Genomic DNA, 136755 nt, shown 5'->3' with positions numbered 1-136755 from the left:
ACTCCCTACACATTAGGGGGCATTAGGAGTCCCGGCAGTCGGTCGAGGACACGGCCGTGGGAGAGCCGCTGAAAACAAAGGGGGATCCGGCGTGGGGGGGAGGGGGGGAATCCCCGAGAACAAAAAAGGACTCGTGATGGAGAGAAGGACGAGGGACAATCTGGGCTATAATTAAAACTCTTGTAACTTAGTCGTCATCCTTTACGTGACGACTCTGCATATTTGTGTACTTTGCACGAAACAGCGAATTTCACTGTGTCAAATACATGCGACTAAAGTATCAATTAATCAAACACAAAATTAGCTGAAAACACAAGGATCCGCAAAATCTGATTTACAAAAAGACACAAAGTGCTGGAGTAACTAGCGGGTCAGGCAGCATCTCTGAAGAATTCAGATAGGTAACATTTCGGGTCGGGACCTTTCTCCAGACATTTTGCCCTGACTTGAATAACTTTTATATAACTAACGGTCACATTTACTCAATGGATTTCTGGGAAGTGATATTTCAATTATTATCACTGGTAACTTTCAGTTTCCCATCCATGAAATTAACCTCAACAAAAATTTATCTTCCGTTATTTACTCGGATTTAACATTCAGACACGAGACTTCTGATTTCTGATATAGACAGACATCGTTGGTGGTTTTTATTGCTGCAACAGTTCCTTCCCCATTTAACTCATGCCTGTCTTATGATGAGCTGGTAATTCCCAGAGATCTACATATAATCAGATTATTATTATAATCTGAATTTAATTTAGGAAAAAACTGTAAATGAGCCCGCATGAGTCCCGACGGTCAGTCGAGGGACCGCCACGGCCTGGGGGGGCCGCTGAGAACAGAGAGGGATTTAAAATTTCACATTATATGGCTACACAGAGAGGACCCTTCATGTTACGCAAAAGATCTGATTTGCCACTTTTATCTGAACTGTAAACTATTTACTTTTCAATTCTGCACTTGGGAATGAAGGGGCGACATGGTGGCTCAACAGTAGAGTCGCTGCCTTACAGCGCCAGAGACCCGGGTTCGATCCTGACTACTGGTGCTATCTGTACGGAATTTGCACATTGTCCCCGTGACCGCGTGGGTTTTCTCCCGGTGCTCTAGTTTCCTTCCACACTCCAAAGGCGTACAGGTTTGTAGGTTAATTGACCGGTAAAATTGTAAATTGTCCCTAGTGTGTAGGATAGTGCTAGTGTACGGGGTGATCGCTGGTTGGTGCGGACTCTATGAACCAAAGGGCCCAATTCCACGCTGTATCCCTAAATTCTACTTTTGATGCAAGGTCTACTCATTTGTGGCATGTTCCATAGTAGAGGCCACATTTAGAGTATTATGTTCAGTTTTGGTCACCATGTTATAGGAAAGATGCCAAGCTGTAAACGGTACAGAGAAGATTTATGAGGATGTTGACAGGACTCAAGGGCCTGAGGTATTGGGAGAAGTTGAGCAGGCTAGGATATTCCTTGGAGCACAGAAGGTTGAGGCTAGATGCAGGAAGATTGTTCCCGATGTTGGGGAAGTCCAGGACAAGGGGTCACAGCTTAAGGATAAAGGGGAAATCCTTTAAAACCGAGATGAGAAGAACTTTTTTCACGCAGAGAGTGGTGAATCTCTGGAACTCTCTGCCACAGAGGGTAGTTGAGGCCAGTTCATTGGCTATATTTAAGAGGGAGTTAGATGTGGCCCTTGTGGCTAAGGGGATCAGGGGGTATGGAGAGAAGGCAGGTACGGGATACTGAGTTGGATGATCAGCCATGATCATATTGAATGGCGGTACAGGCTCGAAGGGCCTAATGGCCTCTACTCCTGCACCTAATTTCTTTGTTTCTATGTTTCTATGATCACATAGAGGCGTAGGAGGATGAAGGATGATCTTATAGAGGTGTATAAAACCAGATCGGGTAAATGCACAGAGTCTTTTGCTCAGAGTAGGAGAATTAAGAACCAGAGGACGTAGGTTTAAGGTGAGGGGGGAATAATTTATTAGGAGCTTGAGGGGTAACTTTTTTTCACACAAAGGGTGGTGGGTGTATAGAACAAGCTGCCAGAGGAGATAGTTGAGGCAGGTACTATCACAACATTTAAGAAACATTTCGACAGGTACATGGATAGGACAGGTCTAGAGGGAAATGGGCCAAAAGCAGGCAGGTGGGACGAGTGTAGATGGGACATGTTGGTCGCTGTGGGAAATTTGGTCCGGAGGGCCCGTTTCAACGCTGTGTGACCCTATCTTACCGAGTTATCTGAGCAGTACAGGTGGTAACACTGCCAGCTATATGCCAACATACTGACTATTTCATCATGGTCTGGTTCGGAGGCTGCAGAGAGAGATGGAAATTGCCTGGTCTATCATGGGTACTGACCTCCCCTCCATCCAAGGCATCTACAGGATCTCAAGAAGGCAGCTAATCTTATCTAAGTCCCACAGCACCCTGTATACGCTCTCACGTCACTGCTGCCACCAGGAAGGTGGTACAGGAGCCTGAGAATTGTTACCTGCAGGTTCAACAACAGCTCCTTTCCAACAACTATCAAGCTGTTGAACACGGTACACTATTATGGTTGGTTTATCTCATATATCTATATCTATATATCTATATATATATATCTATATCTATATATCTAACACCCATGATGACAAATCAACGAATGATCCAGAAATATGATGAAGAGAAGATGAAAGGTCTCAACAAACTAGATATGTAAACTCCAAATCGACTAATGGGAAATAGAATGTTTACAAGAATTATAAGAGGAAACTGCTTGATTGGTCAACTTTTGCTGGCCTTCCCCCTGTTCTTACTCACTTTGTGAAAGTCCAGCCACTCATTTAACTGAGTTAGTCACTAGTCATCTTAGCAGGCATGAGCTTTCGAGATAAATAGTGGATTGACTAACATGTTTAACAGTGCATGTGACTGTCCACGTTTACACATACTGAAACTTGCCTCATTTGTAATCTTGGCAATCCAAAGCAACAGCAGGCCCCGAGGTTTTAATTTGATGTTCAGTTTACCGATATACTTTTTTTCATGCCCTTTTCTGCTTTACTCCATGAGATGTTGCTCCTTTACCGAGAAGACAGACGTGCAGGTTTACTGGCTAAAGGGCCTGTCCCACTTTCACGAGTTTTTCACGAATTCTCCAGAGTTTTCCCCTTGATTCAAACTCGCAGAATGTTCGTAACGAGTCTGTAGGAGGTCGTGGGAGTTTGTAGATATATCATAGTACTCGTGGCATCAGGTAAGTCGGGACGTTTTTTCCAGCCCGATAAATAATGTCCACGAGTAAAAAAATGGTCGGGATGAAAGAAATTGCAACTTTCTATTCGTAAGGATGGCATCGAAATAGTCGTGGGAATTCGTAGACATACTCATAGGAGTTTGTAGGAGTTTGTGAACATAGTCGTGGAAGGTCTTAGGAGTTCGTAGATTACCATGATCTTCCGATATTTTTTTTAGGTCCTTTACACTCGGCAGAGGTTTTGAATTGTCGTGAAAGCGAGTCAAGCCCTTTATTCAGCTGTGCCAATCACCAGCCACGGTGGAGAATTGAAGACATCTTATAATAATTTGTAGTTATTCAAGAATTAAATGCATCAGCCCCTTAAACACCAGAGGCACAATATTAGAAGGACCTCTAATGCAGGCAGCGTTCTACTAAATCTCTTCTGCACCCTCTCCAAACCCTCCACATCCTTTCTGTAATGAGGCAACAAGAACACACACAACACTCCAAACACAGCCTAAGCAAAGTCATATAAAGCTGCAACATGACCTCCTTTGTTTAGTTTAGTTTATTATTGTTGGCGTGTACTGAGGTACAGTGAAAAGCTTTTGTGTTATGTGCTCTCCAGGCAGCGAAAAGACTAGACATGATGACAATCAAGTTGTCCTCAGTGTACAACGGGTATAACGTTTAAAATAAAGTCAGGTGAAAGAGAGTTTGAAGGTCTCCTGTGAGGTAGATGGGAGGTTATACTATTACACTCAATGCCCTGACTGATGAAGGCAAGCATACCATATACCTTCTCTACCACTATTAATTATGCTGCTACTTTCATGCAGCTATGGATTTGGACCCCAAGATCCCTCTATGCAGGGTTTTGCCATTAACTGTATAAATGCTCATTGTTTTCCACTCTCCTCCAGCAGACATTGCTCCTTAGTTGAGAATACAGAGGCGCCGGTATTTGACTAATGCAGATTTCTGACCAGCCTTGTACAAGCAAGGAACTGCAAATGCTGGTTTAAATTGAAGGCACCCGCCTCTCTGTGAAAACCCTTCCCTGATTTGAAAATGTCCCCAGCCATCTTAAACCTATGCCTTTTGGTCTTTGACATTTCCACCCTGGGGAAATAGATTCTGACTGTCTATCCTATCTGTAATTTCATATACTGACTGTCTATCCTATCTGTAATTTACAATATACTTTAGAGATTGGAAACAGGCCCTCAGCCACCTAGTCCACACTGTACGGCCTTTACAATTGCTCCAGTGAAAATAATCTGGGAAAAATGCAATACAAAACTTTAGTTTAGTTTACAGAGATACAGCATGGAACCAGGCCCGCTGTCAGCTCACCTAGTCCACAGAGATGTACTCTCCTTAGTTCCCTCTACCAATACACTACAGGAGAATTTACAGGCTTCAGGGGGATATGGACACACTACAAACCTGCACGTCTTTGGCAATGTGGGAGGAAATCCACTTGATGCACCTGGTTAAATAGAAAATATGCACAGTCACAGGGTACAGTGAAACTGAAAGCACTCAGTGCATACATACACCATAAAACAGACAGCAAAAACTCATAGTCAGGATCGAACCCAGTTGGGCGGTGCTGTGCATGTGTGAGCTGTGAGGCAGCAACCCGAGTACCTCTTTGCGCACACCGTTCCAGAGCCACCCCCAAACGCAGGATGTTCAACCTCTCCTTATAGTAGGTGTAGAGCCTCTAACCCAATTATCCTCTGCGCTGTCCTGATTGCACGTATGGATGGTGCAGCTGCCATACCATGCTGTAAGAGGGTCTTCAGGGGGATATAGAAGGTCACACAGGTTAGAGTGAGGACAAAGTGCGAGAACACCGCTGCAGATCCGGAAGATGTAAGCAGCGATATGGGACCGAGAAACGATGCCGGGTCATCCACGGTGATGCATCCTGAACACAAAAGCAGAGCAGATTTGTTAAATAGCAGGCTGCATTGAAGTTCAAAAGGACTTGGATGTGCTTGTAACTGGACCATGCCGCCTTCTCACTCCTGCCATCAGGCAGGAGGTACAGAAGCCTGAAGTGCCTCACCACCAGCTTCAGCAACGGCTACTTTCCTGCAAGCATCAGGTTCTAGAACAACCTGTACAACCCTAATCTACCTCAGCAATGAAACACAATGGACACCTCTCGAACTACCTTGAACTTTTGTTTTCCTAATTGTGTTTGGTAATGTTTTATTTTTATTTATGTATGGTTCATTTATTTATTACTGTCTTGCAGAATTCTACGTAAGATTAATGTACAACATGGCTTTCTGTGAATAGACACATAAAGATGGAGCAACTCAGTGGGTCAGGCAGCATCTCAGGAGAAATGGAATACATTAGGGACAATTTACAGAAACAAATTATCCGACAAGCCTGCATGTCTTTGGAATGTAGGCTCGACCAGCCCCGACGCAAGGTTCGATCGCCCGGCACGGGGGAGCTGACATCCCCCCGGTGCGGGAGCTGATTGCCTCGACGCGGAGGGCCCGAACGTCGCCGAATACGGGAGTCAAGATCGTCCCGTCAACGGAGGGCTTGAAGCCCCCGACCGAGGAAAAACAAAAGGAAGGACTTGAACTTTATTTCACCTTCCATCACAGTGAGGAATGTGTAGGAGTCACTGTGGTGGATGTTCATGTTAAAATGTGTTTTTGACTGATCTGTTACTTTTAATTGTATGACTGACCTGGTCAATGAAATCCTCGTATGTTGCAATATACAATAGACAATAGGTGCAGGAGCAGGCCATTCAGCCCTTCGAACCAGCACTGCCATTCAATGTGATCATGACTGATTATCTCCTATCATTACCCCGTTCCTGCCTTCTCCCCATATCCCCTGACTCCGCTATTTTTAAGAGCCCTACCTAGCTCTCTCTTGAAAGCATCCAGTGAACCTGCCTCCACCGCCCTCTGAGGCAGAGAATTCCACAGACTCACCACTCTCTGTGAGAAAAAGTGGTTACTCATCTCCGTTCTAAATGGCTTACTCCTTATTCTTAAACTGTGGCCCCTGGTTCTGGACTCCCCCAACACCGGGAACATGTTTCCTGCCTCTAGCGTGTCCAAACCCTTAACAATCTTATATGTTTCAATGAGATCCCCTCTCATCCTTCTAAACTCGAGAGTGTACAAGCCCAGCTGCTCCATTCTCTCAGCATATGACAGTCCCGCCATCTCGGGAATTAACCTTGTAAACCTACGCTGCACTCCCTCAATAGCAAGGATGTCCTTCCTCAAATTAGGGGGCCAAAACTGCACACAATACCGCAGGTGTGGTCTCACTAAGGCCCTGTACAACTGCAGAAGGACTTCTTTGCTCCTATATTCGGCTCCTCTTGTTATAAAGGCCAACATGCCATTCGCTTTCCTCACTGCCTGCTGTACCTGCATGCTTACTTTCTGATGTAAAAGGACCCGCAGATCCCGTTGTACTTCCCCTTTTCCCAACTTGACGCTGTTTAGATAGTAATCTGCCTTCCTGTTTTTGCTACCAAAGTGGATAACCTCACATTTATCCGCATTAAACTTCATCTGCCATGCATCTGCCCACTCCCCCAACCTGTCCATGCTGTATTCTCCTAGCATCCTCCTCACAGTTGACACTGCCACCCAGCTTGGTGTCATCTGCAAATTTGCTAATGTTACTTTGAATCCCTTCACCCAAATCATTGATGTATATAGTAAATAGCTGTGGTCCCAGCACCGAGCCTTGCGGTACCCCACTAGTCACTGCCTGCCATTCTGAAAGGGAACCCATTAATCCCTATTCTTTGTTTCCTGTCTGCCAACCACTTCTCTATCCATGCCAGCACTCTACCCCCAATACCATGTGCCCTACTTTTGCCCACTAATCTCCTATGTGGGACCTTATCAAATGCTTTCTGAAAGTCCAGATACACTACATCCACTGGCTCTCCCTCGTCCATTTTCCTAGTTACATCTTCAAAAAATTCTAGAAGATTAGTCAAGCATGATTTCCCCTTCGTAAATCCATGCTGACTCGGACAGATCCTGTTACTGCTATCCAAATGTTTGGCTATCTCATCTTTTATAATTGACTCCAGCATCTTCCCCACCACCGATGTCAGGCTAACTGGTCTATAATTCCCTGTTTACTCTCTCACGCCTTTTTTGAAAAGTGGGATAACATTAGCTACCCTCCAATCCACAATGCAAAACATTCTTGGCGAATAAAGTGTGAATCCGAATCTGATGTGGAAGGAAACTGGAGCACCCGGTGAAAACCCACACGATCATAGGGAGAAGGTACAAACTGTTCACGGACAGCATCCGAGATCGTGATCGAACCCGGGACTTTGGTGCTGTGCCGTCCTAAACTCTCTTCCCAGAACTGTTCACAGTGCAATACATTGTAAAGCTGAAGCAGTTGAAGTGAAGAGGCTTGCTATATTTTGTTCAGTTGCAGGCCCTGTGATTACTGTAACTGCGCTGCTTATTTGCAAGCTATGAGTTTAGTAATAATTACTCATTTCTATTAGTTTCAGTGCATGTTTGACTTGGCTCCTGATTCTGTTGCTCCCAGACCATAATTCATCTGTGCTAACTATAAGTGAACGGTTTGATGGATGTACTGGAATTGAATCTAAAGTATCAACAAGACATTCAGGGAATTCATAGGACTTTAAAGGCGCAACAAACACCCATACACAGCAGCACTAACTCTGACGGTCGGTGACTAATCTCTTGTTTTCTACGTGCATACGTAGACAACCCACATTTGACAGTCAGAGTAGGTGGAAAGTGAAAATACAGCGCAACTTGGTGAGTTGTGGTATTTTGTGAAAACTTGTACATCTCAAATATAGAAAGTAGGCAAGCAGCTATATTAAAAAAAATCCCAGAGAAATGAACACAATAATATTGTTGAAAATGGCTCTTTTTCAGTTTTGTTACTAAATTTAGCTCGAGAGGTTTTAAAATGGAAAGCCCTTGGTCTTGAATAGGGGGATAGGAAGCGAGTCCGGCCTAACCATGGTCATTGGTCATCGGCAAGCCGCAGATGCTGACAATCTGAAATAAAAACAGATAGGAAAGGCTTTACTTTGCACCTGCCTCTGCATATTTCTTTATATGTTGTTCAGTATCGACTTTATATTTCCCTTTAATTTTCCACTTGTTATTGATAGAACCTGCAAAAGTATGAAACTGTATGAATATCTTACAAAACGCTTGAGTAAAAAATACCATTAATTGAATGAGTCTCAAATACTTTGTATGGACTGCATGGCTTTAAAAAAAATAATCACATGTAATTTTTGGGGGATTTGGTCCAATCTTCTTCTGGTTGAAAATTATGGCCAGTTGTCCGTGTGGGACTTTGTGAAAGGCCTTACTAAAGTCCATGTAAACCACACATCATTTAATGGAACTGCAGATGCTGGTTTATACCATAGATAGACACAAAAGGCTGGAGTAACTCAGCGGGTCAAGTGGCATCCCTGAAGAACATGGTTAGGTTGAGAAAATGCTGGAGTAACTTGGCGGGCCAGGCAGCATCTCTGGAGAAAATGGATAGGACCTTCATACGTTCTAGGATCAGAATTAGACCATTCGGCCCATCTGGTTTACTCCACCATTCAATCATGGCTGCTCTATCTTTCCTTCTCAACCCCATTCTCTTAACTTCTCTCCACAACCCAGGACACCTGTCCTAATCAAGAAACTGTCAATCTCCACCTTAAAAATATCCATTGACATGTGTCATATGCCGTGGTCTATACTACTGTACATTGCTTCTAATAAAAATACAAATTAAAAAAAATATATATATACATTGACTGCCTTCAAGCAGTCTTTGGCAATGAATTCCACAGATTCAACTCCCTCTGATGAAATAAATTCCTCCTCACTCATTTTCTCTAATGATGCTGCCTGACCTGCTGAATTGCTCCAGCATTTTGTGTCTTTCCATGTAAGTCACGTCAACTGCCCTGCATTTGTATATTTAGTTGTCCCTTCAAAAAAAAAAACTCATTCAATGCCCTGCCTTTCCAATTGTAGATTAACCCTGATTTTGTTTTATAAGTTTCCCCGAGTCTGTTGGGAGTGGATGAGGAAGTGGAATAACTTAGAACGAGTGTGAACGAGTGACAGATGACGGGCATGGTCTCGGTGGGCCGAAGTGCCTGTTTCCACACTGTATCTTTGAATCAGTTTCATTTGTGGTGACCTCAACAGACCCCTTGAAAATGTTACATGGGATCAGTGTGTGGGCAGGGTTTTTCCATCAGTTCTGGTGCGTGATGACTTACTGCCCAGTAGCGAGGTGGGTGGGCCGTGTGAGTCACAGGGTCCCCCACTCGCCCTGACGTAAGTGTTTGACATCATCACTGCTTCAGTGGTCGAGTGAAGGTGTAACAGCGGAATAAACCAATTCAACACACGGCTTTGTAGAAGAACGGGGGTGTGACAAAATAAACCAACACACTCCTACCCCTCTGCCTGCCTCGCCACAGTTTATAGGGCATAAATAAAGTTAAAATTTACAGTACTGTTTAGGCAAATAAGCACCCCAGAAATTAAAAACTAAACAGAATCTAAATATTGATACCCTTGTACTCATAAGTTCATGTTATAGCAGCAGAATTAGGCAATTCGCCCCATGAAGTCTCCTCCACCATTCAATCATGGCTGATCTATCTTTTCCTCTCAAGCCCGTTCTCCTGCCTTCACACCCTTACTAATCAAGAATCACTTTTTTTAAATCTGCACTTTCTCTGTAACTGTAACACTATAACATTATCTTCTGCACACTGGTATTTTTTATCTTTGCACTACCTGTTGTACGTGTACAGTGGAGATATAAGGGTATTAGACGTTTTGGGTTGGGACCCTTCTTCAGCCATACATCTTGATTACTTCAGATGAACATACTTGAGATACAGTCTGTAGAAGTGGCCTGACCCCCCCAAAAAAAACACTTATCCATGTTCCCCAGAGATACTGCCCGACCTGCTGAGTTACTCCAGCACTTTGTGTCTATCTTTGGTGTAAACCACCATCTGCAGTTCCTTGTTCTTATATGTATAGTATGATTTGACTGGATAGCACAAAAACTAAATGTTTCAATGTATCTTGGTAACACGCCAATAATAAACAAATACCAATCTCATGGCAGAAACACAGGAAGCTGGTACTTGCATACCCTTTCACTTCCAAGCCGGTCCCTCAAGCCCGATGACTTGCTTCCACTCCCATCTTCTCCTCAACTAGTGAGGTGGCAGTATTGTTGTAGACCAGCCTGCAGACTGAGCAAGGCAATGAGGTCTCAGCCCAGAGACAGACAGACAGACAGACATTTGTACTAAGACGTTGGTGAGGCAATAATCTTGTTCAGTTTTGAGCATTGTGTTATAGGAGAGATGTTGTCAAGCTGGAAAGAGTGCAGAGAAGATTTACGAGGTTGCCGGGGCTCGAGGGCCTGAGATATAATAAAACATTGAGCATGCTGGACTATAATCCTTGGCTAACAAGAGGATGAGGGTTGGTCTTATAGAGGGGTGCAAAATCATGAGAGGAATAGAAAATAGGTGCAGGTGTAGGCCATTTGGCCCATCAAGCCAGCACCGCTATTCAATGTGATCATGGCTGATCATCCACAATCAGTACCCCGTTCCTGCCTTCTCCCCATATTCCTTGACTCCATTATCTTTAAAAGCTATATCTGCCTCTCCCTTGAAAGTATCCAGAAAATTGGCCTCCACTGCCTTCTGACGCAGAGCATTTCACAGATTCACAACTCTCTGGGTGAAAAAGTTTTTCCTCATCTCCATTCTAAATGGCTTACCCCTTATTTTTAAACTGTGGCCTCTGGTTCTGGACTCTCCCAACATCAGGAACATGTTTCCTGCCTCTAGTGTGTCCAATCCCTTAATAATCTTATACATTTCAATAAGATATCCTCTCATCCTAAATTCCAATGTATAAAAGCCAAGTCGCTCCATTCTTTCAACATATGACAGTCCCGCCATCCCGGGAATTAGCCTCGTGAACCTATGCTGCACTCCCTCAATAACAAGAATGTCCTTCCTCAAATTTGGAGAACAAAACTGCACACAATACTCCAGGTGTGGACTCACTAGGGCCCTGTGTAGAAGGACCTCTTTGCTCCCATACTCAACTCCTCTTGTTATGAAGGCCAACATGCCATTACAATACAATACAATACGGTTTATTTGTCACATAAAGTGCAAGTTAAATGAATAGTTTTCTTCACTGCCTGCTCTACCTGCATGCTTACTTTCAGTGACTGATGAACAAGGACACCCAGATCTCGTTGTACTTCCCCTTTTCTTAACTTGACACCATTCAGATAATAATCTGCCATCCTGTTCACTAGATTGGGTAAACTCACCGAGTCTCTTATCCAGTGTAGGGAGATCGAGAACCAGAGGACATAGGTTTAAGGTGAGGGGGAAAGATTTAATACGAAACTGAGGAGTAACTTTGCCACGCAAAGGGTGGCATTTGTATGGAATGAGCTGCCAGAGGAGGTAGCGGAGGCAGTTACTATTACAATGTTTAAGAAACATTTAGACAGGTACATGGATAGGACAGGTTTAGAGGAATATGCAGGTGGGACTAGTGTGGACAAGTTGGGCCAAAGGGCCTGTTTCCAAGCTGGTCTTGTTTTGTAAACCAGCATAGATTTTTATAGCTTGGAAACAGGTCCTTGCATTAACACGGTGCTCAGCACCCAAACAGATGCTTGCAAATGTCAGAAGGAAGTGGGCTGAGAAAGCTGCTGATGGGAGTGGGTGGAGGACTCGCAGTGGTGTTGCGAGGGGAGTTACCCTGGAGGATGCAGTGTAAGTGGAAGACAGGTACCGCTTGCAGGCTGCGGCAGGAAACATCCAGGTCTTCATATATTTTCTTATCGACCAAAATCTCAGGCATCAGATACAGGGCAGTGATTTTGCTGCCTCTACGCACTACTCTTATTCATCTGGCTTTTCATGCTAGTGATATGTGGCAGGGATTGTTTAGTTTAGAAATACAGCTCACCATATCTGCAAATATCCTTTAAACTTTTTACCTCTGACCTTAAAGCTATGACTAGGCTTTCACATTTCCACTCTGGGAATAAGGTTCTAACTGCCCACCCAAGCACACAAGAGTAGCGTGTAATATTGTACCTTTCAAGTTCAATGTTGTTAACATTTCTGGAGTCTCTAACTTAGCTGTAAAGGCCCATTGTCCAGGTGGCAGCACTGGGATGGAGTTGCAGGACCGGCCTGGCCAGTCATGTTGTTGGTGTCCGCCACCGCTGCTTGCCGCTGTGGGCCACATCCGATCCACGCGCTCTGCCTCTTGGAGTGATGCCCGATCTAATGGGGCCTCAGGCTGCTGCAAGGCCTCCAGCGGCCCACTCTGCCGACACCTCAACTCTCGAACCTCTCGCCTCACACAGCCACTGCTCCGCCTTCGTGACACCTCTCATGGCTCACCTCGCCCAGCGTAAACATGAGTTATTGCCGATAATGTAGCTGAGAGATCAATTAACCATCATCATTTATCCTTCATTATACACAGACTTAAATAACCTCTGTTGGGGTGAACAGCACAACAAGGCGGGTGGTGGTAGGATTGGGAAGTTGGTTGAACTAAGAGGGTGGGCATATGTCTTACAGGTAATTATCTCAGTCTCTCCCCAGTGCACCTCATTCAGATTAATATTTGTTTATTATCAGAAATATTTTCATGCCCCTTTAAAATGAAAGAGGATAGAATCCCAGAATCATCAGCGTGGAAACAGTCCCTGCGGACCAACGTGTCCACGCCGATCAACATGCCCCATTTTACACAAGTCCTACCTGCCTGTGCTTGGCCCATATCCCTCCAGGCCAGTCCCATCCACGTGCCTGCCCAAATGCTTTTTAAACGTTGTGATAGCACCAGCAAAATGTGTGAGTGTAAGGTCAGACTGCTAATGGTGCCCTTTCTACTGGGTGATGATAGTTAGTGGCCAGCTCTTGCTCAACATTTGCGTTCAATGCATTGTTTTATGTAGAAAGAAAGAACGGCAGATGTGGCTAATACACAAAAGGACACAAAGGTCTGAAGAGGAGTAGATCAGGTGTCTTTTATTGAGATTAGGGGAAATCAATTACCAGAGGATAGGTTTAAGGTGAGGGTGGAAAGTTTTAATAGGAACCTGAGGGAACAATCAAACAAACAAACAAACAAACAAATAAACACCCTATCCCCACCCATCCCCACCCACACACACACACAAAGTGTGATAGGGTTGTGGAATGAGCTATCTGGAGAAGGTGGTTGAGGTAGGTACTATCACAACATTTAAGAAACATTTAAGGCCATGTCCCACTTAGGCGCTTTTTTTCAGCGACTGTCACAGTCGTAGCAGGTCACCGAAAAAGCGGCGACTGGACCCCCCCACAACAATGTCTACGACAAGCTATAACAACCTATCACCTAGCCAACGTCAAGTTACTGCAAGCTGCCAACAACCGGCGACCCATTAGGACGTCCACCTACGACCACACCTATGACCACCTACAACCATGGCCCTTGTGGCTAAAGGGATCAGGGGGTATGGAGAGAAGGCAGGGATGGGATATTGATTTGGATGATCAGCCATGATCATATTGTATGGCGGTGCAGGCTCGAAGGGCAAATGGCCTACTCCTGCACCTATTTTCTATGTTTCTATGTTTCGATGTAACCACACAGGCGACATCCTACGACAACAAAGTCGACCTACGTCCACCCGTGACAAGCTACGACAACCTTAGAGCGGTCATAGACAACTGAAGGCAATTCAGCCGCCGGTACCTGTTGCCGGTTGACATAGGTTGACGTAAAAGGGCAACTGCAAACAGCAGTAGTTGTATTTTTACTAACATCCTCCAAACTAGTTCCTCCTTGTTCAGAATGATATGCCAGAGACCATCCTCGAGAGAAACGTACTTAGTCGATGCCAGTCTTCAACATTGTCGAAGGAGGTCTTCTTCATAGTCGAGGGAGGTCTTCAACAGTCGGAGGAGGTCGTATACTTAGTCGTGGAAGGTCGTAGGTCACCGCGACCTTGATTTAAAAAAAAGTCGCTTAAGGTCGCCAGAGGTCACTCACTTTTTTTGTTTATTCACAATTATGTGTTGTATGACTTAACAATTTTTATGTACACTTTATGTTATGTTTTTCTCTTTCCCTTAATTATGTTTAATAGTGTCAGGAGACGTAAAACTACTGCAGAAATTATGAAGGACAACTCTGTAATCGGGATACCGAGGTACTTGGCTGCATCACATGAATCATAGTCTGGTAATAATAGCCAATGCAAGATAATAGTTGAATAAATATCGGAGGTCTCACTTTCTGTAGTTGGAACATCAGAGGTGCGAACGAGCCAATTAAGAGGGGTAAAATTCTGGCACAATTAAAATCATTAAATATGGATATTGCTTTCCTACAAGAGACACATTTGAAACAACAAACTCAGATCAGATTAAGGGCAAACTGGATAGGTCAAATCTACTACTCCTCATTCACCTCTAAAGCAAGAGGCACAGCCATTATAATTCGGAAGGGTATACCTTTTAAATTAAAGAAATCCATATCTGATAAAGAGGGAAGATACTTTATAGTCACGGGAGAAATTTACAATACACCATTAACTATGATAAATATTTACGCGCCTAATTTTGATAACCCACAATTTTTTAAGAAAATAATAGATTTAATCGCAGAGCATAATTATCAAAATATAATAATGGGGGAAGATTTTAACTGTGTTATAGACCCATACTTAGATAAATCAATAAAGGTAGGGAAGCGTCTTGTTAAAACTAAGACCTGTGAATTTTTAAATACTTATATAAAAAACAACAACATAGCTGATGTTTGGAGAATAGCAAATCCAAGTGGTAGGGAATATTCATTTTACTCATCAGTTCATAAAACTTATTCACGAATTGACTATTTCTTATTGGACACAAAATTAATCCCGTATACGAATAAACCATCATATCATAATAGTATTATTTCTGATCATTCACCATTGACTTTTATACTTAAAATTGAGGGAATGCCGGGTATAAAACCTTTTTGGAGATTCAACGCACACATATTAAATAACCCGCAGGGCTATGAGTATATAAAAGAACAAACAAAATTTTTTTTCGAAATAAATGACACGCCGGGTATTTCTGCACCGCTATTATGGGAAACCTTCAAGGCATATATTCGCGGCGCCATAATCTCTTACCAAAGTTTTCAAAATAAGGAAAATAAAAGAGAACTTCAGTGGATAGAACAGGAAATAAAATTACTAGAACTGGACAATGCAACTGACCCAACCATAGATAAACATAATAAGATAACTTTATTGAAATATAAAATCAATAGAATACTATCGGCAAGAGTAATAAGGTTATTCCAAATTACAAAACAAGCACACTTCGAATTTGGGGATAAGCCACATAAATTACTTGCGAGGCAACTGAAGCAACAAGAAAAGGAAAAAACTATCACTAAAATTAAATCGGATAAGGGTGAGTTTCTAACACTGCCAAAGGATATTAATAAGAGGTTTGCCCAATTTTATCATAATTTATATACATCTAAAATAAATACAGATGTTAGTAAAATTACAAATTTTTTAGATAATAGCAATCTCCCAAAATTGGATAGTTTAGAACAAGAGCAATTAGGAGCACGGATTACTAGTGAAGAAATAAAACAAATAATAAACTCACTGAAAAATGGGAAGACCCCAGGACCTGATGGTTTTAGTAATGAATTTTATAAAAGATTTCAGGAGTCAATTGTACCAAGATTATTCAATTTATACATGCAGGCTTATACCGAAAATAAACTACCAGAAACCCTAGCAGAAGCAACAATAACGCTTATACCAAAAAAAGATAAAGATTTAGATGAACCGGGTTCTTATAGAGCTATTTCACTTCTAAATACGGATCAGAAAATTTTAGCAAAGATTCTAGCTAGAAGACTAAATAATTATATTAACAATTTAATAAATACGGATCAAACAGGATTTATACCGAAAAGACAATCATTTAATAATTTGAGAAGGCTTTGCATAATGTACTCTCACAATGAGGACAATGAAGATATTTTAGTTGTTACGCTGGATGCAGAGAAGGCATTTGATCAGGTAGAATGGCAGTATTTATACAAGGTACTCCAAAAATTTAATACGGGAGAGAATTTTATTAGATGGGTTAAACTACTTTACGATAGACCTACGGCAAGAATATTAACTAACAATATGCTATCTCCAAAATTTTACTTATTACTTATTTGCCCTTATGATAGAACCGCTGGCCGAAAGGATTAGAAATCACCCGAATATTCACGGATATAACACTAAGGACTCAAAGAATAAAATTTCATTATACGCTGATGATATCCTTTTATATATTACTAATACACAAACGAGTACACCCACCTTATTAACACTAATTGAGGAATTTGGCTCTTTTTCAGGATATAGAATAAATTGGAATAAAAGCGAAATTATGTCTTTAAAACCATAGGATTCGAGACACTTACTAAAATTCCCCTTCAAAATTGTAACAGAAAAATTCAAGTATCTAGCTATTCAAATTACGAGAAGACACAAATCATTATTTAGTGCCAATTTTATGCCATTATTAAATAAACTGAATGATATGATTACATTTTGGAAAACGCTCCCGCTCTCATTGATAGGTAGTATTAAAATTACTTTCTTACCACAATTAATATATTTGTTTCAAGCGATCCCAATATATATTCCAAAATACTTTTTCAAAAAACTAGATTCTACTATCACTAATTTTATATGGGATTACAGAGCACACAGAATTCAACGAAAGCATTTGTGTAAACCTAAAGAAGTTGGGGGTTTATCATTACCTAACTTTATGTATTACTACTGGGCAGTGCATATTAAGAACATAATGTACTGGTTGGATAGTTCCACTCAGCAGTTGGAGTGGATAAGAATGGAGAAAGAGGAGTGCTATCCCCACGATATAGGAACAATCTTGCTCTCACCGATAAAATTGAATAGTATAATATATAAGAACCCAATTATTCACAATATAATAAGAATTTGGAAACAAATAAAAGTATCCTTGAAATTAAATAATCTATCAGTGCTAACCCCACTATTGAACAATCCCGCATTCAAACCATCTCTCATCGACAAAACATATCAACAATGGGATAGACTGGGTATTAGGAAAGTAGGGGATATGTATGAATTGGGCAAACTGTTATCATTTCAACATTTAAAATTAAAATTTAAACTGAAGGATAATCAATATATACAGATATGTGACTTTATGAAGAAATATACACATAGATTTCAAACTATATTTTTAGACCCTTTAGAAGAAGCAATGAATATTAAGGCTGATTCACAAAAACTAATATCATACTTTTATAATAATATATTAAATAGTGAATTACCCTCAACAGAAGCACTAAGACCCAAACGTCTCTCCCAGATGCGATAAATGTTTGTTTCAAAACGCTAATATAACACATTCATTTGTAGGATGTACAAAGTTGAATACATTTTGGAGCGATATATTTGATATATTTACAAAGCTTTTCAAGTCAAGAATAGAACCTAAAACGGAATGGATTATATTTGGAATAATAGTAGAAGATATCAACTTAAATAAAGACCAAAACGTTTTTTTTAATTATGGGTTAATAATTGGAAAGAAATTGATACTTAAATTTTGGAAAAATACAACGATACCAACTGTTAAAATGTGGATTAGGAATATGATGGACATAGCACGCCTTGAAGAAATGAGACTCCGACTAATAGATAAATATGACCAATTCTTAAGAAGTTGGTCTCCTTTCATCGACGTTTTGGAATCATGTGATGCAGCGGTACCGTAAAGATTGCTGATTTCAGTTCATGCCGTGGATAGATCTACATCTCCGAATACAGATTTGAAAATTTCTCTTTTAAGGGGCCTTCTCTTCTATTTCTACTTTCCACTTTTTCTTTTTTTTTAATATACCCACTTCACGTTTTTCTACTCTCTACCATCTATTTTCCTCTTTTTCCCCTTTCTATTGTTTTCTTTTTCTTGTCTTGCTTACTCCCTTCTCAAAACATAGAACTAGAGGTTGTACATAGAATGGATTAGATGACATAGTTGGCACCTAAAATTGGGTTCCACTGTACTGTTTTGTACTGTATTAACTTCTAATAAAATAAAAAAATTAAAATTAAATAAAAGGTCGCGGTGGAGGTCTCCGAAGTGGGACATGCCCTTTAGGCAACTTGAGGACACAGGCGTCACCTCGCGACCATGTGAAGACAGCCCAGTTGCCGACAAAAATCACCTAAGTGGGACAGGGGGCTTTACAGGGTACATCAATAGGAAAGGTTTAGAGGGATATGGGCCAAATGCAGGCAGGTGGGACTAGTATAGATGGGGCATGTCGGTCGGCATAGGCAAGTTGGGCCCAAGGGCCTGTTTCTGTGCTTTATGACTGTGATCTCCAGAGATGCTGCTAACCTGTCGAGTTGCTCTAACACTTTGTGTCCTTTAAGTAATATTTGATACTAATTTAAAATAAGCGGATATCAGCACAGCAGAAGCTTTTGCATCCCTTTCTTTAGCCATCTCATTATTCTTAAACGCAGTTCTTTATTTGGATCACATTTGAAGTTTGTTGTGAGTGAGGAATTACTGAGAATTATTCAGGAAATGCTTTATCTCGGCTTTTTCAGCAACCACTGTTCCACTGTTGCAGCTTTGAGCTTTGAGCTGCAACACTTGGTATTGAGCTGAGAGATGGCTGGTGCAGATAACGTATTGCTCAACAAGAACTCCTGGAGTGTTTTAGAGATGGAGAGCTGTACCCACTACCTGCAGCCCACCTTGTCCTTTACGACCAAGTCAACGTGTTGGACTAGTCCCGTATGCCCGCATTTAGCCCACAACCCTCCAAACCCCTCCTATCCATATATCTGTCTAAATGTATTTTGAAAGTCGTAATTGCAATTTACAGAGGGCCAATTAACCAACAAATCCACTCATCCTCGGGACGTGGAAGGAAACCAGAGCACCCGGAGGAAACCCACGAGGTCACATGGAGAAGGTGCAAACTCCACACACAGACAGCACCCGAGGTCAGGATCAAACCGGGGTCTCTGGCGCTTTGAGACAGTGGCCCTACCAGCTGTTCCACTGTGCAGGCAAACATCAGCCTTTCTGCTGACGGGTTAGCACGCAAAAAAAAAGCTAGTCACTGTACCTCAGTACACGTGACATAAACAATGGTGCAGTAAGTCACAAGGTGGAGGTGGATAATGTGAATACACTCAGTCTTTTATCCAGGATTCCAAATCTAGGCTTAAGGCGAAAGGGGAGAGATTTAAGGGGGACGTCAGGGACAACTTCTTTCACTCAGGTCCTCTACACTGGGGAAGATGACTGAGCGGTCACTGTATCCATATCCCTCATGATCATGGACACCTCAATATGCTCACGTCTGGGAGCAGAATTAGGCCGTTCGTCCCATCAAGTCTACTCCTCTATTCAATCATGGCTAATCTATCCTTCCCTCTCAACCCCTTTCTTCTCCCCAACTGCCTTCTCCCCATAAACCTTGACACCCATACTAATCAATAATCTACTCATCTCCACCTTAAAAATATCCATTGACACCCTCCACAGCCGTCTGTAGCAATGAATTCCACAGATTCACCGCCCTCTGACTAAAGAAATGACTCATCTCCTTCCTAAAGGAACGTCTTTTTATTCTGAGGCTGTGGCCACTGATCTTAGACCCTCCCGCTGGTGGAAACATCCTCTCCACTCTATCCAGGCCTGTCACTATTCGGTAAGTTCCATTGAAAATTCCCCCTCATCCTTCTAAACACCAGAGAGTACAGGCCCAGTGCCTTCAGACCCTCATCATATGTTAAGGTCACACCTCAGTATAAAACCCGGTGCCGTGAGCTGTAGGCAGGTCAGAAAGAAGAGCGACTGTTGTATAATGCGCAGGTATTTCCTGTGATGGTTCACTTGTTTACCGCAGTCATTTCTTCCACCTGACTGTGGTGTCCTAGTCGATGTGTTGTGTAACATTGATCAAGTGATGCTTGGAGATTTCCAAAACCAAAAGGAAACCGGCTACAGGGAAAGACAAAAGCATCACAGTACAGCTATGACTTCTTACTGCTCCAAACTAGGATCAAGGTCGCCGAGTGTTATCAGTCGGATTACATCTGACTGCGAACAGCCACAGTCTGAGTCGAAAGTGCGTGGTTTCACTTATTTGACTGCACCAGCAGAAGCAACAGATAAGTTCATACCTTTCCCCATCAGTTCCTGAGCTTCACACAGCCTAACGTCACACACCTAGTGAACGGCTTTGTGCAGCCTGCCCCTTTTAGTGACACCCCCACTAATTGAACAGCACAGGAACAGGTTCTTCAATCCACAATGTCCATGCCGAACATGATGGGAAAAAGGTTTTGTCTACCCATCCTTTGTCTTTCATCTATATCATCTATATTACTAAATCTCTGATCTTGACCGCTTTTAGCCGACTGTGCTGCGATTTCCGAGAGAGCGCCGCCACCTACGGCCGTCATTTTTGGCCACCTCACTCAGAGCCCCCCTCCGCCGTATGAGTGCGGAGGATTTTTTCCGTCGATGAACAATGAGAGAGATATTAATGTTTTTACAAAATTCCCCATTCTCTTTGCTGCCCCCGCTGGAGGCAGGGGGAGGGACTATAAAACCAGGAAGTGTCGTGCCTCACTCAGTCTCTGCCAGACCCAGGAAGCGAGAGGGTCTGGCAGAGACTGAGCTGCGAATAACACTGAACGCATGTCTACTCCACGGTGAGTCCCCTCGATGCGGCTGCGAAGCGGCTGCAGCCCTTTTTTAAAAGTTTATGTTCACAAAATGAATTTTGGTTGTTGGGTGTCTGCAGCCCAATTGTTTGCCTTGGCTTGGCTTTTAAAATCGTTGCAACAATTGGATGCCTGCCCAAGCATCCATACGGCCCACAATGTCTATACTAGCCCTCTGGAAACCAGTACCTTCAGCCCGCAACACCCATACTAGCGCAACAGACAGCCCCTCCCCCCCACTGGCGAGCAGTATTGGAATTGGTGGAAAGGTGGAATATTGCGTTGGTGACCAGCCCTCCCACTTAGCCTAGAATACTTATTAAAACTCTGATCTTGTTAGTGTGTATATGTGTGTGTATATGTGGTTGTCTTTACATCTTTGCGAATAAACTATGCGGTAACTATAACATTTTTACATATTCTGATTGACATTTTGATTGACATTGACGTCGAGGCCGGGATCACCTTACCTGAACATTTCATGCTTTATTTCTCAACTTATTACTGATTAAAGTTTAAAAACATCAAAAGACTTTGAAATTAAAACAGCTTCAAATGATGATGTCACAATGGCTCAAATAGCAGAGACCAGCCTGAATGAAGATTTCATCCTATATTTGACACATTATTCGTGATTAAAGCTGTAAAAATGCAACTATCACTAGATTTTTACATATTTGGATTCACACTTTTCCCCTCGAGGCAGAGATCACTTTCACAGAACATTTTATGCTTTATTTCTCCACTTATTACTGATTAATTACCTTGAATTTTAAAACGACCAGGTTCAAATGATGACGTCTTTGAATTTCAAACTGACCAGCTTCAAATTATGACATCATAATGGCTTGACTGGAAGTGGGAGGGCGATTTGCTATTGCAACACAAGTGCAATTGGAATTTTTAAAAAGATCACTGCTGAGGAAGGCAAGGGGACTGCTGGAATCTTACATTCGGGAATGGCTTGAGTTGGAGGACCACGCCACCCATGGGGGCTACGGGTAGGGAACGGGTGCGTTGGCGGAGCAGACCCAACGGGTCTGTAGTTGTGCTAGTATATCTATTTATATTTATATTACTAAAATTCTCATATTGTTTGTTTGTTTGTATGTGTATGAGTTCTGCTAACTCCGCCAAAAGGGTACACGATAGCATTACAATTTTTGGCCCACCTTATTCACCATTATCCTGGGGGTGTGCATCAGTCAAGTTTCGTTCAGATTGATGTTATATTTTACAAGTTATGACATTTTAAACTTTACAAAAAACACTTTACAAAACCACTTTTCCACTTGCGCTGTCCATCAGCCACGTCCAACGTCACAATTATGTCACAATGGGATCCTGAATTTCATTTACATTTTAAAAATTCGCGATTTTCATTTTTTAAACTGTTTTAATCAAATTTTGGCGGATGAGGGGGAATGAAGGAGGATAGGGGTAGGAAGAGGGAAACCCATCAGCTGTGCCTGCGCAGTTGGGGACTATGGGTCAGTGGTGGAATATTGCGTTGGGGATGGGACCCAACGGGTCTGCACCTGGTCTAATAATTTCATATACTTCCATCAAGTCTCCATTCAACCTCCGACATTCCAGAGCAAATAATCCAAGTTTGTCCAACCTTTCCTGTAGGTATTCCTGCTAATCCAGGCAATGTTCTGGTAAACCAACATATAGAGGAACCAACGAGAGAGCAGGCTATTCTAGACTGGGTATTGAGTAATGAGGAAAGGTTAGTTAGCAGTCTTGTTGTGCGTGGCCCCTTGGGCAAGAGTGACCATAATATGGTTGAGTTCTTCATTAGGATGGAGGGTGACATTGTTAATTCAGAAACAAGGGTTCTGAACTTAAAGAAAGGTAACTTTGAGGGTATGAGATGTGAATTGGCCAAGATTGACTGGCAATTGATTCTTAAAGGGATGACGGTGGATATGCAATGGGAGGCATTTAAAGACTGCATGGATGAACTACAACAATTGTTCATCCCAGTTTGGCAAAAGAATAAATCAGGGAAGGTAGTGCATCCTTGGATAACAAGGGAAATCAGGGATAGTATCAAAACAAAAGATGAAGCGTACAAATTAGCCAGAAAAAGCAGCCTACCAGAGGACTGGGAGAAATTCAGCAGAGGAGGACAAAGGGCTTAATTAGGAAAGGGAAAATAGATTATGAAAGAAAACTGGTAGGGAACATAAAAACTGACTGCAAAAGTTTTTATAGATATGTGAAGAGAAAGAGTTTAGTTAAAACAAATGTAGGTCCCTTGCAGTCAGAAACAGGTGAATTGATCATGGGGAACAAGGACATGGCAGACCAATTGAATAACTACTTTGGTTCTGTCTTCACTAAGGAAGACATAAATAATCTGCCAGAAATAGCATGGGATTGTGGGTCAAATGAGATGGAGGAACTGAGTGAAATCCAGGTTAGCCGGGAAGTGGTGTTAGGTAAATTGAATGGATTAAAGGCCGATAAATCCCCAGGGCCAGATAGGCTGCATCCCAGAGTACTTAAGGAGGTAGCCCCAGAAATAGTGGATGCATTAGTGATAATTTTTCAAAACTCCTTAGATTCTGGAGTAGTTCCTGAGGATTGGAGGGTAGTTAATGTAACCCCACTTTTTAAAAAGGGAGGGAGAGAGAAAAACGGGGAATTACAGACCAGTTAGTCTAACATCGGTAGTGGGGAAACTGCTAGAGTCAGTTATTAAAGATGGGATAGCAGCACATTTGGAAAGTGGTGAAATCATTGGACAAAGTCAGCATGGATTTACGAAAGGTAAATCATGTCTGACGAATCTTATAGAATTTTTCGAGGATGTAACTAGTAGCGTGGATAGGGGAGAACCAGTGGATGTGGTGTATCTGGACTTCCAGAAGGCTTTTGACAAGGTCCCACATAAGAGATTAGTATACAAACTTAAAGCACACGGCATTGGGGGTTCAGTATTGATGTGGCTAGAGAACTGGCTGGCAAACAGGAAACAAAGAGTAGGAGTAAACGGGTCCTTTTCAGAATGGCAGGCAGTGACTAGTGGGGTACCGCAATGCTCATGGCTGGGACCCCAGCTATTTACAATATATATTAATGATTTGGACAAGGGAATTGAATGCAACATCTCCAAGTTTGCGGATGACACGAAGCTGGGGGGGCAGTGTTAGCTGTGAGGAGGATGTTAGGAGGCTGCAAGGTGACTTGGATAGGCTGGGCGAGTGGGCAAATGCATGGCAGATGCAGTATAATGTGGATAAATATGAGGTTATCCACTTTGGTGGCAAAAACAGGAAAGTAGACTATTATCTAAATGTTGGCTGATTAGAAAAAGGGGAGATGCAACGAGACCTGGGTGTCATGGTACACCAGTCATTGAAAGTAGGCATGCAGGTGCAGCAGGCAGTGAAGAAAGCGAATGATATGTTAGCATTCATTACAAAAGGATTTGAGTATAGGAGCAGGGAGGTTCTACTGCAGTTGTACAGGGTCTTGATGAGACCACACCTGGAGTATTGCGTACAGTTTTGGTCTCCAAATCTGAGGAAAGACATTCTTGCCATAGAGGGAGTACAGAGAAGGTTTACCAAACTGATTCCTGGGGTGTCTCGACTTTCATATGAAGAAAGACTCGATAGACTTGGCTTGTACTCGCTAGAATTTAGAAGATTGAGGGGGGATCTTATAGAAACGTACAAAATTCTTAAGGGGTTGGACAGGCTAGATGCAGGAAGATTGTTCCCGATATTGGGGAAGTCCAGGACAAGGGGTCACAGTTTAAGGATAAAGGGGAAATCCTTTAGGACCGAGATGCGAAAAAGATTTTTCACACAGAGAGTGGTGAATCTGTGGAACTCTCTGCCACAGAAGGTAGTTGAGGCCAGTTCATTGGCTATATTTAAGAGGGAGTTAGATGTGGCCCTTGTGGCTAAAGGGATCAGGGGGTATGGAGAGAAGGCAGGTACAGGATACTGAGTTGGATGATCAGCCATGATCATATTGAATGGCAGTGCAGGCTCGAAGGGCCGAATGGCCGCCTCCTGCAACTATTTTCTTTGTTTCTATGTCTCGAAAGCCACCATATCCTTCCTGTCTAAGAAGGAACTGCAGATGCTGGAAAATCGAAGGTAGACAATAATGCTGGAGAAACTCAGCGGGTGCAGCAGCATCTATGGAGCGAAGGAAATAGGCAACGTTTCAGGCCGAATCCCTTCACCAGACCAGTTGTTTACAGGCAACTGAACAGTCCTCTCACCAACTAGACTGCGGTCCTGACCTCCCACCGACCTCATTGGAGCACTTTGAACTATCTTTAATAAGACTTTAGACTTTATTTTGCACTAGACGTTACTCCCTTTATCTGTCTGTACACTGGACCGCTTGCTTGTAATCATGTACCGTCTCTTTGCTGACTGCATAACATGCAACAAAAAATCTTTTCACTGACCTCAGTTCACATGACAATAGTAAACTAAACCAATGGACTGATCATAAACATACACAACACTCCACATGCAGCCTAACTAACATCCAATAAGTTGTACCTCTGCCCCGTCTCAAGCACCACATTACTTTGAGCAGCCCTTCCCTTCTAGTGATGGCTATCGACTCATCCACAGCCACTGATTTGCATGTCTGTGACCATGACAGTTGCTGAAAGATAGACACAAATTGCTGGAGTCACTCAGCGGGTCGGGCAGCATCTCTGGAGAACATGGATAGGTGACTTTTTGGGTCGGGACCCTTCTTTTGTCAACAGCGATAAAGTCCTGCCCCTTTAGACCTGAGAGATACAGCGTGGAAACAAGCCCTTCGGCCCACCGAGCCCATGCCGACCAACGATCACCCCATACACAAGCACTATCCCACACACGAGAGATAATTTATACCAAAGCCAACTAACCTACAAACCTGTACATCTTTGGAATGTGGGAGGAAACTGGAGCGCCGAGAGAAAACCCACACGGTCACAAGGAGAACGTGCAAATTCTGTACAGACAGCACCCGTAGTCAGGATCAAACCCAGGTCTCTGGCGCTGAAAGGCAGGAGCTCTTCCACTGAGCTGCCCTCCTGCATGTTGCCAATATCCGGCTGATGTAGATGGGAGAACCTCGTCCTTGCTCCACAGAAGCCCACTCTCGTCACGCCACTGTACGTTAAATGTACGGAAGGGGGCAGATTAAATCATGCCAGCTCAGGGGTCCAAGCCTAGAACATACAGCAAAGAACAATACAGCACAGGAACAGACCCTTCAGGTCACAATGTCCGTACTCAACACAATGCCAAATTAAACTAATCATCTCCAACTGCACAAGATCCATATCCTTTCTTATCCATGTGCCCACCTAAAAGTCCCTTAAATATCACTATGGTGGCTCCCTCCACCACCACCCCCGGCAGCACATTCCAGGCACCCACCATCCTGTGCAAAAAAACCTGGCCCTGCATATCTCCTTTGTCCCTCTCACCAGCCCAGTCTATCAAGCAAACCATTGACTCCCTTCCATTGACTCCATCTACACTAAATGTTGCCTCGGCAAGGCCGCCAGCATAATCAACAACGAGTCTCACCCCGGTCGGTCACTCCCTCTTCTCACCTCTCCCAACACTCAAGAGATACAAAAGTGTGAAAACTCATATCTCCAGATTCAGGGACAGTTTCTTCCCAGCTGTAATCAGGCAAGTGGCACAGTGGTAGAATTGCTTCCTTACAGCGCCAGAGACCTGCGTTCTGCCTGCGTACAGGGTTTGTACATTCTCTCTGTGACCATGTAGATTTTCTTCGGGAGCTCCGGTTTCCTCCCACACTCCAAAAGACGTGCAGTTTTGTAGGTTAATTTGCTTCAGTAAAATAAATTACAAATTGTCCCTATGGTGTAGGATTGTGCTTGTGCTAGTGTATGGTGCGATCACTGGTCGGCGCGGACTTGGTGGGCCAAAGGGTTTGTTTCCACGCTGTATCTCTAAACTAAAGCAACCTCTCACTTGCAAAAGTATGACCTGGCCTCCTATCCCTTCTGTCCATAACTTGTGATCGGGATTCCGGGAGGAACCATGTGTTCCAGCTGTCCAAAAGTAAATTCCCAGCATTGTCCAACAGGAAAATCCAGCCCCTTACACCTGCTCTGCTACTCAGTCAAACCGAGGCTGATCTTTCACCTCACTTGTGCCACTTTCCTACACTAACTTTTATCTCTTCATATCCAAAGATCTATCAATCTCTGCCTTGCAGATATTCAGCAAGTCCACAATCTTCAAGCACAGGAATGGGAACAGGCCCATCAGTCTACAAGGTCTGTGCCAAACATGATGCCAGATGAAACTACTCTCCTCATAATCTATATCCCACCATTCCCTGCATATCCGTGTGTCTACCTTAAAAGCCTCTTAAATGCCACTATCGTATCTGCCTCCAACACCACCATTGGCAGCATGTACCAAGTTCACTTCCCTACTGGCCCTTAGCTTCAGACCCTCGTGATCTAGATTTCCCAGCCTGGGATATCCCCACCTCTACCCTGTTCAGAGTGGTCCAAATTTCAATACAAAAGTCTACCGCAAGGCCACCAGCATAATCAAGGATGAGTCTCACTCCGGACACTTCCTCTTCTCCCCTCTGGTAGGAGGTACAGAAGTGTGAAAAACGCACACCTCCAGATTCAGGAACAGTTTCCTCCTAAGCTGTAATCAGGCAACTGAACCATCCTATCACCAACGAGTGAACAGTCCTGACCTCCCACCTACCTCAATGGGGACTGGACTACCTTTAGTTGAACTTTACTGGACTTCATCTTGCTCTAAACATTATTCCTTTTATCCTGTATCTGTACACTGTGGATGGCTCGATTGCAAATCATGTATAGTCTTTCTGCTGACTGGATTGCACGCAACAAAAAAGACATTTCACAGTACCTCGGTATGTGACGAATAAAGCTATCAACTATTCTTTTCATTATTAATGCAGCATATGGATTATTTGTAAGCAATTTGCTCATTCCATAATGTCAAACAATATTCGCACTTGGAATACAACTCTCCTTTCTGCAATAGGCATCTCAGTAGGTTGCCCCTTGTTCAGCTTGCCTGCTTGGGAATTCATTCTAACTCTCGGCCTGACCTCTGTACAGGCATTACAAGTGCATACTACTTTGCTTACAGGCACAAAGGGAAAATTTGAAGAGTAAAAAATTCCCCTGTAGAGATCGCCCACTGACAGATCTGACACATACATAGTGTGGGTGATAAACAGATAACAGGAAAGGGTCAGACTGGGGTAGGGTGCGGGTGGAAAATAGTACAGCAGACTGCTTGGAGATCCTTGCATTCCCTCAGCCCACCTGCTGTATGTGAAGATGTGCAACAGGAAACCACCTCCCACTGGCTCGCAGCAGCAGCAGCTCTGGGGTCAAAATGGAAGTGGGAAAGTCTGAAGAGTAGATGCATCAGGATAAGTGCTTGAGTCAGGCAACATCTCTGTAGATGATTCTGGTTTGGACCCTTCGTTAGACTGATTGTTGTGGGTGGGTGGGGGGGGGGGGGGGGGGGGGGGGGGGAGAGGAGAAAAGCTGGAGGAGAGGTCAGGACAAAGCATGTCAACAAAGAATGTGTCCGGAAACATGGCCGATGTGCAGGACTTGAGGTCAGACTGAAGCGCAGGGGACTTTGACCCCCTCACCCTACCATCCTACTGGCCAATGTACAGTCCCTTGAAAATAAAGTGAGGACTTAGATTCATAGGTTCTTAGAAAATAAGTGCAGGAGTAGGCCATTCGGCCCTTCGAGCTTGCACCGCCATTCAATATGATCATGGCTGATCATCCAACTCAGTATCCTGTACCTGCCTTCTCTCCATACCCCGATTCCTTTAGCCACAAGGGCCACATATAACTCCCTCTTATATATAGCCAATGAACTGGCCTCAACTACCTTCTGTGGCAGAGAGTTCCAGAGATTCACCACTATCTGTGTGCAAAAGGGCAAGGCTGCTTTACCAAAGGGAGCTGAGGGAATACTCTGTGTTCTGTTTCACAGAGACATGGCTCACCCCCCAGCTCCCCAGACCCAGCCGTCTAGCCTGGAGGGTTCTCCATCCATTGCATGGACCATACACTGGCATCTGGGAAAGGGAGAGGAGTCAACTCATGGTCAACTCTGCATGGTGCTCAGATGTGGCAGTCCTATCCAACTCCTGCTCTCCACACCTCGAACATCTGGCGGTGAAGTGTCGCCCCTTTTACCTACCGAGGGACTTCACGTCCATCATCCTGACCACGGTCTACATCCCTCGCCAGGCAGAAGTCCGTCTGGCACTGGGGGAGCTGCACGCCGTGGTCAACAAGCACCAGATGGCTTACCCCAGAGGCATTTACTACCATAGCCAGTGACTTCCACAAAGCCAACCTGAAAAAATTGCTCCCTACATGTCTCCTGCAGCACCAGAGAATCAAACACCCTCGACCATTGCTACACGACCATCAAAGACACTTATCGCGCTATCCCTCGCCCTCACTTTGGTAAATCCGACCATACCGCGGTGCTGCTTCTTCCTGCCTACAGGCAGCAATTGAAGAGCGCATCCCCAGAGGTGAGGACTGTACAGAGCAGGTCGGAGGGGGAAGAGGAACAACTCCAGGACTGTTTGGAGTCTGTAGACTCGGCAAAGGACCTGAACGAATACGCCTTAGTCGCTACAGACTGCATAAAGAAATGTGTGGAGAACTGAATCCCAACAAAAACCTGCCATGTGTTTCCTAGCCAGAAGCCTTGGATGAACCATGAGATCTGCATTCTTCTGAAGACCAGATCCCGGGCATTCAGGTCTGGAGACACAGATGTCTACAAGAAATCCAGCTACGACCTTGGTAAGGCCACAGCTCGATAGGGAGAATACTGATGTGCCTTCCAGAGCCCCCATTCGCCGTGATGGTATTTCGGTCACAATCACAGTTTCCACGCTGCATCTATAAACTAAAACAAAACTGCTGGGTTGCTCCAGCACTCTGTATATTAACATCTCTGTTTCCACAAATGTTCTGTTCCCCCCCCCCCCCCCCCCCCCCCCACCCCACCCCCCATCAGTGTGAAGAAGGGTCCTGATCCTTAACATTGTTAATCCATGTCCTCCAGAGGTGTGGCATGACCCGCCGAGTTCCTCCAGAAGGTAGACAAAAGTGCTGGTGAAACTCAGCGGGTGCGGCAGCATCTATGGAGCGAAGGAAATAGGCAACGTTTCTTCCAGAACCTGTGTACATTTTGCCAGGGCTTGATTGAACTAAAGATTGATAACTTTAGATGCCTGTGTACTGATATCATGTCACCATGATAGGACAATATAACATCTCCTTATCTGAGGTCAGTCAAGGAATAAATGAGGAGTCGCCCACCCCTGTCGCGATGGGAACTTTCATCCACTGAAGAGGGCAGAGGATTTATCTGTGGGGATGGTAGCTGAATACCAAGTCGCATCCCAAGTGATGGTTGGTGGAGCAGATTCACACCCAGGTTCTCCCACAGCGCCACCTCCTGGCCGCAGCTCACACAGCAAGCTGCAGATCTCCAGCACACTTAAGAGTCATAGAACGTGGAGAAAGGCCCTTCAGCTCAACTTGTCCATGCTGACCAACATGCCCCATCTACACTAGTCCCACCAGCATGCATTCAGCCCATATCCCTCTAAACCTATCCTATCTGTGTACCTGTCCAAACCTTTCTTAAACATTGTGATAGTACCTGCCTCAACTAGCTGCTCAGGCAGCTCTGCCTCAGAAGGCAGTGGAGGCCGATGCACTGGATGGATTCAAGAGAGAGTTGGATAGATCTCTTAGGGCTAGCGGAATCAAGGAATATGGGGAGAAGGCAGGTACGGGGTACTGATTGTGCTTGATCAGCCATGATCACATTGAATGGTGGTGCTGGCTCGAAGGGCTGAATGGCCTACTCCTGCACCTATTTTCTATGTATGTATCTATGTATTCCATATGCCCACCACCCTTTGTGTAAAAATGTTGCCCCTCAGAGTAGGAGAATCAAGAACCAGAGGATACAGGTTTAAGATGAGGCAGAAAGATTTAATAATCTATATTACTAAAAGTCTGATCTTGACCACTTCCTGTTGTTCTGTATATAGATTTTAGAAAAAATGCTGCCAATTACGGCTGTGATTTTTGGCCATCTTACGTCCCCCTCCGCTGCGCAGGACAAGAGGATTTTTCCCATTGATGAAAAATAAAATAATTATTAGTGCTTAAAAAATGTTGAGATTCTCTCTCCTGTCAATCAAGCTGTGAAGGCCACGCCCCTTCTGGTGGGAGGGTGGGGAGGGACTATAAAACCCAGAAGTGTGGGCGTGGCTCAGTCTGTGCAAGATGGAGGAGGAAGAGGTCACGACTCACTGCCTTTATTTGCCTTGCACCCTGCTTGAAATGGTATGAAACTGCACTTGAATTTGGTGGCCTTCCACCCTGCTTGAAATTGAATTTCAAGGAATAGCCGTGAGTCAACTGCCAGCCCACCAGCCGTGAGTGAGCTGCCAGCACAACAGGTTTGAGTGACTGAGCCGCCAGCTCAAGAATCCATTTGGCCCACAATGTCCATACTAGCCCTCTGGAAACCAGGCCCATTCAGCCCACAACACCCATACTGGCGCTCCAGAAAGCCCCCCTCCCACTGGCCACCAATATTGGAATTGGTGGAGAGGTGGAATATTGCGTTGGGGGACCAGCCCCCCTGTGTGATGCTGGGACCCAACGGATCCCACTTAGTCTAGTTCCTATTAAATCTTCTACCCTCATCTTAACCCTGTGTCCTCTGGTTCTTGATTCTCCTACTCTGGGTAAGAGACTCTGTGGATTTATCTTATCTAATCCTCTCATGATCTTGTAAATTCACCCTCCATCCTCCTGCACTCCAAGGAATAAAGACCTCGCCTGCTCAATCTCTTCCTATTGCTCAGACTCTCGAGTCCTGAAATAAATGTTCCCCCACCATTGCCAAAACCCGGGATGAAATTAGAGATCTTTAGATCTTCAGCCTAATACTCTCCCAACTGAGTTATTTTAGCAGACGACAGGTGAAGAGCATACAGACTGACTACATCATGGTCCAGTTCGGATACCCAAAGACCCAAGAACAAAGGAGGATGCAGACAGTGGTGGGCACTGCCCAGACCTCCCCATCATTGAAGGGATTGAGGAGGCTCTGCCACAAAAACCCAGTTAATATTAAAGATCTACACTAGCCCTGGCCATGCTCTCATCTCACTACTACCATCCTAAAGGTGGTACATGAGCCTCAGAAACATGACCTCCAGGTTCAAGTTTTGGGTTCACTGTTTTTTGTTATTTAGATTAACGATTTGGATATGAATGAAGTAAGAATGTAGTAAGCTTGCAGATGACACTAAAATTTGTGGCATTACATACTGCGAAGATGGCTATCCAAGGTTACAATGGGATCTTGAACAACTGGTAAAATGGGCCAAGGAATGGCAACTGGAATTTAATTCAGAAAAATTATAGTTGTTACATCTGGCAATACAAACCAAGAAACAACTTGCACAGTAAATGGTAGAGCCCTGGGGAGGGTTGCACAACAGTGTCCATACTGATCATCAAGTACCCATCTACTCTTCCATCTACCAGCACTAGGTCTGTCGATTTCATGCCTTGGCAATTCAGGTGCTTGTCCAGAATCTTTTATATGTTGACTGTTTCTGCCACCACCACCTCCTTAGACAGTGTGTACTGGTCAATCTCCATTTTCTATCATCGATCCAATTTTGGGTTCAACTTGTCTTTGATCACAAATTTGTATCAAAGGTCATGCCTCTCCCCTTTTCCAGCTTTCTTCTCTCTCCCCCCTATAATCAGTCTGAAGAAGGGTCTCCACCCAAAACGTCACCTGTCCACGTTCTCCAGGGGTGTTGCCTGACCTGCTGAGTTACTCCAGCGCTTTATGCCCTTTGATTCCATGGGCTCTAACGTTCTGTACATACATGACATGGCTACTAAGTGTAAGCTGCAGTGAGATATTCATCTCTTGACAAAGCAAAGCCTTTTCACAATCCACAAAACTCATGTCAGGAACTTGAGGGAATGTGAGCCTCTTACCTGGTTGCCGTGGACTCAGTTGGCCAGTAGGGACTGTTTCCATGCTCTTTCAATCAATCGTTAACTGTAGTATCTCAGCGGATCAGGCAGCATCTCTGGGTCAGAACTCTTCTTTAGAACCAGCATCTGCAGTTCCTTCCTACACAATCAAATAACATTCAAGTAGCTAGGCAGGACAAAGCAGCTTACTTTATGGGTCACAGCTTGGGTCAGCTCCAATGTGCGCACCACCTGAATCGCCAGTCTTTCTGCCGTCTGAAATGCACAAGTTAGGAGCACAAAGGGATGACCTGCATTCAGTCAAGCAGAGTCTCCAACACATCAAAATGCACTGAGCTCACTTGCCTGGGCTTCTCCAACCACACCTTCCAAAGCTGCCACTTCCATCACCAAGTTGGTCAGCGGGTCCCGCTGTATGCTCACCTTCAGGAGGATGGATGTCACAATCCTCTCTCCTTCGGACAGGATTTAAAGGGACATGGGTCAAGTGGGACCAGCTCAGATGGGCATTTTATTCGGCACTTGTAGATTGGTTATTTCCTACTAACCAATTGTAGTGCTTGTTTGTAGTTGCTCCGCCTAATATGCGATTCATATTACCAAGAGGTTGCTTACGTAAGTCAGTCTGAGTAGCTGCTAGTTACTGTAATGTCCTGCAGACCGATGCTGTAAGTGGACTTTAATAAACATGTTGTATCTTGAAGTGTGTCCAACTCAACTCATTACATGGTGTCAGAGAGTGAGTCTTACCTCTCCGTTCATGTTTTTCGGGTTTTGTTTTTTTATATTTGTTTTATATGCGCGTTATCTCCATCATGGCAAACTCGTCTCGCCGTCCTAGTCCTCTGATCTTTGACTCTGACATTGCTGAACGCTGGCGCCTTTTCGAGCGCGACTACATTCACTATGTTCGCATCGTTCATCGCAACGATCCTCCGGACGTACGTGCTTCTGTGTTACTCAACCTTGAGGCAATGAAATGTGTGGACAGTTTCACATTTGAGCCTGCTGTTTTAGATGCAAACGGACTGATTCAAGTGCCTGCAGAAACGATTGATGACCCTGCTGTCCTACTTGCAAAGTATAGACAGCTGTGTGACCTCCCTTCGAACTACATTATCAAATGTACCAAGTTTTATGCTTGTATGCAACAGATTGATGAACCGATAGAATGTTTTATTAGTGACTTGAAGCGCATGGTTGCGCGTTGTAAATTTCGGGATTTATGTGAGGAACTCATCCGCGACAAGATCGTTGGAGGTTTGCTTAATGACAAGTTAAAAGATGAATTGCTCCGTAACATTGAACTGACCCTTAATCAAGCCAAGAATGCCTGCCGGTTGCTGAGATAACATCTTCTCACACTAAGTCTGTGATCTCTGGCCAGTTTCGCAGTATAGTGTCAATCTTACACACACCTTCTGTCGTAACAGCCATTCACAGCCTTCCTCGGTCTGGCAGCAGAGGTGGTCTGCTGCTCGATGTCCTAATTGTAAATATCCTCATGCTCAGGGTCGAGAGTTCTGTATGCTTATGGTAAAATCTGCAATTTTTTGAAGAAATCCAACCACTTTGCAAGATGTTGCCGTTCCCGTGTGACTCAATCCGTCTCAAGGCTGAGTTTGCACCTGTTACAACATGAGCTTGCTGTTAACGAAAACCAAGAGCCTGACGTGCCATCCTCCGCTCAGCTCTCTGAAAGTACAGATAACAGTTCAGCCATCCACCCTCTCCTCCCTTCCTCTAATGAGTAACTTGACCCTGAGGTAACCATGTTTGTGAATAACAAGCCTGTGATCGCAAAGGTTGATACGGGAGCAAAATGCAACATCATCTCTTTATCTGAGTTTTTAAAAATTTGTAATGCTGAACATGTTGTAAAGGCCTCGACCACGCTTCGGGCCTATGGGGGAGATGTTCTACACCCCCTTGGACAGACTGATTTAAACTGCATCATAGACTCGCAGTCTCAAACTCTCAAGTTATATATCGTCAAGGGGGATTCTGAGACTCTGCTCAGTATCAATGCATGCCACGATCTAGGCCTAGTATATTTTGGCTATGCTGTCCATCAACTCTTTCTCGCTGAGGGTCCCACTCCGCAAGTACTTTCTCAATACAGAGAACTATTTAACGAAGAGCTTGGCAAGCTGCCCCTCAAGTACCACATTGCTGTTGATCCCAACGTCACTCCTGAGGTTCGAGCACCGCAGTGTTCTGCATGCCATGCGTGACAGAGTACACAATGAACTCAAATCGCTGCAAGACCCGGTCGCAAAAGTCTTTTATGGGTCGTCATTGCTGAATAGTTTTAAAATTACTGCTCTGATTTCGCATCTCGCAGCCCCAGGGTTTTTATAAAGCCACCATGGTATGTACCTAGCAACGAAAATAAAATATCAAGTTATCTATAAGAAGTTCATTTTGGGCTTTTATATTTGCAGTATTTTTTTTTCTCGGCATTTGAGGGCCCCAGCGCTATGTCAACGTTCTAAACCAGCGCGTTCCACATGAACCCACTAGAAAGCCGATTTAAATGGGCATTTATTTACAGCAATTGAACACTAAATTCCTTTCATTTGGCCTATAAATTAATGTAAATTAGATATAAAAATCATGTTATATTGTGAATTATTTGTGAATAATCTTTGCACACTTAGGCTATTTAAAAATGTTAATCTTTCCTTAAGAAATGGGCGTTTGACTATCCAAGATCACAGCTTTTTTGTAATGTCCATTGAAAATCAAATAGGGAACAAGATGCTAATTTCCGAGTATGAAAATGGTCATAAGCAACGCATATGAAGTGAATTTGGGTGTCAAATTAAACTTATCCATTTGCTGGATGCCAAAAATTTGTAACATTGCTACTCCTTGGGTGTCATTGCTGAGGTTCGACCCATGGACCCACCATGGTGGTCGCAAACTCTGTACTTGCACGTTCAGCAAACGCCCGTTTGGCCGCTACAAATTCCTGAGAATGCCCTTTGGCATTAACTCAGCCAGTGAAGTTTTCCAACACACGATGGAACACTTGTTTGCAGGGTATCCATGCGCTATCATTGTTGATGATATTCTCGTCTATGGGCGCGACTTGGCAGAACATGATGCTAATCTGAAGAAAGTACTGGAACATGCCAAAGACATTCAGCTCAAACTCAATCCCCTGAAGTGCAAGTTTCGAGTTCCGGAAGTTAACTACGTCGGACATGTTTTCACAAGTGATGGTCTCAGACCAGACCCATCAAATACTGCAGCTATCAATGAGATGCTGGTTCCTACTGACGTTGCGAGTCTACAAAGGTTCCCCAACTACCTGGGGAAATTTATTCCCAACCTCAGCGACATATCTGCCTCCCTGACAAATCTGACATCTACCTAGACCTGCTCAATTTAAGGAACATTGCCAGGGATCCCTTACTGGGTTCCCCAGCCCAACGACTGATGTCTCCGCCCGCAATCCAAAAACAAGTACAATTCAAGCGCGACGCACAAAAACGTTTCTTTCAACAAATCCAGTAACCTCTCTCCAGTGGACAGGTTGTTCGCCTCCAGACAAACAAAGGCTATGGCCGTCTGGGTCACATTCACATCCCTGCCAAAGAACCGCGCTCCTACCTGGTCAGCGCGGATGGGGCCATTCACAGATGCAACCGTCAACATCTCCTTCCAGTGAAGGAACCGCGTCCTGCGACTCCGTATCCAGGTTTCGCGTTTTGTATACCCTCCCACTACCGGGCCGACTGCTCCACTATCAGAGACTGTGTCCCCGGTGACCTCCCCACAACGTTCAGCGCCTAGCTCGCCTACTTCACCACCTCCCCTCCCTGGCGGGTCCACGGTCACATCCCCGGTAAAAGGAGATGCGGACTAGTACCACACATAGCAGGCCACCCATTATAAACGGTGATTTTGTGTAACTATCTATACTTCCCCATATGTGTTATTAACGTTCCAGCTCCTATATTGTTTAGCCATTATGCTCCCATGTATCTATGGTTTCTTTTGTTTCTACAAGGAAAGATGTAGATTGGTTATTTCCTACTAACCAATTGTAGTGCTTGTTAGTAGTTGCTCCGCCGAATATGAGATTCATATTACCAAGAGCTTGCTTACATAAGTCAGTCTGAGTAGCTGCTAGTTACTGTAATGTCCTGCAGACCGATGCTGTAAGTGGACTTTAACAAACATGTGTTGTATCTTGATGTGTGTCCGACTCGACTCATTACAGCACTGAAGAGTTGGGCCAAAAAGCCCATTTCGTTCTGTGCGACTATAGCTTAACAAAAACAAAGTGGCTAAGATGGACCCACCTGGCACTCCAGGCTGAGCAATTTTGCGATGGCTCCATTCTTGTCCTCGGCCCTCATATCAAGGACGTTCTGAGAATCTCCTCCCTGAGCTGTTGCATCCTTCACAACAGAGGTGGCAGGAGTGCTAGGCTGTGATCTGATGCACTATGGGATTATTTACATAGAAAATAGGTGCAGGAGGTGGCCATTTGGCCCTTCAAGCCAGCACCGCCATTCATTGTGATCATGGCTGCTCTACCACAATCAGTAACCTGTGCCTGCCTTCTCTCCATATCCCTTGAGTCTGCTATCCCCTAGAGCTCGATCTAACTCTCTTTTAAATTCATCCAGTGAATTTGCCTCTACTGCCTTCTGTGGCAGAGAATTCCACAAATACAAGGGAATTTACAAGGGAAGCATTCACAAGGGTGGGTGCCTAGAGCAAAAGATAAGCTCACGGTGTTAAGTGGCATCTGTGGAGCCAAAGGGATGGTGGGCATTTCAGGTCAAGACCCTGCATTAGAACAGGGTGTGTAACAGGATAGACGCAACCTGATGAAAAGGCTTTGATGCAAAAGTGGGGGAGAGGAATGTTTAGTGATATAGAGTGGAAACAGGCCCTTCGGCCCACTGAGTCTATGCCGACCAATGATCACTCATGCACTAGTGCTATCCTGCATACGATGGACAATTAACAGAGGCCAATTAACCTATAAGCCTACACGTCATTGGAATGTGAAAGCCGGAGCACTCAGAAAAAACCCCACAAGGTCACAGAAAACATACACGGTAGAGATAGCACCCACAGTCAAGAGTAACCACGGAGCTCTGACGCTGTACAGCAGCAGCTCTACCGCTGCGCTGTCACCCAAAGTATCGTGACAGAGCTGGTATGTGAAATCAGATAAAGGAGTAATGATGGGCAGGTGGGAGAGGGCGGAGGAAAGGTGAGCTGAAGAAATCCAGGTTTAGGTGTGTTTATGATGGGCAGATGGAAGCAGGTGAGGAAGGGTAATGAGAGGAGAGGAATTGGAAAATTCAAATATTCATACCATTGGGCTGTAAGTTATCCAAATGGAATATGAGATGCTGTTCTTCCAGTATGTGTTTGGTCATATCCTGGCAGTGGAGAAGGAAGAAGATAGACAGCTCAATGTGGGAATTGGCATGCAACCAGCTCAAGATGGCCATTGCGGACAGAGTTCAAAATGGTTGCCGTCTACGCAACGCAGAGGAGTCCGTAGGCATCAGTGGGTAGTTTGTCTTGGAGATGGAGTGCGAGAGATCCAATCAAGCACGTGTCAGAAGAATAGCAAAGAAAGGAGCTCAGTGGGTCAGGTAGCATCTAAGGGAATGGACAGTCGACATTTTGGGGGCAGGACCCTTCATCTAAAATAGTATTTGTACCAAGGCTGGCCCGATGAACCGCAAACTAACAGAATAGGATGCACACTGATTTTAATAGCTCCTCATTCTGATTATTATTGTGGATTAATAGCGAGTCTGAAAGAACTGACTATAATAGATGTATTGTACACAAGAGCATTCAACCAGGTTAAAAAATAAATCTGTTAGAAACACACCATTTATTCATCTGTTGGATCCTTACAGAGGGCCTTAAGAGAAGATAACAAAAATGTAACGTGCGCACAAAGAAGATTTATGAAATACAACTAGGTTTTTTTTTTTTACAAAATCAGCATTGAAAACAATTACACCCCAGTCTGCAAATTTTAATTCTTAAGCCACAATCAGACATTTCAATACTTACAGAATTATTATTTTTTTATATAATAAAGAAAACACGAGGGCAGTTTATTGTATCTGCTAATGCAGTACCTTATAAAACTAGTACAAAGGAGGCCCACAGCAGGAGCAGGTCTGTGCAGGTTAGATTTCAGACAACCCCATTGAGTCAGGTGTAATGTACTGCAGGGGCCAAGCTTTCACTTTTTGAATCAACTTCTATGTCCACAGGTGCAATTGCATAACAGGAAATGATATGTGAATACATTAATTGAAGTAAAACGTTTAAGGTGTAGTACTTGGCGATTCTGGTTTGTGATTTTAATTTCCTGCACACAGTTTTTATATACAGTTAAATTTATGACAAGCTACACAAACTGTGCACTGTGAAAGCCAAGTCCCAAATGCTTTCTCAATCAATATCTAATGGTCATAAATAGATTCTCAAAGAAACTGATTTGTTGCAAAGGTGAAAGGGCATCATTCTGCAATAAACTGCTCTGTCGGAAGGCTGGACAATAAAGTGAGGACAGGGTAGACAAACTGAAAAGACACAAGGAAGCAAATAGACCCACACAAATATTACAGCCAATCTGTGCAATTCTAACATTACCAGTAATATCTTCCCCAGGAATGCAAATGCATTCTATACCTTTGCAGCACATAACCCTTAATGCTAATATTAAACAAAGCATCAACAATAACAAATTTAAAGAATACCCCAAATTTTCTAACCAACATTAGTTACATAAACATTCTTTATAAATAATTAAATACAGAAACTGTTTATAAAATCCACCAATAATGTAAAAAATCCCATAAACCATCAAAGCAAACTAAAGTTCCTATTTATAACAATGTTATGCATTGTGTATATACATGGGAAAATAAAGTAGCTTAAAGATATTGCACACCTAAGTAAAAGGAAAAAATAACCCATCAATGCAATGTAGAACCAACATTTCATTAGGCTCAATCAACATATTTAAAACCATCAAACAAAATTTTTTTGCCATACGACTAAATTAACTTATTTTGGTCTTACCCAAAATATGTTTTGAAGTTGCCGTGTTATGTCTGAAAATCTTTTTTTACTTATACCCATGTTTAAAAAGTTAAGTTGAATTTGATAGCTTTAAAATCCAGAATAACTGGAGCCGAGACATTTCTTGTCACAACGAAGAGGTTAAATAGCCATGTACATATTGATGAAAAAAGGTGTTTCAATAATAGTGGAGCACTAGAGGGTATGTTAGCTGTCATACCTAATGAAAAACACAAACTTTATAATCTTCATGTATCACCTGAAAGCAACTTCTGTTTTATTCCCCACTTGTTTGAATAGCTTTTTGCAGCCAGGCCTTTACATTACTGTCCTAACACAGCCATTGCATCATGTGTCCATGAGCACGAGGAGCATGTTATTTACCTTGAAGATGGAGGTGGAACTTTGTTTAAAACATGGAAAAAATGCATTACTTGACCCATGATCTCCAAATCATTGTATTGTCCAAAAACTTGAGACTTAGTGTGAAAATGTGCACAGACTGTAGAGTAGATATAAAAGTTCCAGCAGCACTGTCCTGATATTCATTTTAGTGCATAATTCAAAATCTTTGTGCTAGCCCTGAAATAACAACAAATTTTTAAAAAGAACAATCAATTCAAGCCACAGTCACCCATTGAGTAAGCCTACGATTACTTAGCTTATAAAACACTCACTTTTTCTGTATCTGAAGATGCTTCTATTTTTTATTTAAATAATCATATTAAAATTTCACTGCTCTAGTTATGGTTTCACATACAAAACTGTGTGGACTTTGATGATGATTTTACTGAACTTTAAACCACTGGTTGCAGGTTTGCGTAGAACTCTATATAAATACTTGGAAAATTTTCCAAATCATCAGGTTGAGTTTTACAGATGTTCTGGATGAAAGGTGAGTGATGTGCATCAAATGTAACATATTTTATTTTCATTGCACCTTTTAAGTTTAAGGTAACAAATTTCCCATAACTTAAATTAAAAAATCTAGCTGAAAAAGCTACTCGACAGCATTTTAAGACTGTCACTGACTTATTTAACCCAGGTTTCATTTACAGCACATATGTTTCTGCACAGTAGCCACCCCAACTCCCCTCCCACCCAAAGCTTATTCAAAAGCGCTTAAATTAAATTTTGGTTATGCCACCACTATTCTAAATTTTGGGCTGTTTTGAAGACTAAGTTATAAACTAATAAAAAGCTATTTCCTGGAATCAATGAAGTTTATACATTTTCTTGGGTAAAAGACTGAATTAAATGAAACAACATAAAATCTTATTGATATATAGTATTTATATTCTATATTTCCTGTTCTGGAATATTTCTAGATACAGAAACACAGTAAATGAAGCAGGTATGCCAGTGAAGACTTACAACAAGCTGGTGCATATCTTAATGCTCATGATTTTTTTTGGTGTAAGCTGAATGTGGATGTTTACGTCCAGAAAAAGCAACATTGCCACATTAAACTACAAATAGCAAGTTTATGTTCCTGGAATCCTGATATCTGATACTAAAAGGTTGTTAAAAATATATATACTTCCATTTTTGCTAAATGCTGAAGACCTGCATAACTTTACAATAAGTGACAATTATAAAGTTAGGTCAAGGAGACATTTCCACCAGAAAACTATTTGCTGGCAGGAAACACCATTATAATGACCTTGTGTATCAGACAACACCGAGTACTAAAGGAAGATTAGCTTGTCTTTAAATGTAAAGCGATACATTTGTACAAATGTAAAGCAATACTTCACCCTCCATATTCCAGTCATTTTCACCCTGGCATCTTGCAGTCAGACTGAGCTATTTTAATGTTGAGAAAATCCTTATATTAAAAAAAGTTCAACATGAACATAGTGGTGGCACTAATCAATATAAATGTTTTCTTTACTGTATAGCACAGATACACATGTTCTCAAATCGTAATCTCGAGGACACAAGAAACAGCATCAGTAGGCCATTCTGCCCTTACTCCTGCTTACTGTGCTATCATGGCTGTTCTTTTACCTCAGGTTCACTTCCCTGCACTAAACCCACAACCCTTGGTACCAAAAAAACATTGCTGTCTGTCTTGAATGTAGTCAGCAACTGAGCTTTCACACCTCTCAGCATTGAGTTACAATACCTCCGAGGAGCAAGTTGAAGCATCACCTCTTATTGCTGCTTCAAGTCACACTGCCATTCACTACTTTTTGCAATACGCACTGTTGGTGGAATAGTTATGGTTATTGCTCCTATTTTCTGTCGCTTTCAAGCAGAACACATTGAACACCAGAGCTAAAGCTTGTTGATCTGAAACATTAATATTTTTTCTCTCTGCACAGATCCTATCTGACCGCAGTCGGCTTTCCCCTCAGATTTCCAGCAAATGCCTTTTTTTATTTTCACAAAGCCAGAAGGCTCCTTGTGGTCAACATGCTTTGAGATTTTCACTGAGGGACAGCAATGAATTGTATTCAAATCAAAATGACCAAGTGCAATCTTATCTTCACAGCTAAAAAAAACCCAGTGATTTTGTGTAGCTCCATCATTGTCAGGTAGAAAGTTCATGCTCAGACCTACAATTTAATCAAAGTTTAAATAAATGGAGGGTTTTTGGTCCTCATGTAATTTGTTAATTAGGTTGCACCTACTGAAGTTAATTAATTACAATTCACTCCATGTCAAAGATAGAATTTCATGAAATACTTAAGAAAGACACAAAATGCTGAAGTAACTCAGCCGGACAGGCACCATCTCTGAAGAAAAGGTATAGGTGACATTTCAGGATGGAACTCTTCTTCAGGTGCTGCAGTTACTCCAGTATTTTATGTCTATTTTTGGTATTAAACTGCATCTGTAGTACCACCCTACTCATGAAATATTTCTTGCTTGTGCAAAACAATAGCCAAAAATTGTGTTTTGTCGACGTATTAACATTAATAATGTGGTAATGGTGAATGCTGATATTTTATTTTTCTCCTCTTAGTGTCAAGATAGTGCATGTTCAAAATAAACAAACAAATGCATAGAGAAACAAAAATACTGAAGTTTATCAGGATTATTAACACATTAGTTTCTCCTGGGTTGCCGAATACAAATTCTTTCTGCAACAATGTGCAAAGTGTACAACCTCTCACCCCCAAAACAAATTCTTTTTGGTGGAAAGAATATATAAGCTTAGCACAACTATGAGTGTTCCTACACTTAAAACTTCAGTAGCGTGTTGGAGTTCAAACGACAAACCAACCCAAAGCTTCACAATAGGTTTCACAATAATTTTTCGAGCTAATAGACAATTATACAAATCATTACGGTGGGGAGATGGGGGGAGAAAGAAGAATGGGGAAGATATTTGTAACCGGACAAGTGATAAATGGAGAGTTCTCCTCATGTGACAAGTAAATTAGTTTACACTTGCTTAAGTTAATTAAGTAGAACTACCTACAAAATCAGAGGTCAAGTAAGTAACTTAAGTTGCTGAAAAGTGGGAATTGATGTTCCACAGGGATCATTCTTAGGACCGTCATTAATCACCGTTTATATAAACAGTCTAGATTTACGAATTGGAAGGACAAAATCAAAATTTGTATACAATATCACGTCAGGAGCTACTAACATGGGGAAAGACTGGTGACAATAGTGTTGCTGACAAGACACGTAATGGAAAATTGATTCCAATGTAGTTAAATGTGGCATATCATTTTCATAGCTTTAAAGAATCCGCATAGTCTGGGTGCAGGTTTACAAATTATTAAAAGTAACTAAAAAGTGCAAGCACAGCACAGGGCTTCATTTGGGTGGAACCAAATTCAAGAGCAGATTGGTTGTACATAGCAGTTGCAGAACCTTGGTTAGACCGCCATGCATAATTTGTGTCACAAAAGGATAAAGCAGTATTTTTGCTTTAATAGTAAAGGTGATAACAAACCTGACAAATGTCTTTAAAAACAGAGGACAGAGAGAATGGGGCCCAGAGACACAGGGGAAACTATAAAGGAACTCCGGGGAAACATTTTTGCTCTGAAAATGGTGGTAGGTTAGAACTCATCAACGCATGGAATGGTTCAACGGTGATCCTTTTCAGGAGAAGTTGGACAAACTCTATCAGGGGCTAGTGAGAAAGAAGGGTAATAGCTTATGGCGAGCATATACTCTGGCAGTAACTTGGGTTGAATAGCCTGTTATTGTGCTATAAAGGTCTATATAAACCAAGGAACAGTTGACACTACATAAAAATACAATTAGGGGTGGGGAAAAGTGAAGTTGAATAAGTCCTAACAAAATCCTTGATTCCCAGCTTTTAGAAACCTTGGTATTCTCCAACATGTGTGTTGGAATCTGAACTCATCATGTTGGCTTACCGTTATATTCCAAAACTAAGTTTAAAGTACTCATGAATTTACATTGCATTAAACTTTAACCATCTTCTAGAGGTTTCCTAACCTTAAGACAACAATTACTACAGCTTGTAACAATAACTCACCTCACCCCCACACCTGCATCACTGTCTAAACCAAACCTCACAAAACAAGCTACACAACTAAAATATTTATAGAAAAGTTTACTACAGTCCCGCATTCTGTAAAAGTACCATACAAGTTTAGGTGCGTTCGGTCCCCTACTTTACCGATCTACCCCAAAACGGTGGGTGGCTTGACATTGGGAAAGTAATCCGCTGTTAAGGATACATGTGCAACTCATTGTCACTAGAAATAAAAAAATTGAAAAGTTTAAAAGTTGCTGACAAAGTATCAATATGTTCAACTCAATAATTAGATTTTGATAGTTACCATTAAAATAGCTTAACAAAAACACAAAATAGTAATTTCAAAGCAATGAATATTAAAACAAACTGCCTCAAAACATTGTTTTAACGTCTGTCTTATAGTTTTAATTCATAAGCTCCCTAAATTGCAGTTTCCAGTGGTTAAAAGTATTGACACAACACCAGCTACCTACTAATACCATACCTTCTCAGTCTGGTGCCAAGAATCCTTACTATTCAAGTATTACTAGTCTTATTAAAAAATTGCAGAGAAAGCAAATTTCTTTAATGCAAAAAAAAAAAAAAACACCATATTATAAGGCAGTCTAGTCAACAGATAAACTTATTCTACTGGGTTATTCGGATAAGCAAGGTGCAGCATGTAATCTGCTGCAAAGGTCTACAAAGCAGCAAGCTCTCTGAACTGCAATCATCCAAGCATGCATCCGAGAAGCATGCTCTTCCTCTTACTTCAAGACTAAACAGGTGAACTGCGATGCTCCAGAATGAAGTGCACAGCTACCCAGACCATTTCAGTCACAGTGCATTCAAGGTGCATTCCTGGCATCTTTTGCTCCTCAGATCCAGAAAGCAGTGTGGTGTCTCCCATTCATTTCAGTCGTTGTGTAACATTTGCCAATGCAACAGCAAAAGCCTGCACTGCTGAAAATGGATATTGAAAATCCAGAATATACGCATTTCCATCAATCCTTCCAAACTGCATCACCTAAAAAAAACAATATAAACAGAATGATATTGTGGTAAAAATACCGCCTGCATGATTTTTATTGAAACTGATTTGGCAGAAAACAAAAGCACATTAAGTGTACAATATACTCAAGATCTGTTTTAGTGACATATTCTTTCCTAAAGAGCTAAGATGAACGGGTTCATGAAAATTCTTTCAAGATGTATTTTTGGAGCATAATGTCACTCCCATTTGAGAAATAATTTGCAGCCTATTTGTAAAGTTCATAAATATGCAGTATGAATACAGCCTACCAGTTTCACTGTTCGCATCCTTGTCTCACTTTGTTATCACCTCTAGCCCAGCCAACAATGAGCCATTATGGGCTCCAATCTTCATTGGTCATCTGTTGCCAGCCCGGATTTGTTCTGGCCTAGTCCTACTTCTAGTTCCCTCCCCTATACGTCGCTCACCCTTTTTCTCCAGAGATGCTGTCTGACCCGCTGAATTACTCTAGCACTTTGTGTCTATCATGAATACATAGGCCCTGTGACCTGAAGAGCACAATTTTCAGTGCCAGCTCAAGAATAGGCTATATGTATCACTATCTTGCACAACTAAAAGGATATATTTGGGAGTAAATTGTAGTGTTTTATTGATTATTATCCTCATTTATTTCAAAGGTGATCCTCTCACCTGCTTCCAATTTTTCCCCAAATTGTTTACAATTCTTGCCTATGGTAACCTTACCTAAGGTCGGAGGGGGGGGGGGGGGGGGTGAGTTCCCCCTGCCACGGGTACCATGTAATCCCGTGTTACCTGCTTCATGGTCAGGATAGTCGGCGGCTAAACCGTCTCCCCCACCTAGTTTGCTAGGTGAGGGGGGGATTGTGAACCCCCAGCAGGACCAAAAACAAGATCTGTCAAAGGGCGGATGAGCTTCTAGCGAGCCAAAGGCCATCCACACTTCAGTAGAAATTGCAGTCATACATAGCATTGTAAGGAATGATGATAAACCACACACCAAAATCCTATACTTCCAGCGGTGGGAGTCCACAGGAACTGGAGATGTGTGGTGAATTCGTCACCATTCCCATTGGAAACCAGCACCAATGCGTCGCTAATGTTTTCAACGATGATGATGTAACCTGCATGCATTTCCTTCACTTTTCGCTAAACACCATCTTGAGGCAGTAGCACCAAGATTTGGAAAGAACTTCCAGAAATTACTTAATACTCTACACCCTAAATATGTGAATTAGCATCTAGGCATTGAGGTAATATTAATGATGAGTGAATACTCGTACTTTTTTAAAATGTGGTATTAAAAAGTACATATATTTTAATTTAAATACATAACATAGTAAACAGAATCATACAGTGGACCAGTCCACTTTACAAAATTACATATACATCTTTCAAATTTTCTTTAATTAAAAAATTTGAAACTCTTGGATTATGCAGGCGTTTCCAAACTATTTTACAACATGATACGAGCAAATGGGAGGAGAGTAAAAATGAAACCAATACATATTGGGGTATATATTAGTATGAGCTGCCAGAGGTAGTTGAGGCAGGTACTATTGCAACATTTAGACAGCTACATGGAAAGGACAGGTTTAGAGACATATGGGCCAAACACAGGCAGATGGGACTAGTGTAGATAGGACATGTTGTTCGGTGTGGGCAAGTTGGGCCGAAATGCTTTTTTCCATGCTCTATGACTATATGGCACTATATCGCATGTGATCAGCATGGGTTAGCTGGAAAAGTCCGGGACGCACTTGGAGGTTTGGATTTCAACATATTCCTGTTGACATCATAAATATGAAGCACATGGAATTTCATATTGCAAACAATTCTGAGTTCAGTAAAATGATACAAGATTCATTCAAACATAAAGCTGCTGGCTGCAGATGTCTGATGAGGATATTTTGTATTTTAATTTATATGTATTGCCACACTCAGAGTCAGAGTCATACAGCCAGAAACAGACCCTTCAGCCCACTACATTCATGCTGCCCATCAAGCACACACTAAACACACTTCATTCTGCCAACCCTGCCATGAACTATGCCCCAGGTTTTACCATTCACCTACACACTAGGGACAATGGCCAAGTAACCTATGGGAGGAAAAGGGAACAGCGGGAGGAAACGCACACAATCAGAGGGAGAATTGCAAACTCCACACAGACTGAATCAGAGTTACTGGAGGTGAGATGCAGTAGTTCGGGAATTATGCCCCTTTTCCCTTGTCCTTCTCCAGGAAGGTTTCAATGGTTCGGCGTCTGAAATGAAAATAGGAAGGGCTGGGAGAGGGGAGGGAGAAGAAGAAGGTAGAGTGTGTACTTACATTCTCTTGTAGTGTGAAATGGACTGGGGGAGGCAGGAGAGATTGATATGCAGACACCCTCGTATTCGATCTCTCTCATTCCGTCAGTGAGGATTAATTTTTTAGTTTATGTTTTAGAGATACAACGTAGAAATAGACTCTTCGGCCAACCAAGTCCACGCCAACCAGCAATCCCCGTACTCGAACACTATCTTACATTCTATGGACAAGTTACAATTTTTACCCAAGCCAATTAACCTACAAACCTATATGTCCTTGGTGCATAGGAGAAAACCCACGGGGACACAGGGAAGAACATACAAACTCCATACAGACAGTACCTGTAGCCAGGATCAAACCTGGGTCTCTGGCACTAAGGCAGCAACTCTACTGCTGTGTCACTGTGCTGCCTGTTCTGTGACACCATCACCACAAAAAACATTAGAGCAAGTGCTTGTTCGCCTGCAGTTCTTTCATAGAAACATAGAAAATAGGTCCAGAAGTAGGCCATTCAGCCCTTCGAGCCTGCACCGCCATTCAATATGATCATGGCTGATCATCCAACTCAGTATCCTGTGCCTGCCTTCTCTCCATACCCCCTGATCCCTTTAGCCACATCTAACTCCCTCTTAAATATAGCCAATGAACTGGCCTCAACTACATTCTGTGGCAGAGAATTCCAGAGATTCACCACTCTCTGTGTAAAAAATGTTTTCTCATCTCAGTCCTAAAAGATTTCCCCTTTATCCTTAAACTGTGACCCCTTGTTCTGGACTTCCCCAACATAGGGAACAATCTTCCTGCATCTAACCTGTCCAACCCCTTAAGAATGTTGTAAGTTTCTATGATCCCTCCTCAATCTTCTAAATTCTAGCGAGTACAAGCCGAGTCTATCCAGTCGTTCTTCATATGAAAGTCCTGACATCCCAGGAATCCTGCATCCTTAGTCAGATACCTGGTTTCTTTTCGGAAAGAATTGCTTGGCAACATTTGGTTGAGATGGTTTAATCTGCTGTCGTTTGACAAAACATTGATTAGACTATTTGTACTGTTGTGTACAGCTCTGGTCACCACACCAGAGGAGGGGTGTGGCAGCAACAGATAAACTGTGGAAGTGAATCATCAGGATGTTGACTGAAATGAGAGCTGTTGTTATAAGGTGAGATTGGATTGACCGGGTTTTTTTCTCTCGCGATCATACGAGGCTGACCTTAGAGGTTTATAAAATGAGGGATTGTAGGAAAAATAGCAAGTCCTTTTCACAGGGCAGGGGAGTCTGGAGGGCACAGGTTTTAGCTGATGGGGGATACATTGAAAGGATATCTGAAGGTGAGGTTTTTCACACAGGGTGGTGAATATCTGGAATGAGCTGCCAGAGGTGGCAGCAGAGAGATAAAATTGCAATGTGTAAAAAGGTTTTTGGACAGGTACTTGGATAGGGATGGTGTGGAGGAAAACAGGCCAATATGGGTGTGGGATTAACACAGATAGGCATCAAGGTCAGCATGGATATAGTTGGCCAGTCTGGCTGTACAATTCTGATTCTTATCTTGTTCAAGAGAATCTGTTCTGTTGCACACCAAACCAGCACCTTCTCATCAGCACACATGACATAGTCTTTAAACAAAAGCATTCAAAAGTCACTTAGACATTCAGCATAAAAGATCTGCAGCTACTTGTTTTTTCTTTTACATTTTACATACCTGTCGTCCATCAAGTTCAATTTGGAAGTTCTTTGCTGATTCTTGTGTCACTCTTCCGCCAAAGTCCAACTGGTAAACTTGCGTGGCCTCATTCCAAAGTGGCTGCTTGTTAGCCATTACATATACAAACCCTTGATTGCCCAGCTTCCCATCCTCTTTATCATTTGCTCTTCGACATTTCAGCTCATCTGTTTCATTTGCTGTCCTTAGGTTTCTCTTAGTTTTCCAAACCTTTTTGGTGCTCTGGCTCTGATTCATTAGCTCATCTCCACTAATGAATAACTCGGGCTCACTTTCTGAACTGTCTTGAAACTCGCTCATTTTATTCAGCTTCTTGGATTTTTGCTGATCTTTTTGGCTTTTGATTTTTTTCTTTTCTCTTCCTAGTCTTGGGCTAGAAATAAGAGAATTGAAGTCTGTAAGTGCCTTTGCCTCTTTTTTCACCTTTCCTTCAGTTACCGCTTGCATGTTGGTTTCTTCTGGCCGACTGTCCAGCCGTTTACGGCTTTTCTTGTTGCATTTATCAGTCCGTTGGGGCACGGGAGATTCTGTCAAAGAGAGAACTTCTTGGAAATTGTCTGCTGTTTCCACAATCACTTCAGTGCCTGTATGATTCTGAAGCTCTGCTGGAAATGGAGGCATTCCAGATTTCTCAATAAGCAAGTGTGGCTTTGAGTTCAAAGTCCCTTGTGAGCTGTGCATTGGAGAACATGCACTGTAGGCATTCCACTGATGCAATGCAATCTGGGTGAGTTGTAAACTAGAAAAAGTGTTACTGGATGGATACATTGGTGGCAAAGGACAACAGGTGATATTAGCTGGATAGCCAGACTGGACAATGACTGAAGGGTCTTGTTGTGGGTATGGTGGAGGCCCAATAGCTTCAGGGGGAGGGGGAGGAAATGATTCCTGAAAGGCTGCAATAGGAGATGCCGTGTAACTTATTGGATATGGTAAAGTCAGTCCATAATTTGGTTGAAAAGTGACTGTTGGACTGGTAGGAGATTTAATAGGAACAAATGATACATGGGACATCTCCATGTGTGATGGCTCCAAGATGAGAGGTGGTAGTTTATGACTCCCTGTTGTTGAAACCTGAGTTGGTCTATCCTGTGGGATCCAAATCTCCTCACTCCCCGATGGGTCCCATTGATATGGAGGTGGCCGCTTCATGCTCATTGCGATCGCATTATTCAATGTAATGTGATGAATGGATTTGTCAATTTGGCAAGGCTGCAAAATGGACTCGTCCTCAGTGAAGGCGTTATTAATGTATTCAGTTCTATCATGGCAGCTGTCTGGGGGACTCAGCAGATTGTAAGATGACTGAGAAGAGAGAGGTGATGTACTAGATGAGTGCACAATTACAGTGCTGTGCTGAGAGCCAGCTCCAGTCGGGATCTCCTGCCTGACAATGTTACCGCCGTTGTTGATGCACTGACTGCAGGTATAGAGCGCAGGAGGAGATCGGAGAGTGTTTTGTTGGTACTGTGCAGAAATAGAGTTGTTTTTTGCTTTATGACCATGTTGAACAACTCTTTGGGATTCGAGAAGCTGGGACACCTTTACTGCGGCATCTTTGCTGTTTCTTCGCAATGGCATTTGTAGTGTGTTGCTGTTAATACGGTGCCTCCTAATAGTTGCATCGGGATAAGGCGGCGGATCCCCGCTTGGAATGACACAGTGAGCAACATTTAGCCTATTTAGTGTCCCATATACCTGCTGTACCTTCCTTGCATCAGCTGCGGGCAGGCGAAGCAATGACTGCCCTGGGCCGGGAAGTGTATACATGTTTTGGTTGCTCATTATACGCGTGCGAGGCCTGCACACTTCTTCCACATTGCCGCTGCTGTCAAAGGTTGTGATTCTCTCGTAGCCCAGCGGGGTTTGCAGATGTCCAGTGGGAAAGAGGGAAAAATCTGCTTTTTTCAGACAGATATCTACTGACGGAACAGTAGCAGGAGTGGCTACAGTCGCTGTGGTGGTACCCGGATATGGAGGAGGTGGATGGGTATTTATTTTAGTCAACTGAATTTCAGGAGTTGTGCAGAATACCACCGTGTCACTTTCCACCAATTGTGGGACTGTGCGTAAGGGTTTGATTTTTTGAACGTGCTCGGGCTCCCTTTCAACATGTTCCACAGGAGGAATCTGCAACATCCCCGAGATCTGCTGTGATGGCTGCTGGGATCCACCATTCATACGGCCTGCTTCCAGATTACCAAAGATAGCCTGCCCTGGATTGGAATACCTAGTAGGAATCGCATACTGGCTGGAGCTGTCCAATGTGTGCTCCACTGCTCCAGCAACAGCAGTTTGATTGGTCAAAACATCAAGTTGCACGTTCTGATTGGCAAGTAACGACTGGACAAGACCAATGCTCTGAGTGGGGGACATTGCTTGTGCAGAACTATGGATGGGTGCAATGGGAATATTAACAGTGCACTGAGGGTTGTTTTCAGAAGCTCCAGATGGTCCATTCACTGCAGGAGTAAAGGAAAAATATATATTTGTCACACGTACAGATTGCAATTTTCACTTGTACAGCTTGCAATTTGTCAAACTAACTTGGTTACGTTTTTTGAGGAGGTGACAAAGATGATTAATGAGCGTAGGGTTGTGGATATTGTCTATATTGATTTTAGTAAAGCATCTCATAACGTCCCCCAGGGTAGCCCAATCCAGAAGATTAAGATGCACAGGATTAATAGTGACGATCATATGGATTCAAAACTGGTTTATTGAAAGAAGACAGAGGGTTGTGGTGGAAGGACAATGTTCAGGCTGGAGGTCTGTGGCTAGCGGAGTTCTGAAGGGATTTGTGCTCACAGACACACACACACACACACACAAATGACTTGGGTTGGTTAGTAAGTTTCTAGATGACAAGATTGCTGGGGCCATGGACTGTGAGGAAGGCCATCAAAGTAAACAGTGGTGAAGGAATATAGAATGCTTGCTTTCATAAGTTGGGACATTGAGCATATGAGTCAGGATATCATGATGCACTTTTATAGGACTTTGGTTAGACCACATTTGGAGTATTGCGCGCCGTTCTGGTCGCTCCATTAAAGGAAGGATGGGGATGCATTTATAAAGGTGCAGAGGTGGTTTACCAGAATGATGTCTTGATTACAAGCGGTTTTGGCTAGAGGGAGAGGTTGACCAGACTTGGATTGTTTTCTCTGCAATGCTGAAGGTTGTGGGGGGACCTTATGGAGGTATATAAAATGATGAGAGGTATAGGTAGGGTAGACAGTCAGAACCTCTTTCCCCCCCCCAGGGTGGAAAATCAAATACTAGAGGGTATAGTTTTAAGGCGAGAGGGATAAAGTTTAAAGGAGATTGCAGGCCAAGGTTTTTTATTACACAAGATTGTTGGTGAGTGCCTGGAACATGCTACCAGGGATGGTGGTTGAGACAGATATAATAGTGACATAAGAAACTTTTTGGTCGGCAAATGGATATACAGGGAATGGAACGATATGGATTATGTGCGGGCAGGTAAGAGGTGGTTTTGGCATCATGTTCAGCGTAGACATGGTGGGCTGAAAGGCCAGTTCTAGTGCTCGACTGTTCTATTTTATGAGGAAACGTTTTTGTTGGACTGTACAACATAAACTTTCAAAATTATCCCGTCAAAAGTAGTATAAAAACAAATATTATCCTACTTCACAAAAAAAAATTAACCTCATGTTGTTGTAGGTGTCATTATAGGTGTCTTCTACAGATGCTCTGTAGAAAGCATTTTATCGGGATGGTTTGGGAATAGCTTAATCCAAGACGGCAAGAAATTGCAGAGAATTGTGGACGCAGCCCAGACCATCGCACAAACCAACCTCCTCTGCACGTCACGCTGCCTTGGCAAGGTCACTTTTAAACTTTTAAACAACTTATCTACAGAAGGACACAAAATGCTGGAGTAACTCAGCGGGACAGGCAACATCTCTGGAGAGAAGGAATGGGTGACGTTTCGGGTCAAGACCCTTCTTCTGAGAGGCTGCTTGTCCCGCTGAGTTTTTCCAGCATTTTGCGTCCACCTTTGATTTAAACCAGCATGTGCAATTCTTTCCTACACATCTACGAAAGGACATTGGGCTGATTGCGGGCCAAAGAAATTCAAGTATGAAAAGACATCATGATTAAGCTATTAAATAAGTACTTTTCATCTGTCCTCACAAAGGATGTGAATGAAGTTCGGGTTACATTGAAGGAAGATTGTCTGTGCGTTCCATTCAGAAATAGAGTGAAATACAAATCAGTTGCGTGCAAGGCCCTCCTTATTCGTTAAAATGTTAACTATACATACAATTATCCTTTACCCATAACCTGGAGAAATACTAGAACATTAAAAATTTTAATTGTATCGTCAAAATTTCCTTCGAAAAATCAGTGTTTTCGGTTGTGAAAAGGACCTAAACAGCCTGAAAAAATCTGAGTGTGGAATTTAAATTGAATATCTGAGTGTTAAATGTTAATGATTAAATTTTGTGCATTATCAAAAAGTGTATATTTGTTTGAAATTGGAGGCATAATATAAGTAACACTGCTGATCTGAAATGCACGTAGACAAAAGGAGCAGGACCAAGTCCTAACATACAATCATCAGCAGACTTCAATGTCCTTGGAATTTTAACCAAAATATTGAAGAGATGATACAAATTTGCCTCTTATTAGTTTACACACCTAGTATAAATCCTAGACCAGACTCACCCGCAAGATCATCCTCATCCTCACTGAAGACACTGGGATTGAACATGGACATGTTCATCAAATCCATTGACAGCTTGCGTACCTCTGGCAGGTAGATGGTCATTTGTCTGGGCTGAAGATGCAGCAGGCTGGTTTTATAGATTACTGAGGACGACAGGATAATTGAGGAAAATCACATGTATTACTAGGCAGTTTAAATACATCAGATGTATTACACACATCAAATTTCAATACATCAAATTACACTGAAGCCAAGGGTAACTAATTCAGTATCGACATGGAAAGTGCGAAAGAGCTAATTGAACTAGGAAGTGAAAGCATGAAGAAAGATTATGGAAGCTGATTACAGAAAAGGAATTTATGTTTAACAGCAATGAACAAAACCCTCGAATAGCCATATTTTATATTCAGTTTCATCCATCAAAACCTCCTAAATGTTATGTTGTGCTCTAGTCTAAATTTGTATTCATCAAACATTTGTATTATGAAACTGGGAGCAGTGTTTCTTTTGTTCTTTAAATCCAAAGAATTTATATACTAATTCTGTGTACTTCATATTAAAAACACTTCCCCAACATCAATCTTGTCCTTTAATGCACATTCCTTCTTTTCATAGAAAACCTTGTGGGTCTTATACAGCTTTATTGTCTTTATTCTCTTCAAAATATCCTTGATGATTATTTTAACACTTTATAATTTAAAACATCTGTCTCAGACATGAATATCTGTTGGCCAGAAAATCATTTATTGCAATACAAGTTAAGAAATGAATTACTCAAGCAGGAGTTAATGTTAAAGTTGTTGCTTTAATATTAAAATGTGCTAGAAAATGGAATACACTGAACAATCCAGCAGTTTTGATGTACAACATAGAAACAGAAAAATAGGTGCAGGAGTACGCCATTCGGCCCTTTGATCCAGCACCGTCATTCAATATGATCATGGCTGATCATCTAAAGTCAGAACCCCCTATCTGCTTTTTCCCTTTCCCTTGATTCCTTTAGCCGTAAGAGCTAAATCTACCTCTCTCTTGAAAAGATCCAGTGAATTGGCCTCCACTGCCTTCTGTGGCAGAGAATTCCACAGATTCACAACTCTCTGGGTGAAGAAGTTTTTCCTCATCTCAGTCCTAAATAGCCTACCCTTATTCTTAAACTGTGACCCCCTGGTTCTGGACTTCCCCAACATCGGGAACATTTTTCCTGCATATAGCCTGTCCAATCCTTTAAGAATTTTATGTTTCTATAAGATACCCTCTCATCCTTCTAAATTCCAGTGAATATAAGCCCAGTCGACCCATTCTTTCATCATATGTCAGTCCCGCCAATCTATTGTTAAAGAAGGTGCTGTCCATCTAGTTGGCATGTGGCCCCACTCTGGCAATGGAGGCGGCCCAGGACAGAAAGGTCAGTATGGGAATGGTACTTAAAATGGTTAACAATCTGGAGATCCAGTAGGCCTTGGTGGACCAATGAAATGGTGAAATTTGTGAGGCTTGTACAATACAACTTTATTCATCCCCAGAGGGAAATTGGTATCATTTAATGCTCCTAAAGGCTACATTATGTTCAACCATTTGCCACCACTTAGCAAGCAATAAATGCAACTGTTTAATTTCACAAATATGGATCAAGGAATCAGTGACATTTGATTCAAGATTCAAGAGAGTTGATTGTCATGTGTCCCAGATAGGACAATGAAATTATTGCTTTGCTTCAGCACAACAGAATTATCCTCAAATCGAACTCCTTTCAGTTGATTCGATTTGCTATTTAAAAAAATATTCAGCTGATATGCTAAATACAATTTGATCAATTTCAAGATGGTTTTTCTGCTGAGGTTTCCACACCAAGCTCGTGTGTGCGAAACAATTTTGTTTACAACTATTCAAAAGCAGGAAATCCAACAGCAGATTTGTATTTCTATAGCAATATTCTCAAGGCATCTGTAAGCAAACGGGGGCAGTGGATAGCAATGTAGAATCGGTTTAAGTTGAAATCATGAACTGCAGGGGAATGAAGACACAGGTAGTAGTCTACAAGCCCCTAAAATAGGACTTGAAAGTGCAGAGCATAAATGGATAAATGTCTGCGGCATGTTTGAAGGGAACCCCAATGGTCATGGGAAATTATAATCTACATATTGAGTGGACAAATCACCCTGGCAAAGGATTTTGTAGAAGAATTTGGGGGAAGAATCAGGGATTTCTTCATAGAACAGTTTGTTATGCCTACCATGGAACTGGTCATTTTCGATTTGCTCATGAGTAATGAGGAAATATTAATAGGAGAGCTTGTGGTTAAAGATCGCCAAGAAGGTGTTGACCACAAATAAGATCATTTATTTGTAGTTAAAAGATTGTAGTTTGAGGGAGAACATCACAGGACCAAAATCACTGTCCTCAACTTAAAGGTAATTCAATGTGGGGGTTTAGTTTGGTTTAGAGATACAGCATGGCAATAAGCCTTTCAGCCACCGAACGCACACTGACTATTAATCAATTGTTTACACTAGTTCTATGTTATTCCACTTTCTCATCTATTTTGCACATTAAGGGTAATTTTAGAGGCCAATTAGCCTACAACGGACACAACTTTGGGATGTGGGAGAAAACCGGGAAAGCTGGAGGGAGAACATACAAACTCCACGCAGCCAGCACCCAACATCAGGATCTAATTTGGGTTTCATGCGCTGTGAGGCAGCAGCTCTACTCACTGCACCATTGTGCAGTGTCCAAGATGGTCTGGAAAAATTAGCCCCCCGACATGTCAATAGATGAACAGTGGCAGATGCTCAAATAGCTGGTTAATAACGCAGCATGAATGTATCCAATTGAGGGCTTACATGAGACAGAGGCACAATCTGTGGTTAACAAAGGAGGTAAAGGATAGTGTTAATTGAAAAGTAGGGCATACACAGTTGCTAGGACCGGTGGTAGGTCAAAGAACTTGGAAGATTTTCAGATCCAGCAGCAGAAAATTAAAAAAGCTTGTACGGGAGAAAATTAAAACAGTCACTTGAAACGGACTTGTGTTAAAATCCTCTTGGAGTGATCTGGTATTCTCTGTCTCTGAAATAATATGGTGGCTAGTTCATTAGTCATGTTTAAGGTGTATAGAAATATCTGAAAGATCGAGAAATTGAGGATTATGTGCATCTGGTACAGGAGAACAATTGAGCACACATCAACACAAGATCGTATAGAATGACAGGGCAAGCTCAAGGATCTGAGTGGCCTCCACCTGCTCCTCCAGTTCTTGTTATAACTATGGTTCATTTGTTTGGCCACATGAACACATGAAACAGATACATTGTTGGCACCTGATATGGGATAACGGTTGTCCAAATGCTCCTGATTATTTGACATCAAGAATGTTGTTAACTAAGGAACACAGATCTGTAGTGTCAGCTAAAAATGCCAGGCATAGTACAGTAGTCCTCTGTGTGCAATATCCAGATTGGAAACTGATGTGTATGGAATTCCAGTGAGTAAAGGGCGATGGTGACAAAATTATAGATATCGTCAGTGAGGCATGAAAGGGCAAATGGTGTATTGTAATTGTACATGGAAGCTGATGGAAACATTGGGATCCATGGCAATCACATTAGCAGCAGGTGAATGCAACCTGATGGCCTTGGGCTCAGACAAGATGATCTGGAATCTGAGATTCAGACACTGCAATGCATCAGGAAGGGGGAGGTTACCTGGACACCTTTGTTCCAGAAGGCAGTCACATCCCTGAGATTAAGATTGAGGAAATTCAGAGCGTCTCCGAGGATCCTACAGTGCTTCTACGCAGCGGCGGTGGAAAGCATCTTGTCCGGGAACATGACCATCTGGTTCGGGAATTGCTCTGCCAAGGACAAGAAGGCTCTGCAGAGAGTAGTGCGTTCGGCCGAACGCACTATGGGAACTTCACTCACCCCCCTGCAGGAACTATACAACAGGAGGTGCAACTCCAGAGCAAACAAAATCATGAGAGACCTCTTCCACCCCTGCAACGGACTGTTCCAGCCGCTACGGTCAGCAAACGCCTCCGTTGCCATGCAGTGAGAACGGAGAGGTTGAGAAGGAGTTCCTTCCCAGAGGCAATTCGGACTGTAGACGCCTTTCTCACCAGGGACTAACTCTACAGAACGTTTTTGCTTCTATTATTTATTATGTAAAAGAATATGTGTGTTATGATTGTGTTTATAATTTGTTTGGTTGTTTTGTTGTTTGTCTTTTGCACAAAAGTCCGCGAGCATTGCCACTTTCATTTCACTGCACATCTCGTATGTGTATGTGACAAATAAACTCGACTTGACTTGACTTGACTTGAAGTAGAATTGGTCAGTCAAGGACAGGAGGTTGTGACTACAAGTGAGGCTGGTATAGGGATCCAGAAAGTGGTGTTGCAGGAGCTTCAGCCCTTACACGTGCCCAAAGGGTGTGAGGTTGTTGCAGCCTGTTGGATGAGAGCAGAGGTGGATGAGCATACTGACCACAGCACTGTGGTAAAGGGGCCATTCAAGCAGGCGGAGTGAAAAGGAATTAGCGGGAATCAGGGACTGCATAGCTAGGAGGGTAAATACTGTTCTCTCGCTTGCCCAAAATGCCAGGAATAATGTGGAGAACCAGTTTACATTTTTGATAATGCCATTTTTTAGAATCTGAGCTTGCTGGATCATTGCTGACTGGTGCTTTGTTTGTGGTTGAATGCTTTGAGCTGCCAAAGGCGGGTCACCGAGTGCGGGGCACCCACATGAGAGGTGCGCCAACTTGACTTCATCCTTGATGCATCTGTCACCATGATGGTCTTGTAGCTATGACGTGCATGTCTGGTACTAATTGCTGACTATCGGTAACCCGCAGGATGGTGAATATGAAGAGCAGGTTTAGAATGGAAATAATCATGGCGTCGTCTCCTCCTGTTATCACGCAGCACCGTTCAAGACGTCATGGTATGACTCACGAGCTTGGACCTGATTTGTTGGTTGGTCACGAGGTCATTTCACTGTCCGTTATATATTTTTTGCCGTCTAGCCTGCATGTAGTCCTCTGCAGCAGCTGGCATCTCATTCCAGCATGTCTCTATGCACTCATCATTGAACAAGTATTGATTTCCTGGCTTTACTGCAAGGAAGGCTACAGATTATAATGGTGCATATTTCTGTTGCTGATGATGATGATCCGTAGCACCTCATATATGTGCAGATTTGAGCTCCCAGATCTGTTGATTCTACTCAATGTAACAGAATTGTAGTGTTGTCTTGTGGAGAGCGACAGTCCTTAGTGTGAAGACAGGATAATGTCTCCACACAGACCATTCTGTGGTCAATTCTACCAATACTGTCGTGGACAGTGTCACATGTAGATTGGTGAGGATGAGGTCAAGATGGTTCACCTCTATCCTTGGTTTACTCGCTAATTGCCTCAAACACAGTCTGGTGGCTACGTCCTTCAAAACCTTAAATGCCGGGTACTTCAGGTTTCCAGTATCAGAGCTAACTTGCAACGTGAATAAACATGAACTAGTTCCTAGACAGAGTGTTAACATCTGAATTCCTACCTGCACCAAGATTACTTGGTAGAAATGAAGCCAATCCTACAATCTTGAACTTTGTCCCCCAAATATTGGATGTGACCTGAGCAAGATAGTTGTGCTGAAACAAACAATTGAATATGGGTTTTTTTTTTAAATATCAGTATTACTGGCTTACATTATCATCCAAATGTATTGATATGGCTAGCAGATTCCATAATATATATTAATTTGAGCTTTACAGCAGGTTATACTGTTGGGACAAGGTAGGACTATGTAATTAACATCTTAACTAATCTAAAAGCAGTGATTAATCTTCATTCTAGATAATGGATAATTTTCATTCCCTAAAGTCATCCACAATATTAAGGTGTATTCCAAAAAATACAATACATTAGAAGATTGGCAACTTATTGTTCAAATTTTCCATTCCTTCTTGGTTCTTGTGCACAGAATATCGACTAAAAATGTAACTGTTAAGTTAATCTGCACTACTCATTTCACTTTAATATCAAACAAGACTTCTAGTAAAGAATCAAATGTATAACTTCATACCTGCATGATATCTTCTAAAGGAAATTCTTTACGAGTTAAGCTTGGGGAACCAATAGAAGGTTTCCTAATTGGTAATCGCGGAGACTTTGATATCTCCTGGCTAGCCCGAGAAAGTTTAGGTGACTTTCTAGCATCAAGATTAATTCTGATGAAAAATGCACATGGATTAGTATGAAATTATAACATCTTTCGTCTGCTGGAGCTCATTTTTGCAGACCGATTGCTGCGTCGGCTATAATTACTTGATTTAGAATCAAATAACACCTCTGACAGAATGATAAAAAGAATATTTGTTTTTTATTTATATGTAGTATAAGAAACTGAAACAATCATTTGGTATATTTTTACCGTAGATGGTCATTTGGTCTATCAAGTTCATGTCAGTCAAAAAGGAACGACTCAACCTAATGCTGCCCCAGTCCATAAGCTTGCAGGTCACTCCCATCCAGTCATATCCCAATGCTGTTTAAAATGTAACAAGGGTTCTGCCTGTACCGAACTTTCAGCAGCGAGTTCCAGACCCCCTGAAAAATGTTTGTCTCATGTCTCTAATCTCAACCGCACAATTTGATATCTCGGTTAAGTCTCCTCTCAGCTGTTTTAGAAGTAAAACAACCTATCCATTCTTTCCTGATACAGTGTACCCCCTGCATTTCTGAAGGGTTGATTCCAAGAAAAGTACCCATGCTGCAAGTTTCCATGATGCAAACCATCTTTCCTGTTGAATCACATACTATACATGGAGCAAGGACATTCTTGCCATTGAGGGAGTGCAGCGTGGGTTTACAAAGTTAATTCCCCGGGATGGTGGGACTGTCATATGCTGAGAGAATGGAGCAGCTGGGCTTGTACACTCTGGAGTTTAGAAGGATGAGAGGGTATCTCATTGAAACATATAAGATTGTTAAGGGTTTGGATACGCTAGAGGCAGGAAACATGTTCCCGATGTTGGGGGAGTCCAGAACCAAGGGGCCACAGTTTAAGAATAAGGAGTAAGCCATTTAGAACGGAGACGAGGAAACACTTTTTCCTCACAGAGAGTGGTGAGTCTGTGGAATTCTCTGCCTCAGAGGGCGATGAAGGCAGGTTCTCTGGATGCTTTCAAGAGAGAGCTAGATAGGGCTCTTAAATATAGCGGAGTCAGGGGATATGGGGAGAAGGCAGGAACGGGGTACTGATTGGGGATGATCAGCCATGATCACATTGAATGGCGGTGCTGGCTCGAAGGGCTGAATGGCCTACTCCTGCACCTATTGTCTATTGAGATGCATCCTAAGGGAATTTCAACAGTAATACCATTGTAGGTAATGCAGTCTATAGGCAAGGGAATCCTGAGTGTACAGTGTACAAGGGAGTACAGAGAAGGTTCACCAGACTGATTCCTGGGATGTTAGGACTTTCATATGAAGAAAGACTGGATAGACTTGGTTTGTACTCGCTAGAATTTAGAAGTTTGAGGGGGGATCTTATAGAAACTTACAAAATTCTTAAGGGATTGGACAGGCTAGATGCAGGAAGATTATTCCCGATGTTGGGGAAGTCCCGAATAAGGGGTCACAGTTTAAGGATAAGACGGAAGTCTTTTAGGACCGAGATGAGAAAATCATTTTTTACACAGAGAGTGGTGAATCTGTGGAATTCTCTGCCACAGAAAGTAGTTGAGGTCAGTTCATTGGCTAGATTTAAGAGGGAGTTAGATGTGGCCCTTGTGGCTAAAGGGATCAGGGAGTATGGAGAGAAGGCAGGTATGGGATATTGATTTGGATGATCAGCCATGATCATATTGAATGTCGGTGCAGGCTCGAAGGGCTGAATGGCCTACTCCTGCACCTATTTTCTATGTTTCTGTGTGTATCAAAGGTAATGAGAAAGTGTAGTTGTTTTAATTAGAAATGGATGTTATATTGCTTGAGGTAGCATTGGTACACGCTTCAATAGAAGAGATTGTCTTGTCAGTTTCCAAAGTAAATCTCATCTTATTGACCTCTCACTATGAACTGGCAGCCGGCAATCATTGTCAAGAATCAAGGTAGTTTTATTATCCTTGGTAAAAGTTCAATTCTCTGAATACATTGTGGTTTTTTTTGTCACAAATTCTAGTTTTTTATTTAAATCAAATGTTGTTGTAAAGATTTGTAAATGCCATAAGGGTGAATTTCTGTTGCCTGAACTACCATAACACAGGGGTACAATGCAGCTACAATTTTCAAGTTCTAGCAATATCTCTGGCATAAATCGCCTCCTCACTCTTGATCAATTCCATCTTTCCTGTAATATGGACTGTATGGATGGCCAACGTGGACTATCTGGTTTTAGTATAGCACGCAACAAAAAGCTTTTCACTGTACCTCGGCACACGCGACAATAATAAACTAAACTCTTCTAGCAGAGCCTCTGTGCTCTTAAACCATTTTCCCTTGGCTAATAACGGAAAGCATCCCGGAGGCCTTTTTTAATCAAATCATTGACCCATCCTGCTACTTTTAAAAACATTTGTGTTTAAGAAGGAACTGCAGATGCTGGAAAATCGAAGGTATACAAAAGTGCTGACGAAACTTTAAAAAACATACTAGACTCCAAGCTCCCTTTGTTCCTCCTCACCATTTGATAAATTTATGTTTATTGTCTACACCCTTCCATCAAAACTTGTTTCTAAGCACCAACATCATTGCTGTAGGCGGCCATTGGCCAAGGTTAATCCAGATCTGCTATTTATCTTTTTAAAAATAAAGAATGATCAGCTTCATATTCTCACTAACAATAAGCCTACCTATAAATTACCCATCTCTGCCCATCCATCATTCACCTTTTACCGTCATCAACTCCAATGCTCTGGATGCATCAGGCATCTTCCAGCCAGAGTTCATTCAACACCGTGCTGCACCTCATCATGTGACATAAAACCTAATTCATCTATCACCCCTATACACACTGGCTCCTGGTTTGGCAATGTCTTCATTTAAAATAAACTCACCCTTACTACTCTTACACCACCCCACCCCCTCACCTCACTGTTCATTGAAATCCTCATAAACATCTGTTTTACCAATCCTATGTTCCATTGGGGTGCACTTCTCTCCTTGCTCATATTCCCAAAACCTTTTACCCCTCTCTTCTCCCCTATTGCTCTCTCAAATACCTTTTATCGACCAAGCTTTTTCATACCTGCCCCACTATTTATTACATAACTTGGTGTCAACTTTTATTTCTTTCTCTAAACATCTTGGGACATTACACCAAATGACACCTAATCGATAATGTTTTATTATTAATGATTAATATTTTATGTCATTCCTAACTCTCACTGTATGTCATGTTGTCACTTGCAGGCGAAGCACCAAGGCAAATTCCTTGTATATGAATAATTGGCCAATAAACGTATTCATTCAAACTTATTCATTCATTCAAATTAAAAGCACTCGAAAATTAACTTGGACAGAAGGCTTTGGAAAAATACTGCACATTTTAAATTCAAAGCAGTTCAATTCATTTCGTGAAAAGCATCAACGAAGCAAAGACATGCAGCAAAAAACTTCTCTGGAAACATTTAATATAACAAAAGTACTCAAGTCAAACATGCGAGATCTCAGCTAGGTGGCATACCTGGGTAATTTGGGGGATTTGCTTGCACGAGATATCTTTGGAGATTTCTTCCCAACCCAGTCATCACTTAGTTCTATATCACTGGAGTCAGAACAATTACAGCTGTCAATCATGTTTGAAATCAAGTTGTTGCCAAAGGTTTCATCTGGTGAAATCAAGAGAAAGGATAATTAAAAGCTGGCTGTTAAAAATCACACATTACACTTCTGTATATAGGTGAAAGGTATGCAAGAAATAATATTTCTTGTTGAATGAATTTAAAATAATACATATAATCTGAGAAAATGGCAAAAGCATTTGTGAATTTGATTTATACATATACATGCCTAGTTTCAGGAACTATGCTAAAAACTATTTTTTCTGGTTGAAGCCTACAGAAGGAACAGAAACTGTCTTGCAGTCTGGTGTGGCCTACTATCTTAGCAAGGGGTCAAAATATTAAGTATCCAAATGGTAACCCTGGGGACCATTTCAAGCTTGGTTATTCCTATGATGGACTTGAAGCATTTTTGCAACATTAACAACATTATTACAGCTAACTGTTGTAAACCACATAGACAACTCAAGTCCAGTTAAAAAAGGACTACCCACTGATGTCACCAAATGTAGTTTCTTCCAGGAGTAAACTGAAATACACCCAGATACAGGCCCGAATTCAGGTTTGTCATCATGCCCTACTAGTGTAATTGGAGCAATATTTTGTCATTGATGACTGGGTGCAAAGCAACATAATGTCAGAGAACAAACAGAGAGAGAAAATATCAGGACTGCGATATCTTCAATAAATTACACCAATTCTATTTAAGCACAAGGATTTATAGCCCAATTTTCTCCCTGCAATCTGAGCAGATTCCTACTGATTCCGACTTTTGTACCCGAAGAGCTACACAAGAAACTGACCCTCCCATAAATGGAAAGCTAATTTTAGAAAACTGAAAGGAATGGTAAAAAAACAAGTCAGATATTATGACATTTTACATTATCCTGCAAGCCGACAAAAGAAAATATGGAAGAGTATATTTGGTGCATTGAAATAGCAATTCCAAGTGATCCTACCACAAATCTGGATAAGATACAGAATAAGTCATATTTTGACAGTAAATTATTTGGTGGCCATAATCCCAGAGATTTATTGATGGTTGGCATCTATTTCAGTTGTTCATAGTTATTTAATCTCAGTCAGCATCACCATCTGCTGGTCAAAAGTTGTATAACTCAAACCAACAGACCAATAATACGAGGAACAATGCAACCAACTAATCAGTTCTTTCTAGATTAATTATTTTAGGAAGTTAATACTTTGCCTTGGGTTTCTACTAAATTCTAACCATCTGTAGAAAGGCAAATAATGGCAACCATGATTGAAAATTAAACCATAAAAGTATTATGAAAGGGCCTTTTGCCTGCCAAGTAAAATAACAAAGGCTTGTAACATTACACAACTCTTGCTTTCAATAGTCAGAAAATAAAATAAAAACAAATTCTCAGCACGATCACTTAAGTGACTTGAGATTCAACCTCTTCCTGGGAAATGAATAGCTGGGGAAATTGAGGATCCTGGTGAGTTGTGCGGCGGGAGGATTCCGGTGAGCTATGGCACACAACAGGCTGAACCCGTGGCCAGACGCAGAATGACCAGGCAGGCTGTGGCCTGTAGAGGGGAAGCTGCTGACCCTGGTCCCTGCTCATCCCCCGAAGACCGGGGTACCAAAGAGAAGTAAGCCAGAGACAACAGCCGCGAGGAGCAAGGCCCATAGGAAAGTGATCCGGGGTCTTGCCTTCTGTGCCCTCAAGGTCAACTGCGGGACGCGCCCACTGGGCACATAACTGGCTCAGCGAAAAGTGGAACATCAGCACCCTGAACAAATCAGGGGGTTGCCTGGATCGGGCACCAGGATGAAACTTAATTATTAAGTGAGGACTAATCAAACCTCCATAGATTAAACAGATTCTGTACTTTCTTCAAAATGAAATCTAAACACACAGTTTGCAAGTATTACTGTAATTGCCAACTCTGTGACATCCACTCATTGAACTCTCACAAAATGTTGGAAACACACGAGCACCTTTCATCACACCATTTAACCATATTCTCTTCAGCTTGAACAAAATGAGTAGGAGCAGGCCGACCGTTCACCCTACCTCTCTCCACCTGCTAATTATTTCCAGCATTTTATTGTCATTTCAAATTTCCATTAATTACCAATAGTATTTGGGATACAACATAAAGGTACAAAGCTAATTCGTGTCCTAAAATTCTCTCTCGATAGACTTTCAATATTCACCAACTAACGCAAAATGTGCCACAGAAAATTATTTCATTTTAAATTTGTGCTTTAGATTTAAATCAATAGCTGCACATACCTGATTTACCATCAGTTTTAGGGTCCATTATGACAAATTCTGGTCGAAGTTTGCTTATTCTCCTTCCTTTCAAAATTGGCACCAGACCACCCAAGTATTCCAGGTACAGGGTGTAGCATGGACCTCCTACTTCTGGGTCATCTTCTGTACGCTTCATAGTGCAGTGCAGTCTTTCATTACCTGATGTCGGGTAGCTGACAAAATCCCGCATATTATTTGGGTCTGGTATGGGGGGCTAAACAAAGATAGCAACAATTACTTAAATAACCAATTCATGAGCATTACATTTCTGACAATAACATGGTTTCTACACTATAAAGTTAGAATTCTAGCGAGTTTCCGTATTTGCTGAATTTCATTCAACTTTTTTTTTAAAAGTTCACAGGATGCATCACCACAATTTATTGAACCTGCCCAATTCCTGGTGAACTGAGGAAACATCAAGAGTCATGTAAGAGTGTTTTATTGCCATATGTCCCACATATGTTCCAATGAAATTCTTACTTGCTGCAGCACAACAGAATATGTACACATAGTACATAACGGGAGAAACAAAAGCGTAACCCACGTCAGACTGGGAATGCATGGCAGGTTTCCTTACCCTACGGACATTATTGTGATTATTGAACCATGAGGTTTATACAACAATCCAGTCAGTTAATATTACTAAGATTACTTTTTAGATTCCAGGTTTATTTGAAACCCTATGTCCACCAAAATGAAAACAGTGCATCAGTAATACTCCCTCTAAACTATTGCAGCAACAAATCCAAATCTTGAAAAACGGTTTGTAACACTACATCTATCTCACAAATTTATGCACATATGGTGGAACAGTGGTGCAACTAGTGGATGTGCTGTTTCACAGCACCAGAGACCCAGGTTCAATCCTGACCCCGGGTGCTGTTTGTGTGGAGATTGCACATTGTCCGTGACCGCGTGGGTTTCCTCTGGTTTCTGGTTTCTTCCCACATTCCAAAGGCGTGTGGGTTTGTAGGTTAATTGGCCTCTGTAAATTGGCCCATAGTGTGTAGGGAGTGGATGAGAAAGTGGGATAACATAGAACAAGTGTGACAGTCGGTATGAAGTCAGTGGGCCGAAGGACCCGTTTCCATGCTGCATCTTGAAAAATAACTACATTGGAGCATTAGACCAGTTTAACTGCATTTCCACATCAACTTTGCTGTGTCTGAGACTCCAAATTAATATTGTTATCAAACTGTTGACATGTTACATGGTGATTTCATGCGTCATGAAGTCAGTCGAGACTGCCAAAATACCATCACACAACCCATGAAGTGGAAAACAGGCTTTTATCTTATCGTGCTGAGTATTCAAGCACAGGTATTAAAGATAAAAGATCAATTTGATGATTCTCTTTAATACCCAATATTTTTCTGTCAGTCCGTCAGAAAAAAATATGCAGCTTTATAACATTCATTCTAAAATAGAATTGGAAAAGGCTTTGTATTTGTTGATTCCTGACTCGATACCTGGCTTGGTCTTATATTGGATGCTATTTAACACAGTGTTTGATGATAAACCCAGTTCCACCAGCACTGTGAAACACCATGGTACTAAATAGTCAATTGATTATCTGGGTCCATATGAAGGAACTGATTGGGAATTGGTCACAGGACTCAACCCTGTGGGGCCAGGCCCCTGCTCTTCAATCTGCTACACCTTTGTAATGCTATTTAAATTATAACATTTGCGACATACAAAAATAATTACAAATATAAAACATATCAAATCTAGGTCAATAAACTGTTCAATCAACTCCCACACAATTAGCCTTAAACTACTCGAGTAAAGATGGGTAGAATAAAATTGCTGATTCCAGATTCAGCAATGGTTTATTTACAGGCAGTAAACAACCCATAATTAAGAGTGATCTCAACACGACAAACCTTATAAATAATGATGCTTATGCAAATAAACTCTGTGTGCCTAAATGTCTTTGCTGTTGTATTTATAATATGATATGATCTGGTATGGCATACTATGGGATACAAAAAAACATTTCCTCTTGCATCTTGGTACATATGACAATAATAAACCAAGACCAAGCAAGTTAAAAAAAACCTAAACTGTTGGACTCATGAGCATCCATAGTCATAGAGCATAAAAACAGGCCCTTCGGCCCAACTTGCACATGCTGATCAAGATGTTCCATCAACGCTAGTCCCACCTGCCTGCGTTCAGCCCATATCCCTCTAAACCCTTCTATGATGTTCCCTGCAATTATCCGAAATGATGTTCTATAAGGCTTTTTTATGAACCAAGTTATTACAGAACTAAGTAATGGATAACATTATTTAAATAATTTTGAGATATTAGATTGAGAGTGATTGTTGATGCAGAATTAGCAACTGGCATAGTTACTATCCTTAAAAAGGCCATACTTCTTTAGAAAGTGAAAGACATGGAAAATCTCTCTCCTGCACTAATTAGTTGAGAAGATATATTGGCTATATAGTAATGAAAACTGATGAGGGATGATGCAGGTAAATTAAATGGTAATATCCAAGAAGAGTTATTATACAGCACTATAGGGATACATAATACACGCTTGACTCCATAACATTTGGAAAGACGACACTATTTCTACTTTTATTTCTGCAAGTTAAACTAGACTTATTCTAGAAGTGTGCAGTGTATGCATGTGAATATAACAGAATACTCATCTTACATCAGTGCCATTATGTATATGAAAGTAACAAATTTGATGCGGCATATTTAACATTTCAATATATTTGGCACTGACAATAAAAGGCTCTGCAGCGTGATGCTTACGATTTATAACAGTATATACCTTAATTGTTGATACAAAGGCAGCAGTGAGGTACGAACAAAGACGAGGTGGAAGTGTTAATTTACTGAAGTCTTTCTCATCACGAAGTGCGACGACAATAGCCTGCTGACATAACAGTTGTAAATTGGCAATCCTGTGTTCCACACGAACAACGTACAGGGCAGGTCCAGAAGACAAGAACAAACGGGAGTCACGGTGACCCCAACAGATGGCTGTAATAGGACGCTGAGAAGGAAACAAAAAGAATTTATGCTGGTTTGCACTGATTTTATTTGCACACAATCCATTTAAATGATCTTGGGTCAGGCTCAGAGCCATTTTACAGTTACTAATTCCCTATTGTCTTTACAAGATGCAAGATGATTGGCTATATGTGACAAAGAACACAGAACCATACAGCACAGGAATGGGCCCTTCGGTCCACAATGTTTATTTGTTGTGCATGATGCGTAGTTAAACTGAGAGGGAGAAGTTGGATAGACTTGATATAAAATTATGAGAGGCACAGATTGGGTACAGTCAGAAACATTTTTGCAGTGTGGAAATGTCCAGCACCAGAGGGTCCAACTATAAAGAGAGGGGGAGAATTTAATGGAGATGTGCAGGGAAAGTTTTATTTTACACAGCAAGTGGTGGGGGTCTGGAACACATTGCCAGGGGTATTGGTGAAGGCAGATATGATCGTGGTGTTTAAGAGGCCTTTAGATAGGCACTTGTAAGTGCAGTGAATAGAGGGATATGGGTAATGTACAAGCAGATGAGATCAGTTTAACTAGGCATCATGCTTGGAATAAACAACATGGGACAAAAAACTTGTTCCTATACTGTACTATGTTCTATGCAACAGATTATTAGGGTTGGGAGTTTGCGGCATTGGATAGATTACTGGATTCTGCCAAATGAAACATGGTTAGGAGGAGAGGAGGTGGGGGCTAACTGAAGGGCGACGATGTGGAGTTAGGATGATGCTGAGGTTTATTCTGAACTATTTTGGAAATATTGAAACATCTTTCAAACACTGTCTGCAAGGATTGAGCAGCACAAAGGACATTGGTCCTGAAGTTAGAGAAGATTGATGTAGGTTTTCAGTTGGGCATAAACAATGGAAAACAAAATTTACTTTGTTTTTTAGTTCATCCCATAGTGTTACGTTCATGTTTTTTTTCCATATATGTTCCTCTCTGCCACATGATACCAACAAGACAAGTAGCACCTTCAATTCTTCATAACTTTTCTAATAGAGAATCACTGAGTAAAAGTCACACAGCACAGAAACAACTTTGACCCAACTCATCCATGCTGACCAAGATGCCTCATCTACGCCAATCCCATTTGCTCACGTTTGGTCCATATCCCTCCGAACCTTTCCTAATACAATCCTCCTCATTATCTACACTACCACAATGTTTTTGGCACATCCAAAAATCTTTGGTAATCAGATCTATCCCTTTTGTTTGATCACCTGATAACATATTCCAAACTACCAGAACAATTATCAATTTAAGAATAAAAAACTTTGCAAGGCATGTAATCGGACTTCTCTTCTGCGTTCAAAAAATGCCCGACAACCTACGATACTTGTATTAAACCAGATGTGTTAGGTTGTTGGCAATTCTTTTGTTGAGACTTTTAAACATACTTTGTTTGGATAAGAAATGAGTAGAACAGTAATAATCGGCAAAATCCCCAAAACATAAATATATTCCTCTGAAAATACCAACTAAAATGGTCTTTTCTCAGCTGCTAGGATCCTGCATAACCAGCATCCTCAAAGAAACTGTGACCTTTTACATAAAACACTAAAGACTTGCTATTTTCAGAAATCATTCATTGACTCCTTCACCTAGCCAAAACAGCATGTTATCTTTTCTTGCATGTTGACCTCACAGTGCACGTAACTGCCAACCATATTTACTCACTGGTCTGTAACTCAATTAAAATTGTTCATTACATGTGGAAAATAGGCTGATTACATGTGGAGTAAATAGGCTGATTAACTTTCCCTTTTTACTGAAAAGCATACACAAGCATACACACAAGCATTTGATAGGGAGAGGACTGAATACGATAGTCAGCATGGTATTGCACGTGGGAAATCGACTATCACGAGTTTTCTGTAGAAGTGACGAAGAAGATCGATAGGGCAGTGCAGTATAAATTGGCTACATGGACTTCAGCAAGGTCAGCTGGCCTATAAGGTTAGGTCACATGGAATTCAGGGCAAGTTGGAGAGTTGGATACAAAATTGGCCTGAAGGTAGGAGACAGAGGATGGTGGCAGAAGGTTGCTTTCAGACTAGAGGCCTGTAACAAGTGGTGTGTCACAGGGATCGATGCTGGGTCCATTATTGTTTGTTAATTATATGGACGATTTGGATGAGAATGCAGGCGGCATGGTTAGTAATTTTGCAAATGACACTATAATTGTGACAGCTATATTTATCCTCAAGGCTGCCTCAGAATAATATTTTCTGAGGTGGAAACAAAAACACATGAGCTAACATTGTGCATTTGACCAATCGACTATTTTTCAAAATAAACAAAGAATATCGAATTATGCTTGAGCCTTCAACTCCTAATACTTTCATTTTCTGTGAAACTGATAAAAGTACATTTTAAAGTATTAAAGTTAACATTTAACAATGCCAGAAAATGACTGGTGAATCCTTATATACCTGGGTGGGACTTTCCAGTGTGTAAATATGTTCTCCATGGTTATTAAAGAATTTAATAGCAGCGTTTTTCACTACTGGACCGTTTCCCGATTCGTAAGATTGACTCTGCCTTTCTATGCCTGCGACAGCGAGCAGATCCCCCTGGGTACTCCACTGTACGACCACATCTGGAACAGAGAGGCAGACAAAATTTGTTTGCACACAACAGCAACACACAAATATACGAGAAATAATAAATTATCAGTGGTACTAGGTAATCAAATATAGGTAACCAATTATAAATAGAAGATAGCATAGTGCAGCACAGGAGCAGCTCACGATGTCTGTGTCGTACATGATGCCAAGTTCAGTTTAGAGATACAGCACGGAAACAGGCCCTTCGGCCCACCGAGTCCGCACCAACCAATGATCCCTGCACATTAACACTATCCTACACACACTAGGGACAATTTACATATATACCGAGCCAATTAATCTACATACCTGTATGTCTTTGGAGTGTGGGAGGAAACCAAAGATCTCGGAGAAAAACCACGCGGTCACGGGGAGAACGTACAAACGCCGTACAGACAGCACCCGTAGTCAGGATCAAACCCGTGTCTCCGGCGCTGTAAGGCAGCAACTCCTACTGGTCTACCACTATGCCACCGTGGCCACCAAGTCTAACTCCCATCTGCTTGCACATAATCCATATCCATCCACCTATCCAAAAGACTCTTAAATGTCATATCGAATGCCATTTCAGATCTGCTTCCCCCATCATCCATCCTTGGAGCCCTTTCCAGGCATTGAATAAATTTAAAAAAACTTGCCTCGCACAACTCCCTTAAACTTGCCCCTCTCCCCTTAAATTTATGCCCTCTAGTATTTGATATTAGGAAATGAATCCTTAGATCCTAGGAAAAAAAGTTCTGATTGTCTGTCCTACCTATGTCTCTCAATTTTGTATACTTCTATCAGATCTCCCCTCAACCTTCGACATTCCAGAGAAAACAACCTAAGTTTATCCAACCTCTCATTGTGCCAATGCCCCCTAATCCAGGTACCATTCTGGTAAACCTCTTCTGCACCCTTTCCAGAGCCCCCACATTCTTCCTGCAATGGGGCTACCAGAACTCCACAACATTCCTTCGCAATTTTATGATTCTGGAATCTCTACAAATCTGTAGTCTAAATATCACAGGTATTGCCCAACAGAAATTTATTTAAACTGAAATGCTGAACAGGAATCTGTCAGTTTGATTTTGTTAATTATTCTTGTATCCATAATAAATTTAAAGTCTTATAACAACACTATGTCATGGAACAAGGAAACAGTGTTCTATCTTAGATACAAAGAAATTAAATTTGTTGTGGAATCATACACTTGCAGCCAAAAGAAAAACAATATTTGACTAATATACTAAGCTGCCAGTTCCCACTTCACTGAAACTGTATTTCTCACCTTTCATATCAGAGCGGATTACAGTGGGTGACAAATCATCATAGTTGTTCATCATGCTGATATCCCCAGACGTGAAGCTAACAGTCAATAGCGGCTTGCTGTTTTGAATTGGTAAGGGATATATTGCTGGACCATCTGCAACAAAGGTTACAAAGTGACTAGTTTAGACATACAGCCCCGAAACAGGACCTTCAGCCCACCTAGTCCATGCCGACCATCGACCACATGTTCACACGTTTCTATATTATCCCACTTTCTCATCCACTCCCTGCACACCAGAGATAATTTACAAGAGGTCAATTAACCTACAAACCTGCACGCCTTTCTGAAATATGGGAGGAAACCGGAGCACCTGGAGGAAACCCATGCTGTCACAGAGAGAACTTACACAATAGTTTGTAACCATGAAAATTCTATTTCTGATATTTCCAGCAAAGATTATAGAGGAGCCCAGAAATATGCTAAGTTAGGGAGACATACAGATACCTTGCGGTGGTGAGTAGTCATCAGAATCAGTGTCACTCTCACTACTGTCCTCCACCAGGAAGCTAGGGTAATTCCAGGACATTCCCACGATACCTTCAGATTCATGGAGTAATACATGAGCTAGCATACGTCCATGGCAGTCCATCACTATCACTTGTCCATCAGCTGTACCAAATAGCACCTACATCGAGATACAAAGTGAACAATTATTCAAAGGACCAAGAACATTTGCTACATATTATATTTCAAAATACTGAGAGGCTCATGCAGGATATTAAAAAAAAACTATAACCAGGTAGTAATTATATAGAAGATAAGCACAAACATCTTGGCTTACAATAATTAGTTTGTTTACAAGAATTAGACATACTGATAGAAATTCCACCTCATCTCCCTCCGAAATGGGTGACCCTTTATCCTGAAATTGTGTCACCTCATTCCAGATTCTTCCCACTGTGGATACATCCTCTCAGTACCCATTCTGTTAAGGCCCCTCAGTGAGCAGCATAGTGGAGCAGCAGTAGATTTGGAGCAGTGGCAGCACCAGAGACCCGGGTTCGATCCTGATTATGGGTCAGTATGTTCTCCCTGTGTTCGTGTGAGATTTCTCCGTAGCTCCAGTTTGCTCCCACATACTAAAGGTGTGCAGGTTTAGAGGTTAATTAAGAGGGGATTTGATAAGACATTTCAATAGAAGGGAGTCAAGAGTCAGGAAAGAAGCACACCCAAAGGGCTGATTGGCCTATTCCTTCCCATTTTCTTATGTTCTTTCATGATAAGTGATTACTTTTCAGACTAAACGATGGTAAATAGTGGTTTTCCCTCATGGTCAGTGTTGGGACCATGTTTTTTTCTACTACAAGTAGTGCATGTGTGATCATTGGTTGGCACAATATTGGTGGGCCAAAGGGCCTGTTTCCACTCTGTATCTCTAAAACTAAAACTGGAAGGTCTTTGACAGGAAGCAGAATAGATTGACCAGAATAATATCCAGAGTAATTAGAGGTTTTTGTTAAAAGTTAGATTGGAAACATTGGGCCAGCTTTCCTTGGAACAAAAGAGGCGGAGGGCGATTTAAAAATGTGTGGATGATTATGACACGTCTGGGGAAGATATTCCCATTAATGGAGTGGTCATAAATTCAAACTTGCAGTCCATGAGTGGTGACAGTGGAGATGACTGCTGACTTTAAGGGGCAACTGATAGGCAAGTGAAGGAAATAAATTTGCATGGCAACAGCGGAATGGAATTGTCTGCATTGCACTCCAGAAATAGACACTGACTCGATGGGCCAAATAGCCTTCTCCTGTGCAGTCATGGTGGAGCAGGGGTAGTTGCTGCCTCACAGCGAATGCAGCGCCAGAGACCCGGGTTTGATCTCGACTACAAGTGCTGTCTGTATAGAGTACGATCTTCCCGTGACCTGCATGGGTTTTCCCCGAGATCTTCGGTTTTCTCCCACACTCCAAAGATGTACGAGTTTGTAGGTTAATTGGCTTGATAAATGTAAAAATTGTCCCTACTGGGTGTAGGATGGTGTTAATATACAGAGATCGCTGGTCTGCGCGGACACGGTGAGCTGAAGGGCTGTTTCCACATTGTATCTCTTACAACTAAACTGTGGCAATGATGATAACTTTGAGAAAAAAAATTGAGCACATTTTTGGTAAAACATTGCAATTTGTAGATGTCTAAATACAGTACTGAATGATACCTGTTGGTCATCAGGTGTCCATATTCCACAAGTAATCTGGCTGTCCAAATTAATCTCAGACGACCAGTGACGTTGTCCACTGACAGATCCGACCAGAACAAAGCCATCCCGGTACGAAATGAGTGCCTGAGTACCATCGTGACTCCAGGTAAAGTCACTCACCTGGAAAACAGTGATGAAGCCGAGTTTTAGTTAAAAATATAAGAAGATATTAAATTGGCTTCTGGGCTAGCTTACAGCTTATATTTAGTGTCAAATTAGGCTTTCCTCAGGTTCGGGCTATATTATTGAGGGTCATTGACCAGAAACATCAACTGTTTCTCCTCTCATTTGTACTGCCTGATCTGTTGAGCATCTTGAGGACTTTCTGATTTTAGATCAGATTCCCAGCATCTGCAGCTTTTGTTCTTGGACATGCCCATCTTCTAATCACTTACTTGAATCAGTATTTTGGTATTAGGTTTTCAATATGATTTACGATTTTATATCCCTACTAACTGAACAAGAATTTTTTTCAACAGAAATAGAGGGGTAATGTCAATTGCCACATTGACACTGTTTTATTCATTGTATGGCAGTTCGGGCTATATTATTGAGGGTCATTGACCAGAAACATCAACTGTTTCTCCTCTCATTTGTACTGCCTGATCTGTTGAGCATCTTGAGGACTTTCTGATTTTAGATCAGATTCCCAGCATCTGCAGCTTTTGTTCTTGGACATGCCCATCTTCTAATCACTTACTTGAATCAGTATTTTGGTATTAGGTTTTCAATATGATTTACGATTTTATATCCCTACTAACTGAACAAGAATTTTTTCTGTCTTTATAAATAACCCAGTCCAAATCAAGTCCTATACCACTTCCCTTTACAAAGCTTCAATGTTGCTTTCTGCAAAGCAGAATCAAGGAACTAAAATACAGTTGGCATTTCCTTCACTGTTATTGTCACAGTATAACAATTTGCAATGCTGAGTCTATCATAACAGATATTTCTCAACTCCTAACTAATGGAACAATCCATTCTTTATTTCAATGTGCAGTAATCTATTCACCAGCCTAAGTGATAGCGGTCCTGACTGGGCTCAGCAAAGATACATGCAGGGAGCCATAGGCCCAGGATCAGATACTCAGTGGATTGGAGACCAGAGGCCCAGAGTACGATTTGGAATGTTCTCTGGCACCATTGGTACATCAAAGTGAATTGAAAAATTGCAGTCACTGAATGTATGAACCTTTCTATACATTTGTCACTTCCAGCTGCCTCTCAATATGGTCATTTATGTGGAATAAAATTATTTAGCGGTCCCACTATTGAATTCAGCAGGTGTCCAGATATGCCAATATTCTGCCAGTCCTCTCTACCTCAACGACTCTCATATGCATGTTTTAGAAACATTGGTTTTGCTAACATCTAATGAACATTTTTACAATGATGGTCCTACCTAAATTTGGCCTAATTCTTGGGATGTTTTCTCATAGGAGGCTTTTGTATATATAAATAAACTCCAGTTCTGATTCAACTGTTTCACTCAACATTTAAAGTTCACACGGGTACACTCTCAAATTGAGCATGAAGTGCTTTCCAGAACAGTGTTCAAGTAAAAAAAAGGTTTCCAGGAATAGACAAACTACACAGAACATCATTTAGGTGGAGAGTTAACAGCTTCAGATACCTGGGCGTGCATATCTATGCCCAGTACATTGATGTAATCACAAAGAATGCATTATCAAAGCCTCAACTTCCCCAGAAGTTTGAAGAGATTCTGCATGTCACTGAATACACTACCAAACTTTTACCTGTATATAGCAGACAGTATACGGACTAGTTGCATCATGGTCTGGTTTGTAACACAAACATCCAAGAAGGAAGGAGAAGAAAGTGATGGACATTGCCTGGACTATCGTGGGTATTGGGGTCTCCACCAGTTGCCTAGTGGAAACAAAGCCTCAAAAAGGCAGCTAATCTCAAAGACCTACACCTCACTGGCCACGCTCAAATATTCCTTCTATCTTTGGGAAGAAAGTACAGGAGCCTGAGAATCGTGTCCTCCGGGTACAAGAATAGCTTTTTCCCATCAACCATCACGTTCTTCTTCCACACTGTGCAGCCCTAACCACGAGCCTACCTCAGCAACAATCTACTATGGATATAGTTTAGGTTGTGTAGTTTGGTTTGCATTATTATGGCCAGGTTATCTAGTAATGCTGATAATTTATTTTATTATCAATTATTGTACATTTATTTGTTGAGTTTGTGGTAATGTGGTGGTCAGGCTGGAGCAAGTAAAGATTTCACTGCTCCATTCCCAATGCACATGACAATTAAGCACGCAACTCTCTTGAAAAGAACAGTCATGCAGATGAATAATGCATCAAGTGGGTGTTAAAACAGTGCCATGGGGAAACAGATACAAATTCTAAAAATGTTTATCTTAAGTTCATCTTCAACCCACTTTGGAAAAGGCTGACTGATAAATTAGTACCTCAAGTAAAAAGAATATCATGTCAATTTATAAATGTATTATCCCCATGACGAAACTTCAAAATCACAAAATCAACGTATCGTATTTTAATCTTTTGAGACGTTTTAGTGGTTTTAAGAGTCCGCCTCACCACGGGTACCATGCAATCCCGTGCTACCTGCTCAATGGTCGGATAGTCGGCGACTAAACCGTCTCCCCCACCTGGTTTGCCAGGTGAGGAGAGGGCTGTGGACCCCCAGCAGGACCAAAAACAAGATCTGTCTAAGGGCAGATTAGCTCCTAGCGAGCCAACGGCCATCCACACCTCAGTAGAAGTTGCGATCACTGTCGTCCATAGCATTGTAAGGCACCATGCCCGGTGCTGTTTTCAACGATGATGAACATTAAAAAAAGGCCAATTTCAAATATTTCATACTGAAGATATTTACCTGTGCTCCACGGTCATTGACCAGCTCAACTGACCACCTGCCTTCATACTGAATCCACACAAAAATTCCTCCATCGGCATCACATGTTGCAAGTTTCTGAAATGGCTCATTCCAGCGCACAAGCACCACCTGAAAACAACCGGCAATAATTAAATTCATAAATTACATTGGGGCAACAAGAATATCAGAAGCTAGACGAACAAGATCAGAATCAGAAAAGATCAAGAGCCCAAAATCAAAGATTAAAAGCTTCAAAATTCTAAAATGCTATAACATGACATTTAATACTTAATATAGTAAAACCTGCAATAAAAACAAAAAATGCCAGAAATACACAGTAAGCTTGGCAGTATAGAGAGAAATAGTTCATTTTCATTCATGGTAAATAACATTTCAAATTTTGTATGAAGTCAAACTAATTGCATAAAACAGAACCATTTTGCAAAATTTTATGTTTGGTTTCATTAATATGACTGGAATAAGAATGCAATAACACACCTTTAGTATTTAAAATACTTTAGCACATGCTGAATTCTACATCCCTTTTTGTACAATTCTTATTTGGATTAGACAATTCCAGCATCTATTTGATTAAGGCAGCTAAACTTTTCAGAAACGAAAATCCAAGGACATCTTAGAAGCAACATAGATGTAACCATAAACTATGAAGAACATCACAAAGCAAAAATACTTGTGGATTGGGGAAAAAGTACAATAATTTAATTTACTGTATTTTCCAAGTAGTGGCAGAACATTCAGTATTAAATGGAAAAAGCGGCAGAACATTCAGTATTAAATGAAAAAAGCATCAGGACTTCTCTTCCTTCAATCCGGGACATTGCGTGCAAACGTTGCTTGTCCAAGGCCAACAACATTATAAAAAACCCCACACATCTCCATCATGGACAGTTCACTCTGCTGCCCTCGGGCAAAAGGTATCGCAGTATAAGGAACAGAACGGCCAGGTTTTGCAACAGCTTCTTCCCCCAATCCATCAGACTCTTGAATTCCACATAAAGTGCCGCCACTATTAACTATTTTATCTTTTTATCTATTTTATCTTCTTATCATTTAAAAATAAATTGGGTAGGCATTTGGATGAGAAGGGTATGGAGGGTTATGGTATGAGTGCAGGCAGGTGGGACTAAGGGGAAAAAGTTGTTCGGCACGGACTTGTAAGGCCGAGATGTTTCCGTGCTGTAAATTGTTATATGGTTATTTGCATTTGTTGGTGTATTTTTGAATGACAATAAAGTCTTGATTGATTGAACATAATAAGTGTCAGTCTGAACTGAAATAATAAGGATTAACAATTATTTAAAGTGATCAAGATTAACAAAAGCATGCTGACTTTTATTGGGGGACTACTTCATCAAATATTCAAAAAATGTAATTATTGAGAAAATTACTGGAGACACAAGAGAACCATGACTTTAAAACATTAACCATAGATTTCACAAACATGTTTCTGGTTTAACAACCTTTAGCAAAGATAAATAGCTTTCAGATAATTGGATTTTGAATCCAATGAGTAATTTAGGGATGTGGTTGGAACAAAAACAAATGAAATTATAAAGCACCGAGTTGGAACTTCATTTATTCTTTGCTGTTTAAATGTAGACAAAATACAACTTCAAGCTCAAAATGCTGGAGTAACTCAGCTGGTGAGGCAGCATCTCTGGAGAGAAGGAATGGGCGACATTTTGGGTCGAGACCCTTCTTCAGACTGATGTCAGGGGAGTGGGCGGAGCAGAGATAGAATGTAGGCGGAGACAGTAAGACTAGTGGGAGAACTGGGAAGGGGATGGAGAGGGAAAGCAAGGGTTATCTGTTCTACTTCTTCTTCTTATTTGGAGTTTTACGGCAGCCTGCATCCGCAATGTTGCATTGCTGCCACCTTCTGGCTTCATTCCACAGTACTCATGTCTTTATAATAGATCCTTTTTATAAGCCCAGAGGCCCTCAAGAAATCAAACAACAACTTTATTCCTTTTCCTTTCGGGCTATCTGAAGATAGAGGTCAATGTTCATACTTCTGGGGTGTAAACTGCCTAAGCAAAATATGAGATGCGGTTCCTCCAATTTGCGCTGGGCCTCACTCTGACAATGGAGGAGGCCCAGGACAAAAAGGTCAGATTGGGAATGGGAATGGGAGGGGAAGTGTTGAGCCACCGAGACATCAGGTAGGTTAAGATGGACTGAGCAGAGGTGTTCAGCAAAACAATCGCCGAGCCTGCGCTTGGTCTCACCGATGTAGAGGTAGATGTAGGTTGGAGGAGGTGCAAGTGAACCTCTGCCTCACCTTGAAAGACTGTTTGGGTCCTTGGATGGAGACAAGGGGGGAGGTAAAGGGACAGGTGCTGCATCTCCTGCAGTTGCAGGTGAAAGTTCCTGCGGAGGGGGTGGTTTGGGTGGGGAGGAGTTGACCAGGGAGTTTCAGTCTCTGCGGAAAGCAGAAAGGGGTGGAGATGGGAAGATGTGGCCAGTAGTGGTATCCAGTTGGAGGTGTTTCCAGGTTCTTGGTCACCTCCCTGACCAAGGCCCTTCTCCCCGATTGCCCAGGCAGCCATCTCTATGAAGCGTCCTGGTGGTTCCAAAGTTCTTCCATTTAAGAATGACGGAGGCCACTGTGCTCTTCGGGACCTGCAATGCTGCAGAAATTGTTTTATACCCTTCCCCAGATCTGTGTCTCGACACAATCCTGTCTCGGAGGTCTACGGACAATTCCATTGTCTTCATGACTTGGTTTTTGTTCTGACATGCACTGTCAACTGTGGGACCTTATATAGACAGGTGTGTGCCTTTCCAAATCATGTCCAATCAATTTAATTTACCACTGGTGGACACCAATCATGTTGTAGAAACATCTCAAGGATAATCAATGGAAACGGGATGAACCCAAGCTCAATTTTGAGTGTCATAGCAATGGGTCTGAATACTTATGTAAATATGATATTTCAGTTATTTATTTTTAATTACTTTGCAAATATTTCTAAACACCTGTTTTCACTTCTTCATTCTGGGGTATTGTGTATAGATTGATGATTTTTAAAAGAATGAATGTAACCCATTTTAGAATAAGGCTGTAACGTAACAAAGTGTGGAAAAAGTGAAGGGGTCTGAATACTTTCTGAATGCACTGTATAGACTGGAGGTTGTGAATAACATCCTGAAAGCTTCTTCTATGGCTGAGTGGTGATGGGTTATGAAATCCCAATGGCAAGTGGGGCTGTTACCATTATTATGAAATGCTACAGGGCAATCTTTCTTGCTGCACCTCAGCTCCAATAAATCTTTCATGGGAGTGGAGCTATGAAAGGAGATTCAAATATTCTTTATTCTGCTCACATGTATTGTGTGCTAGGATTTGCTGTCAAAATATCGACAATACCCATTATATACCCACAATATCAGTAGTGTGATCAAGCAGAGGCAGATTTGTCATTGAATCTATTTGTCATTAAAAAGCCATGTTAAGAAATGGAATGAAAGGTGTGAAGATTACAGGGAAGTGGCACTGAAGATTAATATAATTGAATAGTTCAGCAGGCGTGAAAAGCTGAATGGCATACTCCTGGTTCCATTCCCCCCCCCCCCCCCCCCCACTCTTTCCTGTACCCCCCACCCCTGGTCACATTCATTTCTCCATTCTGATCTATGCTATTTGCCTAGTCTATTAGCTGTTAATCTGGATGTGGCACCACGGTGGTTAAATGAATTAACACAAACCTGAAATCACAAGGCCATGTCTAACAGATGGCAACAATCAAAATACTGCAGATGCTGAAAATGTGGCACAAAACAAAATGCTGTAAAACTCAGAATGTCTTAGTTAATTGTTCATTTCTTTACTGTCGCTAATTTCACACGTATTCACCTTTCCAAGACCTACGTTTTGCCATTCATTAATGCCTTTATACCCCATTTCACCCTCTGCTTTATCACTCTCGAGCTTGGCATCAGGAAACATGGACGTCTACAAGGCAGAATCCTACCGACTGCGAAGGGCGGTGAAGGATGCAAAGAGGAGGTACAGAGACAAGATGGAGTTACAGATGGAGCAGCAGGACACCAGAAGCCTGTGGCAGGGGCTACGGATTGTAACCAACTACCGGAGCACCCCTCCCTCAGCCGCAAGTGCCGGCACCACCCTAGCTGATGACCTGAACTCCTTTTACGCTCGTTTCGAGAGGGGCAACAGCACTTCAGATCTGCCGACTATCGACAATACTGCCAGCGGGCTGGCTACCGAAGCTGAAGGGAGGAATGTGCACACATTCTCGCTGTCCGAGCACGTTGTGAGGGCTCTGACACGGGTGAACACGAGAAAAGCTTCAGGCCCCGATGGCATCTCGGGGCGGGTACTCAAGTCCTGTGCTACGCAGCTAGCTCCAGTGCTCACTACATTATTCAACCTCTCCCTGGACAAGTCCGTGGTCCCTGCCTGCTTCAAAAAATCCATCATTGTACTGGTACCAATGCCTCCCCAGCCCGTCTGAATGACTACCGTCCGGTGGCCCTTACCTCGGTAGTCATGAAATGCTTTGAGAGGCTGGTGAAGAAACACATCTGCACCTTCCTCCCTCGGAACATGGACCTGTTGCAGTTCGCATACCGTCCGAACAGATCCACGGACGATGCGGTCTCCCAGGTCTTGCACACCGCTCTCTCCCATCTGGACAGCCAGAAGGGGGGGTACGCGAGGATGCTGTTCATAGACTACAGTTCAGCCTTCAACACGATAGTCCCCACCAGACTGGCCGGGAAGCTACTGGAATTGGGGCTCAACACCTCCCTGTGTGCCTGGGTCCTGGACTTTCTCACCGCCAGGCCCCAGGTAGTTAAGATGGGAGGGAATACATTGAAGTCCCTCACCCTGAGCACAGGATCGCCCCAGGGTTGCGTCCTCAGCCCCCTATTGTACTCCCTGTGTGGCTAAGTTCAGCTCCAACTCAATTATTAAGTTTGCTGATGACACTGTGGTGGTGGGCCTGATCTCAGACAACGACGAGAAGGCCTACCGGGAGGAGGTGGCTGGTCTAGCACTCTGGTGCCAGGATAACAGCCTCCTATTGAACATCAAAAAAAACGAAGGAGCTGATCATGGACTTCTTGGACGGCACATCATCCGAGGACGTACACTCCATTGAGGATAAATGGGGATCCTGTGGATAGGGTGAATGTTTACCGTCCTGGGAGTCCTTATCTCCGAGGATATGACATGGGCATCACACGCCTCAGCACTGGTGAAGAAACACAGCGCCTTTACCTTCCTCAGGCAATTGAGGAAATTCAGAGTGTCTCCGAGGATCCTCCAGTACTTCTACGCAGCGGTGGTGGAAAGCATCTTGTCCGGGAACATTACCATCTGGTTGGGGAATTGCTCTGCCAAAGACAAGAAGGCTCTGCAGAGAGTAGTGCGTTCGGCAGAACGCACTATGAGAAACATAGAAACATAGAAATTAGGTGCAGGAGTAGGCCATTCGGCCCTTCGAGCCTGCACCGCCATTCAGGGGATATGATCATGGCTGATCATCCAACTCAGTATCCTGTACCTGCCTTCTCTCCATACCCTCTGATCCCGTTAGCCACAAGGGCCACATCTAACTCCCTCTTAAATATAGCACAGGAACGCCCCAACTACGTCCTCAGTGGCCTAGAGTACTCCCTGTGATTCACTAACTCTCTGTGTAAAAAAGTTCTTTCATCTCGATTTTACACTGTGGTGGTGGGCCTTCTCCCCCGATCCTTAAGCTGTGACCCCTTGTCCTGGTCTAGCACTCTGGTGCCACAACCTCCTATTGAACATCAAAAACAAAAAACGAAGGAGCTGATCATGGACTTTAGTCCAACACATCATCCGAGAATTTTGTAAGTTTGATAAATGGGGATCCTCTCAATCACCTAAATATCTAGGGAGAGTATAAACTCCGAGTCTATGGGCATCTTTCTTCATAAGACAGTCCTGACAAGGCAAGGAATCAGTCTGGTGAACCGTCTCTGCACTCCCTCTATGGCAATAATGTCCTTCCTCAGATTTGGAGACCAAAACTTCTACGCAATACTCCAGGTGTGGTCTCACCATTACCCTGTACAACTGCAGTAGCCAACCTCAAGAAGGCTATACTCAAAGTCCTTTCGCAATGAACTTCACTTGGAACCCCACTGCCCCCCTGAAACTATACATCAGGAGGTGCAACTCCAGAGCCAACAATATCATGAGAGACCCCTTCCACCCCTGCAATGGACTGTTCCAGCTGCTACGGTCAGGCAAACGCCTCCGTTGCCATGCGGTGAGAACGGAGAGGTTGAGAAGGAGTTTCTTCCCAGAGGCCATTCGGACTGGAAACGCCTATCTCACCAGGGACTAACTCTACTGAACGTTTTTTCCTTCCATTATTAATTATGTAAAAGAATATGTGTGTTATGATTGTGTTTATAGTTTGTTTGGTTGGTTGTCTTTTGCACAAAAGTCCGCGAGCATTGCCGCTTCATTTCACTGCACATCTCGTATGTGTATGTGACAAATAAACTTGACTTGACTTGACTATGTCATTCACTCGCCTAAAAACTGGCCCTTTTGTGGATCTTTCATTTTGCTCCCTTGCCCCCTCTCTCCCTTTGCTTTGCAATTTAAAACATGCTTTATCTCTAGCTATGCCCAAGGTCATTTCCTTGAAATGTTAACGTCTTTTTTGCTCCACAGATGTGGCTGTGACCCGCTGAGTATTCAAGCAATTTAAATTTATCATTTGTGTTAGATAATATGAAAATTATGGTCTATGGCCAGGGTTATATTTTTTGGACAAGATTCCTTAATTATGACATCATTTATTGAAACTTTTCACATGGTAATTGCTACATCAGTAACCATTATCACTCCTGGTTGTAGTCACACGCACACATGATTGCTCCATTCAACTTTAGATTAGCAGAGGGCAATTTGCCCAATGCAAGAATGCATATCTGATCTCCAAGTGTTTAAACAATTTAAACAGTGCACAAGCTTCTAATTGCAATCTGCTTGAGAGACGGGCAAGGACCAGCAAACCTTTCCGCTAACAACAGGAATATTGGAAATAATGGACAACACAAACAGTTCCTGTTTGCAATCAACAGCACTGAGGTAGAAACAACTTGTACCTGTACAACAAAGACGACGTTGCAGTCATATTTATAAAGTACTCACTCAACTGCCTTTGCATTACAATCAAGACAATAATTTGTTATTAGCATTCTGGAAGCAGAAGTGTTTCTATGCCCCAAACACAATATCTTTCTCAAGTTAATTAATAACAGAAAATGGTGAAATCATGCAGCAGATCAGGCAGAAGTTATCAGAAAAAAAGATTAATGCTTCCCGATTTATTAAGGGGGTCTTTTATTTGAAACATTGGCTAGGTTTCTGTTTCTATAGATGACGCCTGGCCTGCCTAACGTTTGCAGTATTTCCCATTTGTATTTCAGATTTCTAGCACCATATTTTTAAACTTTCATCTACCACACCAGCAGAATAAAGCATTATTGTGCAAACTCCAAAAACATCGTTACTCATAGAGACCCCATTACCGATTGCCTTTCCTTTCTCAGGCCCAGTGTGATATCATATAGTTGAATTGTTAACCAGCACACAACATTTGGTGGGAAATCAAAAGGCAACAGCCCCACAAAAGGGAAGGAAGTTAATACTTAAAGCCCTGTCCCACTGTACATTCAAGAGCTCTCTTTGCCCCGACTACCTACGAGCGGCCATTACCCTAAATCTCAGAGTTCAAATCAGGGCAAACTCGGGAGAACTCTTGAATGAACCCGTACAGGGGGACAGGGCTTTTCAAATAAAAACAGTTGGTAGGAATGCAAATGGAGGGAGGATTCAGCAACTGAAGCAGCACTGCTAACCCAAGCATATCCTTTATACGTGCTGCATGGTAATGTTTTCACCAAGATATCCCCATAACATAGTGGGAGTAATTTATTTGCATAACATTATAAATCATCATTAATTATTCACTTCTATTGCTAATGTTAGCCCTGTTGTAGTCACGCACCCTCATTATTTTAAATAATAATTTGCCTACTTCAAATTGGACAACTATAATCAGATTGACACAAAAGATTGCAGATGCTGAAATCTTGAGCAAAACACAAAGTCTAGGAGGATTTCAACAGGCCAGACAGCATTTGTTGAGGGAAATGGACAAATGTTTTGCGTCAGTCAGTCTTCCTCACCCAAATCCACCCATTCCCATTGTCTCTTTGTGCCAGCATACATCTCGCTGCTTTATCAGTCTGAAAGGTCCTGACCCAAACATCGACGGGCTATTTTCTTCCACAGATGCTGCCTAATCTGCTGAATTTATCCATTAGTTTGTTCTTCGTTTATAATCAGATATCATTGCATTAAGCAAGTGAAGAACGAGCATTTCTCACATTCATCATCATTGTTCTTTCAAATCCTAATGATAACAATAAGAACATCTCTGAAGTACCAGTTTTAGTAGAAGTTGCATTCCTCAGAATTCCACTTCATCATTAAATCACAGAATCTAGTGAAACTACATATTGTATATCATGTACAGGTCTGATCATCCTACCTAATGCTTGCAATAGAGGGATACAGTAAAAGGTCATGTGATTGAATTCTGGTATGGGAGTATTATGTTTAATAGACCATAGGTGCAGGAGTAGGCCATCCAGCCCTTCGAGCCAGCATCGCCATTCAATGTGATCATGGCTCTATACATAAGAGATTATGTATAGAGAATCAATCAATATTCTCTAAAGTTTAGAGGGATGAGAGGTAAAGTCTTAAAGTCAATGTCATTCTGCATGGAAACAGCCCTTCGGTCCAACTTGCCCTTGCTGACCAAGATACTCCATCAACACTAGCCCCAACTGTCCATGTTTGACCCATATCTTCTAAACCCTTCCTATTCTTGTACTGGTCCAAATCTCTTAATATTATTATAGTACCCGTCTCAACTACCTCCTCTGGCAGCTCGTTCCAAATACCCACCATCCTCTCTGTGAAAAAGTTGCCCCTCGGGTTTCTATTAAATCTTTCCCCTCTCACCTTAACCCATGTCCTTTTGTTTTTGATTCCCCTCCTCTAGGTAAAGGTATTCTCCTCATATCCAATAAAATGGGTGGCATCGCAGATGGTTATCAAAAATTACAGCAGGATTTTGATCAGTTGGACAAGTGGGCTGAGGAATGGTTAGTGGAGCATTGGCTGCCTCGCCAACAGTCTGTCTGTCCTTTCCTTCCTTGTTGTTTTAATAGTATGTGTTAAATGTATGTTTTAGAGTTCTTTAGCTTTGTTTTATGTGGGGGAGGGGGAGGTTGGGCAAAACTTTTTTTAATCTCTTACCTCGATGGAGATGCGATTTTTTCCGTATCGTATCTCCGTCCACACTGCGGCCTAACATCGAGGAGTTGGCGGCCTCTTGCTGAAGATCAATTTGGGAGCTCCAACCGCGGGAGCCTGCAGACTTTAACATCGTGGTAAGAGACCGACCGGGAGCTCCAAGCCACAAGAGCTTTAATTGCCCCGACACAAGGGCCTCGATTGCCGACTGCGGGAGCTTCAATCGCCCCGACGGATTGTTCGACTGCCCCGACCATTGGAGAATAAAGACGGAAGAAGATTTGACTTTGTCTTCCATCAGTGAGGAATGTAGGGAATTCGCTGTGGTGGATATTTATATCGACTTTTATGTAGTTGTGTGTCTTGTTGCTTTTTTTTAGTATGGCTGTATGGTAATTCGAATATCACTGTACCTTAATTGGTACACGTGTCAATGAAAGACCTTTGAAATCTTTGAGATAAGTGCGAGGCATTGCATTTTGAGAAGTCATAACATGGTAGGACCTTCACAGTGAATGTCAGGGACCTAGGGAGTGTTGTAGAGCAGAGAGATACAGGAGTGCAAGTACATAGTTCTCTGAAAATAGCATCACGCGTAGACAAGAGTGAGTCAAGAAGGTTTTCGATACATTGGCCTTCATCAATTAGGAAATTGAGTATAGAAGTTGGGATGTTATGTTACAGTTGTAAAGACATTGATGAGTCGGGGGCTGTTGAGCTGCTGGCAAAATGTTGCCACAGGCAGGCGCCATCTTTGTTCAGAGCCACGTTTGGAGTACATGGTTCAGTTTTAGCTTGAGCTATAGGGAGAGGCTGAGCAGGCTTGGACTTTATTCATTGGAGCGCAGGAGGCTTAGTGTGATCTTATACACCTCTATGAGAATTACATCGTCCACCCCGAAAGCCTCAGTGCACCTGTATCCACAGTCGCTGTTGCAGCTCAGTTTTCCTGAGTGTGAATCTGCTGAAAGCAACTGGCCTGGATGGAGTGCCCAGCCCTGTCCTCAGAACCTATACAGACCAGTTGGTGGGAGTATTCACGGACGTCTTTAATTTTTCCTTACTCTATTCTGAAGCTCCCACCCATTTTCAGTCCACTATGGTCCTGCTGCCAAAGGAAAGCAAGATCCTGTGCCTTAATGACCATCGTTCAGTGGCTCAGACATCCGTTGTCATGAAGTGCTTCAAGAGGCTAGTCATGGTGCACATTAACTCCAGCTTCTTAAACAGTTAAAAACTACTGCAGTTTGCCTACCTTCATAATAGGTCTAAGGCAGTCTCCATCTCCCAGGCCCTACACTTATTCATAGAACATTTGAATAACAAGGACACCTATATCAGACTCCTATTATTTTTATTATGGCTCCACTCTCAACATCTTAATCCCAACCAAACTTATCTCCAAATTGCTACGCCTGGGATTTGGGGAGGGGTCTGACCCAAACATTACCTATTCCTTTTCTTCAGAGATGCTGCCTGACCTGCTGAGTTGCTCCAGCATTTTATGTCCTGGACCGAAGAGTCAGCACCACCCTCTGCCATTGGAACCTCAACTCCCTCACCGACAGACCACAATCAGCGAGAAATGGTGACAAAAATAATTCACAGCACCAGTGCTTCGCAAGAATGCATTCCTAGCTCCTTATTATATTTACAACTCACAACTGTGTGGCCAAATTCTGCTCACTCCATTTAGACGTTTCCACATGACACCTCTGTTGATGGCAGGATGTCAAACAATTATGAAATGAAGTACAAAAACGAGATAGAGTGTTCAGTAACATGGCATCAAGACAACAACCTCAAACCAGCAGGAAGAAGGAGCTAATTATTGTCTTTGGGAAATGAAGTGGTGTGTATGCCCCAGTCAACATCTTCAATGGCACCAAAGTGGAGATGTCGAGAGCTTCAGGTTTCTTGGTGTAAGCACGACCAATTTGTCTTGGACTAATCACATTGGTCAAAAAAAACACATCAATGCCTCTACTTCCTCACAAGATTAAGGAAGTTTGGCAAGACTCCAACAACTCATGCCAACTTCTACAGATGCACTGTCACATATCATGATGCACGACAGCTTGGTTTAGCAATTGCTCTGCCCAGGACTGCAAGAAATGGCAGAGTGTAGATGAAACCAGTCCATCGCACAAACCAGCCCCACCCCTCACCCCATTCATTCCATCTACTCATCATGTTGCCTCGGGGAAAGCGGCCAACATAATCAAGAAGCATTTATACCCCAGTAATCTCACTTCTCGCCTCTCCCATTGGACAAAAGATACAAAAGCTTGAAAACACATACCACCAACATTCTGGAACAGCTTCTTCCTCCTGTCAATCTAGTGAACGGATCCCTCGTGTGTTAAGCTGCACCTTAAGCCTGTTTTTTTGCCTGTTTACACTTAATTTATACTGTAATTTTTTTAAATTGTACCTTAAAATAACACATTGGAGGGGGAGGGGATGGGGGATGGGGGATGGGGGGACAAGCTAGTCTCCCAAGAGGGTCAAACATGATTATAGCCTATCACTACCTCCCAGTGTATAACTAGTACAATAAAACATATAATACTTAATTTAACAATATGACAAAATATTGCATGGTTGCACTCACTAATTATCATGAAATATAATTATCAAGTTAGTAAAGAAAAAGATGGCGATAATGTATTTTTAGAGAGGTGCCAGCCTGGCACCAACTCGCCCTGACTCACCCGCTGCTCTGGGCGGGGACACACACACTTCCCCCCCACGCACACACACCCCCACGCACACACACCCCCACGCACACGCACACGCTCCCCCGCACCCTCCCCCCACGCGCGCACGCTCCCCCAGCACGCCCGATTTCCCGTTTCCCGACTATTAATAAAAATACGTATTTTAAAAACGAAGGAAAAACTCCATATTACTGCATGAATTCATACTTTTATCGTAAAAAGTGAATTTTCAATGATAAATCCAAGGACTTTCAAGGCCTTGAAAAAATAGTTTCAAATTCAAGGACTTTCAAGGACCTACGATCCCTGTATATAGTCCTTTGTATTACACCTCTCTCAAACTCTACTTTAAAAACTGTCATCCCTCCATCTCCCCTCTCCCAGCTCCCCCAAATTGTGAGGAAGGGTCACTGACCTGAGACATCGACAGATTTCCCTTTCCACAGATATTGGTTGACTGTCTGAATTCTTCCAGCACTTCTGCTTCTGGTCAAGGGATAACCCAATTGATCTTGCCCTTACTAATCTACCTCTGACAGATGCATCTGCCCATTCCAATGACATTTACCTGAAAATGTCGAACATTGCTCAGGTGTACTGAACAAATGCAATCTGGCAAATTACTGCTCAGTCTATTCTTAATCGACCGAGTGATGAAAGCTGTCATCAACAGTGCTGACAAGTAGCATTTACCAATACCAAAGTCTGTCAGGACTTTTCTGCACCAGAGACCAATGCAGGCTTGAGTGAAATGAGAGCTGCCTGATAAAACTGAAATCAATGGACATAGAGAAAACACACCAGTGGTTGGACTTGTATCCCTCATATAGGAAAATTATGGTTCATGGAGATCAATCATCCCAGCCTCAGGATATCAGTACAGAAGTTTCTGGATCCAATAATCTTCAGCTTCTTCATCCCAAATCCTGCCTTGTGTCAGAGGTCAGAATTTGGGATGTTCATTATGAGTGCAGTGCTCAATTCCATTCTCAACAACTCAGCATATGAACCAACTTCTATATTGAATCTTGGACAACACTGAGGAAAGAACTGATAAGTGGCAGGTAACATTCACAACACACAAGTGTCAAGAAATTATCATCACCCAATAAATTAGCATCCAGCCACCAACCCCATAGCATTATCATTACCAAATCATGCACCTAGGCTGTCACCATTGACCAGAAACTCAACTGGATCAGCCACATAAATATTATGGATACAAGAGCTGGTCAGACACTGCGTATCCCAGTGAGCAACTCACAGATGCACCAGAGCCGTTACAATATCTAAAAATGGCATGAATTTGAAGGGATACTCTCCTCTTGCCTGGATTAGTACAATAATCCATCACTTTACCTATTCATTCCTTTAGCAACCAGCTGAAGTGTGTACCTTCCACAAAATGTCCTGCTGTTGCTCATCTAGCCCAACAGCACCTTCCAAACCTGCAACATCAAACATGGAGCAGCACAGTGACACAGCAGTAGAGCTGCTGCCTTACTATGCCAAAAACTTGGGTTCAGTCCAGACTACAGGTGCTATCTGTACGGAGTTTGTATGTTCTCCCTGTGACCGCACAGGTTTTCTTTGGGTGCTCCGGTTTCCTCCCACATTTCAAAGACATACAGGTTTGTAGGTTATTTGGCTTTGGTAAAAATTGTAAAATAAATCGTCCCTAGTGTGTCGGAAGCAGAGGTCCAAGATAGCCTATAGTGGCACAGCAGTAGAGTTGCAGCCTCACAGCACCAGAGATCTGGGTTCAAACCCGACTAATCGTGCTATCTATGTGAAGTTTGTATGTTCTCCTCGTTACTGCATGGTTTTCTCTGGGTGCTCCGCTTTCCTCCCATATTCCAAAGATGTGCAGTTGTAAATTGCCCATAGTGTAGAGGATGCAAAAGTGGGATAACAGAGAACTAATGTACAGGTGATCGATGGTCAGTGTGCATTCAGTGAGCCAAAGGCCCTGTTTCCATGCTGTATCACTGAACTAAATGATCCATTTATTCCTATTGATTTCTGTGGTTAACTAATCATCATTCCAAATGTCATAATTATAAATCATCCAAACTTCAGGACAGCGCCTTCCCTATCTCTGCAACATCCCTCAGCAGAACACTGCTGCAAGCAATGTCCCAGCTTTGACATCTATTCTCCATCTATCTCTCATCACTGAGCATTTGTTCATACCAAGGGTAATAACAATTTGAAACACTCTAAAGCTATGCTGAGATGAATCAATTGGGGATTTCTAACCTGAGATTATGCGTTTTATCTCATTATGAATTACAGAATACAAAGGGAACTGAAAATACATTGAACCCAGCAATGCTTTCTTCAAGAACATCTGTGGACTTGCCCATGATACAGAGCAGTTCCAGAGAGAAGTTCAGCAACAGTCTTAGACAGTCATATTCACAGAATCAGAATTTCAGGTTCCCCCATCATAAACCTTGAGTCTTATTTAATGATAGAGTGCCCCCTCAGAGAAAACTGGAAGGTGGTACACATTCAGTAGTCAGTTTTGTCATTGATTTTAGACATCAATGCCTCATGGGTTCAGAGGACTAATTCCTCTTTGATGACGCCTTGAGAAGATCAAGGGCAATTACTGTAGAGGATTTCATTGCACAAATTTAAGAGTGGTTCAATAGAACTCACTAAAGATATCCACTAGTCACATCTTCCCATCTCCATCCCTTTCTGATATTTGCAGGGACCGTTCCCTCCGCAACTCCTTTGTTTACTCATCCCTTCCCACCCAAGCCACCCCCTCCCTTGGTACTGTCCCCTGTAGGGGCATGAGATGTAACACCTGTACCTTTACATCCTCCATCATATCCATCCCAACAGTCCTTCCAGGAAACAGAGGTTAATGTGCACCTCCTCCAATCTCGTCTACTGCATTTGGTGTTCCTGATGTGGCCTCCTTTATATCGGCAAGACCAAATGTAGACTAAATGACCGTTTCGAAGAACACACACTTGGTTCATCAAGGCCTGCTGGATCTCCCGGTAGCTACCCATTTTAACTACCCTTCCCATACAGACCTGGGCCTCGTCCATTGCCAGAGAGAGACCATATGAAAAACTGGAGGAACAAGTCCTCATATTCCACTTGGGTAGTTCACAACTTAATGGTATATTGAATTCTCCAGTTATATGTAACTAACCTACAAACAATGCCAACCATCCCCCTTCCTCTCCCCCTTCTGCCAGCATCCTCCCACATACATAATCAGTCTCAATGGTCGAGACCTGAAATGTTACCGATCTTTGTTCTCCATAGATGCTGCTTTACCCATTGAGTTACACAAACACTTTGGATCTTTTTGGTAAACCAGCATTTGCAATTCCTTGTGTCGCCAATAAAGATAATGCTGGTAATGTCCAGAAAAACACATATATCAGCTTGGGTCTACAATAGTGATTTTGACAAGGAACACTTAAGACAACCAGTTGACCAATTTTTTCCACTTCCCCATGCCCATCACCCAGTTCCTTTCCCCTTCGTCATCTCCTCCTCTTACTTATCTCTCACACTTCCCTATTCTGGGTCCCCTATATACCCTCACTCCCTTCCACCACCACCCCTGGTTCTACATTTCACTGCTTCTTTATCAGATTATACCTTCTATGACCTTCTCCAGCTTATTATCTCCACTCTTTTCTCCTCCACCTGACTGATCTGCAAATCAACCTCTCCTTACCTGGATCCACCCATCACTTGTTAGCTCTTGCCCCATGCTTTCCTCACGTTCTACCAGCTATCTCCCTTCTACTCCATCAGTCTGAAGAACGGTCAAACGTCCATTCCCTCAAGAGATGCTGCCTGACTTACTCAGTACTTCCAGCAGTTAGTTTATCTTTTTATTTGCTGTTTAATAATCCAAATGCTGCAGATGCATTTGTCCATGTCAGTACTCATGAAAGTGACAACAATCTTCGAGGATGTATAGCACGACAGTAGAAACAGCATGTTACAGACAGAGCTAAGTGATGTAATTACCAACAAATCAATATGCCATTCACGCCATGTGATATCAAGACACCGGATTCAACAATATCCAGCAACCCAACATCATACTGGCCATAGTACTGAAAATTTGTACTCCACAGCCAGCTGTGCCTCTGGCTAAGCTACTGGAATATGGCTACCTGACAATGTGGAACATTGCCCACATTATCCACCATCACCAGAACAATGCACAGCACCTTAAAAGTTCGGTGCAACCAGGGGCGGGGGGGGGGGGGGGGGGGGGGGGGGGGGGGGGGGGGGGGGGGGGCAGGGACACACACGCCGGGGCCCCCCCCCCCCCCCACCCCCCCCCCCCCCCCCCCCCCGTTTTGAGAGGTGGGGAACAATCCCCCCCCCAAGTTTTTGAAATCCGGATGTTAAGAGCCCGGGGGAGCCGCCGCTTGCCGGGAGGGAGGGGGGGGGGGAGGGGGGGGGGGGGGGGGGGATTGGAGGAGAGGGATGTGGGTCAGGGGGCAATGGGGACGGGACATGATGATTCAGTGCGATCATTGGAGGAGGGAGGAGTGGGGCGGGGGGGTGGGACTGAGGATAGAGTGCGGTGATTGGAGGAGGGAGACTTTCCAAAACACTCTCGGCACAGATCTGCGCCTCTTCCCCAACCAGGATCAATCCCGGCTATCTGGCGCTGTCCCGTCCCCACCCGAGTGTCCACCCCACGGGTGGCCAGAGAGGTCGGGTGTCAGACGGGACCTGTACCCCCAGGCCCACAGCCAGCGCAGAGAAGCAGCGCAAAACCCAGCTCAAATCTGCCTGTCCCGCCAGGTTAACCTACAGCCCTGCCTGGGCTTGCGAGAAATATGGCCCAGGTTTACAGCCAGCGCGGAGAAGCAGCGCTGGTGTTATGTCAGTCCAGGCACGGCTGTAGTTAAACCGGCGAGACAGGCTTAGTTGAGCTGCATTTAGCGCTGGATTGAGCCCCCGAAGCCTCGTGTGTGTGTGTGTGTGTGTGTATGTGCGTGTGTGTGTCGTGTGTGTGTGTGTGTGTGTGAGTGTGCACATGCGCGTGCGGCCGCCAAGAAATTGTGCCCCCCCCCCCCACATATTTTCATAGCGATTTCCGTGCCTGGGTGCAGCAAAACTCTCCAAGGATCATTCGACAACACCTGCCAATCCACGATCACTTCTACCTACAAGAACAAAGGCAGCAAGTGCTAAAGATTGCAACACCAACAGGCTCTCCAAACAGTAGACTCCTCCCACTCCCTCCAAGTCCAAGGCGTAGCTATGGACACCCGCATGGACCCCAGCTATGCCTGCCTCTTAGTAGGGTACGTTGAACAATCCCTGTTCCAGGCGTACACTGGCCCTATCCTCGAACTCTATCTCCGTTACATTGATGACTGCATTGGTGCTACCTCCTGCACCCATGCAGAACTCATGGACTTCATCCACTTGGTTGGCCACCAAGCTGGTTACCAAACTCGCAGAACTGGGTCTCTGCGCATCCCTCTGCAATTGGATCCTTCGACTTCCTCATTCACAGACTGTTCGTATTGGTGGAAATGTGTCAGCCTCGATAACAATCAGCACGGGAACACCTCAAGGCTGCATGCTCAGCCCCCTGCTGTACTCACTCTATACTCATGACTGCGTAGCCAGTCACAGTGCGAACTCCATCATCAAGTTCGCTGACGACACCACTGTTGTGGGACGTATCACTGATGGGGGACGAGTCAGAGTATAGAAGAGAGGTCGAGCAACTGTCCATATGGTGCCAGCGCAATAACCTGGCCCTCAACACCAGCAAAACCAAGGAACTGATTGTGGACTTTGGAAGGGGTAGGAGGGGAACCCACATCCCCATTTATATCAACGGGTCGATGGTTGAAAGGGTCAAGAGCATCAAATTCCTGGGCGTGCAAATCTCTGAAGATCTTTCCTGGTCCAAGAACACTAATGCAATTATCAAGAAAGCTCATCAGCGCCTCTACTTCCTGAGAAGATTACGGAGAGTCGGTTTGTCAAGGAAGACTCTCTAACTTCTACAGGTGCACAGTAGAGAGCATGCTGACCAGTTGCATCGTGGCTTGGTTCGGCATTTGAACGCCCTGGAGAGGAAAAGACTACAAAAAGTAGTAAACACTGCCCAGTCCATTATCGGCTCTGACCTTCCTTCATCGAGGGGATTTATCGCAGTCGCTGCCTCAAAAAGGCTGGCAGTATCATCAAAGACCCACACCATCCTGGCCACACACTCATCTCCCTGCTACCTTCAGGTAAAAGGTACAGGGCCTGAAGACTGCAACAACCAGGTTCAGGAATAGCTACTTCCCCACAGCCATCAGGCTATTAAACCTGGCTCGGACAAAACTCTGATTATTATGAACCCATTTTCTGTTATTTGCACTATCAGTTTATTTATTCATGTGTGTATATATTTATGTTATGGTATATGGACACCCTTATCTGTTTTGTAGTAAATGCCTACTATGTTCTGTGTGCTTAAGCAAAGCAAGAATGTCATTGTCCTATACAGGGACACATGACAATAAACTCACTTGAACTTCACCACCAATTTTCATCCTGCACTCAAATTTACTTGGACCATCAACGACAACTCCCTCCCCTTTCCTGGTCTCAGTCTCCATCATAAGAAATAGACTATTGACTAATGTCTATTACAAACCCAGTGACTCCCACAACTATCTCGACTACACTTCTTCCCACCCTGCTTCCTGCAAAGACTCTATCCCCGACTCCCAATTCCTCCATTTATGCCGGATCTGCACCCAAGATGAGGTGTTCCATACGAGATGTGCTCATTCTTTAGGGAACGGGGGTTTCCCTCTCCCATCATAGATGATGCCCTCACTTCGGTCTCCTCGGTTCCCCGTAGCTCTGCCCTAGCTCCCCTTCCCCCTAGTCACAACAGAGACATAGCCCCCTAGTCCTTACCTTCCACCCCATTAGCCGTCGCATACAACACATAATCCTCTGAAATTTCCGCCACCTACAACAGGATCCCACCACGAGCCACATTTTTCCATCTCCAACCCCTTTCCGGCTTCCGCAGAGACCGTTCCCTCAGCAACTCCCTGGTTAACTCATCCCTTCCTACCTAAACCTCCCTCGACTCTGTCCAGGGACCCCAACAGTCCTTTCAGGTTAGGCAGAATTTCATTTGCACCTCCTCCATCCTCATCTACAGTATCCGTTGTGCAAAATGTGGACTATTATACATCGGTGAGCCAACCGTAGACTGGGCAATCGTTTCGCGTAACACGTCAGCCTGTGTGAACCAACCTGATCTCCTGGTTGCTGAACACTTTAATTCTCTTTCCCATTCCTACACAGACCATTGTCCTCACTCTCCTCCATTATCGGAGTGAGGCGAAATGTAAATTGGAGGAACAGCATCTCATATTTCGCATGGGCAGCTTACAGCACAGCGGTATGAATCTTAGAAACATAGAAATTAGGTGCAGGAGTAGGCCATTCGGCCCTTCGAGCCTGCACCGCCATTCAATATGATCATGGCTGATCATCCAACTCAGTATCCCGTACCTGCCTTCTCTCCATACCCCCTGATCCCCTTAGCCACAAGGGCCACATCCAACTCACTCTTAAATATAGCCAATGAACTGGCCTCAACTATCCTCTGTGGCAGAGAGTTCCAGAGATTCACCACTCTGTGTGAAAAATGTTCTTCTCATCTCGGTTTTAAAGGATTTCCCCCTTATCCTTAAGCTGTGACCCCTTGTCCTGGAATTCCACAACATCGGGAACAATCTTCCTGCATCTAGCCTGTCTAACCCCTTAAGAATTTTGTAAGTTTCTACAAGATCCCCTCTCAATCTCCTAAATTCTAGAGAGTATAAACCAAGTCTATCCAGTCTTTCTTCATAAGACAGTCCTGATATCCCAGGAATCAGTCTGGTGAACCGTCTCTGCACTCCCGCTATGGCAATAATGTCCTTCCTCAGATTTGGAGACCAAAAACTGTACGCAATACTCCAGGTGTGGTCTCACCAAGACCCTGTACAACTGCAGTAGAACCTCCCTGCTCCTATACTCAAATCCTTTTGCAATGAAAGCTAACATACCATTCGCTTTCTTTACTGCCTGCTGCACCTGCATGCCTACCTTCAATGACTGGTGTACCATGACACCCAGGTCTCGCTGCATCTCCCCCTTTCCCAATCGGCCACCAATCGGCCACCATTTATAATAGTCTGCTTTCCCGTTTTTGCCACCAAAATGGATAACCTCACATTTATCCACATTATACTGCATCTGCCAAACATTTGCCCACTCACCCAGCCTATCTTGATTTCTCTCACTTCAGGTAGCCCCGGCATTCCATCTCTTTCTATCCCTCCTCCACCCAAGTCGCACTAGCTTCTCATTTTCACCCTACAAACAGTTGTTTCCTTTATCACCGTTACTTTTTTCCATATCTTTCATTCATTGTTCTTTATCTCTCCACATCGTCTTTATCTCTCGTTTCCCTTATCCCTAACCAGTCTGAAGAAGGGTCTCGACCCGAAATGTCACCCATTCCTTCTCTCCAGAGATGCTGCCTATCCCGCTGAGTTACTCCAGCTTTTGTGTCTATCTCCAAACTGCCTCTGTCTTGACTGTTGTTTCTTCTGAGAACTGATTATAAACCCACTGACTCCCATAGCTATCTTGACTAACTTCTTCCCACCCTGCTTCCTGTAAGGACTCTATCCCCCTACTCCCAATTCCTCCGTCTATGCCACATCTGTGCCCACGATGAGGTGTTCCATACTAGGGCATCGGAGATGTCCTCATTCTTTAGGGAACTGGGTTCCCCTCTTTGACTATAGATGAGGCTCTCACCAGGGTCTCCTCTATATCCCGCAGCTCCGCTCTTACTCCCCATCCCCCTATTCGTAACAAGGACAGAGTCCCCCTTGTCCTCACCTTCCACCCCATCAGCCGTCGCATACAATATATAATCCTCCGACATTTTCGCCACCTCCAATGGGATCCCACCACTGGCCCCATCTTCCCATTTCCTCCCCTTTCCGCAGAGACCATTCCCTCCGTAACTCCCTGGTCAATTCGTCCCTTCCCACCCAAACCACCCCCTCCCCGGGTACTTCCCCTTGCAGCCACAGGAGATACAACCCCTGTCCCTTTGCCTCCATCCAAGGACCCAAACAGTCTTTCCAGGTGAGGCAGAGGTTCACGTGCACTTCCTCCAACCTCATCTACTGCACCCGCTGTTCCAGGTGTCAACTTCTCTACATCGGCGAGACCAAGCGCAGGCTCGGCGATCGCTTTGCCTAATACCTCCGCTCAGTTCACACTAACCAACCTGATCGCCCGGTGGCTCAGCACTGCAACTCTTCCTCCCATTCCAAATCTGACCGTTCTGTACTGGGTCTCCTCCATTGCCAGAGTGAGGCCCAGCACAAATTGGAGGGACAGCACCTCATATTTCCCTTGCATAGTTTACACCCCATCGGTATGAACATTGACTTCTCTAATTTCAGATTGTCCTTGCTTTCTCCCTTCTTCCCCTCCCCAGCTCTCCCACAAGCCTACTGTCTCCGCCTCTACCTTTCGTTTTCCCGCCCCCTCCCCCCACACCATTCTGAAGAAGGGTCTCGACCCGAAACGTTGCCTATTCCTACACTCCATAGATGCTGCCTCACACATTGAGTTCCTCCAGCATTTTTGTCTACCTTAATCATGGAGCTCTTTACTTAACTATTTCTTCAACACACAAGGACTGCCGCAATTCATTACCATCAGAATTTACTTTCAAGAAATAAACATTGGACTTGTTAGCAAGCTCCACCATACATAAAGAAAAATGTAGATCAGCCTGACTTATGGAACAAGCTTGCCCTGAATGGCCTACTTGTTTGATGTCCAATGCAAAACTATCATAATTGCAACAATTTACTGCATGAAAGGATGGGTCAGAAGGACAATAAATCTGATTTCACTAAGGTAAAAGAATTACCAGGCAATAGAGGTTATACTCCCAAAGCACTAATCTACAGAATGCCGAGCCAATCCTTATTACAAGATCACATAACAATTTTGAAACAATGGCTTTATGAAAATCACTTCCTAACATTTAGCCTGTTTGCCTCAAGATGTCAAATACATCTCCTCTGATCTTACTACTAACCTTTACCTCTGATGACCCATCAAACGGAAGAGAACATTTTAAAATGTCATACCTGTAATTTCAATGCCTGTGTAACTCTAAAGTGAATAATCAACTATGGAAGTCTTTCCTCACATCTTAGTTAATTACTGTAAATTACCCCGGCCAGGAGAATCAGGTGAATTGATTGGTATATGAATTAGAATTAGTTTCAGGGGAATTGGGAGGGGAGAAGTGGGAATCTATAGAGTTGGCATAGATTGATGTAACAATATATATCCTCCGATATAATGAGAATGTTATTTTGGTAATGCCCCTCTACTTTCCATATGCATCCCTTAGATTTAATTGTTCCACAGATATTGTAATACGGATTATAAACTGAAATGTAGAATGCAAGGGCAAGGAGGTCATGTCAACTTTAGTCAGGCCACAGCCCAGCACTGGATACAGGCTTGTCACCATAATATAAGAAAGACATGTACAATGGAGAAGGTTGAGGGATTTACAATGTTCTCTGGAGATGGCAACCGTGCAGAAAGTTCAGATAGGCTTGCGGTGTTCTCTTTTTGAACAGTGGCAGCTGAGAGACGACTTATTGGAAGTTTATTTAATTGAGGGCCTAAAGATTAAATACGAATGATTTGTAATCAAGAAATCAAAAACCAGCGGTCATAGATTTAAGTAAAGGGTAGAAGGATGAGAGAGATGACGAAAACATTTTTATAGTGAGGTTTGAGCATGGAACTCTGTGCCCGAGCGGCAGAAACCTCATCATATCGAACAATATTTGAATGTAAATTTAATTTGAATTGAAGAGCAATGACCTGCAAACTGATGGACCAAAAGCAGGAAGGTGGGATTAGATACGAGCGCCTCTTTTTGACTGAACGACACCATTGGCTAATGGCTCCCTGTGTCATAAACCTGTGTCTGAAGGTTATAGCAACTGGGCTGAAACATCCAACTTAAAAAAAAAGACTGTGGAAATCCATATTTGAATCAAATTAATATTATGGCATGAATTACACATGCAATTTTGAGGTGGTATAATTATTGGCATAAATAATCTGTGGAAATTGGAACAGCAGTCAGGTCTTCGAGTTATTCTATAAATTATATCATGATCAATCTCCAGTTCAGCTGTGATTCGCCACTCTTACTCCATTGACATTGTTCAACCGCTGCAGAACAGTCATGTGGCAACGACACTCCCAATGGTCAGTCATTGAGTTCCAGACTTTTGACCGAATGAGAACAGTGACCAGCAATAAATTTCAAAATTTATGATAGGGAATAGGTGACTTGAAGGGGAAACTGCAGGGTATTCCTCACATGTCCATTAACCTTGTGCAAGATGGTAGAGGTAATTTGTTTTGGAGGTGGTGGAGTGGATCTGTACATTTATCCAGGGAAAAAATTAAGTATATTAAGACGTTCCTAACTTGTATCTCATGGATGATGGAAAGACTTTGAGGCATTAGACAGGAAGACACTCACTGACACCCAACCTCCAACTTGCTTTTGCAACCAGAATATTTATGTTGGCAGACTTGTTGAATTTCTTGTCAAAGGATTAGGATGCAGTTGGAGCAAAACTTTTCTTATTGATGTTCATTCCCAGGCAATTGTGTGGCATAAACAGTACTTGCCACATCAGCACATGCCTGAATGCCATCTAGATCTTGCTGCAGACAGGCAGGGAAAATTTCATGATTTCAGAAAATGTAAAATGGGACAGAATCAGAAGCAAAAGTTGGGTTTAGGTTTATTATTGTCATGCGTATCAAGGTACAATGAAACGCTTTGTTTTGTATGCTATCCAATCAAATTAGATAACACTATACATAAATACAATCGACAAACTCAAGTACAATAGGTAAAGCAAAGGGAGATGCAGAGTGTGGAATATAGTTCTTGGCATTGTTAGCACATCAAGTACATTCAATTCAGTTACATCCATTTAAGAAGTTCCAATTCAAAAAAGATCGCACATGCCAAATAAAACAACCTGCCTGACTGTTAACTTAATTTGTTGTGGGTCACATGAACATTATTTGTAAACTATACATTTAATGACAAAAGCCTCAACTATTGAGTATTTTGGAGTACAGGTCTGTAACCCCCTAAAAGTGGCAACACCAGTAGTGAGTGGTTAAAAAAAGGCTCTTGATATATTTCCCTTCATTGGTCAGGGCATTGAGTAGAAATGTCAGGACGTTGTGTTGCATGTCTACATGTGGTCCATATCCCCCCCATTCCCTGCATATCTATAAGCCTCTTAGATGCCACTATTGTATCAGCTTCTGTTTATAGGACTTTGGTTCTTCCATATTTGGTGTATTGTGTGTAGTCGCCTCATTATAGGAAGGATGTGGAGGCTTGGAAGAGTGAATAGAACCCAAATTCTGCCTGGTTGAGGATATTAGCTATGAGATGCTGGACAAACTTTGGATTGTTTTCTCTGAATGTTGGATGTTGAGGGGAAATCTGCTAGAAGTACATAAATTAATGTTGCACAGATAGTGTGGGCAGTAGGAACCCCCCACCCCCACCCACCTCTCACCAGGATGAAAATATCAAAGACTAGAGACCATAGCTTTACTATGAGGGGAGAAAGATTAAAGGAGATGTGGAGGGCAAGCTTTTGTTTTTGCAGTGGTTGATGGGTGCTTGGGAAGCACTGTCAAGGGGTGGTGGTGGAAGCACATATAATAGGAGTTAAAAAGGCCTTTGCCAACATCAATCCACGCAAAGCTGCAGGGCCGGACAACATTCCTGGATGCGTTTTAAGAGACTGCGCCGAGCAACTGAAAGATGTCTTCACAGACATTTTTAACATCTCACTCAGCCAGGCAGTAGTGCCCAACTGTCTTAAGAGTGCCACCATCGTCCCTGTCCCGAAGAAACCAAACCCAGCCTGCCATAATGACTTTCGACCAGTGGCTCTAACACCCATAGTAATGAAGTGCTTGAGCGACCGGTTATGCAGCATATCAAAAATAGTCTACCTGCTGACCTAGACCCACTGCAGTTCGCCTACAGAGCCAACTGATCCACAGAGGACGCAGTCTCAACAACACTGAACCTCGTACTGTCACAACTTGATCGGAAAAATACTTATGCCAGGATCCTCTTCATAGACTTCAGCTCTGCTTTTAATACAATCATTCCGCAGCAGCTGGTGGAGAAGTTGGAGCTATTGGGGGTTGATACTGGCACATGCAACTGGGTCCTGAACTTTCTATCGAAACGGCAGCAGACAGTCAGGGTGGGCAGTAGGACATCAAAAACCATAGCCGTGAGCACTGGCTCACCCCAAGGCTGTGTCCTAAGCCCCCTGCTGTTTAGTCTGCTGACACATGACTGTACTGCTAGACTCAACAACAACTTCATCAACAAGTTCGTTGATGACACAACAGTGGTGGGTCTCATCAGTGACAATGATGAATCGGCGTACAGGATGGAGGTGGAGCTGCTCACAGGTTGGTGCAAATCCCACAACCTCATTCTCAACGTGGTAAAAACTAAGGAGATGGTGGTTGACTTCAGGAGGGCGGGGAAACAACACCATACACCTCGGCACATCGATGGAGCTGATGTGGAAAGGGTCAGCAGCGTAAAGTTCCTAGGACTACACCTGCCAGATGACCTGACGTCCACGGCCAACACCACAGCACTGGTCAAGAGAGCCCAGCAGCGACTACACCCTCTCCGAAGACTACGTAAAGCAGGTCTCCCCACTACACACCTACGAACTTTTTATAGGGGGACAATCGAGAGCACATTGACCTACGGCATCACTTCCTGGTTCGGGAGCTGCAAGGCGTACGAACGGCACCAACTAGACAGGATTGTGAAGACCGCCAGCAGGATTATTGGTGCTCCACTCCCTTTCCTGCTACGGACTTATACAGGAAGAGATGTATCAGCAGAGCCATCTCCATCATCAAAGACCCCTACCACCCATCGCATCACATATTCTCCATCCTGCCATCTAGGAAGAGGTACAGGAGCATTAGCTGCAAAACCAGCAGGATGCTCCTCAGCTTCTTCCCTCAGGCTATAAGACTGCTAAACGGACTTTGCCCCCTGCCAAAGTATCGTGAACCAACTACCAACCTGGACACACTGCAGCAGAGCCACTGTTGTGCCGCTGCCGATCGGAACGCCTGTTGAATGTTTAGTAGAGTGTTAAATTTGTTCATGATATATGTATTTTTATTTCTATTTATTTTTAATGCACATTGAATGGACACTGGTTGAGCAACGTTTTTTTGTTTCCTCTGGGTATGTGAATACTCAGGAAATGACAATAAAGATATACAATACAATACAATAGTGGCATCTAAGAGGCTTATAGATATACAGGGAATGTAGGGACATGGATCACATGCAGACAGAGATTAATTTAACTTGACATCATGCTGGACAGACATTGTGGGCTGAAGGGCCTTTCTCCTGTTCTGTTCTATATTAATCGGTTTTGACCTTGCAACTGGAGTTCACGTTAGCGGCAACCCCGAGAACCATCCCTTTCATGTCCCCTATCTATCAGACGCAACAAAACAACATCTTTTGTTTTGTACCAAAGCAGTGAACACTTGACACTAATGGCAAGTGAAGCTGCAGTACGAGAAGCCTTGGGCCAACTAGATGGAAAAGGAACGGGTTTGAAAGGGAGATAGAACAGTGGGCAGACGAGGGACCCGGGCGTCACACCTGCTGAGTGGGTGATGTTGGTCAGACAACACCCAAGGGCCTGTTGCCCCCCACCCGGGCCGAGGCCTCGGGGCATGCGGCTCTGATGGAAGGGCTCACCTCGCTGTTGTGGCCTCGGAGGTTGAAGTTGATCCTTTGCGGGTTGCCGCGCTCCCTCCTGCAGCGGCTGGCGGTGAAAGTCACGCCGACCACCCCCCTGCCGTTGCCGGTGGCCAGCCAGCCTTCCTCGTAGCAGCGCCGGCGGCACACCGGCTTTTCCTTCTCACTCTTGGGCACCCGGCCTTTCCACGACAGGCAGAGGATGTTGGAGTCGCTGCACACCACCGGGCCTTGCTCCACCGCCGCGAACATGCCGCTAAGCCCGCGGCCCGGGTGCCTGGCTGCCGGGCGGCGGCTCATCAAATGCCGGGGCGGGCTTTGCCTCTCAGGCGGCCTGGAGTAATAGGAGCAGGAGCAGCAGCATGGGAGCCCTGGTCTGGGAAGTGACGGAGACAGCTCGCCTGTAGCCCCCGCGGCACGGACACGGGAGTGACGGGGCGGGTGAGTGAGTGGGGAAGAGGTGGCGGAGCAGCAACAAGACGACCGTTTTCACCCCGACCCGAAGCCGCTGCCCATTGAAGGCGGCCGGAATCTGGAATGCGCTTTCGCGCACGCGCGGGCTGACGCGGCAGGCGGGCGCTGTCGCGTCACGCACATCAAGCGCGGCTGTTAAACGCGGCGTCCGCGAGAGGGAGGGAGGGAGGCAGGTCTTCCCTCTACTAGCAACCGGCCGGACCTACCGGCCGTGGGCGCCAACCCCGGCTATTCTAGCAACCAAAGAGTGCGGCGCGCGACGGCTGGTTCACTCGCTCCTCGCAAACGCGCTGCGGGGATCGCGGCCGTTGGACCCGCCGGCGCGAGCGGGAGGTTCCACGCGTGAACTCCTTGCAACCACGCGCCCCGGTCATTCAATGGGAGATAGGCGGGCACAAGCGGTGCGGAGGAATCTGCACCCCCGTCCCGGGGCATCTCCCGCCCGCTGTCCTGTCTCAGCGGCCGAGTTTCGCGTGGGGCAGCGGCGTGCGCGCTCCCGCCGCGGCGCGCCTGTTGTAGGCGAAAGCAAATATACTAGAGGGCGAAAGCGGTGACTTGGGTGTCCTCATGATGGGGAGAAAGATCAGGGGGCGGTGGGATATGGAGGAGAAGATATAGGTAAGGAGGGAAGATAGGAGGAGATATAAATTTACGGGGGGGGGGGGGGGGGGGCTTAACATACAACAAAAGAGTAAAGATTCAACATGGGAGTAAAGGTACCCAAGTTACAATAGACAATAGGTGCAGGAGTAGGCCATTCGGCCCTTCGAGCCAGCACCGCCATTCAATGTGATCATGGCTGATCATCCCCAATCAGTACCCCGTTCCTGCCTTCTCCCCCTATCCCCTGACTCCACTATCTTTAAGAGCTCTATCTAGCTATCTCTTGAAAGCATCCAGAGAACCTGCCTCCACCGCCCTCTGAGGCAGAGAAAAGTGTTTCCTCGTCTCCGTTCCAAATGGCTTACTCCTTATTCTTAAACTGTGACCCCTGGTTCTGGACTCCCCCAACATCGGGAACACGTTGATAAAGATATTGGAGGGGGTGAATCATAGTAAAGGGGTTGTGGTTGGAGCTAATCGTTCTTCAGATTCTAACCATCTGGATGAAATAAATTTTCTCTAAACTTGTTCTCCCTTACCTTAAACCCAGATTGAGACCTGACTGATGGGGATGTTTCCTACTGTCTCTGTCCCTCATATCTTTGTACACCTCAATCAATGATATAGCATTGTTTCCAGCATCACTCCTTTGGTTTCTCAGAAATGTCCTCAGTCATGTTGGTAAGAGGGTCAAAGGTTTCAGCAAGAAAGCAGAAGGAAGGCTTTGAGAGGGAAATATAGATCAGCCACAATTGAGTGATAGTGTGGATTTGATGGACCGAATTGCGTAATTCTGCTCCTGCGTCTTATAGTCGACGTTGTCAGTGGTATCCCTTGTCTCGGAGCAGCTGGTAACTCTGCTCCCATACATCACAGCAGCTGTCAGAAGAAATCTCAATTGCCTATGTGGGGATATTTTTGTGGTTGCATGCCAACTGCTTGTGTTGGAAGTCTTTGCTGAGCACCGTCCAAACGGTAATGTGTGTGGTAGCACAAACTCATTCTGCTTGGCATAATTGCCTGTGAGCTTGTCTATCCCGGATGGGATACCATTGTAGGCCAGGATATTTATTTTCAGCAGTATATTTTATCATGCAATGTTTAGGGAAAACAAGGTGGAGGTAAGAGGTGGAGCATCTGGTAAAGCTGCAGCTACCCGGACCTCATTTGCCCTCCACGTGGAGTCTGCATGTTCTTCCTGTGGCTGCGTAGGTTTCCTCCAGATTTGGTTTCCTCCCAAAATCCAAAGACAGGTGATCAATGGTTGACGTGGACTCGGTAGGCCTAAGGGCCTGTTTCTTTCAAGCAATTCAATTAATGTTGCATGCTCAACATGCTCCCTCTGATTTTTACCGTTGTAATCTGCACATGGAAAATATCTCACGATCGGTTTGCTAATTAGCAAACATAAAGAGAACTTAATACCAAATGCAGATGCAGTTCTTTGAAATCTCGGGTGAATAGACCACACTGAATCATTCAGAGGGTTAATCATTTAGTTAGACATTTATGTCATTTATTGATGATCCTTATATTAGAGATGTATTTAAACTACAAATGAAAAATATTACTCTCGTTAATCTTCCTGAATTTTGGAATATATTTAAACAAGGTGCACATTAATAACGCACCAACAGCATGACAAAGAAAATGTTACTGACATAAAATCTTTCAAACTGCAAATGGCTCATGTGGGGTCACAGGATATAAATCTGAATTAGTTACAATTTGTATTGATAAATTAACCCATGTCAATCTGCTGTCTCTTACTCTGGCAGTAGGGTAGCACAAATCAATTGCATTTTCTCCTATCAATCTACAGGGATTAAATTAGCATTTTCACAAAGATGTAGCAATTTATGTTCCCACCTATCACCCTCCACCCAGCTCTCTTTTTTTTTTGGTTTCAGATGCTTCTAATTTGTTTCTTGCCATCACATGTAGTGAACTGCCTGAACCACTGAGTTCCAGCAGCAGCTCTCCTTTTTTTTGCCACATTCCAGAATTTGCAGTAGTTTATGCCATAATAGTGCTTCTACTCAGCGGCTGTGGAAAGCATCTTGTCCGGAAATATTACCATCTGGTTTGGGAATTGCTCTGCCCAGGACAAGAAGGCTCTGCAGAGAGTAGTGCGTTCGGCCGAATGCACTATGCGAACTTCACTCGTCCCCCTGCCGGAACTATACATCTGGAGGTGCAACTCCAGAGCCAATAAAATCATGGGAGACCCCTTCCACCCCCTGCAACGGACTGTTCCAGCTGCTACGGTCAGGCAAACGCCTCAGTTGCCATGCTGTGAGAACAGAGAGGTTGAGAAGAAGTTTCTTCCCAGAGGCCATTCGGACTGTAAACTCCTATCTCACCAGGGACTAACTTTACTGAACGTTTTTTCTTCCGCCCACAATATTTAATATGTAAAAGAATATGTGATTGTGTTTATAGTTTGTTTGGTTATTTGTTTGTTTGTCTTTTTGCACAAAAGTCTGCGAGCATTGCCACTTTTCATTTCACTGCACATCTCGTATGTGTATTTGACGAATAAACTTGACTTGATATGATATAGCATGGAAACAGATGCAGTGGCCCAACTTGCCCACACCGACCAACATGTCCCATCTACACTAATCCCATCCTCTGACCCTATTCTGTCCCAGGTACCTGTCTAAATGTTACAAAATGTGATAATGCCTGCCTCAACTACCTCCTCTGGCAGCTCGTTCATAGTTTCGACCGCCCCGGGTGCAGAGTTTGGACCGACCCGTTTGCGGAGCTCGGATTCAGCCGCGGGACTTGCACACCATCACCCGGCGGGGTCGCAACATCGGAGGCCTGGATTGCCTCGGCGCAGAGGGAGAGCAAGGAGGGAAGAGACAATGACTTTGGGACTTTAAACTGTGTTGAGTGTTTGTTTTGTTATTTATTCTATGCTATGACTCCAAGCTAAACCATTTTGTTGCACTGAAAAGTGCAATGACAATGAAATTGAATCCAATCCAATTAAATCCTATTAAATCTATCCCTCCTTCACCTTAACCTATGTCCTCTGGTTCTCGATCCCTCTACTCTGGGCAAGTGACTCTGTGCGTCTACCAGATCTATTCTTCATGATTTTGCACTTGTATATGATCACCCCTCATCCTCCTGCGTTCCAAGGAAATAACCTGGCCTGCTTAACCACTCCCTATAGCTCAGGTCCTTGAGTCCTGTCAACATCCTCGTAAATCTTTTCATAATTTCCTTTCTATGAGCAAGAGTACTGGTTCTACCTGAATGTGTACTTGACTGCTCAACTGCAGTGTGCAGACCTATGCTACTGGTCCAAAACATGCAGCTCCAGACTATCTCAAATCACAGAATACACAGCTTGCAGCAACTCCACAATCATTGAACATGGTATGGAAAGGCAGATTTACAATCTTGTGCTTTTAATTTATAATCGTACGCTGTTACATTATTGCATTTGGATCGAGTGTGGGAGTGCAGAGCTAAGGTGTGAGTAAATATATGGAACTGGCAAGTTCTGGAACACAACAGCTCAGATACAATAGGTCAAATGGGTTTCTTTGTTGTGCCATTCCACGATAAGATGTATAATCATTGTCAGTTTTCTCTTCAAATATTTAGTGCCCTCCAGGTTTGGGACAAAGACCCATCATTTATTTATTTGCCTATGTACTCCACAATTTGAGATTTGGAATAGAAAAAAGAGAGAACAGAGAAAAGAACAGGTGGAGAGGCTAGCCAAAGAGGCAGAAATTGCAGAGATTCAAAGGAAAAAGAGGGAGTAATATACCAACATTCGGGTGTGGCGGCACGACACTGTTGCAGCGGCCCCTTCAGCCTGTCTGTCTTTTTTTATTTTTTGTCTACTTAAATGTAGTTGTTCGTGTTTTTTAATAGTATTTTTAACTGTGTATATGTGGGGGGCGGGGAGGGGTAAACTTTTAAAAATCTCTTCTCTGCACGGGAGACCCGACCTTTTTCCTGTCAGGTCTCCGTTGTCGTTGGGGCTTAGCACCGTGGAGCGGCCTCCAGCTGGAACGACCTGGGGGCTCCAGTCCCCGGAGCCTGCAGAGCTGTGGACTTACCATCGTGGGGCTGGCCGGCCTCGGAGCGTGGGGAGCAGTGGTGGCTTGCTGCTGTGGCCCGACCCCGGAGCTCGGTAGCTCCAGCTGCAGCCGCAGGTCCGGTGGACTGGGACATCGGGAGCTCGCGGGTCCGGGTGAGAGACCGCTTTCCGGAGCTCCTGCGACGTGACTTCTCCAGCCCGTCTCGCGTGGTTGGAACGACCCGGAGCGGGGCCGTACGTCGCCCGGAGTGGCTTCAATTCATTCCAGGGCCCGCCAGGAGCTCCAACTTGTGACTTTTGGGCCCGGCGTGGCCTAAAATGGCCGTGGAACTTACCATTGCCCAACTGGGGCTTCAACATCGGGAGAAAAATGGCGCAGGGGAGAGAAAGACTTTGCCTTCATCACAGTGAGAAGATTCACTGTGATGGATGTTTGTGTAACTTGAATTGTGTGTGTGTCTTGTAGGAATTGTCTCTGTTTGTATGGCTGTGGAAACTAAGTTTCGTTTGAGCCTCACTGAGGTTCAAATGACATGTAATAAATATTCAATTCATTGTCCGGGACATATTTGCATTGTAATAAACCAATTACAGCCAACTGCCTTCAACCCAGGAGGTGCAGCTCGACACAATGGGTAGAACATTTTGAAAAAGTCCTAAGCAGGCCACCACCGGCTGTACAGCCACATATTCCCAAAGCCAGGATACCTCTACAAATAAATGTGACAGACCAACAAAATTTAAAAAAAGGCTGCAATCAAGCAACAGAAAACTGGCAAGGCTGCTGCTGGCCCTGACAATATTCCGCCTGAGCCCTGGAAGTAGATATAGACTCATCAACATGGCTTATTTGGGAAGAGGAAAAGATACCCACAGAATAATAATAATAATAATAAATTTTATTTATGGGCGCCTTTCAAGAGTCTCAAGGACACCAGTTTCACAAGAATGGGCAGAGGGATACATTGTGAAACTGCCAAAAAAAGGTGACCTAAGAAAATGTGGCAATTACCGAGGGATGTCTCAACCGTCTTCAGGAAGCTGTAGACAAGAGGCTACAGGACCAGCAAGCACGATTCAGGAAGGATTGCTCATGCACAGAGCAACATTACGCATCATCATTGAATGGAACACGTCCCTGTACATCAACTTTGAGAAAGCATTTGACAGCTTAGACAGGACAACACTATGGCACCTAATGGACCACCATGAAATTCCCACCAAGATCACAAATTTAATCAAGAACTCGTATGATGGAACCTCATACAAAGTTATGCATGCAGATCAGCTCTCTGAGCTTTAGTGTCAGAACGGGCACCATGCAGGGATGTCTATTGTCACCATCCCTGTTCCTCCTGGTAATTGACTGGATCATGATAGAAACAACTGAAGGGAAAATAAATGGAATTCAGTGGACAATGTGGGAGCAGCTATAATATCTTGACTTTGCAGACGACATAGGTCTCCTTTCACACACACACAGATACAAATGCAGTAGAAGATGGACACTCTCACAAGCTGGAACAAAACATGGTCTTACACCAAATACAGCAAAGACACACGTGATGAGGATCCACTCCAAAACCAGCAACCCTATCCTTATGCACAACACAGCTCCAGAGGAGGTAGAAACATTCACATACCTAAGCAGTGTTGTGGACATCACCGGCAATATAATCAATGTGGACCTGTGGAAAAGAACAAGCCAGGAGCCCATTGACTTACAAATTCGAAGGAGAAAATGGAGTTGGATTGGACACACCCTCAAGAAACCTGCCACAAATATCACCCGGCAAGCCCTGAAATGGAACCCCCAAGGAAAAAGGAAAAGAGGTCGCCCCAGGAACAGCTGAACATGTGTCCAGACAGACACTGGGGAGATCTCAAAAGAACTACCAACAACCGAGCGAGGTGGGGGACATCTGTTAATGGCCTATGCTCCCTAGCGCAGCAAAGGGCTTAAGAAGAAGAGAAAAAGAATCACATGTGGTTAAAGTGCATTGTCAAATTTTATTAAAGGGTATGGTATTTTTATACATTTTGGTTTCACCATGTAGAAATTACAGCTGTGTTTTACAGTCCCCCATTTCAGGGCACCATAATTTGGTAGAAGATTGCAACCTTCACGTGGTCTGCCCTGTTTCGACGAATGCAATCAACCCGGCGTGCACAATCAAATAAGATCAAATAGAACAAGTTGTCCGACAACTTTAGGCTGTGCACGCCATATGCAAGAAGGGCACCATTATGTTTGGGACACATAGCTTTGCAGGCATTTGTAATTGCTCAGGTGTGTTTAATTGCCTCCTTAATGCAGGTATAAGAGAGCTCTCAGCGCCTTGTCTTTCCTCCAGTCTTTCCATCACCTTTGGAAACTTTTATTGTTGTTTATCAACATGATGACCAAAGTTGTGCCAATGAGTCAAAGAAGACACGAGTGTGAGAAACAAGAATAAAACTCTTAATATATATGAGCCAAACCTTAGGCTTATCAAAATCAACTGTTTGGAACATCATTAAGAAAGAGCACTGGTGAGCTTACTGATCACAAAGGGACTGGTAGGCCAAGGAAGGCCTCCACAGCTGATGACAGAATTCTCACTATAATAAAGAAAAATCCCCAAACACCTGTCCAACAGATCAGAAACACACTTCAGGAGTTAGGTGCTGATTTGTCAATGACCACTTCATGAATAGAAATACAGATGCTATACTGCAAGATGCAAACCACTGGTTAGCCACAAGAATAGGATGGCCTGGTTACAGTTTGCCAAGAAGTACATAAAAGAGCAACCAGTATTCTGGAAAAAGGTCTTGTGGATGAAGATTAACTTATATCAGAGTGATAGCAAGAGCAAAGTATGGAGGAGAGAACTGCCCAAGATCCAAAACATACCACCTCATCTGTGACACAGTAGTCTGGGCATGTATGGCTGCTGAAGATACTGGCTCACTTATCTTCATTGATGATACAACTGCTGATGGTAGTAGCATAATGAATTGTGAAGTGTATAGACACAGCCTATCTGCTCATTCAAACAAATGCCCCAAAACTAATTGGCTGGTGGGTCGGTCTACAGCAAGACAATAATCCCAAACATACCGCTAAAACAAGAAAGGAGTTTTTCAAAGCTAAAAAAGTCAATCCTTGAGTGGCCAAGTCAGTCACCCGATCTGAACCCAATTGAGCATGGCTTTTATATGCTGAAGAGAAAACTGTAGGGGACTACCCCCCAAAACAAGCATAAGCTAAAGATGGCTGCAATACAGGCCTGGCGTAGCATCACCAAAGGCACCCAGTAACTGGTGATGTCTATGAATCGCAGACTTCAAGCAGTCATTGCATGCAAAGGATATGCAACAACATACTAAACATGGCTACTTTCAGTCACATGACTTTGCTGCGTCCCAAACATTATGGTGTCGTGAAATGGGGGTCTATGTATAAACACTGCTGTAATTTCTACATGGTGAAACCAAAATGTATAAAAATGGACTTTATTAAAATCTGCTAATGTGCACTTTAACCACATGTGATTTTATTCTATTACAAATCTCAAATTGTGGAGTACACAGGCAAATAAAGAAATGATCAGTTTTTGTCCCAAACATTATGGAGAGCACTGTCGCTATCATTTCTCACAAGCTAGGATAGTCTTCAGGTTTACTTCAGGAAGATGAACACAGATGTTGCTGTTTGTGGCTAAAAACAATGCTGAACGATAGGCAGGCTGCAAAATATTTAAGAGTGAGGGAGATGCAGCATCACATAACTCACGCAAGGCTACAATAACCCATCTTAATGTTGGGACTTGTACTACTGCATGAGGATGTTAAAATTATATCAGAGTTACGTGTTCAGGAGCAGTCCACCTGCTACCTTCCAAACAGAACAATCAATCAAAGAAATTGAAGTCATATAGAAAAATATATATTTCCTTGCTACTTTTTGATATGCATTACAAAATGAATGCATAAATCCAAAGTGAATTCTCGATTAAATAGTAAAGTAAGATATGACAGTGGCATTTAAGAGGTTTTTCCAGGTGCACTTGAATCAATATTATTATACTAAAGACCACCAGGGACGCCGGGGAGATGGCTGCCCTGCCGGCAGTCTGTGTGTTTATCATTCTTTTGTTATTTTTTAGTTTCTTAAAAGTTTTGTTTTTAATGTTCTTTGGTTTGTTTAATGTGGGGGAAGGGGGGAGGGATCGGGGAAAACTTTTTTTCAGGTTCTTACCTTCCCGGAGATGTGATCAATTTTCGGATCACATTCTCCGGGCTCTGCGGCCTACCATCGATAGAGCTGGAAGCCTCCTCGGACTGTCATGAGCCCCACCATGGGGCGTGGACTTAACATCGGAGCTGATCCCTTGCCTGGGATCGCTCCCACCGCGGACTTTAACATAAAGGGCTCGCAGTCTCGGGAGAGGCTAGTCGGGAGCTCCAACGTTGTGGAAGGCTCGACCAGCCCCGCTGCGAGGTTCGATTGTCCAGCGTGGGAGAGCTGACAGCCCCTTGATGCGGGAGCGGATCGCCTCGATGCGGAGGGCCCAAACGCCGCCGGCTACGAGAGTTAAGATCATCCCGTCAACGGGGGCTCGAGACCCACGACCGAGGAAGAATTAAGGGAAGGACTTGAACTTTATTTCGCCATCACAGTGAGGAATGTGTAGGAGTCACTGTGGTGGTTGTTCATGTTAAAATGTGGTTTTGAAGTGATCTGTTACTTTTAATTGTATGACTGACCTGGCCTATGAAATTCCTCGTATGTTACAAAACATACTTGCCGAATAAAGTGTGATACTGATTCTGAGCTTGGGTGTTCAAGTTTGCAGTTCTTTCCACATAATGTTTTTTTTTTTATATATTGTGAAATTTACCAATTATAAAACTACACAATGGCTATAGAGCTTTTTTTAAAGGCAAAAAATATTTTTTAATGCATGTTGACCTGTATAGGCACACTCTATATGGTAAGCAAAAGGTAAATGGAGGAATAATGAATGTGATAATTCATCAAAAGTATACATTGGAATACAAACATAAATTAGAAGGGTTTGAATTCATTGGGGGGTGGACCACGATTCGATGGATGGATTAGGCCCCATGGCAAGGTGGAGTGTACATGTTCTGCCAAATGGCTTTTTAACTTTGCAAGCTTCCTCGTAACATGTGGTCAATCTGTCCAAAGCAAGTTCACATATCTTCTGATACCCCATGGTGAATCTAGTTACTGCCAGCAATAGCAGTTACTTTCCGGGTGCACTTGAATCAATATTATTATACTAAAGCAAAAGTCTTCTACATGCACCACTTCCAAATAACGTCTTCCAGGCTATTTGCACCAGCTGGTCATGGAATTGTTGATTAATTTCTTAAACAGCTCAAGCTCTTTAATCACATGACTTTACTTCTGTGTCAATGGAAATGAATTCTGATCCATTAAGTCTCCAACTTTTTCTTGTAAGATATGGACCACCTCAGCCAAGACAAATAAATGAGTTTCATCAAGGTCCTGTATTATAAATTTTTTCCCCAAAACATTTGTATCATCCAAGTACAACAGGAACTGCTTCATGGCTGGGTCACTATAAACAAAAAATAATGATTGCATCAATATTAATATCACTATCAATTCAGTATGCAACAAAGAAATTTAGAAACATGTAGAAGAGGATACTAGGAGGGATTTGATTAGATTATAAAAGTAGGAAACGGGACAACATGCATTTTGGTAGGAAAAATAAAACAGTGCGATCTTAATGGTGAGATTGCAGAGATCTGAAATATAGAGGGAATTTGGTGTCATAGTGAAAGATTAACAAAAGGTTAAGAACACATGTACTGAGTAATTAGGAAATAAATATTTAGTCTTGTGTAGTTTAGATAAGGCGCAGAAACAGGCCCTTCGGCCCTCTGAGTCTGTGCCGACCAGCGATCCCCGCACACTTACACTACTCATGGGGCAATTTACAATTATACCAAACAAATTAACCAGCAAACCTGTATGTCTTTGGAGAGTGGGGGGAAACCAGAGAAAACCCATCAGGTCACGGGGAGAACTCCCTACAGACAGTCCCTGCAATCAGGCTCAAACCCGGGTCTTTGGCACTTGCTGCGCCACCATTCCGCCCACGGTTTATTGCTGAATCAGGAAGGTTATGCCGATTAGGAAGGTTTATTGCCGATCAGGAAGGTTATGCTTACGTATAAAATTATGAGGGGTATAATTAGGGTAGACAGAACCTTTTTCCCCAGACTAGAGGGCATAGCTTTAAGATAAGACACAGATATTGTCAGCCGAAGGACTTGTACTTGTGCTGTACTTTGTGTTCTATGTTTATATAGACAACATTGATGAGCCCATATAAGGAGCACCAATCTTATTTAAGGATGTTAATGAGTTCGTAACAATTCATAGAATATTTACAAGGATGGGTTGTTTTATGAAGAACGGTTGAACATGCAATGTTGATTTCATGGGAATTTAGAAGAGCAAGGTTTTGATTTAAATAAGATACAAATGAATCTTCTCAAAATGGATGTGGCTAAGATTTTGATCTTGTGAAAGACTCTGGAACTAGTGAGGGGGTGGTGGTTAATGTTTAAAATTAAGTTGTTACACATTTAAGATGGATTAAGACAGATGGGCGGCATGGTGGAGCTGCGATAGGCTTGCTGCTTTACAGCGCCAGAGCCCCAGGTCCGATCCCGACGACGAGTGCTCGTCTATACGGAGTTTGTACGTACTACCCATGACATGCGCAGGTTTTCTCCGAGGTCTTCGGTTTCCTCCCACACACTAATTAATTAGTTACCATTATATCATTTGACACTAATGTGTCTACGCCTGACTACATTCATGTTTTACTTAAGACAACCAAATACAATTGCGTTTTTAAAATTCAAAGGTTTATAGTTACCATTCAATGAGAATGCCTTTCAAGACATTAACCATCTTTATTGAAACTCGAAAATATGACTGAAGATCAGATTATTGAGGCACCGGCAAGTCTTTTAAACTGAAGATCAGAAACAGAATTTACATACTTAGTTCTTACATCAATACAATGATTAAGACAATGCACAGGACCATTCCAATTAGATTTTGCAATCAAGTATATTCACTAACCCTTTTAAATACCAATCATAGCTAGGGAGGAAATATTTAGAAAATCAGAAAAATAAACACGCCCAGGAAATCTGAAATAAAATCAGAAAACGGTGGAAACAATCAGTAAGTCAGTCAGCAACCATAGACACAGAATCAATAACTAATGAAAGTCATCAGTATTGGAAAATAATATGTTCTACTGAAGATGTTCTACTAATTACACTATAAGCAATTCATGTAATATGGTCAACATTGATGACTTCAGAACTACACCAAAGTTTAACTTGCCATTACAAATGCATTGAAAATTGCGCAAGTTAAAACCAAAAAAAGTTTCTTTTGTTGTAAAATTCTGCCTGAAAACCATGATGTAATGAGTGTACATTGTTTCACAAATAATCTATTCACTTTATTTATAGTGGGATTGGGGGTGGGATGGGTGAGCAGGTGAGTTGAGCAGGGCTTTTGAGAGAGCAAAAGGGAAGAAAGATGCCGAGAACACCATACCTGGAGGAGTGATAGTGGTGTCCTCTCTTAACTCAGCCACCATAAATCTCTGGGTTGTCTCAATGGACCACAGGATGCAAATATATTAATGCACTTTGCCCCCCATCCGCCACACCACTCTCCACATAGGGAGTGTTAGTGTCTGAAGAGGGGTTTCGGTCTGAAACGTTGCCTATTGAGTCTGAACAAGGGTTTCAGCCCGAAACGTTGCCTATTTCCTTCGCTCCATAGATGCTGCCTCACCCGCTGAGTTTCTCCAGCATTTTTGTCTATCTCCACATGTTCTTCCTGGTGCCATTCAAGGTGAAAGGCCTGAGGTCGGGTGACCTAGAATTTACTCTCAACTCCTAGTGGTACAGTTGCAGCCTTACGGCGCCGGTGACCCGGTTTCGATCCTGACTGTATGGAGTTTGTACGTTCTCCTTGTGACCTACGTGGGGTTTCTCCGGTATCTCCGGTTTGCTCCCACACTCTAAAAACGTATGGATTTGTAGGTTAATTGCTTTGCTATAACTGTCCCTCGTGTGTGTCGGTCTAGGATAGCGTTAGTGTGCAGTTTTCAGATAGTGCCAGCGATCATGAAGGGATTGGACTGATAGCCCAAGAATCTCTTTCCTGTTAAAAAAAAAGACACAAAATGCTGGAGTAATTTAGCGGGTTTGGCAGCATCTCTGATGAAAAGGAATATGTGACGTGATGGAGGGTGTTGCCGAATTCTCGTCAGAGATAGGAGAACATCTCAAATAGGTAAACGAAATGTGTGGCAGGAACTGTAAGATGTTGGTTTACACCATAGACACAAATGCTGGAGTAACTCAACGGGACAGGCAGCATCTCTGGCGAGAAGAAATGGGTGACATTTCGGATCGAGACCCTTCTTCGAACTGAGGTCTGGAGTTCACAGTTCAGATGAAGCATCTCCGGCTTCTTACCCGTTGCCCGAGCACAAAGAGCGGTCGGCCTACGGCCCAGTGGTGGCCTCAGCGAGACGCGGCTGCAGACGCCGCCGAGCAGCACCGGGCCCGACCGGCGGCACAACAGCGGCTACCGGGGGACGCGTCTCCGCCCAAGGGAAGTCCTAGTGCATCCCCCCCGCACACAACATTACCTGAGACGCGGAGAGCAGCCACTGTGATCCGCACCCACCAATACTTGAAGCGCGGGGATCGGCTGATTTTGATTCGCATCCACCATTACCCAATATAGAGAACAACCACTGAGCCCGCCCCGCCCCCCAGCCGCCGCGCCCCGCCCCCCAGCCGCCTGTTTATGATACCAAGGTGGATAACCTCACATTTATCCACATTAAACTTCATCTGCCCACTCCCCCAACCTGTCCAAGTCACCCTGCGTTCTCATAGCATCCTCCTCACAGTTCACACTGCCACCCAGCTTTGTGTCATCTGCAAATTTGCTGTTACTTTGGATCCCTTCATCCAAATCATTGATGTATATTGCAAATAGCTGTGGTCCCAGCACTGAGCCTTGCGGTACCCCACTAGTCACTGCCTGCCGTTAATCCCTACTCTCTGTTTCCTGTCTGCCAACCAATTTTCTATCCATGTCAGCACTCTACCCCCAATACCATGTGCCCTAATTTTGCCCACTAATCTCCTATGTGGGACCTTGTCAAATGCTTTCTGAAAGTCCATGTGGTAAACAAATTTCTGCCGAAACTTTCCTAGGTTTGCCTCAGGAAGAATGGATGAGCACCTGTTCAACTCCAATGCACTATTGCCTATCCCCATAATTAAATTCAGGTGGTCCTACAGGAAAATAATTTTTCACACTACATCCACTGGCTCTCCCTCATCCATTTTCCTAGTTACATCCTCAAAAAATTCCAGATTAGTCAGCATGATTTCCCCTTCGTAAATCCATGCTGACTCGGACCGATCCTGTTACTGCTATCCAAATGTGGCACTATTTCATCTTTTATGATTAACTCCAGCATCTTCCCCACCACCAATGTCAGGCTAACTGGTCTATAATTCAGTTTTCTCTCTCCCGCGTTGCTTAACATGTAGGATAACATTAGCTAGCCTCCAATCCACAGGAACTGATCCTGTGTCTATAGAACATTGGAAAATTATCACCAATGCATCCACGATTTCTAGAACCACTTCATTAAGTACCCTGGGATGCAGACCATCAGGCCCTGGGGATTTATCAGGCTTAAGTCCCATCAGTCTACCCAACACCATTTTCTGCCTAATGTGGATTTCATTCACCCCAGATTGTTTGTGTCCTCCTTAGTGAAGACGGATCCAAAGTACCTGTTCAACTCAAATGCCATTTCCTTGTTCCCCATAATAAATTCACCTTTTTCGGTCTTCACGGGTCCAACTTTGGTCTTAACTAATTTTTTCCTCTTACATAGAAACATAGAAATTAGGTGCAGGAGTAGGCCATTTGGCCCTTCGAGCCTGCACCGCCATTTAATATGATCATGGCTGATCATCCAACTCAGTATCCCGTACCTGCCTTCTCTCCATACCCTCTGATCCCCTTGGCCACATCTAACTCCCTCTTAAATAGAGAATAATAATTTCCTGTTAGTTCCCCATAATAAATTCACCTTTTTTAAAAAATGTCGGTCTTCACGGGTCCAACTTTGGTCTTAACTAATTTTTTCCTCTTGACATGCCTAAAGAAGCTTTTACTATCCTCCTTTATATTCTTGGCTAGCTTACTTTCGTACCTCATCTTTTCTCCCCGTATTGTCTTTTTAGTTATCTTCTGTTGCTCTTTAAACATTACCCAATCCCCTTGCTTCCCATTCATCTTTGCTACGTTGTACTTCTTTTATTTTTATACTGTCCCTGATGTTCCTTAACAGCCATGGTCACCCCTTACTCCACTTGGAATCTTTGGAAGAACCCCTTGGAAGGATGGGGTGCAGTAGGTAAGTTAGAAAGTTAACAGAATATTGTTTATTGCGAAAGAATTTGAACTTTATAAGACTTTATTGCCTCCCATCACAATGATGAATCCACTGTACGTTGATTGGTACATGTGACAATAAACAGACATTTGAAACCTGGATTAAAAAAAGGAAGTAAACAGAAGGCGGGTAACCTATAGACCGTTTTATATCTCTAACATCGTTGGTGGGTAAAATGTTAGAGACAATTATTAAAGAGGGACAGAACCTGGTTTTGAATAGTCCATAGCATCTCCTGACGTGGGCCAGTGTCAACTTCCAGAGTAATGTGTCTTTTATTGAATTCCTAATTTAAGGAAGGATGTATAGGCACTGGAAACAATTTGGGTAGGTTGATTAGATTAAGAGCTGGAATGGATGGGTTGATCATATGAGGAGTCTTTACAGAGAGATCCGGGCAGTTCCACAATCCCAAGACAGACTGCAGCTGCTGGAATCTTGTGCAAAACACAAATCAGTTGGAGGAACATTGATTTGTCAGAAGGGCAGGTGCCCGGTCCAATGGGGATGGCCAGCTTTGAGCAGCATTGCCTGTCACCACCTGGGAGGGCGGTCGTATTATGTGGCCCACACCCGTCTCGATTATGATACACTCAGGTGAGGTAAAGGGCAGTGGGCAAGTTGCCAAACCAGGCCATGATGCAATCAGTCAACATGTTCTCTACAGGTGTGGTCAGGATAACTGGGAGTCAGTGGGTTTGTAGTAGACATAGTCATCAGTCTTTTGTCTGTCTCTTGTGTTGGAGACAGATTGATAGAGAAAGGGAAAAGATTTGTCTGAGGTAATCCAAGTAAATTTGAGGGTATGATGGAAGTTAGGAGTAAAGTTGATCAGTTCTGCACAGGAAGCAGGCCCGATGCAGTCATTGATGTAGCAGAGAAAGAGTTGGGGGAATTGGGCCATGGTATCTTTAGAACAAGGACTGTTTGATGCAACCAACAAAAAGACAGGCATAGCTGGGGCTCAAGTAAGTGCCTATGGCTACACCTTCACATCAAAGAGTGTTGGACTAATATCAATGAACAGGTACATTAGTTTATTACCATCGGAAAATAACAATTCTAAGTGTGGGAAGGTACAACCCTAGTTAAATATTTTTTACCTTGACATACCTAGTTAAATATTTTTTATAAACAGGCATCTTATACTGTCTGCCACATAGTGTATACCAAATTAAGTACAGCAAAGACAGCTCTAGGAGAAAATGACGCGATGTAATGTAAATTAAGCAAATTAAAATCTCAACATTACAAAATAGGCAATAGTCACAGGTCAAAGTTAAATTAATCCAATAGTTCCAGTCAATAATAAATAAAAGTTTTGCTTATTGCAATTTTGAAGCGACATTTTTATACATGGTTATCTATTATTTTAAACTTCAAACAAAATACCTATTTGAAAGTTGTTAGCCTGACATGAGTAAACCCACAGAATACATAGTCATTTATTATATACAATATTAAATTAGTCCTTGACTTATCATTCTTGATATTTTAAAAGCTTTGTTTAAAGGAAGAAATTACACTAGAATGCACCATGGAAGGTAGGATCCATTTACGTCAAAACTTTGGCACCTCGGAGTGGTCCGAATAAGGAAGTGATTCAACTTTTGAGTGCTTGTGCCAGAGCATCTTTTATAAATTTCAAACTGTGCTGATATATGAAGGAGTCTCTGTTTCTGGGTTTGCAAATATCCAGATGATTAACGTCCAGTGGAATAAAATCCCCAATCCCCAAATCTGAAAAATGAATTAAAAAAAATTGTGTTAAAGTTATACGCATCACAGAGTAGCTACAAATAACCTTGATAGAAACATAGAAAATAGGTGCAGAAGTAGGTCATTCGGCCCTTCGAGTCAATATGATCATGGCTGATCATCCAAAATCAGTACCCCATTCCTGCTTTTTCCCCCATATCCCTTGATTCCGTTAGTCCTAAGAGCTAAATCTAACTTTCTCTGGAAAACAACCAGTGAATTGGCCTCCACTGACTTCTGTGGCAGAGAATTCCACAGATTCACAACTCTCTGGGTGAAAAGGTTTTTCCGCATCTCAGTCCTAAATGGCCAACCCCTTATTCTTAAACTAAGGTAGAGGTGAATCGAACAGTATTCTAGCTTAAGGAAGGACCGTCCAGGTACCCAATAACAGAGAGGAAGAAGCTGTACCTGAGTCTGGTGGTGCATATGAATAAAATCAAGGTGATTGCAAAAGTGGAGGACCACTTTTTGGTGGGGATTCGTGTTGTTGTAGAAACATAGAAAATAGGTGCAGGAGTAGGCCATTCGACCCTTTGAGCCTGCACCGCCATTCAATATGATCATGGCTGATCATCCAATGATAATGTGTAAGAATATGGATACTTTGGGAAATGGTTAATGGATGGTGCTTTGCAAAATAGCTAACAGTGCCTGTGAGTAAGGTCGAGCTGGTGGAGGTGACAAAACACAAGGTGCAAGAGGTCCATGTCCACTTAGCTGGTACCATCGAGTCTGGATTTCCGGAATAACTTCAAGTAGCTTCTGCTTTTGTGACACCTTGGTGCCATTATGTCTAGGTTTCTACAAGAATCCAGGTGGGTTCTGTTCTTGTGGCTTCTCTGAGGCCATTAGGTCTAGGTTCTTGTTGAACAGATGCTGAACCTAATCCTGTGATTGGATAGCAGATTATCTGTTTACACTTAGTATCTAGGTGCTAAAAGGAGAAATGCTTAGATTCTTGAAATTACAACCTAAAAAGCTGCCCGACTAGAAACACAGAAAAAAAGTTAAGTGAGAGTCCTGCCTGCTGAATTGAGAGGTACCACGTGTAGTTTGATCATACTGCCAATGTTTGTTGGTAGCTTTTCGCCAAAGCTCAGAACGTTAACTTCTTGTTCCTTTATCAACTTGGTGAAATTATCATTCAGTTCTGTCAAAGACGGCGAATCTACAAGAGAATATTGAAAATTAAATTAACCACGGACAATTAATCTCTACCAGTTCTTGCTTTTAGTGGACAAATCTAATTAGCTTATTATTCCAATTCAATACATTACAAAAGGAAATACTGCAAAAGTGAATTTTCAGCATTCTTTGGACATCCCATATCTGAAAGACTGATATCACTGATACGTGATATTTCTGGTGCTACGAGTTGGATGGGTTAGAATAAGTGGAACTGTTTATCATTTGTCAAGAGTAAATTAATCGTCTATAGTTTATTTTATTTAGTAGAAACTGGTAGCATAGGTAGTGAGAGCAGGTATTGAGGGGAGTTGTTCTGGGACGCCAGAACTAACTGTTGAGCCTTCCCGAGGTGTCATGGGCCCAACTCAACGAATCACCTGTGAACACCACTTGATAACCCCAATGATATACTTGCATCTACACACACCATCAGTTTTTTAGTTGGGAAATGCTGCTGTGTCTCTGGGATCTCCGTAGGTAGCCTGATTCCTTACGGCCACCCCCTATGGAGTTAACTTACCGCCCTTGCCCCCTTTGCCCAAACAACCCCACTTCCCAGCATAAGTTTGCATAACGTCAGCTTAGATAGTACTTTCTGTAGGCGGGGCTTGCTGCTGGCTGTGGGTCTTGGGTTCGTTTTCTTGATTGAGCTCCGCTTATTCTGGTGTTAAGACAGTACACGTACTTTGTAATTAAAGCAGAGGGGTGTAGAAGATGATTAACTGAATTAGATTTAAATAATAATGCTGCAAACAGATGTGACTTTACCAAAAAGTGTTGTAGCACTAATATTACTTTTAAAAAAGATCAAAAAATTAAAAACAAAAAAAACTGATTCTGGTCAACACCTTTTTTTAGCTAATTCTCCCTATTATTTCCTTTTTTCCCCTATTATTTCCATAAACGTAAGTAAAACTTTAAACATATAACGGTTTTTGGCTTTGGCTGTGTGCAGACTGCCACATGTCCTGTAAAAAATGTCCGGTTTCTTCCGGGTAGGCTGATATACCCCTCCCTGACAATTACTCTCCACTTCTCTTTTATGATTCTCTAGTCAGTGTCATACAGTGTGGAAACAGGCCCTTAAGGCCAACCTGCCCATGCTGACCAACATACCTTATCTACACTCGTCCCACTGAATTTCACCACCTTGTCTTGCTCATATCTGAACTCGCAATTTCTCAAGCTGTTGATTCCATCCTTTCATTTTCCCCTCCAGTATTCAATGGTGGGATCACTGCAGGGACAGCAGATGGATCACACCTTAGGCACTTTCTCAGCTCAGGTTTACTCCCTTCTACTTTTCAATAACCCCATCATAGAACATAGAACAGTACAGCACAGTAACAAATCCTTCGGCCCACAATGTCTGCCGAGCATTACGCTAAAATAAAATACCTTCTGCCTGCCTATGATCCACATCCCTGCAACTCAGTTTTCTATGTGACAATTGCCATCTGTGGCAATGAGTTCCACAGATTCAGCCCCCTCGGACTAAAGAAATTCCTCCTCATCTCCTTTCTGAAGGTTCGTCCTTTTATTCCGAGGCTGTGTCCTCTACACTCTCCTACTAGTAGAAACATTCTCTCCACATCAACTCTATCCAGGCCTTTTAATATTTGGTAAGCTTCAATGAGGTCCCCCCATATCTTTCAAAACTCCAGCAAGTACAGGCACAGTGCCGTCAAACGCTCATCTTACGTTAACCCAATCATCCCTGGGATCATTCTCATAAACCACCTCTGGACGCTCTCCAACGCCAGCACAACCCCCCTCAGATATGGGGCTCAAAATTCAACCATCAAATGATGTGCATAGTGACCGACAGAACAAAACCAGAATTTGATGAGACAAGGCAGTCTCACCTTTACTCAACTCCATGACTTCAACAGAAGGAAACAGTAGGAAACGAGCATTCACAGAGTACTCAGCCAGGTGAGATCCACTGTGAGGTACACTGTAAAATACAATCCCTTGGGTATTCTGAACCACTGACTTCATTTCAGGATCCTCTGAAGCATCTAAAAGTATCTTTTTGACCAGCAAGCCTGCAATTGAAAAAGATTGCAAAAGTTAAATGCAGGGACAACAGAAATGGAGTTTGCTAGTTACACTCATACATGCTGAATTACTATTAAAACAAAGCACTTGTGCTATAACGCCAGAATAAGCACTCAACCAAGTGTCGGAATAATTTGTGCAAGACGCGAGTGACGGTTAACTTCTTTGTTAACAATAACTTGTCAGTCAAGGAGAACAGATAAGCAAAAGACTGTTCCACAGATTCAAAGCATACAGTGTCTTTATATCATTTTTGATAGCATCAAAGCAAGGTTAGTCACGTACATTTGTTTACAGGGTTAACTATTCTGATCCAACATTCAGTAACTTTCTGAAAAACAGGCTTCTCTATCTATGTAGGATGATTAGAGTGTCTAGGAGTAACCTTGAGTTCACAAGCTCTTCATTGTGTTTAACAAACTTGTTTTTGATTCTATGGGCCGTTGGCACCAGGCATGTTTAGCCTAGCTCTGAAGGGCATGTTCACTAGAGTAAAGTTCCATTCCCACAGAATGAAGTGTTACCCATGTTGAAAGACAAAATGGAGCGTACAGCTCAGTTCTTCCCACAATCCCTGCACAAGAGAACCAAGTTTAATGCCAAAATACAAGGTAAATGTTTAACCACGAAACCCAATCCCAGAGAATCTAGTGGGACAACAAAAACTAGGCGTGTAGATGCCAATATATCATTGGGGTTATCAAATGAATACCTCCCTTTACTGGTGTTTCATTGCGTATCTTAGTTTAGTTTATCGTCACGAGGTAGTGAAAAGCTTTTTGTTGCATGCTAACCAGTCAGTGAAAAGACTATACATGATTACAACCAAGCCATCCACAGTGTAGAGGTACACAATGAAGGGAATAATGTTTAATGCAAGATAAAAGTCCAGTAAAGTCTGATTAAAGATAGTCTGAGGGTCTTTAGTGAGGTAGATAGTAGCTCAGGGTCACTTTCTGGAAGCTCAGGACCACTTTCTATATAACACTATGAGTGAGAACATTTAAAAAACATGGTTGCTAGAACAGTGGTGAGCGGGTTACAAAAGCAGATTTAATACTAATATAAAACAAGGGAGTGGGTGGAGGGGTAAGAAACTAGAGCTGTGGAGATGGAGTTGAGGAATGGAACAAAAAGTCCACCGGATGAGCTTCCACCTGCAATAATCCATCATGGTTTTGTCAAGAGTCAAGAGTCAATTTAATTGTCATTTGTGATTAAAAGCATATGCATTTGCAATGATGAAAGAGATAAAAAGCTGTTGATGTTATAAAGTCCATACCTCCCATACTATGTGCCACCCACACCACCGGCCTATCCCCAACACCCGCAGCCTTCAGTTTAGTCAGTAGCTCCCGGCCTCTGTAGGCCAAGGATTTCCTGGATCAAAACAAAATGCAAGGTAAGTTAGCTTTCAAATTTACAGCATCTGCAATTTTTTTAATTTTAAATTCTGACGAAAGATCGTTGACATAAAATGTCGACTGTATGAATTGCCTTTAAAACGCTGGTCGGCATGGACTCGGCCGGACGTGGACCCCTTTTCTGCCCTGTATCTCTAAACTAAACACTTCGGCTTCCTACATATCCGGGAATACAGTCCCAACCTATTCTTACAACTCTTCAGAACTGGTAACATCCTCATAAATTACTAGATTACTGCAACTCCCTTTACACTGGCATCAGCCAATCTTCCCTGTTCCGCCTGCAACTGGTCCAAAACGCCATAGCGAGTCTCCTGACGGGCACCTGAAAAAGGGACCACATCACCCCGATCCTGGCCTCTCTCCACTGGCTCCCTGTGCGGTTTCGTATAAACTTCAAAATACTCCTCCATGTCTACAAAGCCCTCAATGAGCTTGCCCCCACCTACATAAAAAGTCTTCTCACCCACCACTCCACCTCCAGGCCCCTCAGATCGGCCGACTTGGGGTTGCTAAATATCCCACGGTCTAGGCACAACGAGAGTTGTTTTTTTAAATGTGCTATATAAATAAATGCGACTTGACTTGACAAATTGTTTTACACCCTTTCCAATTTAATGACATCCTTCCTATAGTAGGGCAACTAGAATTGTATATAGTACTACAAATGTGGCTAACATCTTGTCCAGCTGAAACATGATGTTGCAAATCCTCGACTCCAAGTAGGTAGGAAACTTGGGGCAGAAGATTGTAGACTTGGTCAATTTAATCCAACCATTCAGATGTTCTGCACTGTCAGAAGAGCTACTGTTTCAACATTTCAATAAGATTTACTTTGAGTACAGGAGGCTGCAAATGCATAATTCAAGGAAGATTAGGGAGCTCTCCCAAGTTCCTTTCTCAAGCATTATCTCCAAGACAGATCTTCAATAATTTGCTGGCATCAATGCCAATAACCACACTTGAAAGGCAGCTACTGGTGCCAGTACCTTGGAGACATTATCAGGACATGATATGGATTTATATGCATGCAAATTCTCATCAGTTCTGCATTAATAGACAAAGCCACATATATACCTCTCATTCTCCACAGGACACTTGGATCTCCAGTCACTGAGCTGAGTGTCGTACTCCACTGTTAATATCCTTAGATTGGGACAATCTGCAGCCAACCATGCCTGAGGGCAAAAAAAAAAAAAATCAGGAATATGCACACATTAAATCAAAAACCCGTTGAAACCGAAAAAAATCTATCAGAATTGTACAACGGTTTCTAAACTCACACCATACTCGGTTTAATTGATCGACTGAAAATAATTGTCTACAAGACTCCATTTACGGTATTTAAAAATCTCACATTTTTAATGATGTGGTCAAAGACGAAGACATGCATTTAATTTTATAACTTGAAATATTGGTAACTTGATGACCTAACTTATCTCTGTAGCAAACCAGATTTGGACCTGCCTCAAATTCTGCTGCCAAAATCCTGACCCATGACTTTTTTTACTTTAGGACCTGATTGCAACCCCAGGTGAATTTTTTCCTCCACCTTCATAGACTTGAGCTCGACCAAAATGCTACCCCCCATACTGGCGGCACAGTGGTGCAGCGGAAGAGTTGCCACCTTACAGCGTCGGAGATCCGGGTTTGTTCCTGACCACAGTTTGTATGGAGTTTGTACTTCCTCCCTATGACATGCGTGGGTTTTCTCCAGTACTCCGTTTTCCTCCCACACCCCAAAGATGTACAGGTTTGCAGGTTAATTGGCTTCAGTAAATTGTCCCTAGTATGTAGGATAGTGCTAGTGTACAGGGTGACCGCTGGTCGGTACGGACTCGGTGACCCGAAATGCCTGTTCGTACGCTGTACACTGTACAATGCCTGTTCATACGCTGATCTTAAATATGATCATCTCTATCTTTGGATCCCTCCACTGCACCACCCTGCCTATCTGTAATCTTCCAGGTACGGGCACTCAAGGACACTTGCTCATCCCCAAATTGTATTACTCCACTGTTGTCAGACATCTCTCCTGTCTGCAGGCCACAAGTTCTGAACTTTTCTCCCCTCCCCCACAAAACACTTTCCTCCTTACAGGAATATTTAAAACGTTTTGGTCACCTACCCTAACATCTCCGACTAATCTGGAACTCGTGACCGCCAGCAACCACTGGGTGATGGGATCCTGATGGGAATTAGTCATAGGGTGCAATGTTTTGGTCAAATTGAAGTCATGATACCCAGCTCAGTGACTGGAGATCCAAGTGCCCTATGGAGAATGAGGTGCATACTTGGCTTTGTCTATTAATGCAGAAACAGTGGCCCAGTGTCAACCTTTGTATGATAACACGACTCTAAAGCAGTCATTTTGGAATGAACAAAGGTACAATATAATAATTATTTTACTACGTCTTAAAGAAAACCAGAATATTAGCCAGCAACAAACTTAATGGTTTTGCTCTTGGGTATTAGAGGTGCAAGACAGAGATAAGCCTGTTCTATAAGAGAGACCACATAATACCCCGGGGCACTTTGAATCAAGGGATATGGATGGTTTAAGTGAATGGGCAGAGATAAGGCAAATGCCTGCTCATACGCTGATCTCACTGCACCACCCTGCCTAACTGCATTGGAAATGTGAAATTATCTATTTTGATACATTTTGTTCAGAAATAATATTGGAGGTTGATTAGATTAATAACTGGACTGGATGGGTTGATCATGAGTAAAGCCTTTGCAGAGAGTTTCTGGCAGTCCATCAATCCCAAGACAAGAGACTGCAGATCTTGAGCAAAACACAATACTGATCGAGGAACTCGGGTCAGTTCGGAAGAAACATTATCAGTCCATTTCCCTCCATGGATGCTGACTGGTCCGCTGAGTTCCTCCAGCACGTTGCTTTTTGCTCAGACCCACAATCTCAGTACTTCTCCACTGCCTTTCAAATCTATACTGCCTGACAGTGATTCAACCACAGTCATCATGGAATAAAGGATTTATTTTTACCAGATTGTGTGCATTTCATGTCGAAATACTGTATCACTTATAGGCAGGACCAAGGAGATAATGGAAGTGGTGAGGTGGGGGGTGGGGGCTGGGAAAGGACAGAATGGGGGGAGGTGGAAAGGAGGGTTGGAAGCAGTGGTGGAAAATGGCTGCAACAAAAGACATTAAAGCCAATAATCCACAGATTTCATTGGTACCTTCGGCCAACATTCCGTGTAATCGCCATTCTTATCCTCCATGTCACTGCAATCCTTCTGCCGCCATGTTTTAAAAGCTGCTCCCAGCAGGCCATGAATAAAAAGAACGTCTGCTTTGATTGGCTGACTGATGATAAAAACAGATCAGTGTCTGTACTATACTTGCACCAACGCTGCAAAATGTTTGACAAAACGTGACAGGTTGAAGGAAATAACTCAAAAGTTGTAACCGGAAGACTCAATTTATCAGCATTAGAAAATCCCTTAATGATTAACACTGCACAAGCACTGTTTTTAAAGGAATTGCATTGGGACATCGCGGATAGCAAACCATTCACAGAATGGTTACAGCATGGAAAGTGGCCACAAGGACCATAGAGTCTATACCAGCTCTGAGTAACAATCCAGCCATACCACTTCCCTACTCATTCCCTGCAAATTATTTCCTGTTAGACATCATCCAGCTCCCCCTACAAATGTTACAACTAAATTTACCCCTACTATGATCCCAACAGTGCATCAAAGACCCCAAACACTCGCTGCTTGAGAAAGCTTTTCTGCTCATTTTGGTTCTTTTGCTGGTTACCTTCATTTTGCGTCGCCTTACTCTTGAATCGTCCACAAGTGTGATCCATTCCTTCCAATCTGCTATGTTTAAAAGAGAACAATTCCAGCTTGTGCTGTCTATTAACAACACATGAGTACTCTAGTCTTTGACATTTCCATCCTGGGAAAAAGGGTGCAAACCCAAAATGTCACCTATCCATGTTCTCCACAGATGCTGCCTGACCTGCTGAGTTGTCAGATCTCCCGTTGACCTAACGCTCCAGAGAAACCAATCCAAGTTTGTCCAACCTCTCCTCTCATCCAGGCTGCATTCGTTAATTTCTCCAAAAACTACACATCTCTTCTGTAATGGGGTGACCATACTCTGGTACCGAGGTGAATTATGGGATAAATACATTAAAGGAACTGAACTAAGTTAGAAAGCAATGACCTACTGGGAGCAGAATGGCACAGTTCTTTCAAAGTCAGTTAACCAGCTACATAGATATTCAGGCCTGTGCTTTTTTGTAGACAAATTGCTTGTACGCATATCAATTACAAATTAAGCTAGATTTATCAACATTTTTTCCCCATCAATATACCCAACTTTAGAGACACTAACTTGTAATATAATATCTGAACTAGTGCATTTAGACTTACTAAATGTTCTGATTCACTCACTTACATTATCCATTAGCTAAGCACGGTTAATAACACGTCATGTTGGCATGCAATACTGTCGCAAAAAAATGCAGGGTGATTATTTTCAAACGACGATATCTCTGCACCATTTACTTTGTTCTGTACTGAGGATGAAGGATATATACTCCATCTTCGTACTTCTCTTCCATGGTGTCTCTGTCAAGGTTTGCCAAAGCTCTTGCAGCATGCGAGGCCTGGATAACATGCGGGGATTTCATCACCTCAGCCAGTATGCCAATCCATCCTGCAACCCAAAGACCCTCTCCATTAGTTTACAGATCCCACTTTGCCATGTCCTCACAATGATAAATACAATCAACAATTTCAAAGCCTGCACAATATCATGTAAAACTTTTTTTTCTTAAAAGACACCACACGGAAACAGACCCTTCAGCCCACCGAGTCCACGCTGACCATTGATCACCCATTCACACTAGTTCTATGTTATACCCTTTCCCATCTACTTCCTCCAAATTAGGGACAATTTACAGAGGCCTACAAACCCACACTTTAGGCTTTACTTTAGATACAGCACGGAAATAGGCCCTTCGGCTTACAAAAGCCACGCTGACCAGTGATTACCGGTACATTAGCACTATCCTACGTGCCAATTTTACTAAAGCCTATTAACCTACAAACCTGCACGTCTTTAGAGTGTGGGAGGAAACTGGAACACCTGGAAAAAACCTATGCTGTCAGAGAGAACGTACAAACTCCACACAGACAGCACCCGTGGTCAGGATCAAACCCGGGTCTCTGGCGCTGTAAAGCAGCGACTCTACCGCTGTTCCACTGTGCCGTCCCATAAGTCTTTGGGATGTGGGAGGAAACCGGAGCACCCAGAGCAAACAAATGTGGTCACGGGGAGAACATACAAACTCCACACAGGCAGCACCTGAAGTCAGGATCTCCGACGCTACGGCATTTCAGCTCTACCAGCTGTGCCATTGTGCCGCCTTTAAAATACCTTCTGAAAATACTAACTGTGAAGAAAATTGAGTAAAACTAGCAGCTATCAAAAAAGGTAAAATGGTTCTCATGAGTGCTCATATCGTGCAAGGTTAATTAATTCTATTCCTTTCAGAATAACCCAGAATATCTGCGTATGATGTCAAGTTATGCTGTCACCTGACTGTGCGATGGCTGAGTGCAGTCGCTCATTTAAAGCCAAATTTCCAATTGTCCGAATTATGTTCCTTTGAATTTTTTGAGAGTCTTGACGCAGCTGATAAATTTTTTGCAGTAACTGCAAGCCTCCATTTGTTACAATGGCATCACAGTGGCTGGGAACCTGGTGTTGGATGCAAAGTAAAACAAAAACATTTTATCTTGAAGAAAGAATAACTGTAGCAGAGAAAAAAGCATATAAGACGATGACATAGGAGCAGAACTCGGCCATTCAGCCCATGAAGTCTGCTCCTTGATTGATCATGGCTGATCTATCTTTCCCTCTCCACCCCATGCTCCTGCCTTCTCCCCGTAACCTTTGATGCCCTTACTAATCAAGAACCTCTCAATCACCACTTTATAAATATCTAGTGACTTGACCTCCATGGCCTTCGGACAATGAATTCTACGGATTCACCACCCTCTGGCTCAAGAAATTCCTCCTCATCTCCATTGTAAAAGTAAGTCCTTTTATTCTGTGGCTGTGCTCTCCGGTCCTAGACTCTCCCACTACTGGAAATTTAGCAACGTGGCACAATATCACACTGAGTTTCTCAAATACAACGTTACACAGCAAAGTGTAGATAATCAGAACCATTTCGGGTTCTCAGAATCTTTTTCCCCCAGAGATGAAATGTCAAAGTCTAGAGGGCATAGCATTATGGTAAGAGTGGCAAAGTTTAAAGGAGATGTGCAGGGAAAGACATTGGCGAGTGCCTGGAGCACGTGGTGGTGGTAGTGGATATGAAGGTGGCATTTAAGAGTCTTTTGGACATCACATGGATATGTAGGGAGTGGAGGGGTACGCGGGGAGTGGAGGGGTAGGCAGAAGAAATTAATTTAACGGCATCATGTTCTGATCCATATTGGGACAAAGGGCAAATTTCTGTCTCAACATTAAACACATTCAACAACTTGATCTTCATAGAGAAACCCAGACTCATCATGCTCCAATTGAACAAAGCATGTATGCAGAGATTCTGGCCACTCGTTCGAGTCTCATTGACCAGGGGAAACATACTCCATGTAACAGGTCTCTCAAGCCCCGTCGATGAGCTGTCTTCTCATTCCTATAAACCCTATTGGCCTATTGATCCTTCTCCACACATACAGCAGTCACAGGATTCGAGGAATTGATCAAGCAAACCTTTCTTGAGTTTAGTTTATTATTGTCTCATGTACCAAAGTACAGTGAAAAGCTTTTTTGTTGCATGCTATCCAGTCAGCGAAAAGACGCCAATCAAGCCGTCTTAGTTTAGATATTTCATAGAATAAACAAACGTTACCTTAGAATGTTTAGCGAGAGCTTGCAGACAAAATGATTCAACCTTCTCACTGGGAACAGAGCTCAGACTCTGTGCATAAGGCAGGCCATTTCCTCCAAAGCACCATAGGCCACCCTGAAACAAGATGGAAATAACTTGATCCATTTTCTCTACATGTCAATAATGCCAATTAAATAAAGGCTTTTTAAAGAAGCGTTTTAAACATTCAGAATTGATAATCATGTCAAATAATAATGTCTAAGAATAAACATCACAAAGTGTTGGAGTAACTCAGCGGGTCAGGGATCATCTCTGGAGAACATGGATCTCCAGAGATGCTGCCTGACCTGCTGAGTACCTCCAGCACTTTGTGATTTTTGCTTAACGTTCCAGCATCTGCATTACAATATCAATAATAAATAACTAAAGGCGAGTCATTCCCTCTTCTCAGCTCTCTCAAGCAAGAGGTACAGAAATGTGAAAACACATACCTCCAGATTCAGGGACAGTTTCTTCCCAGCTGTTATCAGGCAACTGAACCATCTTATCAACTAGAGAGCGGTCTTGACCTATCTACCTCATTCGAGACCCTTGGACCATATTTAATTGGACTTTACCATGCACTAAACGTTATTCCCTTTATCATATATCTGTACACTGCGGATGGCTCAATTGTAATCATGTAAAGTCTTTCCACTGACCGATTAGCACACAAAAACCATTCACTGTACCTCGGTACACTTGTAATAAACTAAACTAATGCTTTTCTTTCTAAACACTTGTTTAGAAAGAATTACATACATCCTTTGGCCGGAAATGGAAGGCTAAGTCAGAGAAAACAAAATTTTCACGGTAGCAAAGCTGGTAGAGCTGCTGCCTCACAGCGCCAGAGACCCAGGTTTGATGCTGACCTTGAGTGGTGTCTATATGGAGTTTGCAGGTTATTCCTGTGATCACATGGGTTTCCTCCGGGTGCTCTGGGTTCGTAAGTTAATTGGCTTCTGTACGATTGACCCAAATGTGTAGGGAGTAGATTAGAAAATGGGATAACAGAGAACTAGTGGGAACGGATATGTAGGGAGTGGATTACAAATGGGAAACTATAGAACTGGAGTGATGAAAGGCATGGACTCAGTGGGCAGAAGGGCCTGTTTCCATGCAGCATCTCCCAACTAAAGTACCTACATCAGGTTCCTGATTTATACTGTCCGATATAATCTTCTTCTTGCATATGGCGTGCACAGCCTAAAGTTGTAAGTCAACTTGTTCTATTTGATCATTTGTTTGTGCACGTCGGGTTGTTTGCATTAGTCGAAACGGGGTGGACCACGTGAAGGTTGCAATCTCCCATCCCGTCCGATATAATGATGATAACAGTTAGAGGCCGTGCAAAAATATCCCCACATTGCATTCACACCTGGTTCTTTAGTTCTATTCAAAATAATTTTACACCTTGATTTTCAGACTAAGGTTGCTCCTTTATCAACACAAAGGCCAGCACCAGATCAGATACTTTAACCTTACCCTTTGCGCTGACATAGACTGATTACTCTCTCTTAAAGCCAGTGAGGTAAAGTACTGCACACACTGATCCACTTCAGACTGTGGTAGGCAGGCCAGGAGACGTCGAAGTTCATCTTCAATGTACGAGTCCTGCAAACAGGGCAGGAAATAAGTGTTCAATCTTTCTTCAATGGCTCGTTATTATCACATGTACAGACACACAGTGAAATTATTTTTTTGCATACAGTTCAGTAAAGTACTGCCATACATAAGCACAATCCCTGATTAGTACAAAATGCAGAGAAATAGTCCACAGAGACCGCATGCAAGAGACGCCATCTCCAAGGTTCAGTCTGGTCCGTATGCTGGGTCTCCTGGAACAGCACCTGATCCAGGCGAGCCCGTCTGCTGCAGCGCCTCCAGCTATCGCCTCCGTCCAGATCATCCAATGAACCATCGTCCCTCTCCTCGACCGGCCACCTTCAGCCTTTCTGCCCAGGTAGCGCCTCCCGCAGCCGACCTTGAGGGCGCAGTAGGCAAGACCTCAGCTCA

At 43.0% G+C, this 136755-nt stretch overlaps 3 protein-coding genes across 7 annotated transcripts in view; all 3 read right to left on the bottom strand.

Moving 5' to 3' along the window:
- Window positions 1–39121: 39121 nt before the first annotated feature.
- Window positions 39122–106662, bottom strand: tulp4a (TUB like protein 4a). The gene is made up of 14 exons (XM_055639509.1): window positions 105664–106662; window positions 78627–78755; window positions 75714–75875; window positions 74000–74180; window positions 73514–73648; window positions 72070–72236; window positions 69396–69620; window positions 66581–66815; window positions 64217–64361; window positions 60614–60758; window positions 60086–60179; window positions 54534–54677; window positions 49821–52303; window positions 39122–45822 (listed from the first exon to the last, which is right to left on the bottom strand). Exons 1-14 carry the CDS (start codon window positions 105961–105963, stop codon window positions 45706–45708), a joined length of 4662 nt encoding a protein of 1553 aa, XP_055495484.1. The 5' UTR covers window positions 105964–106662; the 3' UTR covers window positions 39122–45705.
- A 9064-nt stretch (window positions 106663–115726) lies between these two features.
- gtf2h5 (general transcription factor IIH, polypeptide 5) lies at window positions 115727–119676 on the bottom strand. Of its 3 annotated transcripts, XM_055639508.1 has the most exons (4): window positions 119545–119644; window positions 117948–118018; window positions 117739–117837; window positions 115727–116403 (listed from the first exon to the last, which is right to left on the bottom strand). In XM_055639508.1, exons 3-4 carry the CDS (start codon window positions 117771–117773, stop codon window positions 116223–116225), a joined length of 216 nt encoding a protein of 71 aa, XP_055495483.1. In that variant the 5' UTR covers window positions 117774–117837; window positions 117948–118018; window positions 119545–119644; the 3' UTR covers window positions 115727–116222. The 3 variants fall into 3 exon arrangements, with proteins under 3 accessions (XP_055495483.1, XP_055495482.1, XP_055495481.1); XM_055639507.1 differs by lacking the exon at window positions 117948–118018 and having other exon boundaries at window positions 119545–119676; XM_055639506.1 differs by lacking the exons at window positions 117739–117837; window positions 117948–118018 and having other exon boundaries at window positions 119545–119668.
- A 2900-nt stretch (window positions 119677–122576) lies between these two features.
- The window catches only part of serac1 (serine active site containing 1), a 38899-nt gene continuing 24720 nt past the window's right edge, over window positions 122577–136755 (bottom strand). For all 3 annotated transcript variants that reach the window (XM_055639501.1, XM_055639500.1, XM_055639502.1), the window contains 10 exons: window positions 136225–136353; window positions 134722–134835; window positions 133397–133559; window positions 132362–132512; window positions 131021–131147; window positions 128892–128992; window positions 127673–127770; window positions 126195–126377; window positions 124166–124309; window positions 122577–123120 (listed from right to left, as the gene is read on the bottom strand). In XM_055639501.1, the coding sequence (XP_055495476.1) occupies window positions 122984–123120; window positions 124166–124309; window positions 126195–126377; window positions 127673–127770; window positions 128892–128992; window positions 131021–131147; window positions 132362–132512; window positions 133397–133559; window positions 134722–134835; window positions 136225–136353 (1347 nt within the window). In that variant the 3' untranslated portion in view covers window positions 122577–122983. The remainder of the gene's footprint in view (window positions 123121–124165; window positions 124310–126194; window positions 126378–127672; window positions 127771–128891; window positions 128993–131020; window positions 131148–132361; window positions 132513–133396; window positions 133560–134721; window positions 134836–136224; window positions 136354–136755) is intronic.

Source organism: Leucoraja erinacea, chromosome 8 (assembly GCF_028641065.1).
Source record: "Leucoraja erinacea ecotype New England chromosome 8, Leri_hhj_1, whole genome shotgun sequence".
Classification (NCBI taxonomy): Eukaryota; Metazoa; Chordata; class Chondrichthyes; order Rajiformes; family Rajidae; genus Leucoraja; species Leucoraja erinaceus.
This window is presented reverse-complemented; position numbering and strand designations above follow the sequence as displayed.

Bases quoted from the DNA above. Each gene is read 5' to 3' on its own strand.
- tulp4a (XM_055639509.1), bottom strand. From the start codon at position 105,963: ATGAGCCGCCGCCCGGCAGCCAGGCACCCGGGCCGCGGGCTTAGCGGC. The intron at 69,621-72,069 runs GTATATAAGGAT...TTTCCTTCTCAG, and splicing joins CACTGGAAAGTCCCACCCAG to CGTCCTATTACAGCCATCTG. The intron at 45,823-49,820 runs GTATGTAAAATG...TGTTTTTTTTAG, and splicing joins TTGAACTTGATGGACGACAG to GTGATGCAGTTTGGAAGGAT.
- gtf2h5 (XM_055639506.1), bottom strand. From the start codon at position 119,630: ATGGTGGATGCGAATCAAAATCAGCCGATCCCCGCGCTTCAAGTATTG. The intron at 116,404-119,544 runs GTAATGTTGTGT...TTTTGTTTATAG, and splicing joins GGCTGCTCTCCGCGTCTCAG to TGACCCAGCCATGAAGCAGT.